This window comes from Dendrobium catenatum, unplaced genomic scaffold (genome assembly GCF_001605985.2).
Source record: "Dendrobium catenatum unplaced genomic scaffold, ASM160598v2 fragScaff_scaffold_589, whole genome shotgun sequence".
NCBI classification, from domain to species: domain Eukaryota; kingdom Viridiplantae; phylum Streptophyta; class Magnoliopsida; order Asparagales; family Orchidaceae; genus Dendrobium; species Dendrobium catenatum.
Genome location: NW_021319051.1, coordinates 743,365 through 887,543, shown reverse-complemented (window position 1 = coordinate 887,543; position 144,179 = coordinate 743,365). Strand labels below are relative to the sequence as shown.

The 144,179-nt window shown below is 33.8% G+C and overlaps 2 protein-coding genes across 3 annotated transcripts; both read left to right on the top strand.

Moving 5' to 3' along the window:
* The first annotated feature begins 14,433 nt into the window (after positions 1–14,433).
* Positions 14,434–15,513, top strand: LOC110099480. The gene is made up of 3 exons (XM_020826647.1): positions 14,434–14,753; positions 14,868–15,041; positions 15,096–15,513. The coding sequence occupies exons 1-3, from the start codon at positions 14,434–14,436 to the stop codon at positions 15,511–15,513; spliced, it is 912 nt and encodes a 303-aa protein (XP_020682306.1).
* Positions 15,514–76,188: 60,675 nt separating this feature from the next.
* LOC110099443 (protein GLE1) lies at positions 76,189–137,934 on the top strand. Of its 2 annotated transcripts, none has more exons than XR_002303451.2 (16): positions 76,189–76,387; positions 76,711–76,811; positions 76,903–77,073; positions 77,180–77,332; positions 77,508–77,631; positions 78,789–78,937; positions 93,843–94,014; positions 103,414–103,630; positions 103,721–103,821; positions 104,204–104,274; positions 113,943–114,024; positions 114,790–114,876; positions 135,441–135,524; positions 136,919–137,018; positions 137,236–137,358; positions 137,633–137,774. XR_002303451.2 is itself a non-coding variant. In XM_020826586.2 (16 exons), coding segments are annotated over exons 2-16 (1,881 nt in total). In that variant the 5' UTR covers positions 76,189–76,387; positions 76,711–76,809; the 3' UTR covers positions 137,849–137,934. The 2 variants fall into 2 exon arrangements, 1 of the variants encoding a protein (XP_020682245.1); XM_020826586.2 differs by having other exon boundaries at positions 136,919–137,047; positions 137,633–137,934.
* The last annotated feature ends 6,245 nt before the right edge of the window (positions 137,935–144,179 follow it).

The following is a 144,179-nucleotide window of genomic DNA, read 5'->3' as shown; positions in this document are numbered from 1 at the left end:
CTTGAAATTAATAGATTACTGCATGTAGATGTTAGTTTAGGAAGGATATTCTACACCTTCTCGCTTTATAATCAGTATTAAATATGAACTACCTTTTTTCTAAATGGAGTATTAAGGTTAGAGATTTAGGACAATAAAATGCTAAATGTTTAAACTGATTTATTAATGCAATAAAATATGCAGATTACATGTGTTTATATTCTTGCACTACTGGTAAAAAATTTTGGGATAAACTCTTCATAATTTGCAAAGGAAATAATGAAGTGAAAAAATCTAGGTTAAACATTCAGCTCTATAATTATGAACTATTTTTCATGAAATCTAGTGAGTCAAATTTTTAAATGTATATTAGGTTCACTCTGATTATGACATCCTTGCATGCTTTAAGTAGAAAATTTATAAATTCTAAAAAAGTTAATAAGATTTTGCATTATCTACCTAGTTCCTATGATGTTAAAATAATTACTATTATTGAATCCAAGGTTCTAAAAGTTTATTTAATTGATAACTTGCTCAAATCACACATTTCTTATGAGCAAGGAGTAAGTCAAAGATTGATTTATGCAGGTTAAAAAAGAAAGGTGAAAACTATAGCCTTAAAAACTAATGATTCTAATATTTATGGTTTCGCACTGCAAGATGATGATGACATAACACTAATGACATAGCAATTTAAAAGCTTTCGAAAGAAAAAAGAAAAAGCATCGACCGCAATAAAATTATGGTAAAGCTAACAAAAATTCTAAGATTTCTTTTAATGTAATCTATTTTGAATGTAGGAAGACAGGGCACTTGAGGATTGATTGCCCAAATTTATAAGCTCACCCAATCAAGGAGAAGGGTGAAGAAAAACCTAATTTTGAAAAGAGTAAACAACAAACATAGAAGGCTTCTAGACATACTTCACTTTAGAATCATCTAATACATAAGAAGAAAAGGAGGTAACCAACTTGTGCTTATTAGCATATAACTATCTTGATCATTTTGATTAAGAGGAGGTATGTTAGCTTTCTTAAAATGAATTATTGGAATCTTTTGGAAAAATTCATAATGCATATATCTTAAGAAAATGTAAGCAAGCCTTAATTTTGATTTTTCAAATTTGTTAAAAGAGCATGAATGTTTTAGAAAATATCACTTTACTCTAGATAACAATCATATGATCTTACATATTGAATTTGATTTACTAAATAAGAAGCATTTATTTTAACTGCTGACAATGACTCCTTAAAAGCATCTCATATTGATTTAGAAATTTCATTTAAAGAATTAAATACATGTTTAGATGATACTGATGATAGGGAGTACGCATTAAAAATTGACAATTCAATTCTTTAATGTTCAAACAAATCTTTTGAAGTGAAATTAACTACTTTTAAAGAAAAGAAACACCACCTACACTTATAAAATTTCATAAACCATCACCACAACATGCATCATTTAAACCTACAAAGAGGCACCATTACCTACGTAGACTTGTGAATATATTCCCATTAGTTAGGTTTTTTTTTTGTGATATGCTAGGAAATATATTTCCTACACTTGCACTATTCACCATTGAACACATTTAATGTGAAGGCCAAAACTGCATAAATTAAAGCATAGCATGTAATAATTTCAATCATCAATCTATAAGGTGGAACCCAAACCTTTTTAGGCTCCCTAATATAATCCTTGATGACTTTGTAGGGATGCTCTCACAAAAGGCTTAGTGAGAGCTTGTGGTATATGGACATCGAATATGCAAGGGATATAACTGGAGATATAAAGCAATTCAAAATATTGGAGGCCAGGGTAGTAGACAAGGTAACACTTAGAGATATTACTACTAGGAAATTAGTTAGATCAGGTATAATCAGCAACTCAAAAAATTTAATTATTGAAAATATCTTATTGGTAGATGGCTTGAAATAGAATTTGCTCAGTATTAGCCAATTGTGTGATAAAGGGTTCAGTATAAAATTTTTATCTACAAGCTATATAATTAGCTTAAATAAAAATATTGTTTTATAAGAAAAAAGAATTAATAAAATTTATATGCTTGATATGAATTGTATTAAATCTGCTACTTCTCTTTGCCTAAAAACTATTATTGATGAATACTTGTTATGGCATAGGAGACTATGTTATGCATGCATGAAAAGTCATAAAAAACATCACCTAAAAAGACAGTATGAGGCATACTCAAATAAGATTTTATTAAGAACTACCTGTGTGATGCCTATTAATTAGGAAAATAAGCTAAATCCTCTTTCCACTAAATCAAGGACATTAACACTAACAAACCCTTAAAATTCCTTCAAATGGATCTCTTTGTACCTGTTAGCACTATAAGTCTAGGAGGGAAAGTCTTTGGATATGTGATTATTGATGATTACTCGAGGTTTGCTTGGATTATATTCTTATCTCATAAAAGTGAATCATTTAAGGAGTTTATAAAATTCTCCACTTGAATTCTGAGAAAACTAGGTTGTGAAGTTCTAACTATTCTTAGTGATCATGGTGGAGAATTTGAGAATGAAAATTTTCAATCTTGCTATAGGGAGTTTTGTTGTTTGAAAAGAGGATTTGCCTTGTAAGGTGCAAAACATATATAAATTAATTTTCTTTGGAAAATTTTAAAAATTAAATTTTAATTTTAATTCTAAAGTCAAACAAACCATTAAGAATAATATACCACCTTGAAAGGTGGAGATAAAATCTCTTAACAGGTTTAGACCATGAATTATGGATTTTCTCTTGAATGTCGTAGCCTTGTTTAAGGGAGAACCACATATGACTCCTAAGGGACTAAATGAAGTTTATTCAAATATCTAACTTTGATAATCAAGAGAAATAATCATTAATTTCATATACAAATTTATGTTAACACATGATATATCTCCCTGAAGAAAGAAGATATCATCTGTTAGCAATCATTTTATTATGTTGATAACGAACATTATAAGTATGATTTCTAAAAGAAATTTTAATTGAGTTTTGAAAAATTGATGTGAGTTCTAAATATCCTATGAGCATAAACCCTCAAAGTTAATTATATCATAAGAAATCATAGTCTCCTATGAATACTCTTGATTAAAATAGCAACAAAAACTTTGTATAATGATTTTTTAGGAATGATAACAAAAAGGTGAATTTGGAGTTTCAACTGGGAGTATATCAAAATTTTAACAGTTATTTCTGGAGTAAATAGAGGAGAGGTTGGAGGCACTTGGACATTCTGAATAATTTTGAGGTACCCCAACCTAAGCTAAGTGTTGGGCATTAAATTTTAGATTGAGGATATTTTTAATTTGAGTTAAGTAATTTTTAAGAAATTTGGGATTATATTCCTTGAGATTAGGATCTTATGATTCAAAATCTATTCCAAATTGTAAATCTAAATTTAGGCACTATAGCAAACTAACCTAGCTAATACGGTACAAAATCTGAACTTAACCCAGCCTAAATTGGGGAGCTAGCTAATAACCTAGTCGATTAAAATCCATGAGGTTGATCTTCATCAAAAAAGGGTAGGGATGTTGTTATTAAAGTTTCTGAGAACTGGGACCATCATCTAGAGCATATCCTAATTAGTCCCCTAACTTATGTAGGGTGAAAATGCTTAAGACAAATGTATTTAAAATTTTAGCCTCATTTTTAAAAAGAATTTGAAATTCATTGCATTCTAATTGCCTCAGTTAAATCCATAAAATAAATATGTAGCAATTTTTAAAAAGGCTTTTAAATATTTTTTTTCCTAGAGATTACATAATATTCCCCTCATTGATCTGCACCCTTAAAGGCTAGGTGGTCTTCCAGAACTTTCAGGTGGGGAGGTGCCTAATAAAGAAGAGAAGAAATTAATCTTAATATGTAGACTCACGATGGTCCCGGACTTACTTCTTAGATTGTTAGAATTTTTATGTGAGCTAAAAGTTTTAATTTGATTTAAGTAAAATAAGTTTTTAAGTGTACCCTCACGAGCTTCCACGTATCCAGGCTAAAATAAAAATAGTATAAAAATGCTAAAAAAAACTAGGAAAAGTTAGCAACATCCTATACATAATCAAATAAAATCAAATGAATTAATCACTTAAATTAATTCCTTAAAGTAATATCTGTAGGCAAATTCCCCATTTATTATAACCCATATTTCTAGAAATTAAAGGTGGCCGGGAACCACTAACCATAAACTCGAATTTTAATCCTAAGGTAGACACAAGTGAGTTTGAGTGTGATACTCTCTGATTTGATTCCTCGGTCTTCTCCTCTTTGAGCTGTTTGGATGCATCCTACCTAGATACTAAAATGGAAAAAAAAAACTCTCCCCCCTGAGGGAGAGGTTATGATTTTCTTCTTTGGGTATTAAAATGATCCAAATTTTGGCTTCTAAATGGAAAAAGACTATCTCCCTAAGGGGTGTTCTTTCCTCTTTCAAACCCTACAAATGGAAATAAATATGCCAAGCAGTTAATATATTTGCATTAAAATAAATCACACTTAGTCAGGCTCTTATTTATTTGGGGGTTAAGCAATTAAATCACCTATAGCAATTGTATTAATTATTAATTTAGCCCCCTTTTTATTATCCTACACAATTATGGCCACCTATAGAAAACTCAATGAATAAGTAGAATGGTCCTAACTTAAGGGTAAACTATCACCCATCACATCAATTCATTGATTTAAATTAAAATAAATAAATACTCACATCAATCAATTTTCAATCATAGCATGCAATAAAATCTCAGAAAATCCAGCACACAATGATAAAAGTAAACGCCAGCCTAGCCTAGACTATAGTTGGTTATCCTAACAAACCATCTAAAGTGTGTGTTGAAGGCCATGTGACTAGGGTAGTTCCTAAGGTAGGGAGTTTGTTGAAGTTATCTAGTGTTCAGGTTAGTTAAAGGTAGAAGGAAAAACATGTTTTTAAAATTAAGTATTAATGTATTAAGGGTTAATTTGGGATAAATTTTAAATATTGATTGATCAAATAAAATTAATTAGTTAAATATTAAGGGATTGATGTACTTTAATTTATTTGATTAGTTATTGAGTTTAAGGATTAAATCACTTTATATTTTTTATCGACTGATTTGTGACATTGTGCCACAAAACTTGAGGAACCAGGCCTCCTTAGGACACTTAGCCTCGTAGTCCAAAGTAGTCCATCCTAAGAACATAGTTGATATAATTAGACTAAGGATTTTATTTTATGTAAATAATTAAGAGTCATTAAATTTCAATGTTTCACACTCTATTAAATTCGTTTGTGGTATTAAGCCACCAAGCTCAAGGAACCACGCCTCCTCAAGACACATAGCCCAGCAGCCTAGAGTCGTCCATCCAAAAAACTTAATCTTTAGATTGGTAGTTATGTAGTAAAGGGTGTGTTAATTGGTTTTATTAATCAATTTAGAGTTTTTGGAACTTTAACAAATTATTGAAATTTTTTAAATTATTCAAAATTATTTAATAGTGTTAATTAAGGACAAAAAGTTGACTTTTTAAGTTAAAGTTAATTTTGAAAGTTTAAGATTTTTAACAAAAATTAGACCCTAAGATGAGTAATTAGATTATTAGTTTGCTTAATTTGGAGTTTTTTATAAAAATTTATACTTTTTTGAAATTTGGACCTAAATTTGAACTATGGTTGATGGAAAGTTGACTTTTTAACTTTGACCAAATTTTTTAGATTTGAAATTTTTAGAAAATTTTCGATTTTACATTGAGTTGAATGAATTTGAGTTTGATTGAATTATATTTTTCTTGAATTACTTATAATTTTTTTGTAATTTGGTTAATTAATGGATTTTTAAAATTACCATAATTAAAGAGATTTTTTGATTTTTATCCAAATCAAATCCAAATCTCTTAGGTTCACTCTCAAAGGTCAGAAATGACCTAAGGGGATGTTCCCAAGAATTTGTGGAATTTTTTTAATTTTATATTTTTTTATTATTTATTTGAATTAATTATAAATTATCCTTAACAAGTAAATTAATGTTAAATTAGGAGTATAATCATGGGGCTTTTCATGAAGAAATTAAAATTAACATGGATACTTTATGCATTCAACTTAAATAGCTCTTAAGAAAACTTAGTGAGAGAAACTCCCGGTTTTTAATGAAGAATTTTCATATTTTGTGTGAAGCGACCTGTAGGCGGGATTCACACGGGTGATGGAGGATCGCCCTCCGGCCACCTCCGATGACTAGAATGTTCCTCCATGGAAGGGAGTAGCATCAGTAACTTCCTGTAAAGCATATCCTAAGAAGGCATCAAGAAATTGCAATTCAACCCTGGTTATCTGAGAAACAAATTTGGAGAAAGTTGCGGTGGTATCACCTGTGGAGGGAAAAGGTAAACAAGTTATGATTGAAGATGAAAGGAACTCTCCTCTTCATAATGATGGATCATCTTTGTCAGGAAGAAAATTGATTGTTAGCAGGTTTTCCAGTTTTAAATATATGCCTATTATGGGAGATGATCAATTGTTTGAGAAGGTTCAAGTTTGCAAACCAATTGTTTGTGAAAAAGCTGTAGAGGGAGGAAATCAATCAAAAATTGAATTGGAAGGCACTGCCAGTGTATTATCATCTGGACAAGAACAAGTAAATCCAGGGATTAAATGTCTGTATATTAAAGTTAATCCTCCGACCTGTGGTTCTTTTCTAATGGAAGATGGATTTGTTGTCAAACTATTTGAGCCCAATGTTAAAGCTGATTCCTTTTTTTTTTTTTTTGAAAATTGCAATTTTGCATTGAAGATGAAACAAATAAAACTAATTACACTTGATAAATGGGTAGCCATCCTCCTTGATTAATTCCATCGAGGTGGACGGTATACTACCAAAAGAAGAGCTATCAAACAGAAAATTACCATCTAAATCCAAAGTAGCACAAAGATCTGCTACTCGGTTACACTTCCTATTTACATGGTGAAAAATGATTTTATTAAAGTAATTAAGTAAGAAAAGCTCCTTATCCAAGCACTCCTCCATATGCCATTCAATCTTCTTCATAGATTGTTGAATGTATGTAATCACATTGATGTTATCACTTAATTTCAATGATAACACCATTACTCTCAAGCATCCATCCTTGTATGTATTCCCGAAGAACAAGGATTGCTTCCAATTCTAGTTGAGCAATATCCCAATGCAACAAGCTCTTCCCAAAAGCAAGGAGAAATCTGCCTTTATAATCTCTGAAAATGCCTCCAATACTAGCCCGGTTATTAGAGAGCAAAGAAGCATCCACATTAATCTTGATCCAATCTAGCGGTGGAGGGTGTCAAGAAAACAAAGACTCCCAATGGAGGTTAGCACCCCAGATATCTAGGAATGGATGTAGATTAGAAGTGGCTAAAGAAATAACATTCACCGCTACCATAGAAGATGATAAAGCAGCCTTCCCATGTTTAACCAGATTTCGGTTTTTCCAATTCAGAAAAATAGAGGTGCAGTATAGTCTAACCAATCCAGGATTACTGAAGGATATTCTTCTGAATTCCAGTAAACATTCATCAAGAGAATGGAATGTATTTATACCGAATCCCCATTCTCTAATTGTGGAAACTATCTCCGTAAAAAACTTGCACTAGACCACAATGTGCTCATAGTTTTCAACCTCACAGCAGCCTCTAGCACATAGGTCACTAGTAGCTAGTCGTATATTTTTAAGAAAGGAATTAGTAGGTATAGCATACTTACCAAGTCGCCACAAAAATAATTCCACTTTAATGTTGAGTTTAAGCTTCCTTAACCACTCATAGAATCCAGCATCATCATTCCTGTATCTATTATTCATAACAGCCTCAAAAGCCAATGCTAAAACAGAACAACCCGAGAGCCTTTTTACTATGTTCAGCTTATCAATTCCACCTTCTCTATCAATAAGCACTTGCTTGATTAGCCAAGCTAAATCTTCATGAAAAAATAGACTCAACCTTATATCATTCCAAGTTCCTTCATCAGTTATAAGTTGCTGAACCTTCATACCTTCCAATGCAATGCAATTCAAAAATGTTGGCCAAGCATTAAGACATTTGTCAATAATCCAAATGTCACCAAGAACATCAATTTTATCACCTTTACCCACCTTCCATTTGACAACATTCTTGAGATACTTTCCTCCTTCTATCATAATCTTCCAAGCATTAGAAGAGTTATGCTTACAATTCCCATCCAGAATACCATCTCTGTATTTAGCATTGAGAGTTCGATGCAGTAGGGAGTTCGGGTTTTGGATATAATTCAAAGCCAATCTTGCTTTCAATGTACCACTTTTAATGGCAAAAGACTGTAAACCAATCCCACCAACACTTCTAGGCTTACACATTTCATCCCAAGCAACATAATGTAACCCTCTTCCCCCATCAGGTTGATGCCAAACAAAGTTTCTACACACCTTTTCTATCTCATGTAACACCTTTTTAGGAACCATAGAATGTGTAATGACAAAGTTTGGCAAAGATAAAAGAGAGGTCTTTAAGAGCACAATTCTACCTCCCAAAGACAATGATTTCTTCCCCCAAACATTCAGCTTATCCATAACCTGACTCAAAAGATCTTGAAAATCAGCCACCTTCAATCTCTTAAGAGAGATTTTGATACCCAAGTACTTCCACTCCTTAAAAGCCTTGAACCCGAGAATTCTAGCCAACTTCTTCTTGCTAGGTCTTCCAACAGCTTTCCCAAACATAATTTGGGACTTGTTACTATTTACCTTCAAGCCCGTCTATCTACAGAAACCCTCAATGATTTCCATCAGTAGTCTAGCCAATCCGCAGGTAGCTTGAGAAAAGACAACTACATCATCTGCATAAAGTGAGTAATTTTTAGTCCACTCGAATACCCAAACTGTGACCCCTTTGATCCATAGCATTTGAAAGGAGTTGAGCACACATAATGAACAGATACGGTGATAATGGACTTCCCTGACGGAATCCATAATCCATTACAAGCCTCAATCCATCTAAGCTTCTTGCCATTCAAAATAATCAAAAACCTCACATTCAACACACATTCCATAAATAAGACCAGAAAAAACCATAGGAAATCCATACCAAATGACAATTTGCTACAATGTACTCCACCCCATGCTGTCATAAGCCTGCTCCATATCTAGCTTTATTTCCATCAGTCCTTTTTTATTCTTAGAGGTTTTGAACTTATGAAATATCTCTTGAGCCAAAACACAGTGTTCGGACAATGATCTACCTGGAATAAATGCTAGTTGCTCCTCAGATATCATCTTATGCATAATCCTCTTTATTCTATTCACAAGCATAGAAGCAACAATCCTGTATGTAGTTTGACAGAGGCTAATAGGCCAAAAATTAAAAGGTTACACAGATTATGCACTTTTGGGACCAACACAATCAATGTATCCTTCCACTCTTTATGCATAGCACATGTATTAAAAAACTTCTTAATAGCCAACCAAACAGTCTCTCCAAAAATGCTCCAATAGATTTTGAAGAAAGATGGGGTGACTCCATCAATGTCAGGCGACTTCTTACTTCCCTGTTGAAAATTCGCATCCCTGCACTCTTCCAATAGAAATTCAGTTTCAAGAAATTTTCTATCCATCTCACTTAATCTTTGTGAAGCAATAATATCAGGCCAGCCCGTAAGATGACATTCCCTATGCTTCCATTTTTCTTCAAAGAATTGAAGGAAAATCTATTCAATTCGTTCATCATCGTCAATTAACAGATTACTACCATCCTTAATGTATTTAATCAGATTTGCACTCTTCTAGCTGAAGCAAAGTTGTGAAAAAACATAGAATTTGTATCACCCTCCTCATTCCACCTTTCCTTGGCCTGTTGATTCCACCAAGTAGAAATTCTCTTAAAGGTAATATTCAGCTCATGTACTTTGTGTCTGAGGAGACACAGATCTTCCACCGAGAACTCTGTAATAGATGCTTCCTTGGCTTGTAATTCCATAATATTTCTTTTTAATTCATCTCTTAACTTGCACAAATCCTTGCATTTATTTCTATTCCAAAAAAATAGAGCTTTCAATGTCCTCTTGATCTTCCTATGAAGAATATCCACCTCATCTCCAAAATCTACTTTCTTCCAAGAGTTATAAACAATGCTTCTTGCAGCTGGATACGACCTCCAAGTATCCTCAAATCTGATGTTTTTATCTTTATTGATTTTCAATGTTTCCATCTTATAAACAATGGGGCTATGATCAAATGCCACCCGAGCAAGATGTCGTGCTCTTCCAGAAGCGACCAAATGCAAAGCAGCTGAATTCACCAAACATCTATCAAGCCTTTCCCAAATCCTCGAAGATACATCTTTATTATTGAACCAAGTAAAACTTGGTCCAATGAAACCTGTATCATGAAAATCAGAGTTAGACATAAAATTTTTCATCTCTTTAGGCCCCCTAGAGAAGATGAACCTCTTCCCACCCTTCTTCTCTTCCTTCTTAAGGATGCAATTAAAATCTCCCCCCACTAAAGATGGACCCGACCCCATCATATTCTTCTCAAGTGAACTCCAAAGATCCCTTCTTTCCACACAACACCACCTCCCATAAAGAGTTGCTACCTTCCAATCCCCCATAGAGGGAGTAGAAAGAATCCCAAAAATGGCTTGAGAAGAGCTCTCTTTAACTACAAAAGAAACCTTATTTCTGTTCCAGACATTCAAAATTCTCCCAAAAGTGCCTACTGCTGGGTGATGAAAAAAATCCCAATCACCTCCAATAAAGTAGTCCACATCTCTTCTATCAATGCTACAAATCTTTGTCTCCATAATCCCAATAAAAACCACATTGTGCTCCCTCACAATCTCCCTCAAATACAAAGAGGCCTCTCTTTTTCTGTCCCCCATGCAATTCCAAAACACCAAGGATGACATTAATCAAAAAGAGGGAAATCGTCCCCGCCATTTAGATTCCTTTCCCATCTCTTCTTTTCTTCCTATGCTCGGGTTCAACAGGGCCCAAAGATTTCAATTCCTTGGCCAACTTGCACTTAGCCAAATTACTGTTGTGTACCTCAATAGCCTTTAGATCAACCATATTTTCTTTTGGCTCCCTTAAATCCTCTGTTCTATCCTCATTGGGCTGAATCATTACTTCCCCCTCTTCAACCTTATTCATAAGAATGTGGAATATGTTATCCATTTCAAAATTAGCCTCCTTAGCCTTATTTTCTTTTCAATACCAGAGCATAAATTCTTATCATCCTGCGGATGATCAACACGCAATGTATCAGTAGCTGCTTCCACTATATCCTGTTGATCTGCAGCCAACACCTTACTGCGAGCTTCCATCTCCATTATTTCATCCCTTCCTCCTTTCCCAACTCTAGTTCTTCTATTATTCCTGTTCTTGAATCTGACGTGGATCCAAGGACCATACTCCTGCTCAATAGTTTTATTTTCTGGAGGAATCTCAGCCACCACCTCCTGCTTATTGCTCACCTTCTCAGCCATACCAGCCTTCAACATTTCAGGACACACCTTCCTATCATGCCCCACCTTGCCACACTGATAACAGAGCAAATCAATCTTTTCATATTCAACTTGCTGGAAGAACCTTCTCGCAATTCCGTCAATCCATACGCCCTTTGGGAGACTGTTTTTCAGATTCAATCTTATGTAAACACGAGCGAATTCCCATTTTCCCCATCTGAAGGAGTTTCCATCAACAAACATAGGTACTCCTATTCTCGAAGCAATTCGAGCAATGTTTTCTTTATCCCGGTAGTATAGTGGTAAACATGGGAGACGAATCCACACCGGAGTAGTGATTCCTTTGAAAGAATTAGGATTAAATGCCAGAGACCATTTTTCAATCCCCACTAAGTAACCTCCAGCATACCAAGGTCCACCATTCAGCACTTCATTCATCGCTTCCTTATATTTGAAAGAACATAAAATCCAGTTCCTCCCAAGTGACGTCATATGAAATTTTCCCAATTTGTTCCATTGTCTTCTCAGTTCAACACTACAAACTGGAAAAGGAATCTTGTCACCCAGAACTTTAATAACCAACGAGAACTTCAGCACCTGAGAATTCTGAATTTCTTTATCTGCATTTAGCTTGACGGCAACTCCATCTTTAGACATTCCAACGAGATCTTTATTAAATGAAATCCTGATGTGTTGTGGTTTCTTCCACGCTGCAATAAACTCCTCCTTCAGCCCTTCATTATCTCCGAGACCATCCTCATTTCCACCGGTCTCCATAGATTCAACACCTTTAACCGTTTCTTGATTTCCCAAGACCTCAATATCAGCCGTCAAATTTTGTCCTGCGACATTCTCCTTATTACTTAAGAATTTATTAACTTTCAAGATCAATCCTGCAGAAGACGATGTCTCTAGATTTAAAGATTCGGACAAAACTTTTGCCTTAACATTCTCTCTACATCCACCAGTCAAACGATCAACCAAAGCTTTCTTGCCTTTACTTTTGATATTAGGTTCTTGAAAAGACGGAGGTCGAAACCCCTCCATGATCACAATGTCCTTATTCATCAATCGATCAGATCCCACTGACCGACCGGAGGCCATAGAGACGATGGAAAGAGGTTGGAGAAACCTTCCTCCAATGATCGGCAATCGTCAAACCCGCCACCAGAATTGAGCCCGCGAAGCAAAAAAATTCAATAATGATGAACTTTCTCTCTCTAGGAAATCGCTGGAGCTTCTCTCTCTAGATTAGCATGGCCCAAATACACTCTTGCCAAATGAAAGTAATGTTAAAGCTAATTCATAGAAGTTACAATTTTCCATTGTTGTGAAGGTTTTTTGGAGGCGTATTCTGGTGCAGCTAGTAGCGGCTGAGCTGAGATATTAGTGGATGAAGTTTGGTAAATTTCATCTAATGAGCCTTGGTTCTGATTGGGTTTTATGTTCATTCTTCTCTAAGAAGGCCATGGAGAATGTTCTATCAGGAGGGCCATGGTTCATCAATGGGCATATAGATGGGCTAGATAAGTGGAGTTCAGAATTTAATCCCAACTAACTCAAAGGGCTATCTTCTCCAATCTGTATTTGGATGCCAAATTTGTCGCTATATTGTTAGAACGAAATCAATGTTTCAAGGATAGCATCCTCTATTGGAGAACTCATTTTGATAGATGGAGGTATGTTCCAATGGAGGAGGAGAGAATTTGCCATGATTTGTGTCTGCATTCAGCTTGATCGTCAATTGCCTACTGTTGTATGAGTGGAATGAGTAAATGGAAAATGTTTTCAAAAAGTGGTATATGAGAAAATTTCCAACTTTTGTTATGAATGTGGACGTATTGGCCATTTGAAGAATACAGGATCAGCGGAGAATACTAGACAATGTGGAGAAAATATTATAGAGCAAGGCATTAATACCAAGGTTGGTCCAGATTCAAACTCCCGGTTGTTAGTCAACGATAAAAGAAATAAAAAGAGGACCTTGGGATTGCATAAAATGAGATACATTCCAAAGGGAGGTGAATCCATGAAATCTTCTAATGCGGAATTTACAAATAATGTGATGAAAAAAGGAAGTGTAATGATAAACCTGGAAGAGAGAGACAAGAACTTGGGCAATCTAAGAGATGGTAAATTGGCAAGAGACAAGTCAAAATTATTGGAAGAAGCTAGCAAGCCTACTAAAGTTCGGAGTAAAGTTGAAGATGCTGTGAATTCTATTGAAGCTGATATGGATGTTAGTTTCCAAGCCAGAAACTTGATGGAACCCAGGGATCTTGAGGGGAATTTAGAGATTGAATCAACCCAGAGGCCTTATTTACGTCAGGTAATAAATTTGAATTGCTTAACTCTTTATGTGAGGAAGGAAATGGTGTGGAAACTCAGAATGATTACAAAGAAGAGGAGGTGGAAGAAGGTGAATTAGTGGAAATTCTGGAAGATTGTCAAACTAATAAAAAAGTTAAAGTAGCAATGGGTAGCATTGAGAAGAATAATGAAAGTCAAGATGAGGAGAAAACTATTTTGAGTAACGAGAAGGCTTCTACTCAAAAAATGAAACTGGCAAAGGAACTATGATACTTGGGCCCATTAAATCTGACTTCTAGGCAAGCTAAAAAAAGTTTGAACAAGAGAAGGGGTGGGGGTATTTCCCCATTCTCATCCAAATGAGTTCTATTAGCTTTTGGAATTGTAGGGGGGCTAATAAGAAAGAGTCCTCCTTGTATTTGAAGGAGTATATTAAAGATTTTGTTTTATTTTTTGTGGGTATTGTTGAAACCAAGATTGCTTCTCTTTCTAAAGAAGAATTTGGTAAGTTGATGGGTGAGAACTGGGAATATTTTATGCAGCCTTCTAGAGGTAAATCTAGAGGAATTCTGGTGATCTGGAAATCTGATGTGGCTTCATTCTCATTGATAAACACCTCGGACTAATGTGTGATTGGTGAGCTAAAGGTGTTCAACAAAGGCATTTGGATGGTAGCTACTATTTATGGTAGCATGGAGATACATGGTAGAAGAGAACTATGGAATTTTCTAGATGGAATTTTGAAGCCTGAGGTTCCTTCTGTGGTAGGAGGCGACTTCAACTGCATTCTTTCTCAAGATGAGCAGAAAGGTGGGAAGAAGTTTTCCTTCTCACATGGACTCTTTGAAATGAAGGCTTTTATGAATAGGAATGACCTACATGATGTGGGTATTCTTGGTTCTAAGTTTAGATGGTGTAACAATAAGAGTGGAAGTGTTTGGATCTTGGAAAGGTTGGATAGGTGCATGCTGAATTCGAAAGCTTTGGAGCTGATCAATCAAGAAGCAGTGAGGCATTTGAGTAGAATTGCTTCTGACCATTGTCCCATTGTATTTAAGTTGTTTTTAACAGCAATATCATAAAACCAGATTTTGCAAATTCGAAGATGTATGGCTGTCTTATTCAGCTGCAGCCTCGGTGGTCAAGAATTCTTGGGCAAAACCAGTGAGGGGAGTGATATGGAAGCTCTTAATAAGAAACTGTCAAGGGTCCTTAAAGCCTTGTTTTTTTGGAGCAAGGCTAAACATCAAAAACTGGAAGAATTGAAGGAAAGTCTGAAGGTTGAGATCGAAGAGCTGCAGTTTGAAGAAGCATTGGACAAATAGTTTTCGAATAGCAAAGCTCTGCTTCTTAGATCCAAAGCCAAGGAATTCAACTGCACTCTTGCACGGTTGAATACATGGTGGAGACAAAGGGCTATAGTCAAGTGGATGAAGGAAGGGGATTCGAATTCTACTTTCTTTTATGCCTTTGCTAATGGTAGAAGGAATGGCAATTCGATCAAGCAATTGAAGAATGATGATGGAGAGTTGATTGAAGATCCTGTTATTATAAGGAGCATCTTTTATCAATTTTTCTACATTAAATGGAAGCATAGGGAATACCAATTGGAGAATTGGCCTTCAAATGGGAACATCCTGAAGCAAGAAGACTGTGAAATCTTGGAGGCTATTTTTTCTGTGGAAGAGGTTGAAAAGGTGATTGGAGAACTTGGCAAAAACATTTCTCTTGGAGTGGATGGAATAACCTATTCCTTTTTCAAAGCATACTAGAAGATCATTGAGATGGATGTGTGGAAATCTATTCAACTATGCTTTACTTTGGGTAAAATGTCTTCCAAATGGAAGGAGACATTGGTGGCACTTATACCCAAAGTAAGTAATCCTCTATCTCCTTCAAATTTTAGGCCAATTAGCCTATGCATGTCAATTTACAAAATTGTGGCAAAAGTCTTATTAAATAGATTGATGAAAGTAATTCACTGCTTAGTATCTGAGGAATAAGTGGCATTCATAAAAGGGAGGGCCTTATAAGAGAATATGCTTCTAGCTTAGGAACTTTTTCACAAGTTTAGGTTCTCTAAGTCTAAAAGGGGATTGGTGGCAATCAAACTGGATATGGAGCAGACATACGATAGTATGGCTTGGAACACCCTTAAATAAGTGTTGAGTTACTTTGATTTTCCAGAAAGATTTTTTATCCTTATTATGGAGTGTGTTACTGATCATGTATTCTTGCTGCAAATTTTTTTTTTTTTTGAAGGCTTGCAAACTTGCATTAAGAGAGAAAAGTAAAACTAATTACACTTGGAAAGAATGAAAAGCATCACATTCCTCCTTGATAGCAAATAAAAGCAAGGAAGGAATGCTACTAAAAGAAAAACTATCAAAGAAAAAACTCCTACTACTACCCATGGTAGCACAAAGGTTGGCCACCTTATTACAATTTCTATGAACATGATTAAAAGCCACTTTATGAAAGTCATTAAAAAAAAGAATCTCCTCCAAAGGCCGTCTATCCACAATCTGATTATTCTTCTTGAAAGAAGCTTGAATGGATCTAATAACATTGAGATTATCACTCTCAATAATTACCCCTTTGTACTTAAGCATCCAACTTCTAATATAGTCTTTGACCGAGAGAACAGCCTCCATCTCAAGGTTGTTAATGTCCCAATGAATCCTCTTTTCCCCAAAAGCAAGAATAAACCTTCCTTTATGATCTCTAAAAATTCCCCCCACTCCAGCACAATGGGATCTAAACAGTGAAGCATCAACGTTAATTTTCATCCAATCTTTCGGAGGAGTGCACCAAGACTCATGAGACTCCCAAAGGAGATTGGATCCCCAGTTTGAAAGATAAGGACTACGTTTAATACTAGCCAACACAAGAGCATTTGAAGCCGTCACAGAAGAGGGTAACGCAGTTTTCCCATGCTTCACACAGTTTCTATTTCTCCAGCTTAAGTCCACAACAATGCAGTAAATCCTCACATTGCCAGGCTGACGGTTTGACAAACTCCTCATCTCCTCTAGACTGCTGTTGATATTTTGAAAAATCGGAATACCAATGCCCCAACCTTGTATCTGTTTTATAACATCCAACAGGTACTTGCAATGTACCATAATGGGCTCATAGCTTTCAATACTATTACAGCCCCTCACACAGTTTTTATCCAACCCAAGTCTCCGGTAATGCAGAAAAACCTGTGTGGGAATAGCAGACTTTCCAAGTCTCCACCAGAAAATTTCAACTTTCTTGTTTAGTTTAAGCTTAAACAACCATGTGAAGTAGTCCTCATACTCAAAATTGTAGTTGCACTTCAGGCTATACTCAAAAGACATAGTAGAAATGGACTTACCCGACATCTTCCATAACAATTCTCTGCGGTCCTCCATCCCAGTGACGATCTGAACATTGCTGATCAACATAATGAAATCTACATGGAAAAATTCTTTAAGCAACGAATAGTTCCATTGTCCCTCATCAGATAACAGTTGGCTTATATACATCCCTTCCAAAGCAACACAGTCTACAAAGGTTGGCCAATTGTTGATGCTCATATCCAACACCCAAACATCATTAAGGACATTTATATTATTACCATTACCTATAGCCCATCTGGTAATATTATGCAGTTGTCTTCCCCCATCCGAAAGGATTTTCCAAGCATTTGACGTGCATTTCTTCTGTGATCCATTCCTCAAATCTTCTCCATATTTGTGCTTGATAACTCTGAAACAGAGAGATCCACTTTTCTGGTAGAAATCCCATGCTAGCTTAGATCTTAAAGAATCAACACGTAATAAGGGAGATTGAAGACCCAATCCACCTAAACTTCTTAGTTTACATAGTTCTTCCCAAGCCACATAGTGTAGACTATGCTCTCCACCCGATTTTTGCCAAAGAAACTTTCTACAAAGTTTCTCCACCTCATACAACAACTTCTTAGGAATTAACGAGTGGGTTATGAGAAAATTTGGTATAGTCAACAAGGAGCTTGAGATAAGAGTAATCTTACCTCCCAAAGATAAAGTCTTCTTACCCCAAGCTTTGAGCTTTTCCATCACATTACTAAGTAGATCTTGGAAATCAGCCAACTTCAATCTTCTTAAGGACAATTTGATCCCAAGATAGTTCATCTCCTTCACACTCTTGTAGCCAAGAAATCTGGTCACCTTCTTCTTAATAGTGTATCCAGCTGCCTTACCAAATAAAATCTGAGATTTATTGATATTAATTCTTTGGCCCGTCCAATTGCAAAAATCTTCAACTATCTTCTTCAATGATTTGGCTAAAGGAATGGACACATGAGAGAAAAGAAGTACATCATCTGCATATAAGAGATGAGTAATCCTAGGGCCTCGAGGAGAGACCCTAATACCAAGATCATGACCCTTCTGCTCAATCGAGTTAGACAACAACTGGAAGCACATGATGAATAGATAAGGAGATAGTAGGCATCCTTGTCGAAAGCCACTATGAGCATCAATCCATTCAGAATTCCTTCCATTAATCATTATACAAAATCTCACACCTACAACACAATCCATTAGAAGTTTAGAGAACATATAAGGAAACCCATACCATTTAAGGATCTGATCAAGTACTGGCCACCCCATACTATCATAGGCTTGCTCCATGTCAAGCTTCAAGGCCATCAATCCCTTCTTGTTCTTGGATGACTTAAACTTATGAATAACTTCTTGAGCCAACAAGCAATGTTCAGAGATGGATCTACCCGGCATAAAAGCCATTTGCTCCTCAGTAATCAGATTACCAATGCATTTCTTCAATCTATTGACCAACATAGTTGCTGCAATTTTATAGTTAATCTGACATAAACTAATCTGCCTGTAATCAGATGGAGTTAACGGGCATTTGATCTTGGAAATCAAAACAATGAGAGTGTCTTTCCAAGACTTGTTCATACGGCCAGAATTCAAGAAGCTCCTAATAGCTGCCCATAATATTCTCCATACTATATCCCAATAGCATTTATAAAAGGAAGAAGTCACTCCATCCATACCTGGTGCTCTATTGTTGCCCTGCTGAAAAACCGAAGTCTGCATCTCAGCCACCGTGAACTCCGAGCACAATTCGTCAACAACTCTTTGGCTTAATCTCTGCTTTTTCGATATATTGGGCCAGACACTTAACTCACAATTTCTGCTTCTCCATTTAGCTTCAAAGAACTGAGTGAAAACCTTCTCTATTTCCTCTTCTTCAACATGAACTATATTATTCACATCTATAATTTGAACCACTCTATTTCCATTCCTTCTAGCCGAAGCAAAGTTGTGGAACATCTTTGAATTGTTATCCCCTTCTTCAAGCCATCTAGCCTTTGCCCTTTGATTCCACCATGTAGCCAACTGATTCAAAGTAACATTCAATTCATGTACTTTACTTCTAAGCAAAATGAGATCCTCATTAGTCCAGCCACTGCCATCCGCCTCTTTATTTTGGAGTTCAATGATTTCCTTTTTCAGATCATCCTTGAGGGTCTTCAGATTTTTACATTTGCTTCTACTCCAAAAGAATAATGCCTTCATTGTTCTACAATTCTTCCTTTGAAGGATTTCACTATGATCACCAAAATCATTCTTCTTCCAAGAATGAAAAACAATGCTTCTAGCCGCTGGATAAGACCTCCAAGTATCTTCAAATTTGATATTATTTCTCTTGACTTGAATCTTCCCATCCAATTTGATGGAAATTGGACTATGATCCGATGCTACCCTAGCTAAATGTCTAGTCATAGCGGTCTGGATTCTCTGAAGGGCAATAGAATTCAGCAAACACCTATCCAATCTTTCCCAAATCCGAGAGATTCCTTCTTTGTTGTTACACCAAGTGTACTTTGGACCAATGCTCCTAACATCATGAAAATCTGAATTTAACATGAATTGCTTCATCTCCCTTGGCCCTTTGGAAAAAAGAAATCTCTTACCTCCTCTCTTCTCCTCCTTGCTCATGATACAATTAAAATCCCCCCCAATGATAGCTGGAATAGGATCCTTCAAATTCTCTTCAAGCTGCCTCCAAAGCTCCTCTCTTTCATTACAACAACGACTCCCATAAACCGTAGCAATCTTCCACATACCCATACTAGGGATCAACAAATCCCCCAAAATTACTTGTGAAGAAGTATTTCTAACCACAAAAGAGACAATTCTCTTATCCCATAACACAAGCATACCACCGGCCAAGCCTGCAGCTGGGACATGAACAAAATCCCAATTATTCCCAATGAGATAATCAATCTCCTTCCTACCAATATGAGACATCTTAGTCTCCAAAAGACCAACAAAACAAACATCCTGTTCTCTAACTACCTCCTTCAGATACAAGGCAGCCTCCCTCTTCCTAGCCCCCCTGCAATTCCAAAAAAGAAGGGTAGACATTAAGATTTGATTGGGGGACTCTCCCCACTCATGGAACTCATTCTTCCATCTCTTCTCTTCTTTTTCTGATATGTTTCAATAGGTCCCAAAGATTTGATCTCCTTGACAAGTTTAGCCTTACTGCTCCCATTCTGAATTATCATATCTGAGCTCTTCATACCTATATCACCAAAATTCGCTGCACTGTTTCCATCTTCATTAATCTTCTCATTGCCCTGTCTTTCCAATGCCTCTGAATTATCAACCTCCACATGCTTCTTCACGGGTTCATCACCTGAATCAATCATCAGAATATCAAACCTATTGTTAACCTCAATAGGATGAGAGTTTCTAACATAATTCCGCTGTCCACCTTCCTCCTTACTTTGCACAACCAAATTTTCATTTCTAACATTCAAATTACAGAGTTTAACTCCATTCTTCAGCTCAATATAATCGGCTTTCTGCATAGGTTTGGGCATCACATTACCCATCTTATTTATCTTTTCCTCATTCAATTTTCTCCCATCTCCCCATTGCTTGACAGAGCGATTATTTTTGAAATGAACATGAATCCATGGGCCGTATTCTGACTTGATCATTCCAAAACTGGTTTCCGGGATGGCATTCCCGGGTTCGTCTACAACCACTTCAGAAGAGGCCTGATCTCTAATCCCTTGGGCAACCTCATCAGGGCATTCATCTTTATTGTGACCCACACAGCCACAATGATAACAAAGCAAATCCACCTTCTCATATTCCACCCGCTGAAAAAACCTGCCCGCTGAGCCTTCCACCCATACTCCATTTGGTAATTTCTTTTCCAAATCAATTTTAACACATATCCGAGCGAACTCCCTCTTCCCCCAACGGAATGTATTACCATCAATATACATCGGCGTCCCAAACCGAGATGCAATTCTTGATAAGTTGTCTTCATCCCAGCAATACAGTGGCAAACAGGGGAATTGAATCCATATAGGAGCGGTGATACCCTTGAAAGAATAAGGATCAAACTCAGCATTCCACCTATCCATACCAACAATGTTCCCTCCGATAAACCATGGTCCACCATTGAGTACTTTCTCCACAGCCTCTTCCATCTTGAAAGAACAAAGGATCCAATCCATACCTATTGAGGTTAAATGAAAACCTCCATACTTGCTCCATTGTCTCCTTAGCTCAAAGCTACACATTGGGAATGGCACATTGCTACCCAAAACTTTAATAACCACAGAATTTCTCAAAACATGCTTATTTTTCTCCTCCATCTCTGAATTCAGCAAAAAAGCAACCCCATCCTCAGAAAGTTCAACTTTTTCTCGGTTCCATTCCATCTTGATGTGCTTCGGCTTGGACCACGCATTGCCCACCTCATTCCATCCTTCTATTTTTGCATTATCCGTTACCAATCCTTCAGCTTCCATATCCACACCATGATTATTACCAAGATCAAGCTCTTTCACACATTCTTGAAACTTGCAAGAATCCCGATCCTCTTTCGAACCACGAATACTAGCAGAATCACCATCCATCGACGAATCAATTCCAGATTTATTAAAATCAAGATTCAAAATACTTGCCCGTGCTCGATCATCACCTCTCACTTTTGCTTCATCTTCCATAATCACCTTCTTTCCCTTACCTTCGATCACCGACAGACGAGACGGAGGTCTCATCCCTTCTCTGATTACAATCCCATTTCTGCCTCTACCACCATTCTGAGTCGCTATAGGAGGTTGCAGAGTAGCCATAACAATCAACAAGGAACTCCGATCATCATCCGATGACTGTGCCTCCCACCGTAGACAAACGCGGGAACAGAAAATTTGAAAAAGGCGATTTTCTCTCTAGAAAATCCCAGACGTTCTCTCTCTTATAATTAATAGTCAAGAAAATGAAAAATGACTACTCTTTTTTCTCTTGGTGCAAAATTAATGGAGTTGATCTGGAAGGAATTAGAGGAAGGAGCAGCTTTAGGAAGGGTTTCCCTTTATCTCCTTACTTGTTCATTCTTTGCTCCCAATTACTCACTAATGCCTTCTTGTCCAAAGGAAGGAATTTGGGTTTAAAAGTAGCCCCTATGGCTCCAAGGATTTCGCATTTATTATTTGTGGATGACATATTGATCTTCTCTAATGCCAAAATGGAGAATCTAAAGAGAATAAAAAAAATCACTATGGATTATTGTAGTTGGACGGGTCAACAAGTAAATGTTTCAAAATCCTCTATTATTTATAGCAAGAATATGGAGAGAAGAAGGAGGAGGGTAATCTATAATCTTATGGGGTTCATGGAGATCAAAGAGCTCAATTACTTGGGAAATAAAATTATTTTAAGAAGACTTGTGGCAACATACTTCTCAAAGATTTTGGAGAAAGTAGCATTTAAATTGGACATATGGGGAAAGAAGTTTATCTCTTTGGCTGGCAAAGTGATCCTTATCAAATCTGTGTTGCAAGCTATTCATGTCTTCTACACATTTATATCTCTGGTTCAGTTAAGTATATTGAAGAAACTTTATAGGATGTGTAGGGAATTTCTATGGAATAAAAGCAATGGGGATAGCGGTTTACATTATGTGTGATGGAAAGATATATGCTAACTGGAAAGCAAAGGAGGTCTTGGTATTCATTCAGCTGTAGATACGGTGGAGCCCCTTAGAGCTAAGCTAGTTTGGAACTTTTTTAAGAAGCCAGATTCTATGCTTATTAAATCATTATCAGCTAAATATGGTAAAAATGTCTAGGATGATGATAGAAGGTTGAACTCTTCTTCAACTTGGAAATTAATGCTAATTGGAGCAAAGGCTTTAAGGAAAATTATAAGGTGGAGTATTAAAGATGGGACTTCAGTAAATGTTATAAGGATATTTGGATCCTTGATAAAAGTTTGGACAGATGGCCCACATTCATTGCAATGGAGATTGACAATTTAACTAATTTGTCAAGCTTTATTTTGGATAGAGAATGGATACTAGAGAAGCTGCAGGAGTTCTTCAGGATGAACTGGTGAAAGTAATCTGCAAAATAAAGATTGAACTGGAAAATCATGAAGATGTTTTGGAACTGTTGAAAAATCATTTTGGAAAAACTATTTCAGCTATGGTAAGATATGTTAATGTTAATGGGGAAGAGAACGAACATATGTTAATTTAGGATTAGAATTGCATTAAAAATTTGAATCTCAATCCTCGTGTTTCATTTTTTTGGTGGAAACTCTTGAAGAATGCTATCCCTACAACGGACTTCTTAATGCATAGAAGATTAATTGAAATATTATCAAAAAAATATAAGTTTTTAAAATTTAAAATTTAAAATATTATCAAAATAACTTCAAAATGTTGTTGAGATATCCTCTAATTATTTAAAATAATTTAACTATTTAATATTTAAAATAATTTAAAATATATCCAAATTTTTTTTAATTAATGTTAATTTCAAATTAAAGTATTTAATTTTCAAAAAATTTTGATATATAATAAATATTTTTTAATTAAAATAAATTTTAATAACTTTTTTTAAAGGAATTTGGACTTAAAAATAATTTAAACTTAATTAAAATTTAATTTAACTAAAATGGTGGTGGGAAACACATGTGGTAAGCTCAAGTTTGCCATCCTAAACCAAGAATAATCATTTTTTGATGGTGTAATTCTTGGCAATAATTGCACCACCGACAATCATTGCGAATCAGCAAAACCATGAACGTTATTTCACTTATATGAGCAGCTCAATCGCAGAATCATCTAATTGAGAAATATTTGAGATGGATGAAAAAGATCAAGCTAGATGAAGATCAACACAATTGCACAGTCCTATGGATCAGAGAAATTATAGTACAGCTCAATTCAAACTATTGATCAAAAGATCAACGGACTGAATAATATGCAATCAATGCACATAGCATATTTATCTGATCCTATGCTATTCTGAATCAAGGGCTTAGATGCAGTCAGATGATGAGTCTGATCGCAGGATTAAATGTGTAATTAACTAAGATTATGGAGCGTCAAGATCTAGACCATTGATCTAGAAATCAATTATAGAGATTTTGTACATTAGGATCTTACATAAGACTAAATCCCTAATGAGAAAATTGACTCAAACTCACTAATGGATCAACCAAAATGCTTGAAATTTTAAACCTAGGATGTGCATATGAATAGAAATTATTGGGGCTTGATTTCATAGTTTAAAAATCACTTATTGAATAGCAAACAATATATAAGTGTTCTACCCTAGGGTTTAGGTTTTAATTGATTTAAGTGATAGTTTGATAAGTTTAAGACATGGCTGAGCTTGTAGACTATCCACGTATCTCATCTCATTAAAATCATGGTCTGAAATAATCCAAATCAACTTTTATTTGAACTGGATGGAAGCAGGCTTTGGTTTGCTAGAAAGCTTTCCGCCGATGAGCTTTTAACCATGGAATTTTATTAGAAAATGTAGAGGGGGCTGAAAGTGTAATAAGGTTTGACTAATGGGAAAGTTTTAAGCTTGGATAGACTTCTTTGAGCAGTTAACTGGTCACAGTGGAATGAGGTGGCACTTGGGAAGTTTAAGTTTGGTAGTGAGTTAAATCCAAGGGTGTTCGAAGAGATGGAATGCATATATGAAAGTGTTAGTGAATGGAGAAAGAGGTTTGATCAAGTTATTGTAAGTTGACTTAGTCAAATCTACTTAGATTTGATTCATCAATAGTTAGGGTATGTTTGTAATCAATTTGAAGCTTTATAGGTACTAGATAATTATGATTGGACCAAGTGTATTGAGTTTGATTAAATTTAACAAGTTGATTAAATCACCTTCATTATGGTTTGACTCATAAGGAGCTCAAGCACATTGAAACTTTAGCATGAGATATGACTAATATCTTAACAAGGGTTTGAAAAAATATATATGGTGATTTAACCAAAGGTAAGGGATTTGACCAAGCATTTAAGTTGACTTGGTCAAAGTTAATAGATTATGATTCTCCTATGGTTAAGGCATATTTAAGCCATGAAATGGAATAAATCTGGAGGTTTGATGGAGTTTGGATGGGTCTTATTTAAGTGAATAGGAGGATTGGCTCAAATAAAACCAGTTTGACCAAACTTTGATTGAGTTGACCAAGTCAACTATTGACTAGATCAACATATCCAGTCAAGTCCAAATCACTAGGAGAGATGTTCAAAGGGGTTTGACTGAGCTTGGAAAATATTTGAAGTTGAATTAAGTGAGCATATAGTTTATGTTTGGTTTGGTCAACATAGGTTGACTTGGTCAACCAGGTTGATCCAATGATAGGATTTGGGTTTAATAAATTTGAAATGATTAAAGAAATCTTTTAGAGATGGTTTCATAGACTATTGGGGTGTTTTCGTCCAAAATGGGTGTTTGAACCCTTAAAGGGTGTTTTGGTCAAACATAATTGACATGGTTAACAAAGTCAAACTAAAACCTGAGTCTAGGCCTAATGGATCTCAAATGACATTTGGGATTTATTGGATGAGGTCTCAAGGATTAAAGAGATTGAACCATGTTAAGTATTGGCCAAAATCCCTTTAATAAGCATTTTGGTCATTTTGACCTCCAGTCAACTCTGATCAAATTTGGTCCAGCAAAGTGTAGGATTCTAGTCAACAAGTGATAATGAAAGCTATAGGCATTGTCAAGGAGTTTGGGGAAGGTCCCAAGGTCAATTTCCACAAGGTGATAAATTCAGTGGCATATGCTATAAATATTTAAAAGTTTTACAACCTTTAGAAATCAACCTGGCTTCTAGGATTAGACCTTCAAATGAGTTCAAATTTGGCAAGTTGATGCTAGATTTATGCCATGTCAATATGCAACTAACATATCACAAATCAGATGTCATTTGACTAGATTTCCATGTGATAGAAAATTCTCTTAGGATTGGTTTCAGGACTTAGACTCTTAGCCTAAGGTTTAGAATTGGAAATATAGGCTTTAGCTGGATTCTAAGTTTGATTGTGTGAGATTTGGAGTATCCAAATCTACCATAATCACATAAATGACTAGGTTTGATTGGGTAAGACCAAGACCTAATTAAACATTAAATTGAACTATGAATATAGATATGATAGAAGTCTGGAGTGGAAATTAAATTGGAGGCTAGATTGAAATTTGATTGGGACTTCTTTTATTAATAAGTGGACAAAATTTAATCCTAGGATCACCAAGCAAGAGTTTAGATAGGCCTTGATGACCTCATACCAAAATGAGGTCAATAAAGAGCAAGGAATAGATCACAACTTTTCAGCTCCTAGAACTCGTTAGTAGAACGGGATTGCTGAAAGAAAGAACATAATCTTAGAAGAAGCTACTTGTGATATGTTAGCTAAATACACATTTCCTAAATATTTCTTGGTAGAAGAAGTAAATATAGTTTGTTTCATTCTAAATGAGTTAATGTTAGATCTGTGCTAAACAAGAAACCCTATGAAATTCTTACGAGTATGACACCCAACCTCTCTCATGATCATGTCTTTTGATGTAAAGTATTCATTCTAAATAATCAAAAATCTTTATTAGGAAAGTTTGATGCCAAAATGGATGAAAGAGTTTTTCTAGGATACTAAAATGTTGGAAAATCCTATAGAGTTTTCAATAAAAGGATACTGGTGGTAGAGGAGACCACTCTTATAGAATCTAATAAATCTTCTAATTCTAGAGGATCGATGGTAGAAGAAGAAGAAGTGGTTGAAGTCATCCAAGGAGTAGAATCTATAAATTTGGAAGAAAGGGCAGAACCTAAAAATTCACTACCTAGAGAATGGAGATAACTTTCAAGTCATCCTAAAGAACTGATGTTAAGAGACCCATCTAAAGGTGCTAGAACTAGGTATAGACTTAGAAAAGAAGTTAACAACTTTGCCTTTATCTCAATGATTCAACCCATAAACATAAATCAGGAACTATCTAATGAATTATGGATCTCAACCATGCAAGAAAAATTGAATTAATTTGTTAGAAATAATATTTGGGAGCTAGTTAAAAGACCTAAAGACTAGAGTATTGTTGGAACAAAATGAGATTTCAAAAATAAAATGAATGACTCTACTGTAGTGGTAAGAAACAAAGCAAGATTAGTGGCTAAGGGGTACAACCAGATACAAGGAATTGACTTTGAAGAGACTTTTTCTCCTATAACTAGATTATAAGTCATAAGGGTGCTACTAGCTTTTATCTGCTTTAAGGGATTCAAATTGTACCAAATGGATGTTAAAAGTGCCTTTCATAATGGGGTAATAAAATAAGATTTGTGTGCTAAATAACCCCCAAGCTTTAAAAATTCCCAATTTTCCAATCATGTGTTTTTGTTTTTTATTCTATCTTTCAGTGTTTTATGCCTTGCTTTCATGCATGTGCTTGTTTATTTTTTTATATCATTCTTTTAAAAAAAGTTTTAAAATTTATGAATATGATCAATGCTCACTTTAGTAGTTGAATTTTTTCTTTAAATGAAAATCTTACCTTATTTTTTTTATTATCTTATGTAAGTAGTGATTGACTTATCTAAAATTGTTAAACGAAGAAAAATTGGTGATTATCCCTCTTCCCCTAACTCCTTTAGTGGTGCAATTTCTTTTTGAATCAAAATCAATTCCAAATTAAAAAATAGGCTTAGAAATAGAGATCTTCTTCATCATCGTACAATCATTTATCTCATATGAATACTTTTACAAGTCAATGAATCTCCTTCAAATTTTATTAATCAAGTTGTTAGTCTCAATCATATGGATTGGGTTTTCATTTATGGTTTACACTTCCTTATATAAGAGAGTAAATTTTTCTTCTCTTATATTTGGAAGATAATCTCACAACTTAGAGGATTTTTTGTGTAGAATTTATAAAGGAAACAAGTTTGCAAAAATGAAAAGTGACACAAAATGAGCCAAAAATTTTAAAAGATGTATAAAGTCTACAAAATAATTGTAAGATGCACAAAGTGTATAAAAAACTAAAAGATGCATAAGGTTTGCCAAAAACTGATAAAAGAAACATAATGAGTGCAAAATGAGTTAGCTTCCCTTTTTTTTAATCTTTTAATCTTAGAAGAATTCATGTACCAATTGATATCATCTACACTTATATTTGAAAATCATGATTCTTAATTTATTACTTTCCGATGCTATTCTCTTATATATATTTAGATTTTTTTATTTAAAAAGACTTTAACCTATAAGGAGCTTGAGCTAGGGTTAACAAAATTCAAATCTCAAATTTCCAAACTAGAAAAAGTACATAAAAAGACAATTGATAGTAAAAAAAATCCCAAATGGAAAACTTAAACTGCAAGGATACCCAACTCAAAGGAACCAGATAACATAACCAAAAGTCCAAGCATAATACCACTTGAAAATCAGGGCTTCCAAACACCTGGAAGCCAAATCTATAGAACATGGGGCCACCAAACCCAGTAAAAATAGAAATGTTCTAGAGAAACCCCATCAGTAAAATCCTCTAGCAGACCAAACATGAGGCATCCCCCAAGCTAAACATAAGCTCCATCCACCCAACCACATTAAACTCTTAACATATGGAATACCAATTTTATCTAATCTAAAAAAATCTATTTTAAAGGAAAAGGTAAGTTCATAGTAAAAATATCAGTGAAACAATCCAAACCCCAAAATAGCAAGCTATTCGGCACAAGCATTCCCCTCCTTATACACATGTGAAGGAGAAGTTAACCAATTTGCCTCACTCCACAAGTAATTCTAGTTTTTATTGTTTGTTTTATTTTATGATCGTTGTTTACTCTTATACTTTTGTTGTTTATAATTTTTTTATATTTGTTGTTGTTTCCTCTTTTTTGTGATGTTAAAAGGAGAAGTAGCATGTTATTGGTATATTGTATTTTATTCTAAAATATTTAATTCCATATTTATCTCTTAATACTATGTATTATGTTTTTATGTGTTTTTTTTTCCTTAAAAAATAAAATAAAATAAAATAATTAAAAAAACCAACACCACCTTCTTTTTGAAAGAATTTTGAAATATAAACCAATAATGTTTGCTATCATAAAAAGGGATATATTATTACAAATTTGGACCAAGTCTTGTGATTTTAATGATAACAAATATAATTTGATTTCATACCATGCTATCTCATGATAATTGAATTTATTATTATTATTATTATTATTATTTTTTTTATATATATATATATATATATATATATATATCAAACACGACCTACATCCACTCCCTGAAGTCTCCCACTTCAGGTATTACACTATTACCACTAGTGTCTCTCCTTTTGCCCCCACAGCAAGGAGGAGAAACCTTCACAAAATCTCTCTTTCACCATTACCCGATGCAGTAGAGAACCGTCCTCCTTTTACACCCTCCAAGTGCCAGCAGAGAACCTTCCACTATTCACACTCTCTAAGTATAGGCAAAGAATCTTCCGTAGTTCACACTCTCCAAGTGTAGGCAGAGAACCTTTCGTTATTCATACTCTCCAAGTGTAGGTAGAGAACCTTCCCTTATTCACACTCTCCAAGTATAGGCAGAGAACCTTTTGGCTGTTCACACTCCTAGAGTGTAAGCAAAGAACCGGATCTTCTTGAAAGACCTTCTCATGAGAAATCTAAAAGGACAAGATAAAAGAGTGAAGAAATCATAAAGTACACATAAAGATCCTTACCTTTGAGTAGACAAGTGAATCCTTCATGCTTCAATAGTAAGAAATCTCCTTCATACACTCTATCTCACTCTCTACTTCAAACACACTCTCTCACTCTCTCCTTCAAATTTCCTTTAGTATTCATGAAGACCAAGTGACAAAAAGATTTCATGACAGTCTTAAGTAGACCTTTTATAGAAAAGACAAAAATAACCATCCAAAAAATTGCAATTTTCAATTTTTGACCGTCCATGATTGTCCCGTATGATTAAATTTTGTACGTATGAACAATATAAAAAATTGTTGCGTACGAATACAATGTAAATTGGTACAAACTGCCTTCATACCTGATCATCATCCCATATGAACGTGTTCACCAGTACGAACAATTATTCCTAAAGTTTGTTGGTACAAAAATGCAGGACTGACTACATGTTTATAGAATAGAGAAGATCATCATAGGACATTTGGAAAATATCATCTAGATGAAGAGTTTATTTGTCAAATCCAAAGCCGATCATCCTAGGACGAACGATAAATATCATCTGGATGAATAGTTTATTTGGTAAATATAAAGCTGATCATCCTGGGATGAATAATAAATATTATATGGATGAATAATTCATTTGGGAAAAAATAGAGTCGATCATCCTGGGATGAATGATAAATATCATCTGGATGAATAATTTATTTGGCAAATACAGAGCCGATCATCCTGGGATGAACGATAAATATTGAAAGTTTGTTAGGGATGTTAGGCCCTTATAAACTAGTCCTAAGGCTAACCAAAAAGGGGTGAATCGATATTTTAAAATAAATCTTTCGATCAAAAACACAAACCAAGATTCACCACAGAGAAAACACAATGCGGAAATTAAATGCGGAAATAATAAAGGAAAGAACACACCAGATTTATAGTGGTTTGGTCAAACCTTGACCTACGTCCACTCCTCGGAGCCACCCTCCGAGTATTGCACTAAACTAAGTTTCTCTCCTTCAGCCCCCACAGCTAGGCGTAGAAGCCCTTTCAAAATCACTTCCACCTTCCCCGGTGCGGCGGAGTCATCGAGTCCTTTGACACCAAAGAGATCTTCTTCTTCTGTGAACTTCCCTCAAGACAAGCCTTGAATTCGATGGTATTAAGGTGCAATCTTGTCAGAGCAGCCATGTGAAATCCCCCTCCACACTCCCTTTAGTCCCCCTCACATGATCTTTTCCCTCTCTCAAACTTCACCCTTTCCTCACTCCCTTTTAAGCTCTCTCTTCAAGTTTCCCCCAGAAGAACGAATCTAAAATGGCTGCCAAAGACACTTAAAAAAGTGCCTTGTCAAAAGCTTAAATAGAAGATCTCAAAATGAGCTCAGTAATGCAACTTGCCGACTTTATCGTCCAGGCTGATAGGAATATCATCCTGGCCGATCAGTACAAAAATAAGCACAATCAGTCGGGACGATTTGGGATGATCAGAAGAAAATTGGTTACATCGTCCAGGCTAATACAATATCATCCTGGATGTTTAGTTCAAATCTAAGTACAATCATCCTGATCATCACCCGGAATAGAGTCTAGCTGATGTTAATCATCCAGGCCATCTTCCTGACCGAACCTGTGATTGTCCCGATCGATGTGATCGTATCCAAGGTAAAAATAACTAAAAATAGTATAAGATAAATTTTATTGATATCAAGGTAAATCATAATAAATTTAATCGTGGTTAATATCAATTAAACATGAAAATAAAAACAACTAATAAAAAACACAAACAAAAAATGGTTACAAAAACTCCAAACATCATCAGATCACATCACAAGTACAACATCGACAATCACAAAAGAAGTACAGTCATCATTCTAAGGAGCCCTGATCTGGGGGAGATGGCTGGTTGAAGAAATTAAAATAGTTACTCATCATAGCCATATTTGAGCTCACAGAGTCGAATTAACCTCGTATCCAGCCCAAGTCCTGCTGGTACTGCTCATCCTGCTTCTGTAGATGAGTCTCAATTTAATGAAAGCATCGATCAAAGTGACTCTTGGGATGATTAAAACGATGAACCATCTCCTGAAAGTCTGGTCTACCAGCAGGCGCAGGTGCAGGTGTTCTCTTCTCTCCCTCAGTGTCAATACCTTCATCATGTTTAGCAAAGATAGCTTGAAATGAACCATCATTATAGAAGATGAGCTCTTCTAGATGTGTCACATCAGGATAAACTAAATCATACTTATTTTCAAGAAAATATGTCACAAGGTGTCCTAAAGCTAAGTTCTTCTTTCTCTTATGGGATACATGTCAAATTTTAGAAAGCCCATAAAGGTAGTCAAGAATGAGTTGGGCTTCGTCAAAAGGTTGGCCTGTAATGATCAGATAAGTTACGGTGGAAAGAAAAGGAGTGATATTTATTCGATCACCAACTTTTGGAATGATAGAAGTCCTAAGAACATGCTAGATAATCCTAGAATCTTATTGTAAGGTGTTTACCCTAGGCAAATGACATAGTTGTCTAACCCCTCTAACAACTCAGTTTATCTCAGTCCAATCAAAGTTTGAAGCAGAAGTCAAGGTGTGGGCTCTTACTCCTTCAGTTCTCAAATTTAAAAATATCCCCATATCTTCCTTTGTTATTTCTACATGCTTCTCCAGAACATAGGATCTAACTCTATTTTGATCAGAGTTAAAAGTCATGTTTGCAAGAAAATAGTAGAAAGTTTTCTTGTTATAAGAGTGAATCAGAGTGAGGATAAAAGTGAATTGGGTATAGGCAAAAAGTGGCTTTACTTGATAGATAGTGTTCTCCTGAATAAGAACTCTAGAAGGGGTGATTTTTTGTCAAAACAAACCTAGGAAAAGATTATTCATTTTCTTTGGATAGGAAACTTTCATTGGCATTCCTAGACGAAGGTCACTTGGTGAGTTCCTTAGCATTTCTAGTCCTTTTGCTTAAGCTTGCCAATGAAAGATTGAGGGAAAAGAAGGTTAGAAAAAGCTTTTGAACATAATGAAATTTGAGTTCTAAAGCCCTTCTAATTAAAGAAAAATGACTTTTTGTATAGACAAAAAGGGATTCGTCACATACGATGTTTGTGTTCGTACGTACAAAATAAATTTTTGAATGTACGAATGCATGCGTTTAAAATGAAATGATTTTTTGTTATCATACAAGTTACGAGGCATCCTTTCATACAGACTTTTTGACCAAACAATCGTACAGACAAATAGGTGTTCGTTCGGGATGATACATTATTTAAGATTATTTTTATAACTGTTTGAATCATCCCCAGCTTAGAATTCCATGTGTTTTTATGTACGAGCTACAGGTTCATATGTACGATCAGAAATAAAAACTATTTCTATCAGTATAACCATCTACATGCGTACATATAAATGAATACACATCATCTAGACGATCCTTGGATCGTACAGATGAACTTTTAAAATAACTAAAAACTACACACATGCCGTTTAACTCAACGTTTGATGCGCTACAGGATTCATCAAGTACGAAATAAATTTCATACAGACAAATGTCACACTTAGAAACTTTCGTAAGATTGCTCAAAAATATGAATTTCAATGTGAAAATATTTTGAAAACACAAAAAATTTGACAAAAATCACAAAAGCAAACACGCAAAAAAATAGAAAAAAAACACAGAAGTAAAATCAAAAACATACTCACAAAAACATATATCAATGTTGCAGAAACTTTCAGTGAGCATTCAAATCAATTACACCAAGCCTTGTTTTTAATGTATTGAAATTCAAAGGCTAGTGGTCTTGTAAAAATATCTGCAAGTTGATTTTCAGTTGAAACATGATTGATTTCAATTTCTCCTTTGGATACATGATCTCTTATGAAATGATGTCTGATGTCAATATGTTGGGTTCTTGAATGTTGAATAGGACTTTTAGAAATACAAATGGCACTAGTGTTACATAATAAATGGGAATTGTGCCTATTGTTAATCCTAAATCAATCAACTATTATTTCAACCAAAGTACTTGTGCCACACAACATCCTAAGGCATTATATTCAGCTTCAGCAATAAATAGGGCTGCGAAATTCTATTTTCTACTGGACAAGGAGACTAAAAAATTTCTAATAAATTGACATATTCCATAAGTACACTTTCTATTAATCCTACAACCTATAAAGTCTGAATCTGAATATCCAATTATTTCAAATGAAGAGCTAAACTTAGGATACCAAATTCTAAAGTTTTAAGTTCCTAAGAGATATCTCAAAATCCTTTTCACTGCTGTCAAATGTGATTCTTTTGGACCTTATTGAAATCTAGCACACAAACAAACACTAAACAAAATATCGAGTCTGCTAGCTATCAAGTAAAGCAAAGATCTGATAATTCCTCTAAATTTCTTTTGATCAATAGATTTTTCCTTTGGGTCCTTATCTAACTGAACTATAGAACTCATAGGAGTACTAACAAGTTTAGCATTATCCATTTTATATTTTTTGAGGATGTCCTTAATATACTTCGACTAACTAAGAAATATACTATCCTCAATTTTCCTAATGCTAAAGCCTAGAAAGTAACTCAAATCTTCCATTAGACTCATCTCAAATTCACTACTCATTATTTTAGAAAATTCATCACAAAAACATTTACCATTAGATCCAAAGATGATGTCATCAATATAAATTTATATAATGAGTATATTTTCTCCCAATTTCTTCAAAAAGAGAGTTGAGTCCACACTTCCTTTTTCAAAAGATCTCTCAAGTAGAAAGGTGCTCAACCTCTTATACCAAGCCCTAGGTGCCCGTTTCAATCCGTATAATGCCTTTTTTTTATTTGAAAATATAATTTGAATATTTTGAATTCTCTAAGCATGGAGGTTATTCTACAAAAATATCCTCTTGAGTCACCCCATTCAAAAAGGCACTTTTAACATCCATTTGATATAACTTAAATCCTCTAAAATAGGCAAATGCTAACAAAACCCTAATTGCTTCAAGTCTAACTACAGGGGAAAAAGTATCCTCAAAATCAATTCCTTCAATCTGATTATACTTCTTAGCCACCAATCTAGCCTTATTTCTAATAACTACTCCTGAGTCATTCATTTTGTTTTTCAATACTCACTTAGTCTCAATTACACTTTCATCCTTTGGCTTTGTAATTAATTTCCAAACTTTATTTCATATAAATTGATTCAATTCTTCTTGCATTATCAAAATCCAAAATTTATCTGAAAGTGCGTGTTCAATATTTATGGGTTCTATCATAGAAATAAATGCTGAATGATTGTCTTCTTTGTTCAGTCCATGCTTAGTCCTAATACCCTCACTAGGTTCACCTATAATCAATTCCTATGGGTGGTTTTTAAAAAATCTCAAATCTCTAGGTAAAGGGTTTTCTATCTCCAAATTTTCATCCAAATTTATTTTCTCAATCTTTTGGGAGTCAATTTATATCTCATTCTCTTTAACAATCAGCACTTCCAAAATTCTAGATTCATCAAATACAACATGTGTGGTCTCCTCAACTACCAAAGTGCTTTTATTGAATACCCTATAAGATTTTTTAACACTAGAGTATACAAGAAAAATTCTTCATCAAATTTTGGATCAAATTTTTCTAAGGCAGATTTTTCATTATTATGTATGAACACCTTACATCTAAAAACATGCAAATGTGATAAATTAGGTGTTCTCCCCTTAAGTAACTCATAAGGTATTTTATTCAAGTTCAATCTGATGTTCACCCTATTCAGAACATAAGATGTCATGCTAACTGCTTCAGCCCAAAATATTTTGGAAGTGAATATTCTGCAAACATGGCTCCAGCGGCTTCTATTAATGTTTTGTTCTTTCTTTCGACTACCCCGTTCTGCTGAGGGGTTCTAGGTGTAGAAAAATTGTGATCTATCCCTTTTTCCTTACAAAAATTCTCAAATTTCTCTTTTTTAAATTCTCCACCGTGATCACTTTTAATCGTCAAAATCTCACATACTAGTTTCTTTTGAATCCAAGTCAAAAAATCTCTAAACTCTTCAAAAGAGTCACTCTTATGATATAAAAATTTAACCCATGTGAATCTTGCAAAATCATCTACTATCACAAATCCATATACCTTCCCTCCTAGACTTGCAGTTTCAACTAGTCCAAAAAGATCCATATGTAAAATCTCAAATAATTTATTGGTTCTAAGATCCTTATTAGACTGAAAAGAGGACTTCACCTATTTTCCTAATTGACATGTATTGCAAAGGTGATCCTTAGTGAGGTTTATTTTTGGTACACCTCCCACTAAGTTCTTCTGGGTTATCCTCCTAAGTTTTTTCATGCTAGAGTGACAAAGTCTCCTATGTCAAAGCCATGACTCATTAAAAATTCTTTTTAAGAAAAAAGTAGTATGAGTTTTGATACAATTTAAATCTAGCATATAAATATTATTTACCCTCAAACCATGCAAAACATCAATACCATTTAGGATTAATATGTAACTATTAGGAAAAAATTTAATGGTGTATCCTTTATCACATAGATGGCTAATACTTAACAAATTATGCTTTAAGCCTTCAACTAATAGCACATTCTCAATAAAAATGTTCTCAAGATTTCCAATCACACCTGACCCAACCACCTTCCTTATGGTGTTATCTCCAAGTGTAACCTTGCCTCCACTCCCGGCTTCCAGCGATATTAATTGTGCAATATCTCCAGTCATATGCTTTCAACATCCGCTGTCTAGGTACCATATGCTCTCACGAGGTCTTATGTGAGAGCGACCCTACAAGATTATTAAACATTAGACCTGGGAACCCAAACAAGTTTGGGTTCTCCTTTTGGTAATTTATAAAGAGATGCATGTATGATATGTCTAGGTTTATGCATCTTAGGTTTCCACACCAAATAAGTTTTCTTCTTAGACCTATCAATTTCGGGTCACGGGCCGGGTTCGGGTCGATCTCAGATGACCCGGCACCATTCGGGTTCATGTCAACCCGACCTATTTTTGAAAATTGGTCGATTTTTTTGACGCAAACCAGACCAGCTTCAGGTTTGGGTCAACCCGACCTGACCCGCAGACTCGAAAGTGGGCCGACAACGGCTACAGCAGAAGCCTCGCCGCCACTGGAAGTTTTGTGGAATGGCCGTGCCATCATGGAATTGTACGGCACAAGCACTGGCCTTCTCGCCTGGTGAGACAGAGCACCGGCACGGCAATGCGACAGCGGACGCACAGGCCAGCGGCCAACGGAGAAGGCGGGCACCAGTGCGGGGCAACGAGCAGTGCGGGCGGGGGCAGCGGGCAGCGGGCGAGGGCACTGGGAAATTCAATTTTTTTAAAAATAAATAGGTTTTTGGGTTGACCCAGTAACCTGTCAGGTTAACCCGAACCTAACCCATTTTTGGAAACGGGTCAGTTTTTCGGACCCAAACCCGACCCACTTAGGGTTCGGGTCAACCCAAACCAAAACATTTTGGGTCGTGTTCGGGTCGGGTCTTATATTGATAGGTCTATTTCTTCTTCAAAGTACAGGTGTGAGCTATGTGTCCAATCAATCCATAATTATTATATTTGACTTTTGGAAAAGGATTCCTAAGTATTCTACTATTTGTTTATCTATTTAGGAATTGCATAAATTTAGGATACGAAATAAGATTAGTGAAATCTTCAAATTTAGGGGGTATCCTATTATCCTCGAGAGCTTTTATCTTCAATTTATAAAATGAATTCATATCTTCTAAAATTTGATTTGTATAATTGATTCTATATATTTGCTCTCTCACTCATCCTTATTATTCTTGATTTCAATTTGAAGTTCTGCAAAGGATGTCTTTAACATTTCATGATTTTTATTCAAGTCATCAAATTCATCAAGTAATTTCATGTGGTTGTCATCAGTTAAAGCATGATCCTTCCTAAGGATTTCATGTTGCTTTTGTAGTTCTTGAAATTCTAAGCTTAAACTAGTATTCTTCTTGATCTGACTGATCAAGATTATCGACCATTAAGCATATATTAGTGACTTCCTCTTCCTTTTCCATCTCTGACGAGTCCGAAGCTGAGTCCGCCCAGAAAGCTCTTTGGAATTTCTTCTTACCCTTCTTCATAATTGGTTTCTCCTTTACCTTCTCCTTGCTATGAGTGGCTTTGAGTTTTAGGCAATCTATCTTAATATGTCTAGGTTTCCTACAATCATAGAAAATAACATCATTTGAAATCTTGATATCCTATTAAATTGACCTCTATTCTATTATTGGCATCTCTTCTGCTTCCTCTTTAGAAAGCTTCTGAATTGTCTCGTCATTAATGCGATGTCATCTTCATCCTCGAGTTGTGAGTGTTCACTCTCAGATTCCTCCACTTTTAGTGCTATGTTCTTCTCCCTTCGTGGTTCACCTACATCAATCTTTCTATGGCTAACTCCTTTCTCGTAAGCAATTAGTGATCCAAGAAGATTGACAATAGAGTAAATGTTTATATCTTTAGACTCTATAATTGCAGAAATTTTAGCATCATAAGCAGTAGGCAAACAATGAAGTATCTTATTAACCATTTCAGCATTTGTTAGTTCCCAACCCAAAGCATGTAAAAAGGTGACTATTTATGTGAATCTTATGTACATATCAGAAATGGATTCATTTGGTTTCATGCGAAACAATTCATATTCATGCAATAAGATATTAAGTCTAGATTGCTTAACCTCATTAGTCCCCTCATATGTTATATAAAGTATTTCCCATATGTCCTTTCTACTCTTGCAAGTAGAAACCCGCATATAATCTTCTGATTTAAATGCACAAAAGAAACTATTTAAGCATTTAGCATTTAGTTGTGTTAACTCACATTCTTCTACTATCCAGTCCACAAAAGGTGTTTCAACTTTAACTCCGTCAACTAGTCTAGTTGGTTTTGTATACCCTTCCTGAACTAAGATCCACAAACGATAATCAAATGATAGAAAAAATGTAGACATGCGTGTTTTCCAAAAATCAAAAGGAATATTATTGAACAATAGAGGTCTAGTTATAGAGTAACCCTCAGGTATATTTCGATTTCCAAATGTAGCCATCTAAGTTAATCAAAAAGTAGTCTAAACTTATGATTTTGAAATAAAGCTCTGATACCACTTGTTGAAACTTGTTCAATATGAATTAGGTTGTTAAACCTAAGCTTATGTCCCAGCAGCTAACCAAGAGGGGGGTGAATTGGTAAAAAAAAAAAATTTACCCCCTTTTAAAATTTTATACCAAAAATTTACTTTTATGAATTTTGTAGAAAAAGGTTTTTCAACCACAAGTTAAATAGTAAAAATTAAAAGGCAGTAGAAAATAAAAAGACACAAGATTTATAGTGGTTCGGTCAAATACGACCTACATCCACTCCCCAGAGGCACCCTCCGTGTATTGCACTAATACCACTAGTGACTCTCCTTTTGCACCCACAGCAAGGCGGAGAAACCTTTACATAACTCTCTTCCACTACTACCCGGTGTGATAGAGAATCGTCATCCTTTTACACTCTTCCCAGTGTTGGCAGAGAACCCTTCATCCATTCACACTCTCCTGGTGTAGGCAGAGAATCCTTCATCCTTTCACACTCTCTCGGTGTAGGCATAGAACCCTTCGTCCTTTCACACTCTCCAAGTATGGGCAGAGAACCCTTTGGTTGTTTACACTTTCTAAGTGTCGTTAGAGAACCGGATCTCCTTGACAGATCTTCTCACAAGAAATCTAGGAAGAAAGAAAAGATTGAAGTAATCAAAAATACAAGTAGAGATTCTTACCTTTGAGTACCAACTAAATCCTTCACGCTCCAATAGTAAGAATCCTCCTTTAAACAGTACTCTCTCACACTCTCTTTTTTAGTCTCCCTTCTGTTGGCATGAAGATCAGTAGGCAAAAAGATTAAGAGGCAGCTTTAATTGGACTTTATATACGAAAGACACAAACCGTCCAAAAACTGCTGATTTTCAAGTCTGTACATAGTGGATCATCTCGTATGATCATGGAGAGTCCTAGATGAATTTACTTAAATCAATTGCATACGAACCCAAGTATATTAGTACGAACTGACTTCATACCCGATTATCATCCCGTATGAACTAAGTTCATCCAATACGAACAGTTATACCATGGGTCGGTTTCAACAAACTGTAGGACGTTATCAAAAATTTGAAAGGATAGAGAATTTTTGTCCTGGGACGAATAGGAGTTTATCTGGATAAAACTTTTACAGAGAGCATTTCATCCTGGGCCAAATAGGAGCTCGTCTGAATGAAAATTTTCCACAGAGTATTTCATCCTGGGATGAATTAGAGTTTGTCTGAATGAAACTTTTACATAGAGCATTTCGTCCTGGACCAAATATAGAATTTTGTCTAAAAAAAATTAGAGAGAATTTCGTCCTGGGACGAATAGAAGTTCGTCTGGATGAAAATTTTTCATAGAATATTTCATCCTTTTACAAATAGGATTTCATCTGGACAAAAATTTTCCAGAGAGCATTTCATCCTGAGATGAATAGAAAAATTCATCTAGATGATCAGGACTTAGAAAAATTTTCTCACTTCTTGTTCATTCCATTGCTCTTCCAAGGGGATAACTGATTTGATAATCCTGTACGAATCTGGTTTGTCCCGTACGATCGGTAAGATTTTTTAAAGATCTACCCAAGTGTATGTGTGTGTGTGTATGTGTGTGTGCTAAGTTACTTAATTACAATCACTCCCTCTCAAACTCAATACAATGAAAAGTACAAGCTTCAATTTATAAATTATCTCATGTATACTAAATTTTGATTTGAAGTCTTCATTGGTCTGGAGTTCGATTATCCTGAAATGTTAGTCCACACAAGAGCAAAAATAATTCTTCTAAAAAGTGTTAGGAGAAAATAAAACTTTAAAACAATAATATTTGGAATCATCAAAACTTTAAAAGTTGCAAGAATGTAAAACATGCAAATATCAACTCTCTTAACAAATATGACGCATTAAATAAGAAGCATACTGATCTATCTAATGCATAAGATTCCTTGAAACCCTCGTATTTGGAACTAGAAAAATCATTCAATAAATTAGAAGCATGTATATTAGGAATATATAAAACTGAGCATGCATTGAAATAGAAGTATATGTTCTAGATGTTGAATCTAGTAATTAGGTTGTTAAACCTAAGTGAGTGTCCCAAGGCTACCAAGAGGGGGGGGGTGAATTGGTAGTTTAAAAATTAAAATTTAAGACCCCCTTTTTTTTTTTCTCCTAGTGTGGGCAGAGAACCCTTCGTCCTTTCACACTCTCCTAGTGTGGGCAGAGAACCCTTCGTCCTTTCACACTCTCCTAGTGTGGGCAGAGAACCCTTCGTCCTTTCACACTCTCCTAGTGTGGGCAGAGAACCCTTCGTCCTTTCACACTCTCCTAGTGTGGGCAGAGAACCCTTCGTCCTTTCACACTCTCCAAGTGTCGGCAGAGAACCGGATCTCCTTGACAGATCTTCTCACAAGAATCTAGAAGGAAGAAAGAAGAGAGTGAAGTAATTCCAATTCACAAGTAGAGACTCTTACCTTTGAAATCCAAGTGAAGCCTTCTTGCTTCTATGGTAGGAATCTTCCCTTGAATGCTCTCTTCACTTCTCTCCTTGGCTATTCTCTCAAGAGGCACGAAGATCAAATGACAAAAAGATTGGGTGGCAGTCTAATTTGGGCTATTTATACAAAAGACAAGAAAAACCGCCCAAAAACTGCAAGTTTTCAATTCTGTACGCAGTGGATCGTCCTGTACGATCGTGGATCGTCCTGGACGATTTTACTTAAACGATCTGAAACGACCCTATTTGAATATGTGTACGAAATGTCTTCGTACAGATGATCGTCCTGTACGAACTAAGTTCGTCCAGTACGAACGGTTATTTCAAGGTCGATTCTAGAAACTGCTGAAAACTGTCTTAAGTCGGTTAATCGTTTTGGACGAAAATTTATTCGTCTGGACGAAAATTTTATAGAGAACCAATCGTACTGTACGATAATTAATTTTGTCTGGACGAAAATTTTACAGAGAGCCAATCGTACTGTACGATAATTAATTTCGTCTGGACGAAAATTTTACAGAGAGTCAATCGTACTGTACAATAATTAATTTCGTCCTGGACGAATAGGACTTAGAAAATTTTTCGAGCAAGTTCCTATTCGTTCCATATGCTCTATAGGAGATAACTGTCTGATCGTCCAGTACGAACAAAAATCATCCTGTACGATCAATACAAAATTAATATGATCTCCTTATTTGTGTGTGCATGTTTTTATTCACTCAAGTTACAATCACTCCCTTTCAATTTGATTTCTAAGCAAAGTGCAAGCTTCAAAAATTTCAAGGTATCTCATGCTGATTTTAATTTGAAGTCTTCGTAGTCTGGAGTTCTTTCCCTGAAATGTTAGTACACACAAGAGCAAATACAATTCTTCCAATATTGTTAGGAGATAACTACACATTTGAACAATAATGTTTGAAATCATCAAAACTTTATAAGTTGCCAAAAATGTAATGCATGCAAATAGCAACTATCTTAACACTAGAAAGTACAAAAAACTATTTGGAAGAAAAAATAAAGTACTTTAAAATAATAAACAATCACCTACATAGGCACAATTTCATAACCCTTAATTACAACATGCATTATATAATTGTAGGAAGAGGTACTATAACCCACTTAGATTGGTAAATTTGTTTCCTTGTGTTAGGTGTTACTCTTGTGGCTTGTTAGGATACAAAACCCGCACTTGCACTATCCACCATATGATACATTTAGTGTAGAGATCAAAATTACATACATCATAGTATATCATACATTCATATCATTCATTCAAACATATGGTGGAACCCAAACTCACTTGGGTTCCCAAATTTAATATCTAAGTGACTTTGTAGGGGTGCTCTGAAAAAAACCTAGTGAGATCATATGGTACATAGATAATAGATGCTCGTGGCACATGACTGGTGATTTTAAGTAGTTCATCACATTCGATGTCAGGTCATAAGGCAAGGTCACACTAAAGGACAACACCACTAGGAGAGTGGTTGGGTCAGCTATATATAGCAATTCGAAAAATTTTGTCATTAAAAGTATTTTATTTGTCGATGGAATAAAATGTAACCTACTAAGCATTAGTAAACTATTTGATAAGGGTTTTGATATACAATTTTTATCTTCAAATGTATGATTAGAATAAATCACAAACTTGTTTAAAATGAAAAAGGTTAAATAACAATTATTTTCTTGATTTGAACTACATTGAATATTTTGATTCTTTGTGTTTGAAAACTATTATTGATGATTCATGGCTATGAAATAGGAGACTATGTCCTGTAAACATGAAAACTCTTAGGAAGATTACCCAAAATGATCTAATTGGAGGCATATCGAAGTTAGACATCACTAAAAACAACCTATGTGATGGCTGCTAATAAGAAAAATAATTTAAGTCTTCATTTCATTCAATTAAGGACATCAACACCTTAAGGGCACTATAAATTTTTTATATGGACAATTTTGGGCTAATTAAAACAACAAGCTTAGGAGGAAAGATAAATAAATTTATAATAGTAGATGACTATTATTGGTTCACTTGGGTTAGATTCCTAGCATAAAAAGTGAATAATTTGAAGAATTTAGAACCTTCTCCACCTATATATAAAGAAAATTAGGGTGTAAATTTTCAACTATTCGTAGTGATCATGGTGGAGAGATTAAGAATGATATGTTTGAATATTTCTATCAATAGATAAGGATAGAACATAACTTTCCTGCACCTAGGATCCCTCAGCATAATGGAATAACTAAAAGGACAAATAAAACCTTGGTAAAAGCTACTAGGTCCATGCTAACTGAATATTCACCCCCTAGATACTTTTGGGTAGAAGAAGTAAATACAGTTTGTTATATTCTGGATAAGGTAAATATTAAAGTCAAGTTAAATAAGACAACCAATGAACTCAATAAGGGTAGGACACCCAATCTTTCTCACTTATATGTCTTTAGCTGTAAATGCTTTATCTTAATCAACAAAAAATTGCCCAAAGGAAAATTTGATCCCAAGTCTAATGAAGGAGTCTTCTTTAGTAATTCATCTATAGATAAGGCCTTTAGACAATTCAATAAGAGGGCCTAGGTAGTAAAAGAGTCTACCCATGTTACATATGATGAATCAAATAAAACCTTTGAATTTAAATCAAAAAAAGAAGAAGAAGAAGTTGAGATAATTCATGGGGTATAAGCCATTGACTTAGGAGAAAAAGTATAACCTTAGGAACCCTTTCCTAGAGAATGGAGATAATTATATAGTCATCATAAAGAACTAATCATATGAGACGCATCTGAATGTGTTAGAACTAGGAATGGACTTAAGAAGGCAGTTAGTCATTTTGAATTCATCTCCATGTTAAAACCCATAAAAATAAATCAAGCCTTATATGATAAATTCTGGATCTTAACAATGCAAGAAGAGTTGAATCAATTTGTTAGGAATGATGTTGAGAGTTAGTAAGTAGATCTAAAAATCAGAGTTTTATAGGAACCAAATGAGTTTTTAAGAAAAAAAAAAAAGAATGACACTAGTATGATAGTAAGAAATAAGGCTAGATTAGTAGCTAAGGGATATAACCAAGTTAAAGGGATTGACTTTCAAGATACTTATACTCTAGTAGCTAAACTAGAATCCATTAGAGTACTCTTGGCCTTTACTTGCTTTAAAGGATATAAGCTATTCAAATGGATATCAAAAGTGCCTTCCTACATGAGGTAATTAATGATGATGTATATATTGAGTAACCCCTAAGATTTGAGAACTCTAAATTCCCTAATCATGTAGTCAAACTAAAGAAGGCTTTGTATGGATTGAAGCAAGCACCTAGAGCCTGATTTGAATGGATGAGCATATTCCTTCTAGGTAGAGCCTTTGTTAACGGTAGTGTATACACCATCCTATTCCTAAAGAAAGAAGGATAAGACCTACTCATAGTTAAAATCTATGTTGATGATATAATTTTTGGATCTACAAATAAAAATCTTTGTGATAAATTCTCAAAAGCTATGAGTAAGGACTTTTAGATAAGCATAACAGGAGAGATAAATTATTTTCTTGGATTTTGTATAAAGTATAAGGATGATGAAACTTTTCTTAGTCAATCAAAGTACATCAAGGACATCCTTAAGAAAAATAAAATGGATAATGCTGAGAAAATAAACACTCCCATGAGCTCAACTATTCAGTTAGATAAGGACCTAAATAGAAATGCAGTTTATTAGAAGTCATATAGAGGGATAGTTGGATCACTCATTTACTTAACTTTCAGTAGGCCTGATATCATGTTTAGTGTTTATCTTCGAGCTTTCAGGAGGATCCCAAAGAATCAGATTTGACTTCTATTAAAAAAATTCTTAGATATCTTCTTGGAACTCAAAACTTAGGAATCTGCTATCTTAGATATGGTACTTTCTTTTAGATCATAAGATATTCTAATTCATACTTTACATGTTGTAGGGTAGATAAGAAAAGCACCTCTAAAATAAGCCAATTCATATGACAATCTGTAGGCTCTTGGTTCAGTAGAAAATAAAACTTTGAAGCCTTATCTACAATTGAAAAAAAATATATAGCTATAGGGAGTTATAATGCATAATTCCTATGGCTTAAAAAAATCTCAGATCCTGGACTTCCTATAGGCAGCATTCAAATTATATGTGATAATATTAGTGACATCTACATATCAAAGAATCTAATCTAACATTCAAGGACCAAAAACATAGACATTAGGCACCATTTCATTACAAACCATGTGACAAAAGGGAATATAGAAACACATCATGTAGCAACTAAAAATCAATTGGCAGATGTATTCACAAAATTTCTAGCTTTTGAAACCTTTAGCACTAGAAGATCTAAACTAGGTGCAATAGAGATTCATGCTTGAATCTGGAAGACTTAAAAAAAAACTTTTTTGTTTGTCTTTCTTTTAAATTTATGTTACTTTTATTTTTGTAAAAGAATGTTATATATATATATATATATATATTGAGCTTTCCTAATCATCACACACCACTTTCTAAATTTGATCCATATCATATTGTATGATTTCACATCGTAATATATCATCTTCACATAATACACCATATCACTGATCACAGCATATCCAACAACTAATATTCATCAATCATTGGTGATCATACTATACGGACACCTACTTTTTATTGCACTATGCACGTGATAATGGATGTTAGATGATCTGAATTCTATTAGTATAATATTTAATATCATATCATACCGTACAAACACTTGTTCGTACAGGATGATCTGACAAGTTAACAATCATTAAGGTTGACGCCTCAGGACAACATCTTCTCTCTAATTATCTAGTATGGTTTTATTTGTATCATATGATAAGACAACCTTTTTTGACTGATTGGATTGGACAAAATTGAATGCACTTAATCGTGTTGTACGATATGGTCATTATATTTAAGGAATTAAAATTCAAATTATTTTCTCCACTTAACTTATTCCACTTTTCTTACCTCCTCCATAAATATATTATTCTTTGAATTGGCCAAACAAAACATTCACGAGCTCTAGTAGGAAGTTCTTCTCGATGCCCCATGGATTCCGGTTTATCAAAGCCACTGACAAAGAAGCTAAAGTAGGAAGTTCTTGTCCAACATCATAACCCAGGAAATTTTAAACTTCCAAGAACTCTCTCTCTCTCTTTGCTCGCTCAACCCTTTAATTTATTCTCACACTTGTCTACCCATTTAATTCTGAACTTCTTTTCAATTTTTTTGGTAGTCTTTGAATCAATAGTGAGGGCATTACCCTCCAATTTTACATAAATAAGAGGCTTATCAAAATCACCTACCAATATTTTCATGAATTCTTCCACCTTTCAATAAATGATGAAAAAGTTCAAATTCTAGCTTCAAATCATTACTATGAATAGACCCTTACAAATACTACCCTTAAGAAGAAAAAAAATCTTAGATACCACATCACCCAAGTTAATACCTTAGTTCAAGATGCTAAAATAATCTAGAATATCCTTTATAACTCCATAATTTGAAAAGATGGGGATCGAATTAACATCACACCACTTCTATCCATGACTACCTACTTCATAATGGCTGAAATAGATTTCAATGCAGCTAATTAAATTAGTAAATAGTGTTTCAGTCCTAATACCATTAATAAGTCTAGTTGGTCTAGTGTAACCTTCCTGTACTAAATTCCACATGCTATAGTCAAGCAATTGAAGAAAAGTAGACATACATGTTTTTTAAAAGTTATAAGAAATGTCATCAATTAGTGGTGGTCTAGTTACCGAATATCCCTCATGAGTGTTACGGTTTGCAAAAGTAGCCATGATCCTTTTTAAAAAGTTGTCTAAATCTTAATTTTATTAAATATGGCTTTAATATCACTTGAAACTTCAAATAGGTTGTTTGACTTAAAGATTTGTCCCAAGGCTAACCAAGATGGGATGAATTCTTTTGGATTTTCATAAAACTAATTTGATATTTTTACACAATAATAAAATTTTCTTAAAAATAATTTTTTAACAATAAAAAGTAAATGATTAGAAAATAAAAAATAGTAAAAATAAAGACAAAAGAACACAAAATTTTATATTGGTTTGGTCCAACTAGACCTATGTCCACTCCCTGAAGACTCCTTCATGTATTGCACTATACCAAAGTGACACTCCTTTTTCTCCCTCAATAAGGAGGAGAAGCCCTTACAATAACATCTCTTCCATCAAGCCCAATGAGATAGAGTACCACATTCCTTTCTCACCCTCCTAGTGATGGCAGAGTACCAAAGTCCTTTCTCAACCTCCTGGTGATGGTAGGGGTACCAGTATTCTTCCTCGCCCTCCTGATGATGGAAGAGTACCAACATCCTTTCTCACCCTCTTGGTCATGGTAGAGTACCAGATCTTCTCTAAATATCTTCTCTCAAGAGTCTTCAAAGAAGTACGAAAGAGATTATAAGAACTTATAAATAGATTCTCACCTTTGGGCAACCTTGTGAACCCTTCACAAATTCCACTTGCAAGCTCTTAATCCTCAATTCCAAGCACTCTCACAAAACACTCTCACTCTCACTCTCAAGAGAAAATTGGTAGAAGAGTCTCTGATAGTCAATTTTTATGTCACTTATGTAGAAAGAACAAGAAAAATCATCCATAAAATTAAAAATTTCAAGTTTGATGAACGTGGATCGTACAGTATGATCATACTTCTTACATACGAATAGTTCAAAAGATCATTGTATAATTCTGGATGAAATGTTTCATACTCTATCTGTCGTATGTATGAATTGACATCGTATAATATGAATAGTTTAAAACTGAACAAGTTTATCCTGTACGATTTTGTACGAACCCAATTCGTACTCTGATTGTTGTCTAGACGAACCTTACATCATATAGCACGAACTATTAAATCTAATCATGCTTTGTTTGATACAAACATGGATGAACCCATTTCATACTTTAGATTTCATCTGCATGAAACAAATTTTGTATAGTATGAATAGTTTAAAAATTTTACCTCTTTGTATGGGACAAGTTGGCATGAACCAATTTCATACTTTGGGCATCATTTGTGCAAAACTAATTTTATACAGTACAATCAGTTCAAAAAATGGTGAGTTTGTTGGGGACAAATTGGTACGTATCCATTTTATACTCTGGATGTCATTTGTACGAATCTAACTTCATAAAGAATGAATAATTCAAAAGAAAATTTCCAATATATTATTTGATTAACTTCTTTCTGGAGGAACACTTAGATAAAATCGTCAAGTACAATTCCATAACTGTATAGTACAATTAGTTTTTTTTTTAATATAAGTTTTGACTCACTCCCTCAGTGTGTGTGTGTGTGTAATATTACCCAATTAAAATCACACTCTCTCATACTAATGAAAAATAGACAAAGTACAGACATCAATACAAGAAACACTAATCTAATTTAACTTGAAGTCCTCGACAATCTGAAGTATGATTTTCTTGAAATATTAGTACACACAAATTACACAAGTATAATTTTTATAATGTGTTAGGAGAAATAGTAATTAATACAATAATGTTTTAGTATAATCAAAAACTCACATGATAGAAAAATATATAATTTTGAAAACTAAGTAGCAACAATCTCCCTTTTTTTGATGATGTCAAAATAATTATTTTTGAGTTAACACTAAAAGAAATTTTTCTCCTAAGCTCCTCTTAAATGGATGACCAATTTTAAACAAGGGGTTCCAATGAAAATAAAAAACACAACCCTAAAAAAAACTTAAACAAAAATAACACGAACAAACAAACACAGTCTAAAAATAACATCAAATAAACATACACATATAAATACATCAAACACATATATCAAACAACCAATGCTTCAAATGAGCATAACATCAAATAATAATTAATGACTCCCCCTGTTGACAAAAACAAAAAGGGAAGTACATCTTGAAATAAAAAGAATATTTTAAACTAGTTGTAAATGCAACATTAACTCCTTGATGCTAAATAGAAAAACTCAAATTTTAAATCAAAGAACAACTAAGATAAGAAAAGTTAACAATATTCACTATTCATTCAAGACAAATTAAAAAAATGACAAAATAAAGATTAATTAGTTTTTGATTAAATAGTGAAGATTATTGTCGATTATATGGATTTATGTAAGAGATAGAATAATAAATGAAAGAGCATTATGAATTTTTTAATTGGTAAAATTGCACATCTTTTCCATTATTGTGGCACACTTTGTGCATCTTTTCAGTTTGGGTTAATTGTGCACCTCTTTTCACTTTGGTGAACATTACGCATCTTTTTAAACAAGTAGCATATTTTATGGATCTTTTCAAGTTTGGCATGCTTTGTGCATCTTTTTATACTTTCGGTCTTTCTAATATCAATAAATCTTAACACAACTTCCAATAATTAACAAAAATGAACACATTGAAAAAGAAATAAAATAAAAATAAGATATCTATCTTTCAACAATTATAGCTACGTTATACTTGTCTATAAGAATATGAAATTCATCTTCTAATCTACATCCATTCATAATGTAATTAAAATTTTTTTTAGATTAAATTTTGCAAGGAAATTAATTTGTAGTGCAAAGTAATTCAAAATTCCATTCTAGAGATCAACTATAAATGATTTCTCTCTAAAAACTTAAATATTTCAAGAAGAGAAACTTTAGTGAACGTTTAAATATCATTCCATCATTATATTTAATATAAGAACCACATTCAACACATTTTTTCATTTAACATCATCATCCAAGAAATGGAAGAACAACATCATAAAGAAACTAAAACATGAAATCACAGGAAAACATCTAAACAACTAATATACAAACTCAATAGCAAGTATAATACATAAGTACAACTAAAATCCAGAGGGGCCTAGGTTTGGATGTGGTTCAGGGTTGAACATTATAAAGTAGCTATTGATTGTAGCTACATTAATGTTGATCGAGATGAATTTCCCTCGGATCCATCCCATATCCTCATTGTACCTAGCATGCTACTAGTTCAGGTGATTCTTAATTTGATCAAAATAAGTTTCCAGATTGTCGAAATACTGGACTATTTCTTGATAGAAATTTTGATCGGGTTCAGGTATAGGCGTAGGTACTGGAGCAGGGGCTCATTCTTCTCCCTCGAAATCTTCTACCTCAGAACTTTGATCCAGACCAAAAAGTGTATTAAAAGAGGCATCGGTATAGAAAATGGTAAGTTGAGTGGGAGGATCATGATGGATCAGGTTGTACTTTTTTCTAAAATACAGGCAACTAAGTGTCCTAAGGCAAATTTTTTCTTCCTCATGTTGTGAGGAAGTCTAATATCAGAAAGTTTATGCATGTAGTCCTGATAAGTTGGGCTTCATCAATAGGAGTTTCAATCATTATCAAGTATGTGACATTGGATAAAAGAGGAGTCAAATTTATATGATCACCAGCTGTGGGAATGATAGAGTTTCTCAAGACATGCTGGATGATCCTGCAATCTGGTTAAGAGTGTACACACTATACAATTGGCTTACTTATGCAACACCTCTAAGAGCCTGGTTTATTTCCAACCAATCAAATTTTACTCTAGAGGTCAAGGTTTGTGCTCTAACTCCTTGGGTTCTAAGCTGAAAGAAGTTGCTTAGATCTTCCTTAGTTATTTCAACATGTGCTTAAAGACATAAGAGGTAATCTTGGTGTCATCTTGGTTCTCCTTCATATTTGTAAGAAATGTCTAGAAAGTTTCTTGATGGTAGGCATAGATCAGGGTGAGGATAAAAGAAAATAGGTTGAGGCAAAAAGTCGCAGAACAGAGAAGTTTATGTCACTAAGAATGAGGAATCGAGAAGGGGTAATTTTGGATGTAATGTAATGATCGAAAGCTTCCTCATTTTCATTAGAAAGGAAGTTCACATATTTACCAGAGTGAGAGGATGAGCCCTTGGAAGTACAAGGATGTTTGCTGTTGCTGGCCATTTCTAATACTTGGAGTCGAGATGGTTTGGAATCGAATGAAAATGTATAGAAAAAACTCATCCACCACCTTCCAATTTAATGAAAAATGACCTATCATATAGTATGAAATTTAGATCATACATACAATTCTAAAATTGTATGGGACAAAAAATATTTTCTACATACAAATAGAACTGGCCAAAATGAAATGGCTTTTTGGAAAATGCCATTTTCGAGGCATCATTTTGTACAGGCTTTTTAACCAAATGATCATACAGATGAACACCTTTTTATCTAAGATGATCAGAATATTAAAGATCATTTTATGATAGTTTATCCACATAAGGAATTGACAACATGATCGTACATATGAAATTCAATTTTGTACTTATGATATGTGATCAATAACTAACTTTTTGAAATACCATCACCAATCATACAGACAAAAAATAAGGATCATATAGATAATGATAACATCATGCAGTATGATATGCAATAAAAATTTAAGTCTTGCATGCTCAACTCAAAAAACATCATGTATACGCTACATAATTCATACAGTACAAAAAATTTCATACAATATAAAAAATTTTGTACAATTCAAAGAAAATAATTGAAACATGACATGATAAATAGAAAACCATTTCAAAAACCAATAACTCAAGATTTGATGACATTTAACCATGAAAAATAAAATTAAAAAACTCAATAATAACAAAAGAAAAGCAAACAAAAAAAACACACAAACAAATAGTAACAAACAAATAGAGAAAATGAACAAGCACATCATTACATTACAAATAAAACTTGTAGAAATTCAATTTAAGTATTAAGATCAATCGCACCTAATCTAGTGCTTAAAGTGTTAAACATTTCAAAAGCCAATGGTTTTGTGAAAATGTCTGCAAGTTAATTTTCTATAGCAACATGGTGCAATTTAATTTCTCCCCTAGCTACATGATCTCTAATAAAGTGATGCCTAATATTAATATGCTTGGTTCTAGAATGTTGAATAGGATTATTTGAAATGCATATGGCACTTGTATTATTATAGAAAATTGGAATAGTGTCAATAGAAAATCTTAGGGTCAATCAATTATTATTTTAACCAAAGAACATGTGCCACACAACTACCTAAGGCAATGTATTCTTCTTCAGCATTAAAAAGGGCTACTGAATTCTATTTTCTACTAGACCAAAAACTAAAGAGTTTCCTGTGAATTGATAAGTTCTACAAGTACTTTTCTGATCAACCCTACATCCTACAAAATTTGAATCAGAATATCCAATGATTTCAAAATAAGAGTTGTGCTTAGCATAATAAATCCCTAAGTTTTTAGTTCCCAAAAGATATATTAAAAATCTCTTAACATTAGTCAGATGTGATTCCTTTAGATCAGCTTAAAATCTAGTACACAAACAAATATTAAACATGATATATGGTCTTCCAGCAGTCAAATAAAGCAATGATCCAATTATTTTCCTAAATTTCTTTTGATTAATATATTTTCCCTTAGTGTCCTTATTTAACTGCACTGAGGAACTCATTGGTTTACCATTATCCATTTCATATTTCTTAAGAATATCCTTATTATATGATTAGCTAAGAAATATTCATTCCTCATTTTATTTTATATTAAACTCAAGAAATTAATTCAAGTTTCCTATCAAACTCATTTTAAATTCACTACTCATTAATTTTAAAATATCATCATAAAGATTTTTATTGGTAGATCCATATAAGATATCATCAATATATACTTGAATAATAAGTATGTCATCACCTATCCTTTTCGAGAAGAGAGTAGTGTCTACACTTCCTTTAAAAAATGATATTTCTAATCGAAACATTCTTAACCTCTCATACCAAGCCCAGGTGTCTGTTTTAGTCCATACAATATCTTTTTAAATTTAAACACATGATTTGAGAATTTTAAATTTTCAAAACCTAGAGGCTGCTCAATATAAACATCCTCTTATATCACCCCATTAAGAAAAGCACTCTTAACATCTATTTGATATAATTTAAAATCTTTAAAACATGTAAAGGCTAGTAATACCCTTAACGCTTCAATTCTGGCTACAATGGAAAAAATTTCTTCAAAATCAATCCCTTCAATTTTTTTAAACCCCTTGGCCACTAATCTTGCCTTGCTTTTAAACACAACGCCTGAATCATTCATTTTATTTTGAACGCCCACTTAGTTCCAATAACACTTTGATCTTTTGGCCTTTCAATCAATTCAAAAACATCATTTCTAACAATTTGATTCAATTTTTCTTATATGGCCAAAATCCAAAATTTATCCAAAAGTGTTTGATTTATATTAATGTGTTTAATCATCTATATAAAGTCAGAATAGTTTACTCCTTTCCTAAGTTCATGCCTAGTTTTAACACCCTCACTATGTTCACCTAAAATATTTTCTTTTGGGTAACTATTAGAAAATTTTCGTTCTCTAGGCAAAGCATTTTCTATTCTAACATTCTCTTTCAAATTTGTCTTTTCAATTCATTGGAAGATATTTTTAATATGATCTTCTTCCAACCTTCGCTCTTCTAAAAAGCCATATTCATAAAAAATTATATGTGTGGTCTCCTCAAAAACCAATGTTCTCTTGTTAAAAATCCTATAGGAATTTCCAACACTAGAATATCCTAGAAAAATTCCTTCATTAGATTTAGGATCAAATTCTCATAAAGGAGTTTTCCCATTATTATGAATGAACACCTAACATTCAAAAACATTCAAATATAAAATAATAAGTGTTCTACACTTAAGAAGTTCATAGGGTGTCTTGTTCAATTTGGATCTAATATTAACCCTATTCAGAATATAATAAGTCATATTAATCACTTCAGCACAAAAATATTTTAGAAATGAGTATTTTGCTAACATGGCTCTAGTGGCATTTATTAAAATTATATTTTTTTCTTTAAAATTTCCCATTGTGATGAGGGGTTATAAGTGTTGAAAAATTAAGATTAATTCCTTTCTCTCCAGCAAAATCATCAATTTTTTTTTTATTTTCAAACTCTTCTTTATGATTACCATGAATTGATAAAATTTTACACCCTAGTTTCCTCTAAATCCAAGTAGAAAAGTTTCTAAATTCTTCAAATGATTCACTCTTATGAAATAAGAATTTGACTCAAGTGAATCTTTAATAATCATCAATTATTACAAACCCAAAAAACCTTACTTCCTAGACTTATAATGCTAAACTGCCCAAAAAAATCTGTGTAGGACTTCCAACGGTTTGTTAATTCTAAGATTCTTAATTGAATGAAAGGAGGACTTCACCTATTTTTCTAATTGAAATGCATCACACAAGTGATCCTTAGTGAATTTTAGTTTGGGTATCCCTCTAACCAAATCTTTTTGGGTAGTCTTCCTAAGATTTTTTTATGTTTGCATGGAGAAGTCTTCTATGCCACAACCATGCTTCATCAATAATTGTTTTGAGACAAAAACATTATAATATTTAACAAAATTTAAATTAAACATGTATACATTATTTACACTATTTCCATGATATCAATTCCATTTTACCTTATAATGCAGCTTATGGAAAAAAATTAAACATTATAACCTTTATCACATAGCTAACTAATACTCAAGAGGTTATATTTTAAGCCTTCAACCAATAATACATTTTCAATAAAAAATTATTTTTGTTGATAATCATACATGTACCTACCACTTTCCTTGTGGTATTGTCTCCCAATATCGCCATGCCTCCATTCTTAGCTTCCAGCAATATGAATTGTGTTGTGTCTCCAGTTCTCTCGCGAGGACTTATGAGAGCATTTCTCCTCTTTATCCAAGTGATCAAGATTATCTGCCTTTAAGCACAAGTTTGTGACTTCCTTCTCTACTTCTATTTCTAAAGAATCGGATGCTAAGTCCACCCAAAATGCTCACTATAGTCTTTTCTTGCCCTTCCTTTTATTGGTTTTCTTCTCAACTTTCTTCTTACTAGGATTAGCTTTGAAATTTCAGCAATCAAATTTGATGTGTCCAAGCTTCATGCATTCATAACAAATTACATCATTAGAAGCTTTTACATTTTTATGGAACTTATCCTTACTCCACTACAAATGTCTTCATTGCTTTCTTCTCGGGAAACTTTTAAATTGACTCGCAATGAGTGCAATATCATCTTTATCCTTAGACTATGACTGGTCACTTTTCGAGTCACCCACTGTTAACATAACATTTTTCTCTCTTCGCTTTTCACCTGCATCAATATGTCTTTGTGTCACTCCATGCTCATAAGCAATTAGTGATCCAAGCAGTTTATCAATAAAATAAATAGTTAGATATTTTGATTTAGTTATGGCAGTTATCTTTGCATCATAAGCAGTAGGTAAATAATAAAGTATTTTATTGACTTTCTTAGAATTTGTTAGTTCCCTACCTAAATCCTACAATGAAGTGACTATCTACATAAAACGAATATACATGTCAGTGATTGACTCATTCAGTTTCATGCAAAAGTGTTTGTAGTTGTGTAATAGAATATTTAATTTAGACTATTTAACTTAATTGTTTCCTTCATATTTTATACAAAGTCTATCACAAATTTCTTATCCCATTTTATGAGTTAAAACAGTTATATACTCCTCAGACTTAAGGGCGCAGAAAAAGTTGTTTAAACATTTTACATTTAACTGAACTAGTTCTTTTTCTTTTAATGTCCAATCAGTGAAGGGTGCTTCAATCCTAATTCCATCAATAAGTTTAGTTGGTTTAATGTAACTTTCCTATACTAAAATTCACATGTGATTCAAGCAATTGAAGAAAATTAGACATACATATTTTTCAAAAGTTGAAAGGAATCTTATCAAATTGTGGTGGTCTAGTGATTGAATATCCTTTAAGAGTGCTACCATTTCCAAAAGTAGTCATGATCATTTTCAAAAAGTTTTCTAAACCTTAATTTTTGAAAATATGGCTCTAATGTCACTTGAAAGTTTGAATAGGTTGTTAAACCTAAAGATTAGTCCCAAGGCAAACCAAAAGGGGGGTAAATTGGTAAATAAAAATTCTCTTGGATTTTTTGAAAACTAATTTAATATTTTTGCACAATGATAACATTTTTTTAAAAATAAAATTTAACCACTAAAAGTAAATGTGTAGAAAATAAAAAGAAGTAAAAATAAAGATAGAAGAACATAGAATTTTAGGTATTGCATTATACCAAAGTAACTCTCATTTTACTCTGTTAGCAAGGAGAAGAAGCCCTTATAATAACCTCTCTTCCACCAACCCAGTGTGGTAGAGTACCGACATCATTTCTCACTCCATTGGTGATGGCAATATACCAATGTCCTTTCTCACCCTCCTAGTGACGGTAGAGTACTGGCATCCTTTCTCACCCTCTTAGTGACAGCAGAGTAACAACATCCTTTCTCACCCTCCTAGTGACGTTGGAGTACCAGATCTTCTCTAAATATCTTCTCTCAAGAGTCTTCAAAGAAGTAGTGTAGAGATTTGAAGAACTTACAAAGAGATTCTTACCTTTGGGCAACCTTATGAACCGTTCACAAATTCAACTTACAAGATATCTAAATCCTCACTTTCAAGATAAAATTCATAGAAGAGACTCTGATAGTCAGTTTTTAGTACCCTTATACATAAAGGGCAAGAAAAACCATCCTAAAAATTGAAATTTTCAAATTGGACGTACTAGGATTATATAGTATGATCGTACTTCATACATACAAATAGTTCAAAAAATCCTTATACGATCCTGGATGAAATGATTTCATACTCTGTTAGTTCTATTTATGAACTAACATTGTACAATACGAACAGTTCAAAACTGAAAAAGTTCATTCGGTATGATTTTGAACGAACTCATTTTGTACTCAGATCATCGTTTGTACGAACCCTACATCATACAGTATGAACTATTAAATCAAATCATGCTTCATATGGTACAAACATGGATGAATCCATTTCGAATTCTAGATGTCGTCTATACAAAACTAATTTTGTACGGTGCAAGCAGTTTAAATAATTTACCTATTTTTATTGGACAAACTGATAGGTACCAATTTCATACTTTGGATGTCATCTATATGAAACTAAATTTGTACAATATGATCAATTCAAAAAAATGTGAGTTCATTGGGGACAAATTGGCACGTATCCAATTAATGCTTTGGATGTCGTCTCTACGAATCTAACTTCATACAGTACGAACAGCTCAACTAAAAATTTCTAAGGAATGATTTGATTAACTTCTTTCTAGAAGAACACTCAGGTCAAATCATCTAGTATGATTATCAGTATGATTAGTTTTTAAAAATATAAGTTTTGACTCACTCCCCAGGTGTTTATGTGTACGGTTACCCAATTACAATCACACTCTCTCAAACTCAAGAAAAATAGAAAAAGTATAAACTTAAATTATAAGAAACCATAATATAATCTGCCTTGAAGTTTTTAGTAGTCTGGGGTAAGATTTCCCTGAAATGTTAGTACACACAAATAACACAAGTACAATTATTCCAATATGTCTTAGGAGAAATAGTAATAAACACAATAATATTTTGGTATCATCAAAAACTCATATTATATAAAAATATATAATTTTAAAAACTAAGTTGCAATAATATGATCCATATCATACTATATAATTAGCAAAATAGAAAATGATTGAGACGATTAATTATGATACTTAATGCAAGATGGACTAATAGTACGGTATGATGTATATCATACATAATGAACAGTTCAAATCAAGATCCAAATCACCAATTATAATTTAGGCACTATTTTAAAATTCAAATTTTGTACTCATTGTATTGTATGATATGTAACATATTATATGATGTAATTAAATCTTGCCCAAAATAATTCTATAATTAGGGAATGAATTTGGATTAATGGATCCAATCAAATCATACATGTCAATTTTACTAATCATATTATACTACCTGATTCCTACATGGAACAACAATTAAATCTTCATCAATCATATGGGATGATAATCAAAGTCGTTTCAACTAATCATACTAGTTAGTGCTCTGAATCATCTTGGATGATTAGCTAAATTCTTTGAACTAATCATATAATGACTATCTCTTTGTATATTACTAATAGAGTACTTTATAAAAGTTTATTAGGGATGTTAAGCCCTTATGAACTAGCCCAAGCTAACCAAGAGGGGTGGTGAATTAGTATTTTAAAAAATCTTTCAATCAAAAAAAAATCTCAACCAAACTAAAATTCACCGCAAAGAAATTTAACGTGTGGAAATTAAATGCAGAAAAATAGTAGAAAAGAAACACATAAATTTATAGTGGTTCGGTCAACTCGACCTACGTCCACTCCCCGGAGGCGCCCTCCGAGATATGCACTAAACTCAGTGTCTCTCTTTTTTCTCTCATAGAAAGGTGGAGAACTAAACCTCCTTTCCACCGACACCAGTGAGGCAGAGAACCCAACTCATTTTGCTTCCTCCTGAAGCAGGCAGAGAACTTTGATCGATTACTGAAGTGGACCTCTCTCGAACCTCCAAGGACAACGAATGTCGATCGGAGAAGATGACTTGGATCCTTACTTGGAGCAACCTAAACCTCTCACAAACTCCCCCTCATAAGATCCTCTCTCTCTCTCTCTCTCTCTCTCTCTCTCTCTCTCTCTCTCTCTCTCTTCCCCCCCCTTCTCTCCCTTTCCTCTAGGCTCTCTCAGGTCAAGAAAATAGCAAAAGATGATTTCTTGGGTAGCACAAGAGCTCTTAAATAGAAGAATTTTTTAATAGCTCTTAATTTATACAAATTGACTTTATCATCCAGGACTATATAAAGTTCATCCTGGACATTTAGCGTAAATTTTGCTCAATCAACCCGAATGGTTTGGGATGATTAGAAGATTTTTGTTCATATCATCCAGGTCAATAAGATATTGTCCTGTACGACTAGTATAAATCCTTGAATATCTTCCAGACAACCGCACTGAATGGATATCTAGATGATAAAAAATAACTTGATCGTCCAGGCCGATCTCACGATCGTCCAGGAAGATTAGTTCAAATCTGAGAAAACCATCTAGAGCATCACCCTGAATAATAACTGGCCAATGTTGAATGTCCAGGAACAATTAAGGTTTTCTGAATTGATTATCCTTGCTGATCTGGCGATCATCCAAGATGATTTGATCAAGTAATCAAACCTTAATTATTTTTCTTAATAACTAGATTAATTTAGACATAATTATGTTTCAACATCCAAGATGATATCCTGGTCGATGTCCAAAAGTAAATAATACCTAAATAGATCTGGCAACTGATTCTTTCTTATTTGAGCCTATCATCCCGGCCGATATAAATATCATCCAGTACGAAGTGCTTAATGATGGCTTCCTTAACCAAGATGCCCTAATTAGGGTTTTATTTTTAACATATCATCCAGGATGATTTTTGGATCATCCCAAATAATGTGAAAAAAATAGATAGAAATTTTCCCCCATGTGACTGTGTGCAAGGTTACTTAGCATCAGGAACCACATTGTTTATAATAGACTCAAGAAAGGGAAAATTTTATAAACTGACTAAGACCTAGACTATCCAATCATGAGATGGTTCAAATTATAGTTTGATCTTGTGGATCTGAAATGTTAGTATGCAAGGTAGTCATAGAGAAATAAAAGTATTTGCTATCATCAAAATTATACTCCCTAAAAGAAAAATTGCAATAATCTCTCCCTTTTTAATGATGGCAAACACAAATTAATTAAAGCAGTTCAAAACAGTTTTAATGGAAGCATGTAAAGAAATAACCATAGTTCAACTATCCATCACAAAAACATAACATACTATAACATATTAGAATAGTACATATTAGTATAGCTACACCCCCTTTTGACATCACAAAAAGAGGAGGGAAAAAAAAAACACAAACTACTAAACAGAAGTAAAACAACATCTCAAAAAAACAAACTAACTAAAAGAAAGAGGAGCCCTGACTATTTGAAGGTGGAGGTGGTGGTGGTGGATGTGGATGAAAGTAACTAGAAATAATTGCAAACTAATCCCCAAGCTAGGCCATATCCTGGTCGTGCTGGAGCTGCTTGTGAGCTACGTAAGCATCGAAGCAAGCAACATCCTCCATATGTTGCTGCTCCTGTATAGCAACGAAGGTTTCAAAGCGAGTCTCCCACTGGTCGAATCGTTCCACTAGCTAATCCAACTGAGAGTGCTAGCAGAGTGGAGTAGGTGTAGGAATAGGTGCAGGAGCGACCTCCTCCTCTGCTCCCTCAGCTTCCTTATTCCTCGGGTGAGTACTGTGAAGAACATGGAAGGAGTTATTTGAGTAGAAGGCAGGCTAAAAATTTGGTGGGGCAGGATACTAAAGGTTGTATTTTGATTCTAAGACATAGACAATGATATGTCCTAAGGAAAGATTGAGCCTCCTCCTATATCTCGGATCTTAAATAGTGGTCAGATGCTCAATATAGCAAAAGATCAAATCAGTGGCATTGAATTCTCTGTGAGCTAAAATGTAAAAAGTGGTGATCTAAAAAAGAGGAGAGATATGAATGTGATCACCAGCTTTAGGAAGAATTGAGGTGCAAAGGACATGCTGGATTATCCTAGCATCTTTGAGTAAGGTGCTAGACTCTCCAACATGAAAGTGAATATTAGTATTTCTAAGAAAGTGGTTGGCCGGAGCCTAGTTGTAATCAGAATCAATACACAGGGTGTAGAGTTTGTCCCCTATGGTGGAAATTGCAAAATTTCTTCACAGTCCTGATATGTGATTTCGATGGGGCATCGATTCATATAGGACCCGAGAGCAGTGAAAGAAGAATGAATGCATAAGCTAGCAAAAAATTTAAAAAGAAGCTCATAGTTAAAGGCGACAGAGAGAGTAAGAAGTAAGGTCAAGGAAGTGTGCGCAAAAAGATTTAGGACATGAAAGGAAAGAATGTGTGGATTGATAGTCTGGGAGATAATAATCTCGACTATTATGTACCTTTAATAAACGGCTTGATCATCCGCCTCAATGAAGCGAGGGTATAGAGTCGCCTTTGAGGAACTCCCAGAAAGATGGCGAGATCTCTTTTTGCTGGCCATACTCAGGAAAATAAAGCACAAGAGTAAGAGAAATAGGGAGTTGAGAAGGATTGTGTGAGATAAAATGGTGAAAAGCCTTAGTTTTTAAAGAATCAGCCAGATCATCCAAGATAATTACAGAATTGTCCAGGGCATTATGGTGCAATAATTACGTCCGGGATGATTGGTCAAAAAGGCAGAAAAATCATCCAGGATGATCAAATATCATCTAAGACGATAAGACACAGGCAATCATCTTGAGGAGTCATTCCAGATGACCATTGAAAAAGTAGATTATCCTGGGCGATTAGGTGGATCATCCAAGATGTTGCACAATAATGGATCATACCGACCGAACTAAAGTTGAGTGCCAAATTTTGCCACGTGGATCATCCAAGATGAACAGATGTATCAACTGGGATGATCACCGATAATTGAGCAAAGATTATGAAGATCATCTAGAATGAGGAGGATCATCCAGGACGATCACAAATAGTTAAAACATAACATGATCGGATCATCCAGGATGATAATAGACCATCCAGGACGATCAGAAGCAGAATAGTAGAAATAGCCATCAGATGGAAATCAAAGAGTGAATTGAATAGATCGTCTAGGATGATGTGAAAAAAGTTCAAAATCAAAAAATGGACGGAGATGATCAAAAAAGCCCAAACACAGGAAAAAATCAACTTAAAAGCAAAAATTAAAATATGAAAAAGATAAAAACAAAAGCTAAACAATTTTTTTTTAATCAAAGCTTGAATATGATAGGTTTTCCATGTGATTGAATTAAAAAATTTGTAAGAATCAATGAGTTAAAATCATTGAAATTAGAGAAAATGGTAGAACAACCGATCCTGTTAGCCCTAACTTGGACTTCTCCTAGGGGAAATCATCTTTTGAAAATAAGAATCTAAATAAGAAAAATCAATCAAGTAAGAAAAAGAGATATGTTCAAGACTTAGTTTCAGAAAAATATTTTATTGAAATAATATACCAAAGAAATTAGTTACAATCAAAAATATCTCAAATCAAGCCTTTAAAAAATATCAAAGGACACATGAATTCTTTTAAGATTTAAAAATTTTAAAAGACAAGAAATTCAACGATAGATTACAAAAATTTGAAGGTAAAATTAAGACTTTGAATATTATATATAAGATAGATTACTATAGCAAGATTTAAAAGATCTCAATTTCAAAATCTAGTCGTTAATATGAAATATTTCTTGTTTAGAAAAGAAAATTACACCACTAAAAGAAGTTAGAGAGAAGGAAATAATCAAAGATGTTTTCCCCTTTTTAACTGATTTTAGAAATGTCAATCATTGACTACAAATTTTCAAAAAACAAAAATACGACATAAAATATCAATTTAGCAGTGATTAAAAAGAAAAATAAAACAACAAAGAAAATTAAATCAACTAAAATAAAATAGATGAAATGTAAAAAAAAGGAAGGAAAAAACTACAAAAGGAAAACAACAATTAACAAATAAATGATCATAAATCAAGTTCATGCATTTATGTCAATCACACCCAATCTGATTCTTAAAGTGCTGTAAGTGTCAAAGGCTTGTGGTTTAGTAAAGATGTCAATCAGTTGATTCTCAATTTCCATATGGTATAACTAAATGTCTCCTTTGGTCACATTATCCCTAATAAAGTGATGCCTTATGTCTATATGCTTGGTCCTTGAATGTTAGATAGGATTACTAGAAATACATATGGCACTAGTATTGTCAAAAGTATTGAAATTATTCCTACAGGTAATTCTAAATCCAAAACTTGCTGCTTCAACCAAAGGACTTGGGCCACACAACTGCCTAAGGTAATCTACTCAACTTCAGCAGAGAAAAGTGCAACAGTGTTTTGCTTCCTACTAGACTAGAAGACTAAAGATTATCCTACGAATTGGCAAGTCTGAGAAGTGCTCTTTCTATCCACCTTACATCCTGTAAAATCAAAATCAAAATATCTAATCATCTCAAAAGAAGTGTTGTGCCTAGGATACCAGATTCCTAAGTTTTGGGTTCCTAAGAGGTATATAAAAATTCTCTTAACTACAGTCAGGTGAGATTCTTTAGGATCAGCTTGAAATCTAGCACAGAGAAACACTAAACAATATATTAGGTCAGCTAGCAGTCAGGTAAAGTAAAGATCCAATCATCCCTCTGTACTTCTTTTGATCAAGTGATTTTCCATTTGGGTCCTTATCCAATTGAACACTAGAGGTCATGGGAGTATTAATTGGCTTAGCTTTATCTATTTCATATTTCTTCAAGATGTCCTTTATGTATTTTGATTGATTTAGAAAGGTTCTATCATCTAGCTATCTTATGCTAAAGCCCAAAAAGTAGGACGACTCTCCCATCATACTTATATCAAATTCTCTACTCATTGTTTTTGAAAAATCATTCCATAGCCTTTTATCAAAAGATCCAAAAGTATATCATCGATATAGATTTGAATAATGAGTAATTCATCTTCTATTTTCCTTAAAAAAATGGTGGTGTCAATGCTCCCCTTAACAAACTTGTTCTCTGGTAAGAATGTGTTAAGCCTCTCATACCAAGCTATGGGTGCCTGCTTTAATCCATATAAGACCTTTTTTAATTTAAAAATATGATTTGGAAACTGCAACTCTCAAAACTTGGGGGTTGCTCTACAAACACATCCACTTTTATTACCCCATTTAAAAAGGCACTCTTAACGTTCATTTACAAAAGCTTAAATCATTTATAACAGGAAAAGGCTAGTAGCACTCTAATGGCTTCCAATCTAGCTACAATGGCAAAGATCTCCTCAAAATCAATCTCTTCTATTTGGTTGTACCCCTTAGCCACCAATCTTGCCTTATTCCTAACCACCACACCAGAATCATTCATTTTATTCTTTAATATCTATTTGGTTCCACTACACTTTATCCCTTTGTTCTTTCTACAAGCTCCCAAACATCATTTCTGAAAATTAGTTTAATTCCTCTTGCATGACTAAGATTCAAAACTCATCAGAAAGGGCATGATTAATGTTGGTAGGTTCACTCATTGAGACAAAGACAGGGTGGTTCACTTCCTTCCTAAGTCCATGCATAGTCCTAACACCTTCAGAAGGATCTTCTATGATCAGTTCTTTAGGATGACTCAAAGATTATCTCCAATCGCTAGGCAAGGTGAGTGTAGTTTCAACCCTTTCCTCCAAATTTGCATTTCTACTCCTTGGGTAATCTTACCTACTCCTTCATTATTTTAGGGTTCTACACTCTTCTTCAAAATTTTAACTCCTGTGGTAATTTCTCCAACTCCATCTTAATCCTCAACTCTAGACTTCTTAGGATCAAATTCATCAAATATGAGTAGTCTCTTTCATCACTAAAGTTCTCTTATAAAAACCCTAAATGATTTATCCACACTTGAATATCCTAAGAACACTCCTTCATTAGATTTTGGGTCAAATTTTCTGAAGTGAGACTTCCCATTATTAAGAATAAAAACCTTATAGCCGAAGATGTGGAGGTGGGAAAGGTTGGGTGTCCTACCCTTAAGGATCTCTTAGGGTGTCTTATCAAGTTTGGCTTTTGATTGAAAGATTTTTTAGAATACCAATTCACCCCCTCTCTTGGTTAGCCTTGGGCTAGTTCATAAGGGCTTAACATCCCGAACGAACTTTCAGGTGATTTCTAGGAAGAACACTAAGATGAATAAATCCCTTGTCAACTAACTCCTGAAGTTGCTTGACTCCCAAATCTCCATAGGTGTCATCCTATACGAAGCTTTAGATATCGAGGTTATACCTAAAAATATATTAATACAAAACTCTAAGTCTCTATTTGGAGGTAAACTAACTAACTCCTCATGAAATACATCTAAAAAATCTCATACTTATAAGATATCAGAAAGAATATCAAAATCTATACTGTTATATTAGACTTATACCAGAAATACCATAACACCCTTCTTTTACAATCTATCTTCTTCCATAGTAGAGAACAAATAGGATAAAACACCTCTAACTCCCTAGAATACAAAACTCTCATTGCCCATAAATAACATAACTCTCCTATTTAGATAATAAATTTGAGCCTCATACTAACTCAACCAATTCATACAAAAAATAACTTCATATAAGAAAATAACTAACAAAATCAACTTAGATTTCCACTTCTTATTAGAAATCTAAAGATCACATAAATAAAATTTATTGGCTATCATACCATCTCTAGTTGGTAAAGTAATATAAAGAGAAATAGGCAATATAATTAAAGGTAAGTGCAGCAAATCAAAGAATCGCTCAAAATTAAAGGAATGACTAGTTCCATAATTGAATAAACATGGATGCTCAAAATTATAAATTAAACCTATTATAATATCTAGAGAATCATGAGCCTCCAACTGAGATAAATTATATACACGTGGCTTACCTAAAGCTAAAGCAACCAAACTACCAAGCTTTATCTCACCACTGCCAAATGGCCTCCTTGCCATTAAACTAGAACCACTAACTCTACCAAATAATCCCTTAGAAAAAGTAAGGATAGGAACTACCCTCAGAGTCCTTGTCAGTTTGATAAAGCTCTCAGATTTGGACTCAAAACGTTGATCAAATCTCATATGTGGACACTTTGCTACTTGATGCCCTATTTGATTACATCTTAGCACTTTCCAGTCATCCTGTATCACTGACCATAATGTCATCTTCCATAACTCTTACATAAAGTTTCCCCATAAATAAAACTAGAATAGGCTATATTGTCCTGCCAGAGACTGTTGTAGATGGTGACTGTCCACCTTTCCTAGAACCTCCAAGTATAAAACTTATCTTCTTCCAAGAAAAAATCACTACCATAAATCTCACCACTAAATCTCTTCCTACTAGCAGTCCACCGCTACTAAGTAGCCATCAGGTCATTTTCTATTAGACGAACTCTCTCTATAAGCTCAAAGAAATAAAAAAAAGTAAAATTGTACTAGAGGCTAACTCAGACTATCTCGAAGTCCTCTCATGAACTAATAACACTTCCTCATGGGCGTGCTAACTAACTATGGAACATATCTTGCCAAAGCAGTGAACTCTACCTCATAGTGCACAACTATCTTACTCCCATAAACTAACCTAAAAAATGTTTCCTATATTTTCTATTATGCAAAGGAAGTACAAGCCATGCTCTAAGCACATCAGAGAACTCCCTTAGTTAATCAGAGAGTTTATTTTCCCATAAAATTCCTACTTCTGTTGGCCCATCAACTAGTGCTCTATCTCACCATCTAATAGAAAGACTGGTAATGATATCATCCTCTCTAGAGGACAATACATGCCATTAACTATCTTTTCCAGCCTCCTCACCAAGTCCTCTACTTCTTTAGGCTCAATAATCCCCTCAAATCTAAGAGGTTTCAACCTTATAAACATCTATAAATGTTTGTCTACCTCTTTAGATCTAATAACACGAACCCTACTATATGCCTCACCCATCATCTGAGCTATCAAAGTAGTAAACTATGAAATTATATCTCAACCAACTATTAGAGCAGTACTAAAAATAGTAGCTTCATGACTAGTTCTATATCTATCTGTCATATCTAGGTTTAAGTGGCTATATTATCACATAAAATATGCAATATAACACATATGTACATGAAAAAAAAATAATAATAAACACCCATACATACTTCAAACTGCCCCACTAGACTTACAAATCAAGTCTTGCAACTCTATTTTATGATCTAATCCCATAACTATTACTCTGATATCATAAAAGCTTGTAACAACCCAACCCAAAAAGGATAGTTCCTAGTGTATTGAGTTGTGACAAGCAAATCCCCATATCTAATTTTAGAATTATTTCAAAATTTTTATAAATATTCATTAAAATAAATTACATACTATATTGCTACAAAAAATATCCAAATGTGGGAAATGATCTCATCCACCAAGTGTTTTTTTTTTTCATTAAAATATATATCTACACTACAAAACATATATATATATATATATATATAATATTTAAATTTTATTTATTATATTTATTTAATCATAAATCAAAATAAAAAAATCGCAATTTTTATCTTAAAAATAGTTTTATTCTCTTTTCAACACACATCAAATGGCATGAATGAGCTCAAGAGCCGGGCCGAACGAAAAAATTTACATAAGAAATAAATGCGTATGAAACATCTAAATATATAAATTCACATAAAATAATTGTCAAATTGATCTAATCACATATAATGTAAACAAATAATGAAGTCAAATGTAATTAAAAGCAAACCAATGACAAAGAAGAGGACAACAATATATTTTATTTAAAAAAAGAGCACAGATAATAAACCTTTCCTTTGTCAACATTTTTATTCCACTTATAATACCAACTCCTATAAACTCTTATATTGTTAAAGCATGTTACAGAGTGCCATATTAAGAAGAGTTGGTATAGAATACCAATAAATATGAAGAAATAACATATTTCTAGCGAAATACCAATGAAAATCCAAATCTCTCGAATATCAAATAAATACTTCAGAACCTAAAAGATTGCTTACGCAACAAAAGAACATTTAATTGCAACATAAACGCCTTCAAAAGAACATGGCAGAGATTATATGGCAACGTTTTAAACGAGCAACAATTTTAATAAACGAAACAAGTAAATTAAAGTTCACAACGATGGAATGCAACGAGGAATTCTGTACGATCACCAAACATGGCTTGAAGTTATCCAAAATTAAATTTTCTCCTTTCTCTCTCCTCTCTTTCTTCCCTAATTGTCCTAAGCTTTGTATGTTAATGATTTGGCAAAAAATGAAATAGGATATAATAAACTATATAAGTGGAATATATATATTGTATTAAAAAATTAATATTCTAATTATTTAATATTAAATATTATTTTTTAACAAAATTCCCTTATAACTTTAAATTTGAGAATTAAAAAAATTACAAAAAAAAAATTCATGAATTAGCTAATCATGTTTAAAATACTCGGGTGAAATCAATTTACAAAACGGACACCTAACAGTCCCAAAAATCACACTTGTACTGATAGGTACTAATTTCTTAGAAAATTTAACAAGTTCCAAAAAATATTATAAAATAATTAGGGTAATTAAAGCACTTCACTATAAATGTTATGGCGAAGATGGTTTCTGATTTTGATTTATGATGTCTCATAAAATAATTTTTGACTAAAAATTTCACAATCTACCAACCTTAAGAAAAATATCATTCTCAACATTCTCAAATCAAAATAAGTCAGAATAGACAAGGTTACAAGTGTCTCATATCAGATTCCTTCTCCCAAGTAAAGTCTTGGTTATTTTATACTTCCATTACAGTTTGACCATCGGAATTTATTTGCTTCTCAATTTTCTAACATTATATGCCAACATTATTTTGGGTTCTTCCATATACTGTAGATTCAGATGAACCTCAACATCCTCAACTGATAATTTCTTCTTACAATTAGATACCTGCTCTCTCAAAGAATATACATGAAATATATTGTGTATATCAAACATATGATCAAGTAATAATAACCTATAAGCAGAACTACCAATTCACTCAATAATCTCAAAAGGTCCAATGTACCTTTGATTGAGCTTGTTGATTCTCCTAAATTAATTAACACCTTTCATAGAGCTGACTTTGACATAAAACAGACTCTAATTTGAAACACAACAAATATGTGTTTTTGATAGTAGTGCTTTTTCTACCTATCATGTGTAGATTTAAACCTTTCTCTGATCAAAATGATCTTTATTGTTGTATCATCCATAAAAGTTAAACCTATCCCTATTTATCTCCCACCTTTGTTAAAGTCAAATGAGTCATATATTTCCTTTTGTATAGAGCATTATAAAGAGACATACCAATACTGGACTAATAATAATTGTTATACATAAACTCTATCAATGGGATATGATCCTCCCAACTTCCCTCAAAATCCAAAACACAATCTCAGAAGTTCTTCTAGTACTTAAATAGTCCTTCCAGACTATCTGCCTATTAATAAAAAAAATTCATACTGAAGTGCAACTTTATACCAGTCCATACTTAATACTCTCCATAATCTGGAGGTAAATTTGTCATCCCGATCAAATACAATCACCTTCACCACACTATGCAACATGATAATATCTTTAGCATAGATCTATGTTAAACTGTCCAACATATATGTATGTCAAATATGAATTAAATAGGTAGATTTTGTCAATCGATTGACAGTAACCCAAATAGCATCAAGCCCTTACCTTGATCTAGCAAAACCCATAGCAAAATTCATCATTACCTCTTCCTATTTCTACTCTGGAATAAGTAATAAATACAAAAGATCTCTAGGTCACTGATGCTCTTCCTTCACTAGCTGATAGGCCTCACACTTCGATACAAACTCTATTATGTCCTTCTTAAATTTAGGCCACCAAAATAAACTATTAAATCTTTATACATCTTGCTACTTCCTGGATGAATAATATAGCCTAAATAATGAGCCTCATGTAGAATCTCTAATCTAAAATCTCCAAAAAATAGAAACCCAAAGTCTATCCTTGCATAAAATAACACCATAATAAAAACTTGTAGTTTAGATTTCTTATTAGATTTGATTTGACCAATAAACTTTTGATATTTTGCATTTAATTTCTGAGCTTTCTAAATCCTTTCTTTTAAAGAAGATTGAATGATCATCTAATTAATTATAGCAGAATCTTAATCAGTAGAAGAAATCACCTATAACTATAATCTCTCCTTGAGTTTAACGTCTGAGCTTCATGAATCTTTTTTTTTTAAGAAGGATGAATGACATCTGAGTCTTTATACCATAATCTTAATTAGTAAAAGAAATCACCTACAACAATAATCTATATATATCTTGTATTAGATACTGATTCGAAGTGAGCTGCATATATGATAATCTAGAAGAATTCCTACTCAGAGCATCTACCACCATATTAGCCTTGCCAGGATGATACTAAATAGTCATATCATAGTCCTTGATCAACTCAAGTCACCTCCTTTATGTCAAATTCAAATCTTTCTGAGTGAATATGTATTTTAGACTCTGATGATTAATAAAAATCTCACACCTCATACCATACAAATAATGTTGTTAAATCTTCAAAGCAAATACAACAACATCTAACTCTAGATCATTTGTTGAATAGTTCCTTTCATATGGCTTTAACTATCTAGAAGCATAAGCTATAACTCTACCTTATTGTAACAAAAAACTTTTTAAACCCTAGGATGAATAAATCCCTCATTAACCAACTCCTGAAGCTGAACTTTTATCTCTTGAAGCTCCTTAAGTTCCATCCTATATGGAGCTTTATATATCAAGGTCGTGCCCGAATATATAAATACATAACTATAAGTCTCTATTTGAAGATAAACTGACTAACTCCTTAGGAAATATATTTAAAAAATCTCATAATACTGAGATATCAGAAAGAAGATCAAAATCAATACTGTTATCCCAGACTAATGTTAGAAATACTATACAAACCTTCTTCGATAATCTATCTTCTTCCATAGCAGAGATCAAACAGGATAAAACACCTCTGACTCCCTCGAATACATAACTCTCACTTCCCATAAAAAAATATAACTCACTTCTTCAGGTAATCAATGATCCTAATGCTGACTAAACTAATTCATGCCCAAAATAACATCATATAAGAAAATGGATAATAAAATCAAACTAAATTTCCACTACTTATTAGAAACCTCAAGATCATAGAAATAATTTTTTTTTAACTATCATCTCATCTCTAGTCAATAAAGTAATAGAAAGATAAATGGGTAATACAACTTAAGACAAGTGCAGTAAATCAAAGGAATGCCCAAAAATAAAGAAATGACTAACTCTAAAATCAAATAAAATATGATATGGATGCTCAAAAGTTTAAACTATACCTTTCACAACATCTAGAGCATCCTACTGAGTTAAACTATATACATGTAACTAACTAAAGCTGAAGCAACAGAATTGCTAGGCTCTTTTTGACAAATGCTAAATGGACTCCTTGCAATTAAACCTAAACCACCAGCTCTATGATCTTGATTTAAAAAATTTAATCAAATTCTTCTTGTAGACACTCTACTACCTGATGCCCTATTTGGCTGCATATGGTGCACTGACCATTTATCCTATAACACTGACTAGAATGACGTATTTCATAACTCTAGAACATAAGTTCCCCACTAATAAAACCAATATTAGTTATTTGTCTTTGCCATAGACTACTATAAATGCTGACCATCCACCTCTTTTAGAATCTCCAAGAGTAAACCTATTCTTCTTCCCATAAAAGCCATTGTTAGAAGTCTCACCACTAAACCTTTTAATACTAGTAGTCTACCACTAATAAATAGCCATCAGGTCATTCTCTATCAGATGAGCTCTCTCCATAAGCTCAAAGAAATTACAAATATGAAATAGCACTAGGAGTTGACTCAGACTATTAAGCCTTTTAGTGGGTTTAGAATATTCCTAAGTCTTAGTAAGCTCTATATGTGCTTCCATAATAATTTCTTCCACAAGCTTCTCCTCCTTCCTAACCACTTCCTCTAACCCTCTTCAACTCCTCAATTGAAAAGCTTTGTAATATTCCTTAAATTTATTCTAGGATTTATTTTTTTATTACTAGCCAAGGTTTTATGGGGTCTATTGTTCAAATAGCTAGCTAACTACTATAATTAATTTTTTAATATTTCTTAGTGCAGCAGCTTGACTTTGTAATTAAGTAGTCATTTAGAAAATATGATCTTTTAATGTTGGTATTTTATCTTTATTTGGATTATTTGAGTTAAATCTAGGTGAATAGTTATGCCTTAGGTTTCCATAATTTTGAGGAGGTGGGTTCCATTTTCCTTCTTGATTGGGTTGGCTCGAATTCTAATTATTAAGTACTCCCATTTTGATTATTACTCCAATTAAATTTAGGATGATTTTGACAACCTGGTTATATATATATTAAAGAAAGGGTTATTATGATGCTTATTGATGGCATTTAATGATTCAATCCCTGATGCATTTCAGTCACTAAAGGATCCAAACATACTCTCTTATAATAATAAAGGCATACTTTGGGAAGAATTAACTCAAATTTTGTCAAGACTATTAGATATAGCAACTATATGTGCAGTTAAAATTGATAAAGGCATTTGATTCATATACACTAGGTGCCATCTTAAGGTTTATTCTTCCATATGGCCATTGGAAATTATTTGTTGTCATTTCTTCAATCAAAGCATAAGCTTCGTTAAAGGATTTGGTCATAAAAAATCCTATGATTATCGCATCTATAATTGATCTAAAAGAACATATAAGACTGTTATAAAATGTTTGAATAATAAGCTAATCAGGTAATGTATGGTGGAAATACTTCCTAAGAAATTCTTTGAATCCTCTCAAGCTTATAATTTGACCTATCTGAAGTTATTTATTAGAGTATTGCTCGATGACATTAACATGTATGAAAGAGGTCGGATCGAATCCCCCTAGGGTTAATTATCCATTGATTGAGACATAATAAAGATTATGTATTTTTTAATCAAGAATTTAAGATTTAGTTGATATCCTCTTATGATGTTTGACTTATCTAAGATTAATTATCATAATATTGCTTGATGATGTTAATCTCTGTTGAAGAGGTTGAATCGAATCCCCCTGGGATTAATTATGACTTTATTGGGAGGCGACGAATGCTGTGTGTACTAAAATCAAAGGTTAAGGAATGTCTATCTTCAGATCATTACTGCCTTTTTGAGGTTGAGATTAAAACCTTGCCTAAGGAGTAGAAGTCCAACTATGAATAGTGTAAAGCTTATAATTTATTTGAAGCATCCTTGCATTTGCTCGAAGCTTTATAAAAAAATAGTTTTTTAAATATATCATCTTAGATGTTGGATGTGTTGGAGGAATCTTCTTGACTACGGTTGAAGTCAAAGTTGTCCCCAGTCTGCATCTAATTCTTATGAAATTGATATAGTAATTGGCTGATGTCAAGATATTAGCATAAATAACCTTTTAGGGTTTGCTTTTGATGTTGGAGCAAAAATTTACCCCTAGTTATGAACCATATTCTCACACACGATGCTAAACTATTGTGTCCTAGAATATTTACATCGATAGAGAAATATAATGTTTCATGTCTTAGCTTTTTACGAAGATCCAACATCTAATCAGATAAACTATGGTGTGCATAAGAGACACCATAGTTTTTATGTGTAAACTCCTAAAAAGGAGGAAAAACTACGAGGTCTGGCCCAATTTGAATGAATGCACTAGTGTTTACAATTGAGGCCCTTAGGAGGAAAACCATGGCTTAATGTAGCAAATATACATCATTTAGGGTGCATTATATTTTAGGAATTGGAATAATCAATATTGACATATTCCCTTAGTTATCATGACCATAGCTTGTGGGTGACAAAGGTTTGAAGGACGTAGTCTGGCGACGATGGTCGGAATGAACGTAGTCGGTAGGCGACTGAGGTCGAAAGGACTATTGTCTGCAACAAAGGTCAGAAGGACCATAGTAGGTGAGTGACGGAGGTCGGAAAGACCATTGTTTGACGATAGAGGTCAGAAGGATCGTAGTCAGCGAGCGACGAAGCTCAAAACTACCATTTTCTAGCGACGTAAGTTCGAAAGATCGTAGTTAGCTGCGATAGGGGTCGAAGAGACTATAGTCAAGTGATAGATCGGAAGGATCATAGTTGGCGTGTGATAGAGGTCAGAAAGACCATAGTCTGGCGATGGGTTTTGGCAGGAAGTAAGGTGATAATTGGTGACTAAGAGTAAGTTCGACAATAGTCCGTCAACAGTTGGTGGCCAAATAGAAGTTCAGTGTCACTTAATGGTTGAGTAGAAGTCCAATGTCAGTCAATTGCTGGGTAAAAGTCCGATGTTAGTCGATAGTCGGGTGGAAGTCCTGCATCAGTAGGTGGCCAGGCAGAAATCTGACGATAGTTCGACGACGGTAGGTTATTGAGGAGTCCGGTGGCAAGAGAACTCTCTCTCTCTCTCTCTCTCTCTCTCTCTCTCTCTCTCTCTCTCTTTCTTCCTTCTCTTCACGGCTTCCCCTACCTCTCCCCTTCAATGAAGAATGAGGAATCTATTTATAATTTTATGAGAGTGGCTTGGCTAGTAAATTGGAGGGAGATCAAGGGTAATTTGATAGTTGTTTGAATGGATGACCGATGTTGATCCCCTTGATCGTAGACTGTTTACTGGGAAGTTAAATTCCTTAATGATGTCAGAATTCAATGATCTTGGACTCGTTGGATTTATCTCGTTAAGGCGCTCGATTCGATTATAAGCATATCACATTCAAAAATTGTTTGTTCATTCAATTTATGCTTGGAACTTTCCAAAGATGCTTTGAGTCTTCAATTTGGACCCATTTGGGCTCAGATTGAGACGACTTAGTGTCATTGGGTTTGTCTTTTCGAGATGTTTAGTTTGACTATAAGTTGCTAAAATCGGAGTTCGGATGGTCCCAAATTATATTTCAAAAATTTCCAACTTAATTTTACATCGAGATAATTTTTTAATGATATATCAATAATGTTAATTAGATAATAGTTATTTCTCTTTCAAATTATAATAATTAAACTTTTTATTTATTTTTTATTACTAATTTTACTTCTAAATATATAATTAAATTAAGTTTGATTACTAATTATTTAATTAATTTAATTAATTATTAATAATTTAAGTTATTTAAATTATGCTAACTTGTATTAATTTCTAATTTAGATCGAATACGTTTAGGGTTTGCTTTTCATCTTCTCCCTTTTTTCGTTACTATTGCTTTTCCTAGTCGCCATTTCTTTAGCTGCTGCTTCGACCTCGCGTACTTCACAATGAAGTGAAGATTGAAGGCTTCACGTGAATAAGTTAGTTTTACGGAGCTCTCAAATCCGTTTTGGCTAAATCCTGCTAAAATCATGTATAAATTCCGTTGCCAAACAACCCCTAAGGATTTCACATATTGCATTAAATCTTAAAACGATGGAAGAAGCGTAGTTTAGCACAATGTAAGTTTTAACTGCTCTAAAAACTGTTTGCGTGATTTAACCTAGATCTTGACTAAATCTCGGTTAAATTTTGCCACCAAACCGCCCTAAAATAGTAGCTGTGAATTTTTCGCAATTTGCTTTATTTAATTGATAAAATGCTTTATTTTCTTGTGTGTTTAAGCTGTTAGGAACGAGCGAAAGTGAGAGTGAAGAGTGGTTTGTGGTTAGATACGAGAGAAAGTGAGGGAAGGAATTTAGTGGCTGGGATCTGGATGAGTGAAAATTGATGGGGAGAAAGTAGGAGAGCGATCTCCAATAATGCCGAGGACTCTGAGATGTGTTAGGATGTTGAAATTTTAGATGATTCTTTGAGGGGCTGTTTGGCAACTAGTAATCCATATTTAATAAATTATGGGATGTTAAATCCTGAAAAATTGTTTGATATGATAAATATTAAATTATGTTAAATCTTAAAAAACTTTTTGGTAATATATTTCAAGGTTTATGACTAGATAAGTATTTAAATGTGAAGAAGATAAATATAAATTAAAAAATAAATTTATAATTATAAATAAAAATTAATATGTTATGAATTAAAAAAATATGAAGTACAAGTTACTCATTAATTTTTATTTATATAATTAATTATATAATTAATTATATATATTTCAAGTTATATTAATTAAGCTAATTACATTAATATTTAATTACTAGTTATTCAATTAAGTTAATTAATATAATTAATTTATGCACTAATTATAATATTAATTATTTAATCAATTTACTTAATTATTAATATTTTAAATTATATTGATTAAGTTAATCAACAATAACTGAGTCGTCTAGGGTTTGCTTCTTTTCGTCATCGCTGTTCGGCTTCGTTGCTTCGCAGGAGGTGTAGAGATTGCACGAGTCGCTTCTTCGGCTCCTTCGGGCTGTTCGACTTCGCTCCTTCGACGACTTTTCCTTCCGGTCGGATCGGAAGTTACGACATTTTGATCGGAAGCAACAACTGGAGCTCGCTGGCTGTGAAGGTAACTTCCCCTTTCGCGCGCTTCTTCGGCCAAATCCCATAAATCCGCCAAACCGAGGGATTTAGTTAATACGGGATTTAAGCCTTAAATCTTCAAATCCGAGATTTACCCATCGCCGGGATTTAACGCGCGCACAAAAACCGTTTGGCTGGATTTAGCTTGAATCCGACTTAAACTTAAATCCGGCTGTAAATCCGATACCAAATAGCCCATGAACATTCTATTACACGAGTATCATTTTGTGTGATGAATGCCTTATATGCTTATAAAAAACTTGACGTGTGGTCCCAATTTTATATTTTTGTTGTTATTGTTGTTTTCAGACCGCTTTTATGTTCTGGGACGATTTTGGAGGCCAGAAAGAGTAAGAACTTAGATTCATTCAGAGACAGAACCATAGTTTTTTGAGATATAATTCAGCCATGTAAGCCACGTTTTCCTGTCCCTGATGGAAATTTTGTTAATCACCCAATTTTTTCTATCTCATAGTTACCTGTTCATTTTCTTTTTTTCAGGGGGTATGTTAAATTAGAACTTCGTTGCCCAAATAATGCGGCTATGGTAACTTCAGCTGATCCAGAGCCTCTTTGGACTTTGGATGATCTTTTATCACAGTTGAATTCATTGAAGAAGCAACTTGGAGCTCAAAATGCGGTCCCCTCCCCTTTGAAGAAATATGACTCGATGTATGAATGTCCAAGCCATTAAATTTGTGATCACTTAGATAGATTGTTTTGGATTTTTTATTTTTTTTTACTTTGTTTACCTCTCATGAGTTAGCTTTTATTTCAGTTGCTTTCCTGAAATGAAGGAGATGGGAAGTAATAAGCCTTTTGTTATGCGCATCACTGATGATGATGCCCAGGAATCAGGAAGTGAGGATGAAACTACTTCCTATAGGCTAACTACTGGCACACGATTTAATTGTCCTGATGTTTACCTGAGGTGTGCCCTCAATCTTTTCTAAACATTGAATACATTAAGAAAGATGTTTGGATTATCACGTATCTGGAAATATATTACTCAATTTATACATTCATATTTTTTGTGTATGTAAACATGATTTTGTCTTTATGTGTATATATGCTTATAAAATTTTTCTTTAACTTACATGTTTTAGCGAGTCTGATGAAACTGATGATGAAATGCATGAGAAATCAGCTCCATCTCTTCTCATGGAAAAGAAAAGTGTGGAAGAAGGTGTACTATGTGAGCTTGAAAGTGAACATCAACTTATGGTTAAGGTGTGTTTGTTACCTTGGAAAAGTTGATTGATTCTGCCATTGTAAATTCAACAGAACTTGTTTTTCTTAGTTTTGGCTATGTTTTCATTGGTCATACTAAATTTATCTATGCTGCTTCTCATATTACTTTCTGTTTCATCTTTAATTACATTAATTATTTTTTACCAAATAGTTTGATAGTTTTCTAGAAGCATTTAGTTGGCACATCTCTGGGAACATTGTGCTCCTATTGTTCAAGCATAAGGCTAAAGTGTTGCAGTTAATTACTTGCGCTGATTGGAAACAATTTATGAGTAACTTTTTTGTAAAAATGTTTTGTGGTACATAAAAAGTTTAAAAAAATTACAGAGTTCTCACCAATAATAAGAATTTTTTTTTTTGCGACTTACTGGTAATATCTATTATGAAGGATGTTTATAGTGTCCATAATATTTTAATTTGTCTATTTGCTTATGCATATGCACCACATGAATTATCATGCATTTTTAAATGCTTATGTGTTTGCACTGTATGTTAATGCATGTGCATTTGTGTGCGGATGACAACTTAAATAACTAAGGGACTTGCTTTTAAGTCTGTTATATATTGATACTTGCTTATGCTAGTTTTGTTTTGCCCAAAACTTTACCGCTTGATGTTGTAGTGCTGTCTCCATCATGCATCACTACAGAACAAAAATGATATTACCCTATGAATTTTGTGCACCCCTGAATGCTCTTTCTTTTCACCTATCTGGAAACCAAAATGAGAAACCATAATAGATCTTCCGTTCCTTTAGTAGTTAGAACTACTAGATAATTATAACGCTCAGGCAACCAAAATGAGAAACCATAATAGATCTTCCGTTCCTTTAGTAGTTAGAACTACTAGATAATTATAACGCTCAACGTTGAAGTAGAACCAAAGATGTGCTGCTTCTGTTATTGAAAACTATTTCCTTTGCTTTGGACTACTGTGCTAACATACAGTCACTATAATTAGATTGTTCATTAATAAGTTAAGTTACCTATCTGTGTGTTAGCACCTTTGATCTCTAAGCCAACTTGTTTTGCATTTGTTAATGTTTTTATTCTATCGATGCAATTTTTTTTTATTTCAACTGAGTATGCATGATATGGTTGCTTGTAAATGGCTAACACCATTGCTCTTAACTTTAGGAGCAACTTAGGAGTAAGCTATCTTCTTTGGAGCTGTCTCAGAAAATTGAAAGTGAGAAGTCATCTTTTGCCATTGACCGTCTTGAGAAACAATCTGAAGCAAGGCGGGAATTGGATAGGAGGCTTGATAAACAATATCAAAGAAGGATGTATGTTTTCTATCAATTTATTTTTTAACAAAGCATTGTTCTAACAGGATGCCTGATGCTAACTGAATCTTGCTGAAAATCAAGAAAATTTTGTTCGAAACATGCAGTATACTCTAATTCCTACTTCTTTAGTTTAGTCCGACCATTGTGAGGAAGTGTGGCTAGCAATCATTTTTTAATTCTTGAAAGTTCTCAAAAGCATTTTGATCTCCCTTTCCTCTATGCAATAGCCTGCAAGGCTTTGGAAGCTGCATGGATATATGATAGCAAAGGCATTTACAATGGCATTCCTCGCTTTAGCTAAGTTTTGTTGATATTGAATTTAGAGAAGATGATGTTTTTGCTCTTTTCCTTCTCAATTGCAAGGGTTTCTTCCTATTATGACGGAAAACTTTGATTTTGTTTATTGAACAAAAATTAATAGCACATGTTTGTTATTGAAGTAGTTGACAAATCTCCCTTTTGTAACTATAAAAATTTCTTCCTTTGTCAGTTGACAACCCCTCTCCCCTATCTTGCTTTCCACTTTTGAATTGCTTGTAATTATGTGATGCCAAACCCCTTCTTCTCACAATCTATTATAATGGCGAAAAATATGGGTTTGATGACCAATAATTGTAGGCATATTTCATAATATATCTTAAAGTAAACAAAATATCTCATAGCTCAAAAAATTGACTCCATCTTTGAAAATTTCAGTTAAATATTTGCAATAAATATGATATCTCAATCATATCTTATAAATATTTGATAAGAGATAGCCTTAATTTTAAGAGAGAGCCTTAATTTTAACAATCTCTCATTTAGAGATAAATTTTTAATATATTTAATGATATGTGTTCAAACACCTTTGTGTGTGGTGCCTCCAAACCATAATTGATGAAGATTAACTAAGGCTTCATAAAGCCTCAAATTTTCTACTTGTACTACTTTTGTGAGCATATTAATGAGATTTTTTACCCCTTAATCTTAATAAGCTTTAAAGCACCAACTCCAAGCAAATTATGTATGTAATGGTACTTGATTTATACGTGTTTGTTTAGGAGTGGAATTTAGAATTCTTGGCCAAATAAAAATGCTTTAGCTGTTGCAAAATAGTGATGCTTTTTTGTGATTTGTTGAGTTCTTTAGAAACCTTTTAAGAAAAACATCTCGTTGTTGGCTTTTATGACATTCATTTTATGGGGTTGATGTTGCAATTATCTTTTGAAGTTGTGACACTCAAATTATATTGATGTCACCGAAATACTAGATATATTGGGTGGTACTTCTCATTGTATTTAGGTATTCTCCTAGATTCAAGTCAATATGGCCGTATAAATTTTAAGTTAGTTCTTTTAAACTTTAGGTAATGAACGATTGCATCTTATAGATAGTGCAATATCCACCTCGTAACTTCTAATGTTTGTTTAACGGATTGCACATGAATCTGTTGACAGCTCCCATTGCTTGTGTAATACTTGATCTTATGCAGACCATTGCATACGTAAGTGATCCAACATCTAAGGCATAAAGGAGGGACTTTGACAATGTGCTTCTTTTTGTTATTAGCTTTTTGATTATGTTAGTTAGATAATTAGGTGTGGCTAATGAGCATGTACTTACAAGCTTTGCTTTTGCTATTGAACCTTCTAACACCTTATTGAGACATTGTGTTTGTCAATGATTTAATGTATATGCAGCCTTATTGCATTCTATTCTCATCTTGAGAGCATTTTTGGCTTATCCAAGATCTTTCATATCAGACTATTTTGATAGCTGTCTTTTTAGATCATTAATATTTTCAATACCATCCTCTATAATTATCTTTTCATTCACATGCAATAACAAAGAAATGTAATGTTCTCATATTCATTTGTTAGAAAACAATGATCTTTTGTTGCATTTGTAGAGTTTGATTTTGTGCATGAACCTATTGAACTTTTAGTACCAGTGGTGAGGTACTCATTTCAAGCCATAAGGGCTTTTATTTAACTTGTATAAGACTTTTTTTTTCAGGTTCAACAATGCCTTTTGTTTTGTACCATGTAGCTGTCTTCCTTTAGATCACAACGGAGGAAAGCTGTTTTAATCTCCATTTGTTTAAGGTATAGATAGTGTTGTTGCAATTCTTGATAATAGATGAGTATTCATTAGTTTAACTATAAGAGAGAATATTTATATATTATTTTTGTTGGAAATCCTTTGCATCAAACTTTTTCTTGTAGCTTTTGGTTCTCACATTCTCTTTCTTCATTATGTATATCAAATTTTTAACTTCTTATCTTTGGGCAGTTTGGTCAGTGCTTAGATGTTGCTCTTATAAAAAGATTTTCTCTCTTCTTTTATGTTAAGTGCCAACTTAACATAATCTTTTGCCTGAATTACTTTTTTATTATTTGGGCTTTGTTGCATTTGTAACATACAATAAAGAAAAAGAGAATAACTTTTAGTTGACTGGTGAGTTCTTTGTGATCTTATGATTTAGCCATTCAGGCCACATGTGTACCGGGCTTAGGTTACTCTTAAGTTTCATGTTTTTATTCTAGATGGGTCCTTTAGTTCATAGTGCTTTGAATTGGAGGTGTCTTTTATGATAGAGCTTGACCTATGTATGACACATTTATTGAAGATATTATTTCTACTCATGGTAATTCACTCTCCAAAATCTATAATAGAAATTCTTTGATTCTCAATTAAGGTTATCTTTGTCTATATGATATACACAAATATATAATAGGTGACAAAAAATCTTCAAGTGTGATAAATACACCTCCTTATCTGTCGTTGCTTCTTCAGGAAGCCCAAAGTTGAATGCAATTATTGGTCCTTGTTTTATCATATATGCTATTGTGTTAATTGCATTTGCCCAAAAGATCTTGGGATGACATGGATGCAGTGTCATGCTTCTCTATATCCATTGAGAGTTTTTCTCAATCTTTTTTGCCATTCCATTTTATTGAGTTCAAGTGATTGTTTGTTCCATATACATTGTATGCAATTGCATTTGTTTTTGAATTTTGGGGTGTCATACCCATCATTTTTTTATCAAAGGTACTTAATTTTATCTTCAGTCTCATCATAAATTAGACTTTATCAATTCACTTTTGTGAAAACACCATGTTTACTTTCTTATAAAAAACTCTTATCTTTTAAATGTTATCATCTGTGAAGATGTAGTACAATGATCATATTAGAGAAGTGATGAGAGATGGCCCCATATATCTCTATGCACCAACTCTCACCTTTTGACCTTTAATTTTCTCTACTATTGGAGAAATCGACCTTCCTTTATTTGCCTAAAAATATTCTTTGCTTAATAGGGATTCATTTGACTTCAAACTTGGAAATTTATCTTTCGTATGTGAAACCTTCTTACTTTTTGCGTTCACATGTCTAGTCTTTGATGCATATATTTGAATTTGCCTCTGCTTCTACATTATTGTTAGCTCTAGCTATTCTTGTGTTGATGGCGGTGTAAAGAGTGTCCATCTTGTTGCATAAGTAATTACTAAGGTGCATTTCATTATTTTCCAAGTTTTGGCTTTGAAAGTGGCATAACGCCCTTTCACAGCTAGTTGCCCAATATAGATAAGTTTCATAAGTTTCTCCGTAATCTAGAGATGTGCCAGAGTTTGTTATTTTCTAAGTATTTTCATTTGTTGCCTTGATTGCCATATCTTAAATGCCCACATTATTCAAGGGCTTGCCATTAACGAAGAATACTTTTTTTATAATTGTTTATACTTCATCATTAATTTTTTGTTTGATGATGAACATTGTCACATCCCATTTGACCCTCTTATAGTCAATCTTGAGTGAAACAGAAAAGGAGAATCTTAATAGAACTCATTACTAACACCTATTCTAAAATATCTCTATTAGAATTGGGGAGTAAGAGTAGTCTATTCAGAATATCCTAACATATGATAATATATCAAGCTTTATACTTCATATCAGGAAGCATATATAATATATCTTAAATAAAATGCACTTCTCAATTGAAATATAGAGCTTTACTCAAACTTTTAAAATTCGTTTACGTACCTAAATGTCTGTATAACTCTTACTCTGATATACCCAAAAAGTGTATGTATACAAAAGAGTAGTCAACTGTCCTGACTACTACCCTACTGGCTCATTCTCCTTGCTTGCAATACAACCACTACTAATGAGATAGAGCTAATGAATTACGCAAGCAATGCATAAAAACTAATAATAATACATTGAGAATTGATTTAAAACACATGCAAATTTCTTACTGGTCATAAGAAATGCATAACATCAATTTCTGTCTTGTTTACTGTTTATACCATAGTACAAGTTATATGATGATCATAGGCTTATGCACCATTCCAACTTTCTAAAGGTTGGGTCCGAATTCCCAACTTTTATAATTGAAGCTGCTATCTCATTTAAGGTTGGATCCGAATTCTTAACTTTTTGAATTTCAAGAGTATAGGCTTCCCTTGTTAGTTCTTTCGCCATTACTTAAGAGGGCCTATCTGATACGACAGGGTTGTTTGTATAAGGCAAGAAAGGAGGTTAAAGGGGTGGGGCTCAGCAGTGAATTAATACATTATATTAGGAAGAAATCAATTAGGGAAACCTTTCTAAATGAGATTATTTCCTAATTGAATTATTTTCAAATTAAAGAGGGAGATATATTAGAAAGGGGGTTGAATTAGGAGATCCTTTCCTAATGAGATCCTTTCCTAATTAATTTGGGAAATCCTTTACCAATGGTTGGAAAAAGAGTTGAAGCATTGGAAGAAAGGTTGGAGGGGGAAGTAGGGTAACTATGAGTGGAAGTGAGATCAATAAATGAATGTATTTCAGTGATAGAAGTAAGGTTTTGGAACATGGAAGAAATGATGAAGCGGGTGTTGGAGCATCTTACTAAAGAGGTTTTGCTGGGAGCAAGAAGAAATCAGGAAGATGAGATGTTGAGAGAAGACGGGAGGTGGAAATTTTAGTAGAGGAGGAGGAAACACCCCACTTAAAGCCTATTACTAGAAGGGGGATGGGTAGGGAGTATGTAGGATTGAGAATGGGAAGAAGAGGATAGGAGGGTTGGATTCAGAGGAAGAAGGGGATATGAACGACAAAGGGAAGACGGGGAACCATGGAGGGACCACCATGCTCGTGCTTTGGGAGGTATAGGGGGCGGAAGGAGATATTGGTGCAGAGGGGATCAAAAGATTAGGAAGTTGAAAATGCCTGTATTTGAGTTGACAGAAGATGAGGACCCATATGAGTGGATATACAGGGTGGAGAGATATTTTATAGTAAACAGGTTGACAGAAGATGAGAGATTGATGGCCGCCGCCCATGTCTGGAAGGGAAGACACTTGCATGGTACCAATGGCGAGAGGCGAGGTACCTAATCCGTTTGTGGGATGAGTTCAGGGAATGCTTATTGGAGCGCTTTCAAGTTCAGCAGGATGGGGATTACTATGAGCAATTCTTTGCATTGACATAGGAGGGCACTTTGATGGAGTATCGTGAAAAATTCGAGCTTATGTCAGGACTTGTAGGGAGGTTATTAAAGGCAGTATTGGAGAGCAATTTCTTGAAATGCCTCAAACCAGAGTTGAGGGCAATAGTACGGGTGGCAAGACCCCGTGATCTGAGAGAGGCGATGGAGTTGACACAGATGATTGAGAATAAGAAGTCACTATAGAAGAGTTGTAAAGGAGGTAGTGGAAGAGGCTTTTATAGCATGGCAAGCACTTTCCTGGCATCTAGGATGCAGCTTGTACCAATTAAAAGAGAGACGCCAAAGGAGGGCAGTTCAGGAGCCCGACTAAGAGGAGATTTCAAGAGGCTAACTGAGACTGAATTACAAGACAAGAGAGCAAAATGATTATGTTTCAGATGCGACGAAAAATTTACACCAGGACATAATTGTAAAAATCGCACATTGGAGGTTCTCCTTGTTTGTGATGGGGAAGAGGTGGATGAAGAAGATGAATTGAAGGAGGAAGAAAAGGAGGAGCTCATGCATTTGGAGGTGGCGAAAGTTTCATTGAACTTTGTAGTGAGATTCACCCCGAATCATACTATGAAGGTAAGAGGGCATATAGGAGGAGAGGCAGTGCCGATCCTGGTGGACAGTGGGGCTACCCACAACTTCATATCAAACTTGGTGGTAGATAAACTAGGGCTGAAACTGATAGACAAGGGAGAGTTTGGAGTGATGATGGGTACAAAAAAAGTAGAGATGAGCAGAGGGATGTATCAGGGTTTGGTGGTAGAGTGGCTAGAGATTCATATCAAGGAGGATTTTCTTCCATTGGAGTTAGGAAGTATTGACTTGATCTTGGGCATGAAATGGCTACTGACTTTGGGGTAGACCAAGATGAACAAGAAGGCTTTGGCTATAGAGATTCAGGTGGAGGGAAGAACGATGTTAATTAAGGGAGACCCCAACTTATTAAAGGCAATTGTTTCATTGAAAACCATGGTTCGTTCCCTTCAAGGGGAAGGAGGAGGATTCTTGGTGGAGCTCCGGAGTCTGGAGGAATGAGAGAAAAATGGTGAAGAGGATATTCTGGACTTTGTCCAGCCCTTGCTTCAGCAGTTCAGGGAGGTATTCTAGCTTCCCCAAGGATTGCCACCCCCACGGGAGCACGAGCACTCTATTGTTCTGAAGAAGGGAGTTTCCTCCATTAGTGTTTAACCCTATTGATACCCCTAGATCCAGAAAGACGAGATTGAGAAACTGATTCTGGAGATGCTTGGAGCTGAAATCATTAGGACTAGTGTGAGTCCCTTCTCAAGTCCTATATTATTACTTAAGAAGAAGAATGGGAGTTGGATGTTATGTGTAGACTATCGTGCTTTAAATAAGGAAACAATACTAGACAAATTTCACATACTTGTCATCGATGAGCTGTTAGATGAGTTGCATGGATATGTGATATTTTCCAAGATTGACTTGGAATCCGGATAATATCAGATTAGAATGCGACCAGAAGACATCCATAAGAAAACTTTCAGATGCACGAAGGACATTATTTTTTTTTTATTTGATAGGGGCCGCGCAGACGCACAAAAGGCATTATGAGTTTTTGGTGATGCCGTTTGGCCTCACTAATGCACCGACCACCTTCCAGTCCCATATTAATAGGCTATTCCAGCCCTACTCACGAAGGTTTGTGCTGGTTTTTTTTGACGATATATTGGTTTACAACAGGTCTGAAGGGGAGCATTTGGAGCATCTAGGAGTTATGCTGTCAACCTTAATACAACACTCCTTATATGCCAACAAGAAGAAATGTTCATTTGCCCAGCCCAGAGTGAAGTACTTGGGGCATGTGATATCTTTGGAGGGAGCGGACCATCATAAGTTTGATGTCATGCTCAGATGGCCCATACCAAAAAATCCAAAGGAATCGAGAGGATTCTTGTGACTCATCGGCTACTATTGAAATTTTGTGAAGGAATATAGATCAGTAGCATAGGGCATTTGACAGAACAACTCAAGAAAGAAAATTTCAAGTGGGGGGAATTGACCACCAAGGCTTTTGAGGAATTGAAGAAGGCTATGACTAGTGTGCCAATCTTAGCCCTTCTGAATTTTTGTTAGCCTTTTATTGTGGAGACAGATGCCTTGGGTTTTGGGCTAGGAGTAGTGCTTATGTAGAACCAGAGGCTAGGGGCCTATTTCAGTCAGGTGTTGACGGCCCGAGCCAGGCTTAAATCAGTCTACAAGAGGGAGCTGATGGAGATTATGTCGGCCATTCATAAATGGCGATCATATCTCCTTGGAAGATATTTCATCGTTAGAATGGTTCAGAGAAGATTGAAGTATTTGTTGGAGCAGAGAATGGTCACTAAGGAGCATCATAGGTGGCTTTCCAAGTTATTGGTTTATGACTTTGAAATCCAATACTGACCCAGTTGCGGCGGGCGATAGGAGAGCATATTCCATCTTCTTTACTTCCCTTGACCCTTTCGGACGACATGGAGGTGTTGTTGGAACCATTAGAGGTCAAAGAAGTGTGCCGGGGAGTAATAAGAAGAAAAGAGGTGCTGATCAGGTGGAAAGATCTACCAGAGCATTAGGCCACGTGGCAGGATTACCAGATTATTCAATAGCAGTTCTTTGCATTCCACCTTGAGGACAAGTTGAAACTTTTGGAGGGGATTATTGATACGTCATGGCTGAACAAGGAAAGAAAAGAGGTTAAGGGGGTGGGGCCCAACAGGGAATTAATATATTATATTTGGAGGAAATCAATTAGGAAAACCTTTTCCTCATGAGATCTTTTCCTAATTTAATTATTTTCAAATTGAGGGAGACATATTAGGAAGGGGGCAGAATTATGAAATCCTTTCCTAATGAGATAATTTCTTAATTGAATTATTTTCAAATTAATGAGGGATATATATTAGTAAGGGGGTTGATTTATGAGGGAGGGAGGAAGCCTATTTAAGTCCATAGTAGGGCTTATTTTATTCTTATGTAGATTTCTGTCTTGAGTGTTGTAGTTTTCTTTTGTGAGAGTTTCTAGTGGCATCTAGGGCTTGAGAGAGAAGATCCTATTCTCGAAAGAGGATCAATTGTATCTTGCTTCTTGTTATTTGATTTCCTAGTATAAAATTCTGTTTTTTTGCTGAAATTTTCTATTGTTCGCTGATTTTTGTGGTTCAAATTGTATCATCATCCCCAAATATGACTTATTTCATCTTTCCAACACCATTCCCTTTTAACAATCATAATAGGTGCTATTGAAGTCACTACTTAATGAATCAACAAATATATACAAGGTATGATGGAATAAAGTGTTATTTTGAACATAACAATTGTGAGATTGCAAATAAATGAAATTTACTATTTCGTATGACACTCTTTAGGTATCTCTCCTCGTTAGCAATTGGTTCTTCTACAATACTCTGCCTTCTTTTTTTTTTTGTAAACAGCCTCAAATGAACCTTTCCTTATTGAACCTAAAATCTTTCCCTTACCTCTCTTTTCTCATTCTCCCTTCCTTCTCCTAACAAATTGCAGTAAACCCTTAGCCAGCAATATAGCAACCATATATTAACAACAATCATGACTTAATTTTGGCTTTTGTTCTCTTTTTTCCTTTTGATTTCGGCAAAAACAACTTATTTCTGCAAACTAATTTTAGCATACATTACTTTCAACACTCCTTTACTGAATTCCAGTAGTTATTTTCAGCAAACATGGCAACACCTTTCAAAATTTCAGTAAACTACAACAGCAGCCCTTACCTGCATTGTCTTAACTTATGCTTTCTGAAAATTCCTCCCACAATCACAGTCGCAACAGCAGCAGCCCCTCTCCCTGCATCTCACGGCATGCTGCTCCTTTGAACACCAGAAGCCAAATGACGGGGAATGGAAGGGAAAAGCTAATACCTACTAGTGCTTTGCTTTACTTATATTATATTATTATAATTTTCCTAATGCTTTTCCTGCTATTGACTTAACAATTTACTCCTAGCTGTAGGATTTAATCATTTAGGAAATCAGCCACTGCATGCAAGGGTAAGTGGGAACAAATTCTGTTATATTAAAAAAAAAAAACCTGTAATACACAAGCAATAGTTGCTGCCTATCTAACATTTAATTCAAATGTGATAACTAGGAATATAATTAATAATTAATACTTGTTAATTACTCCAGATTTGAAAAAGTTGAGATAAAGTTTGATGTTTATATCTAGCATTAATTAAATATACTGCTATATATATCATCAAACAAATAACAACAACGACAACAACAAGCCTTTATCCCACTATATGGGGTCGGCTACATGAATCCTTTTTCTCCATTGTGTCTTGTTAATGGGTCAAATTCTCATCTAAATCTAATAAAGAAAAGTCATTTCTAATATTTTCTAACCAAGTCTTTTTAGGTCTACCTCTACCTTTCTTAATATAATTGAAATATAATAAAAGGCCGCCATTTTATGCGAACAACTAAGGCAAATCTTTCTAATTTTATCTTCTATTGGAGCTACTCCAACCTTTTCATGTATATGCTCATTTCGTATTCTGTCCACCTGAGCATCCTCATCTCTGCAACACTTAACTTAATATTATGCTTCTCTTTTAATGGTCAACATTCTGCACCATAAAGCATTGCATATCTCACTACCATCTTATAGTATTTTACCTTAAGTTTGAGAGATACATTTCTATCACATAACAAGCCCGATGCATTCCTCCACTTCAACTGTCCAAGTTGAATTCTACTAATAATATCCCCACCTATTTCACCATCAGTTTGAACAATAGACCCAAGATATCTAAAACGTGTGCTCTTATTAATGACTTGTTCGCCAAAGTCACAATCCTCCCACTAAATCTATTATTACTAAAATTATACTCAATATATTCAGTTTTATATCTACTCAAATGAAAGCCTTTAGACTCTAAGGTTGACCTCCATAATTCAAATTTATCTTTAACTACCTGTCTAGTCTTATCAACAAGAATAATATGATCAGCAAAAAGCATACACCAGGGTACAACCTTTGCAAATGTCTAGTGAGAACATCCATGACTAAAGCAAAAAGATATGGGCTTAAGGCTGTTTCTTGATATAATCCAACTGAAATAGGATAATACTTGGTCAAACCACCTTGTGTTTGAACACAAGTAATAGCTCCTGCAAACATATCCTTAAAGACTTGAATATAAGCATTACTAACCCCTTTCTTATGTAGAACTCTACATAGCACTTATCTTGAAACTTTATCATATGCTCTCTCTAAATCAATAAAAATCATATGTTGATCTCCTTATTCTCTCTATACTTCTCCATCAAACCTCTCAATAAATGTATAGCTTCCATAATGAGTCAAAGGTTAGCAATTTTAATTAAAATAATCATTAAAAAAACATCCCAATCAATCACTTAAATTAATATCCACTCTATACTTCATCTTCTACAGGTGTTAGTGCAAGAGTTGACCACTTAGCTGAATTGAGTGATTTTTCATTTGGGAAATTTCATTTTTTATTTAATTTTTCAATTCTTCTATATATATTAATATGTATTAGATTACTTACATTTTCCTTATTTGATTTAGGTATTAGGTACTTTTTAGAAAGTAAGGTTTTTCTAAATTTATGCTCTCCAATGTGATACATTAGTTTATACATAATTTAATAGATCAAATTGAGTATTACATTTTTCTAAATTTAGTCAATAATTTTTTCAACTGGTAGTAGTGCTTTTTTTGTTGTAGTATTTGAATTAGGATTAGAGTTTTAACTTAAATGATTTAATTATTTGTTGTAACGATTGTTCTAATTTATAATCATTACCATTTTATTTATCTAATTAAGCACCAATTTTGAATTATTCCTCATTTTAATCGCAATTGTTAGTTGCAAATTTTATACAAGTTGGTTGAATATCAACATGCATTCAAATTAATAGAGGAGCAATAAAAATTTAATCATGTAGGGAATGGTACACCAAATAGAAACATGGCATAACAATGTAACAATAAATAATAGACATTGCAAGATAACAAGAGTACTAGAAGCTAACCGAATACAACAAACACATAATAAAATTGGGCCTCTTAAGCAGCGCTAAGTTTTTTAAACTTCAGCTAGACTTTAGATTTTTCAATTTGGCTAGGTTTCATTAACACTATTTCTCTAATGATCACTCTTTTGCTCCTTACCTTTATCCTTGGGATTAATTTTGGTATTACTAGGTAAGATGCCATGGGGTCTACTATTGAATGAATTTGCTAGCTGCCCTAATTGATTCACCAAATTCCTAATGGCAGCAACTTGACTTTATAATTGATTCCCCATTTGAAGCATTAAGGCTTCGTTTGGGACAGCTTTTTTATTGCTTTCTAAAACGGAGTTTTAGTACAAAAATAAAAAAATTGTACTAAAACTCTGTTTTAGAAAGCAATAAAAAAGTGGTCCCAAACGAAGCCTAAATCTTCTAAAGGTGACTTCTTTTCCTTGAATTGATTATTCTGATTAAAGCCTGGGGGATAAAAGGTATAGGGTTAACTATAGGATTCTAAGGAGGGTTCCAATGTCCTATAGGGCTGGACTGATTTGCATTCCACTGATTTTCATCATTATTATTACTCCTACTGAAATTTGGATGGTTCCTCCAACTTGGTTTGTATGTATTAGAATAGGGGTTATTGTGTCTTTCAATCCAATTCACATTCTCCACCCCTTAATTACTAAGATCACTACCAAAATTAATTAGATTTTCATCCAAAGGAATAGATGATCCTAAGGCCGTACTAACTCTAAAATTATCCAATTTCTTGGGCATGGCTGCTACTTAGGTACTCAATTTATAAAGAATATTAGACTCATAATTATCAACAAGAAGAATATCATAATTCAAGTTTACCTTCAACTCCCAATATAGTCTTATCAATAAGAAGATTATCATCAACAAAAAGCATTCACCAAAGTAGAACCTCTTGCAAATGTTTAATGAGAACATCTATCACTAAAGAAAAAAGATATGGGCTTAAGGCCGATCCTTGATGTAATCCAACCAAAATAGGAAAATACTTGGTCAAACCAGCTTGTGTTTGAATACAAGTAACAACTCTTGCATACATATCCTTAATGACTTGAATATAAGAATTATTAAACCCTTTCCTATGTTGAACTCTCCATAGCACTTCTCTTGGAACTTTATCTTACGCTTTTTCTAAATCAATAAAAATCATACGTATATCCTCCTTATTCTCTCTATGCTTCTCCATCAAACCCCTCAATAAATGTATAGCTGCCATAGTAGACCTACTTGGCATGAATTCAAATTGATTTTGAAAAACATTTGTGTCACGCCACAACCTATGCTCCATAACTCTCTCACATAGCTTTAAAGTATGACACATTAACTTAATTCCTCTATAATTTGCATAATCTTGTGCAGCACCTTTATTCTTAAAAATAAGAATTAACACTCTTATTCTCCACTCATCTGGCATCTTTTTAATCATCAAAATAATATTAAAAACTTTAGTAAGCCAAGAAATTCCTTCATCTCCTTAGCATTTCTACAACTCTATTGGAATATCATCGGCTCCAACAACTTTTTCACATTTCATTTTCTTTAAAGCCTCTTTAACTTTAGTTTTACTAATACGCCGATAAAAACTAATATGCCGATACTGCTATATATATCGAATGAATAAAAATGAAAATTAAGATTTGATATAGAGTTGACGTTTTAGGGAGGAATGATAAAATAGAGTAACTTAGGAAATAATTATGCCAATAATATTAAACTTACATTTTGAAAATTTTTGGTATTATTAACGTAATGGCTTATGATTCTAATATTTATGTTTCTATTGGATCTACATTGAGTTAGTGCATCTTAAATGATTTCCTTGGTGATATATATATTGTGGCTTCCTTTGACTTTGAACCTTTTTCATGCTTCTTCCTGCATTTTTTCATTATGTGGCTATGATTATCATAGTAACTGATTTCACTCGGACAATTTTGAGATTTTTTTATTAGTGCTTTGATTATGGACTCTTATTTTTGAGGATGTTTATGGAGTTCAACTGGCTCGTGATTGCACTAAACTCATTGGCGTGATTGATGACATTAAGCTTTGTATGGAATCTTGAGGTTGAATAACTTGTCCATTATATGTATTGGTTGACTATGGAGGTCTTTACTTACATATTGAAGAGCATTGAAGGCGACATTCATCCCAATGGATAGGAAATGACACCTAGATTTTCTATACTAAAGCTCTGACATTAGTTGTTAGAATATTGATAAAACTCTAAAAAAAAGAGAGAGAGAGATAATGAACACATAAGAGGTCATATATACATAACACAAAAGCTTAGGTTAATGAGCTCCACTTGCATCCATGCCTGTACAGGGTTCAAATTCCTCTAAAGATGAGTAAATCAAGGTATCTCCTTGTAATAAGTTAAATTTAACTATATATATATATACCAATTTTTCTATGTAAATTATTAAAAGGGAACAGAACCATCTATTACAATGACATGGATTGAACATAGAGAATAAGACATTATTTCTACTGCTATTATGCTCTTCCTTTTTTTTAAATTGCCAAAGCTTCTTCTTGCTATGACTGAAAGCTTCTCTTTTTTATGTAATTGAAACTAGCGTCTTCTATTTCTTCTTAAAGATGCAAAATATCTCTATCTTGCAAACACCTAACAAAATCTTCCCTTCTCTCTTGATTGACAATCGATCTCACTTGTCTCTTCTCTTTATATGCTTGTTCTTGTATGGCGCCTAACCTTACTTTCTAAGGTTCTATTTATAATGATAACAAAACATGAGTTTAAAGATAGGTTTATTAAAAAAATTACAAGATATTTTGATGTCAACAAAATATCTCATAGCTTACAAAAATATTTAATCATATCTTTGAGAATGTCAATCCAATATTTCCAATATATAGGAGATCTCAGTCATATGTTGTAAAGATTTGATGGGAGAAAATTTAATTAAATAGTTTTAAAAATTACCCCTTCATAATGTCGATAAAAATGTTTAATGTGATGACAGGATAATTGAGCCACTTTTCTTTGATAGTTGAGATAAAACAAAATCAGCGTCCTCATGATTGTGAAATGTTGGAAATGTATATATGGTTCATGTTGTAGTTCTTTAGGCAGTAGTGCCCCTTATAAGACATGCATATGCCTCCTACTTCTGGACGTGCACGTTATCTTGTAAACACCATCCTATATGTTGGCCAATGAAATAGGTAGTTGATTGCTATTGCTTAAGCATTTGTTTTATGGTTTATCTATCTTGTCATCTTTTTTTTATTTCTTTTGTTTGGGTGGAGGCACCTTCTCCATGTCATAAGACTGTTTTAGCTTTCTGTGCTTAGTTTTTCATACATTTGAAGAACATGTATTAACATTTTGTTCTCGTTGCAGAGCTGAAATACTTGATAGTCACTTATCCATCTTGCAAAGAAATCACGAACAAAGATCACAAATAGAAGAAAGAAGAATTAGAGATGATGCAACGCTTGAAGAAGCTAAGAGGAAGGAGAAGGCTTTAATTGACGAGAGATTGAGTCAAGAGAAAGCTAAAGTAGAAGCAGAGGTTGGCATTTCATGTTTTTACATTAGAAATAGAAGTAATTTGTGTGATTTGGACATGATTCGTATTTTCCATGAATGAAAAGATTTATTTTTTGTAATCATATATTTCATGATATATTTTGAACTTAATGGCTTTACATGATGGGGTTTACATTTTTTGTAGTCTTAATGGATTGTAAAATGCGTATCTTCTAGCAAGTAAATAATAATACGCGGCAAATTATCTTTGTAGCTTCAAATGCAAGTTTATGAAAATTATTGCAAATTAGCCCTTTTTTCTTACTATTTTTCATTATAATGCCTTATCTTATTTTCCAAACTACGTTTTCTAAGATAGCTTGTATTTTATGACTTCAAATGATATGGTGATACTTTATTGATAGTTAAATTAATTACTGATATATTGCTTAATGGTGATATCTGGAAATAGCTTCTTTTATTTGTAATATTAAGCCCTTTTTTCCACACATTAACATTCTATCTATTGTAATGAACTTGGTGTCTTGATTTTCGCAAAGCTTTATAAAAGTCACCCCATGTATTTGTAATAGGACATAGTTGTGTTTAGATAATGGTAGTTGGTCTTACAGGGTTAAATTTTCTATATGTATTTGTAATAGGACATAGTTGTGTTTAGATGATGGTAATTTGGTCTTACAGGGTTAAATTTTCTATCATATGAACTTTATCTCTTCTATACTTAACCATTTTACCTTGTTATTTAGTTAAGCCCAATGTAGTGTGACAATCAATCATTTTGTGGCTAGGCTCCATGACCCCTAGGTATGTTTTTCTTTTCCATAATTTTTTTCATAAAACATCTTACGTTTAATTTATGGATATTTTAAAATTTGGTCCTACAATCTTGCACCAGAGTGCAGTTATGGTCTTGATTTACCAAAACCCTTCATTTTGCTACCCAATTTTTTAAAAGAATATTATATTGTCATGTCAATTTATTTATAGGGTACATTATATACATTTGCAAGGATTATAGGGCATGTTTCATGTTGGTTTAGATTTTATAAAACCCTTCATTTCATGCAAGGTTTTCTTTTCCTTCAATGATGGTCCTTCGGTTAGCAAACTGTTAACTAAGATTAATTTATCACAACTGCCATTATATTTTCCTTGTCTCCCCCCAATCTTGTAGCTCTAGTTATATAATATATATCACAAGCATTTAAATTACCAGATTGTGACAACCATCTAAGTTCATCATATCTACAATTTGTGTATCTGAGGGCATTGATAATATATCAAGGGTGCTCTACGATGGAATGAAAGAGCTCCTCTTATTATGTTCAATTCGAAACTTATACTTTTCCAAAAAACAAAAATAAAATCACAAATTTGCTCATCCCTTCTTCCATCTTGTTGACAAAAGATTGGGCTCCAAAAACCTTGAAAGGACAACAAAGTAGATTAAAGAGTATTTTTCTAAAATCAGCCAAAAAAAGTTGGGCTCAACTGATTTTCTTCTCCAAATTCTTTTTTTGACATTTATTTGATAATAATGATTTTATCATTTCTCTTTTCTCTTTTGTTTGTTGTTCCAAAAAGACGAATAAAAGGCAACAAGGAAACCAATCAGAATATGGTGTATTCTTATTGATTCCCTTTATTTTTCATTGATGCCATGGATGAGGCGACCCTATTTGTTGATGAAATGTTGAAAAAATCAATGCTGGTCTCAATGATGGAGCTGGTGGTGTAAAGGGTGGCAATGACATCGATCAAATAGGCTGTACATATGCCAATGATGGCAAGGGATGTCAATATCACGATTGAGAATGGTTGGATGGATGAAGTCACATGAGTGGTGAATCACCATTATTGATGTGTGTTGACTGGCGTGGAACTTTGGTTGATGGTTGCACGATTCAAAATAAATCCTTTTTTTATTTTGGAATACAAGAAAATGTTATATAAGGAGAAAAATGTGTTCAAAACGTTTTGATTATATTGCTACCGATAATTAACAAAAAATTAACAATGTTATAAAAAAAGGAAAAAAAAACTCGGATGAAGACTAATATTTTATCTGTCCAATTTGTAATCTTATAAGGCTTAAGGGATGAAAATGGAAGCTTTTATTTTAAAATGCTTGTGTGAGTATTGTTCAATGCTTCAAGGGCCTCAGTGTAATTTATCCTGATTTCTAACATTTATTATGATAAAATGATAAAAGGAGAAAAGATTCTTGCATAACATTTTTTTCTTGATATAAGTGCTTGGTGGAGCCTTGAACTACAGATGTTTGAATTGCTTGAACCTTGGTGTTGTAAGAAGTTACTTTATCCCATTTTTAATCATTTAGTTATTTTTTGTTAGCTCTCTCTCTCTCTCTCTCTCTCTCATTCTTTCTCCTCTTCATAGTATGTCCACTTGATGTCTCTTGCTCTTCCTTTCACCCTCTCGCTCTCTCCCTTTTTCCATCTTTCCCTTATATTGGTTAAGGAAAAAGTGGCATGGAGACTTAGTGAAACCCAATAACGAGAGGCGTTAGGGTATTTTAAACTGAAGGTTGGGAGAGAATGGTTGAGTAATCTTAGGGTTGTAGACTAAGCTCAGAACTATAAGAGAAGTTGTCCGGGCTATAATAAGAAAGAATTGAAGAGATTGTCTTTGATTTTATAGACAACACTATATCTAAAGATCCCCCTAGATGAATTTTGCTGCAAATCAAATATCCTAAATATTAAGGAACCTTTTAGAGCCTTTTGTTGACCTCATGAGTTTGAGTTATATTATCGACTTTTGAAGATCACAAATATAATTTGGTTGATATTATTTCTTTTGGACTGATCCATCTTTGTGCATGTTTAGTACTAACAAACAACAAATGTACATGAAAGAGTTTAGATATATGTTTAATATGAAATCTAAAACATACGACGACTTGAACAATGACCATATGTCTAGCAGAAAATACTCAACTTGGAGTTTCAAGATTGGTTAGAGATAATCTAGACGAGAGCTACAATAGTCATGTTTAAGTGTTGAATTTTTTTCTTTATTTTGAATATATATGTGTGCACGCGCGCACGCGTTCAAGATAAAGTGACTTGTGAAATAACCAACATACACACATGAGTGAAATCATCATCAACAAAAACAATAACATCAACAAGCCTTTATCCCATTTTATGGGGTTGGCTACATGAATCCTTTTTCTCTATTATGCCCTATTAAGAGTTAATTTTTCTTTTAAATTTAAAATTAAAAATCATTTTTAATATTTTCTAACTAAGTCTTTTTAGGTATACCTCTACCTTTCTTAACATAGGCTACATCTACTCTCTTATTAAGATCATTGGAATGCCGATGTTTTATGTGACAAAACCATATAATCACTATAGTTACTCCAACCTTTTCACGTATATAATCACTTTGCATTCTATCTCTAAGTTTAAAGCCACTCATCCACCTAAGGACGAGTGAAATCAATAAAAAATATTTTTAAATTTTTAATTAATACAAATTTATTATATAAATTGTATTAAATGATGTGCCTTGCAATGAGACATTCCGGATAGGATTGATTTGTGTTAATTAAGGAATTCTCAACTCATTTTATTGTATGATATATATCATATTGTACCATCATGTTTAGTTTCAAATTTAAATCATAATACATCTTTTCCTTAATTTTATTAATTTATAATTTAAACTATATTGTATGACGTAGTTCCTAATTTAATCTAGTTAAGTTGTGATAGTTAATGTGTATTAGGTCGAATTAATTTTATTGCACTATACATCATATAGGTCGATCATACAGAACATGATTTTCATGGAACCCCCTTGAACTAATTATACTATATGATGTCTGCATCATATTGTACGACGTGCCCGTAGTTTCAAAATCGTTAGTTTTAGGGTTTGATTTTTTTACATGTGATATAAATTCTAATATAAAATCCTAGAAATCCGAAAGAGCTTAAAAAACTTGAGAGAAAGTAAAAGAGATGAGTTATTTTGAGAGAGATTTTTTCTTTTGATTTGAAAACTGAAATACATATGATCTCATTGTGAGAGTGCACTTGTTATTGTTGTTTTTCTTTTCCCTTTCACCTTAATCCTCTAGTTACGTTATATGGCTTGTTGAGAGCATGTTGTACTAAAGATTTTAATGGATCAGTGATATCTCAATGCTTTCTTTAGTATGTTTTTGGTTAGTTTGTGGGCTAGAATAGTAGTATCCTTGCTTGGAATAGAAGAGTCTGTAGAGCTTCTCCATTAACCCCCCAACAAGGTGAGGGTTTCTCCGCTAAATGGCGATTGAAGGAGAGATTTGTGGAACTTAGTGTTAGAGGTCTTAGGGCATGAACTTAGGCGTTAGTGTCAAACCACATAAAGATTAATCCGCATAATATTTTTTTTTTATTATCTTCACTTTCTTGCATCGATATTTATCCTTAGTGGGTTTCGTTACTTTTGTTCAATAGATGAACTTGTGATGGATGATAATTTTGTAGCTTGCATAAATCTCTAAATCTATTCTTAGTTGGTGATAATTGTATTGTGAGATCTAGTCAAATAACATTGCTATATTTATCTTTAAACTTGTCGCAGCATTTGCTTTACATTTCGTTTACTCTTTAGTATAAAAAAATTAAATTTATTTTTCTTGCTACTTTTAATATTTTAGTACTTTAAAATCTTACTTTTTTTATTTGTTAAGTAAAAGAAAAAGAGCAAAATACCAATTCAGCCCTCTCTTGGGTGTTGCCATTCTCTATATCTTTTAATCTGTTACAGTATCTTTTATTAGGAACTGTGGTTGTTGATTATAAATATTTTATGAAATAAATCTTGGTTTTTCGTGAAGGGTTTGAAACCAAAATTTTCTAGAACATAACATTTTGAATTTTGTATTGGCCAATTTTCTCTCCCTTAGACTGTTTCAACTTCCATCACTTACTAGTAATCAGCCTCCATGTGCATGTTCACTTTCATGGCTCTCTTTGGTGATTTGTCTCTTTGGTGACTAATTTGTTGCTGCATCAATTCCACTAAATCTTTTGTTTATATTATTCTTTATTATTCTTATCCTGAAGTGCATGGATTGTTATGAAGAGTTGCTGATGTGTTCACTCTCCATGTGTTTGTTCTTTCTCCTCCCCTGCAAATTTATAATAATTGGTTGGTGGCTATCTACCATATCTTAATGCGAAGATGGTGACATTGCAAAGTTGTGACCTCTAATAAATTTGTGACTAAGTAGTGGTGTTAAGAGTGTATATAAGAATATCACTCAAAAGTTGGAGAACCATTGACTTGATCATTTAGTCTTTAGGTCTTTGTACAACCTTGTTGATGCATGGGAGGTTGGACCAACTAGACTTCACAAAAGCTACAACGATGCAGGAGAAAGTGCAACTTTTCATGTATTATAATAAGTTGTTTTTGTAATAAAAATACATTGGAGGGTCATGTGAGAGTGCTTCAGGGGCTTCAACAAACATTAACAGAAGTCATTGAAGTTGACTTGAATGTTGGATAGAAAAAAATATAATCATATATTAAGCTCATAAGAAATTATGAGCTAATTGCAATATTGGCTAAAATACTAATGGTGAATTTACATACATAGCACTCAAAATTATTTTATTTAAATATTTAACTCCTAAATTTCATTATTTACATAATATAACATTTTTTTAATGGAAGTTAGCAGCTTGGCAAAATCTGTCGGGAAGTCGTGATGAATCTCGCTGAGAATTCATGACAAATAGCATGCCAATGTATTAGTTTTAATGTATTAAATTTATTTTGGGTGTTATATAAGTAAATACTGAAGATTAGGTGTTAAATATGTAAATAAGAAAGTTTTGATTGCTAGGTATGTAAATCTCCCGACAATAAAACAATAAAATCATATTATAGTGCGCTTAATATAAGAGCAAACGATATAACCTCCACGGTGATATTTAATAGATTTTCTTTTCATTTTAAAAGTTAAACATGAATACCAATGAAGATATGGACATGATTTATTGTATCTTAGAAATATATGAAAGGTGATGCTTAGGGTGTTATTGGATATTAAGCATTTGCGATAACCAAAACTACTAACATATATATGAAAATATTAAAGCATTTTTTTTATTATTAAATGCATAGCTTAGGAGTACCTGTAGTGTCAAAATGGTGAGATTAGGTTATAACGAGTGACATGAAGATGAAAAAAAAAAGCATAATGAGATTATTTTTGGGATATGTTTTCAGTGGGTTTTATCGAGTGACATCGAGCAATGTTTAGTTTGCTTCATTTTTATTCGAAAGGGCATGATTTGAATTTGAAAACTATTTATCTATAGTGCACTTAGGTTGCATACATTGACCACATGAGCAGGCGTGATGTGATTTGCTTGAATTTTTTACTGAAATATCAGAAGAATATTATTCAAAAGCCATATATAGTTGGTAATGCTTCATATAAACTAGTATATTAGCTGGCAAGGATTAAAAAATAGCTATTATGAAGCCAAACATAGCTAGTATGAAGTAAAAATGTATAGTTTTAAGTTAGAAGTGGCTAAAGATGATATGAGATCAATGGCTAATAATTGAGCAAAAACTTAACTTATGAAATCAACAACAGTCATGGATGATCTCCGACCTACTTTGTCCATGCACTCAACTACCAGGAAGCCAAAGAATTAATAACCTATTAAGTAGAAGAAATAAGCCTAGCTAACTAAGTTAGAAATAACTACCCTATTATCAACATCCTAATAATATTTGATAAAATTAAGTTGACTATTGAGGCCAAAAAAGAAAAAAAAATCATCGAAAGATATGAAAGAAATTGACTTCCAGTGTGGAAGGAAGAATTATCACTCTATTTTGTCTCCCCTCTAGAGTTATAATGATTTCTACTGATTATCAATATTTCATTCTTATGTCAGAAAGGTATATTTACTCTCATGAGGTTAATAATTTTTTGATAGCATGTGAAATTTATAGTTTTATTGAGAAAATAAGGAGGATCTACATATGGTTTTTATTGATTTAGAAAAAGCATATGATAAAGTTCCAAGAGAAGTGCTATGGAGAGTTCTTGAAAAGAAAGGAGTTAATAATGCTTATATTCAAATCATTAAAGATATGTATGCAAGAGCTATTACTTGTGTTCAAACACAAGGTGGTTTGACCAAGTATTTCTTTATTTCGGTTGGGTTACATCAAGGATCAGCCTTAAGCCCATATCTTTTTGCTTTAGTCATGGATGTTCTCACTAGACATTTGCAAGAGGATGTACCTTGGTGTATGCTTTTTGCTGATGATATTCTTCTTGTTGATAAGACTAGAGAGGGAGTTGAAAGTAAACTTGAATTATGGAGGTCAACATTAGAGCTAAAGGTTTTCGCTTGAGTAGATATAAAACGTAATATATGGAGTGTAATTTTAGTAGTAATAGACCTAGTGAGGGGATTGTGACTTTGGACGATCAAGTCATTAATAAGAGTACATGTTTTAGATATATTGGATCTATTATTCAGAGTGATGATGAAATTGATGGAGATATTATCAGCATAATTCAAGTTGGATGGTTGAAGTGGAGGAATGCATCGGGCTTGTTGTGTGATAGAAAAGTACCCCTCAAACTTAAGGGAAAATTCTATAAGATGGTAGTGAGGCCTGCAATGCTTGAGAAAAGAGAGGAAGGAGCTGGCATACTGTTGCTTGGAAACCCTTGCCCTAGGATTTCCTGTATCTTGGATGGCGTACCATGGGAGGAGAGAGAAAACATTTCTATTGAAGGCCTAGCTTTTTATGGAAAGGGAGAGATAAAGATATTGAGGAGGAATTAATTTGGATCACTTATAGCATGAAAAATATGAGCCAATCCAAATTGGCTCCAATCTAGTAAACCTTTTCCTTAATATCCATACATTCATTTAAATTATTGATAGTCTTGAAAATTAATTAAGCTAATGGATCTGTCACATGCATATCAAAATGCTTAAGCATGAAAATGAACATAATCATTGATTAGTAATAGGAAGATTGCTTATTTTGCTCCAATAAAGTTGGTTGGCCACTTAAAATAAGGAGGATGATTCTGTAGAGTGATTTGAAGATAGTTTTCTTGATTTTGTCCAGACAAATCTCTCTCTTTATCCTGGCAGCCAATCATTTTTATTGAATTTTAAATTGAAAATTTTTGCAATTTGGCCCTCAGTCCATTTTTTTAATTTTATGATTCAAAGTTGATTCTGCAATTTCTTTTTAAGATTCTCCTGGATCATAGTGTTAGCTTTTGAAAAGATGAAATGGATGTAGATGATAGTACGGGACAGTAATCTGAAGCAGTTTAACATGTGACTGAAGTGTTTAAGTTGTGTTTTGCAGGTATAGTAGGAAAACAGGACCATTATACATGCTGGTATGTGCTAGAAGTTTCATAATAGGTTCAGGAATGTAATCTATGATTATGTCATTTGGACTGAACTATGTAGGACTACTGTATAACTGGATTTTGAGAATATTCATGAGTAACATAACATCATGAGAGGCGATTTTTCTATTTGTTTTTGCTTTGGCGTCAGATGAATTGGTTAAGCACTGCTGCCTTTAGTCACTAAGTGTACATAATACGAATATGGCTGTTATGATGGAAGCCCAACACCAGTATGCTGCAGCTAGGTTTTTTCTTGTTGAGGTTCTTACTCTATAACATAATGTTTCCCAATTGATTCATATTTGCTATGACATTAAGCTTTTGCGAACTAGATTCTTGGGCGATCTACTTACTAGATTATGCTGAAGGTTCTTCTCATCATTTATGCTGTATATTTTCTGGAGTGTGGGTAGATCATAAGCTTGTCCTCCATATATTTAGAAACTGGAACTTAAAAGTAGTGATTCAACACCGTCAAAGCAATATATTGCTTGAAGTTCTTAAGAACATACATTTCCTTTTTCTTGTTAGCCCTCTTTATAAAATAATTATAAATTTGGCAAATACTAAAAAAAGTTGGTTTGTAATATAAGATACTTCATTTGTGAGGGTATATAGGAAATATATCAAGAGAGCTATGACATCTAGACTTGCATGCCATAGCTTCATCTTTGGCTTTGTACTGCTTTGCCCCATGTCCTAGTTTGTTTTGGATGCAACAACAGTTTTCCTTCCCTAAAGAAGTGTTTAGAGTACCTGATAGATTTTATACTCTGTCATCACCTGAACTTTTTTTTTTTCTGTCATTAAAATGTTAATTTGGTTGTTTTGTATATAGTATCATACAATCATTATTGCAATTCCTATTTCCTAGAATAAATGGAAGCTTTATGTTGTTTTCCAGTTGTCAACTTTTTTTTCTTTTTACATTATGTTGTTCTCTACCTAAAGATTGCTTTAAGTGCCTTCTCTGGATATTTTTTACAGGTTAGATTGAAAGCTATTAAACAAGCTGAAGCACAAAAAGCAGCCTTGGAAGCCGAAAGAAGAGAAGCTAAAGAGGCTGCAGAAAAAAAAGCTGCTAGACTACCAGAGACTGCTGCTGAGGATGCTTCTAAAAAGGAATTTAGAGAACCAAAAGGAGAAGAAAATACTCAACCACTAAGAAGCACTAAGAAAGGAGACTCTGTTACTAAGCAACTAGGTTTGGCGTTACCAAGAACATATGGTTGAAAAAGAGGAAGTATTCTACTGCTTAAATGTAACTCAATCTACAAATAAATTTTTTTGACAGGCATCAGGATTATTGCTTCTAAAGCTGCACTTAATGCTGAGTCTACCCGCCTTGCAATATACAATGGAGTTGCTGGAAAGATCAATGTTGTTGTTCAGAAGGTTATCATTTATTATACTATTTGAACATTGTGAATTTTGCACCAAAAGAAGAAAAAAAGAAAATTGAAAAGTTTGCCAAAAACAAAAAGTATCTATTGTCCTGATATATTCCCTGAATTTATTTTGGGGTTTCATTTTTTCTAGATTAAGTTGTAGTACCATAGAAGCTTGCTTTACTTAGTGTGCAATGCATGCTGGCTTTGAACACATTATGCTGCGCAATCCCTTATTTCTGAAGTATTCTCCATTCACCTCTGAACTTTAAAGTTTCTGGTTTTGCATGCAAATTCTAAGTGTTGCTTTTTTTTTTCTTCCAAAAATCACACTTCTTCTGTCAACTGACGTAGCTACTCTATTTAACTATTTGTATTTTTTTTCTTAGAATCTTGATAAACATGGAAGGCAGATGTACAAATATATTAAGCAAGTAGGAGGCACTGTGGAAAATGTCAGGTTTGTCTCACACCAATTCTATTTTTTGCTACAGTTTTAGTTTGTATATCCAATTTATTATCCTTCCCATTGAACTATACATTTGTACGACTTTTCAGGTTTTTGTGCCTCGATTATAAAGTTCCATGGCTTATTAGGATGTGGATTTGAATAGAATGGATGTAATATTACAATAACAAAAGGAGTTAGTTATATCAATATTGACACTTTACTCCTGCGCAAGATACTGTGCAATCTGAAAAAGTTAGCTGAGATAAACCATGGAACAAAATGGAATATTTATGAATAAATTGAAAATGTTTTTAATGTAACGGAAGGTGTAGAGGTTATATGAATCTCCTTTTACTACCAATTTTTGATGTAGACAAGGGATATAGGGAGCCTATATCTCTTGAACACAATAGACACACAAGAAGAAATCTGACACAATGAGTAGAACTTAAAACAAATTTTATTAAATAAACGCTAACGACCCAAAACTAGACAAACAGAACAAAAGATGCTAGGAGATTTTAAAGAAATAAAAAAAAATGCTATCCTCAGACAACTGTCAGAGCGGGTTCCTCACATGCATCGAATTTATAGGTTAAATAATTAAAGTGCATAGAACTAGCAAACCGATGGTCCACCACTGCAAGACTGTCCCAAATGCTTCCAAATCAACCTAGATACGACACCCTAAAGTTGCTTCACTGTTGAGAAGAAGGATACAGATGGAGTGGCACTTGTGGAGTGACGGAGAGATTAGAATCCCGAGAAGAAAGGGTGGAAAGAGCCCGCAGGATTTCCGGAGGGGGATGAGAAAAGAAGGTTGGAAAGAGCCCGCATGATTTTCGAATAAACCCGCAGGTTAATAGCAAATATGCTCACAAATATCAACTGTCTTTTCTTCATAACATCTTCTCATATATATAAGCAAAAGAGAGGAATGCCAAGAGTCACATGACTTTAATTTCCATTAGAACCGAAGCATAATAGGCATAGAAAACTTCCCCCAAAGTTCACGGATAAACACCCAAACCAGGAACCAAGGAGGCAATCAGCAGGCCGATAATGCAAAGCAGCAAAGCCATAGTTTTCGGAAAACAGCCAGCATTAATTCTGAAGGAATAGTTACAGGAATCATAGGTAACTCACGGCACCAAGGAGCCAGCAAGCAGGCCGAATTCAAAGCAGCAAAATCACGGGAAAATACATCCCTGTTCCGAAATCTGAGACCGGATGGACCCCCAAAGCATTCAGTTATAAATTCAAATGCTTTGAATTCAGCCTCCATTTTAAAAGCAAGCTAAGGTCTAGAGTGGATCCTAGGATCTGGCTCTAGGAAAGGATCTTAAGGTCTAGAGTAGGCCCTAAGGTCTTGAATTGATCTGAAGTTTGGAAGGGCCTTAGTGACCTCATACAAAAATGAGGTCAATAACTTCATAATGAGGTACCTTTTGAGAATTAAAGAGCTACTAAACTTCAGCTCAAGCAACTTAGAGAACAAGCTCAAAATCGAATGCTCCAAAACAACCAACCCGTGAACCACTAGCAGCTAGGGACCAATCGAGCCAGCAAACCAAAGGTCTACCAAGCCATATGCACTACCTACCATGATCATTGGATGCTTTCCCATCATTGGATAGCTAAAAAAGAAAAGAAAACAAAATATACTATTGTTCAAATAAAATAAAAAGTACATAAATTTTTGATAGCATCAATTCTCCCCTGGTGGAAAAATCTCATTTCCTGATGAGAACGTATCAACAACTCGTTCATAAAGCTCCAAGTTTTTCTTTTTTAGATTAGCAGCATCAATCCATGTACAGTCAATCATTGGCCGATTGCTCCATTTGACCAAAAACTTTTTGTGCTCTCCATGCCTCGTTTGAATAACCTTCACATCAATAACATCTTCGATTTGATCTTCAGACTTTACCAAAGGAGCAGAGAGTGGTAAAGTTTCAATATCTACAAAATCGTCAGAATCTCCTTCATACAAAGACAGGTCAGAAACATTAAAAACAGGTGAAGTGCCAACAGTATCTGGTAAATCTAGCAAATAGGCATTAGCACCTAATTTTTTAATCACACGAATAGCGCTTTTCTCGACTCGTGTATTCTTGATCAAAGCCATTTCTCAAATATATTATGTATTATGTGGTGAATTTGATACTTTACTTCTGCACAACATACTGTGTGATCTGATAAAGTTAGGTGAGGGAAGCCTTGGATCAAAATAGAAAAATTGATGAGTAAATTCAAAAAGTTTTTCATGTAAAGGATGGTGTGGAGGTTATATGGATCTACTTTTACTATACTATTTATCTAAGCAGAGTAGATTAGTTCATTGCAGTTGGGAAATAGTCTTATTTGAATTTGCTAAGAAATGGATGTTGAAATCCACTTTCCCTTGTCTGAAATTAAATTACAACAATCTAAATATAATCTACATTATGAATTTAAGAGAAATAACGGAAGAAAACTCTTTTTAATTGATGAAATAGGAAAGAAAAAAAAAATAATGGATCCTCAATTGGAGAGGAGGATCCAACTCTCCCAATTCTCTAGCTGGCAGTTAGAGCCCAAAACTCCCTAAGAACATTGTCCATTTTAGCAATAACAATATATCCCCAACCATAGGAAATTTTCCTCCTTAAAGCATACAATAAAAAAGAAATTCCTAAATATCCCCTTCTTTGAATTTTCACATATAAACCACATTAAATCCTTCATAAAAACCTACTAGAGGAGGGGCAGAACTCACGGGGCGGAACTCCTGTTCCGCTTTCGATAAAAATGAGCCGGTCCAGGATGGACCAGATAGACTAGTCTATTGATCGGTCTAACAATAACTCAACTCCCAAAAACCCACCTTATCCTCAAGGTGGAAGGATGAAAACTAATACTTCACTCTCTTGTACGACTCCCATGTGGCGTTATATTCGGGTAGGGTCTTCCACTTTATGAGCACTTCCTTGAGCCCACCTCTTTGTCATGCCTCTTTTAGCTCCAGGGGTTCCAACACTACTTCTAAGTCCTCAGTCAGTGTCTCGAGTAGCTCTGAGCTAGTAGCATGATCCTTAATAGCTCTCGTGAACTGTGAAATGTGGAACACTGTGTGTATGGTAGTGGTCAAGGATAACCTCAAATGGTAAGCCATAGCTTCAATCCTCTCCAATATCTCATAAGGGCCAATGTATCTCGGTGCCAGCTTCTTATTTCTCTTGTTAGCGACTGTCCTTTGTTTGTAAGGATGAAGCTTTAAATATATGTTATCCCTCGTCTCAAACTGAATGTCCTTCCTATGCTTATTTGTCTGCTTCTTCATGATCTGCTAAGCCCTTAACTAGTTCCTTTTTAATTTCTCCAGCACCCAATAATTCTCTTGCAAGTACTATTTCATTGAAGAAATTGGTGTGCTTCTCTGCCCAAAATGCACCAAGTGGGGTGGATCTCTTCCTCACAACACTTTAAAAGGAGTCATCTGGGAACTGAATGATACGAAGTGTTGTACTAGTACTTTGCCCGTGATAGCCTCTTGGCTTACAATCGAGGTATCTTTGAAGAGAAACATCGCATGTAAGTCTCCACACTCTTGTTAACCACCTCCATCTTGCCCATTTGTCTGAGAGGGGTAAGCGATGCTACTCTTAAGTACTTGATGCAACTTAAGTTCTAAAATCAAGTAGGAGAACACTAGGCATGCAGAAAGACTCCTCCTTTCACTATCACATAAACAAACACCAAATGATGAAAACTTAATAGAAAATCAAATGTAGGAAAATGGTTAGGAAGTCACACAAGAAAATAAAAGAAGCAAAATATATAAATTATAATACCCTCAGAATAGTCACGAGCGGTCACCTCACATGCACATCATAAAATAGGAAAAGGTGCCCAAAGGAAAGGACAAATCATTGATCCACTATTGAAATTATGATCCAGTGCAAGTCGACGCTCTTCTGGCAAATACCAACAAAACAGGGCACAAGACCTTACCACTCAATTTCCTTAAAGAAGAAAGATACTATTGGAAGGGTAACCATGGAGGGAAGAAGTAGAATGAAGTACGAGAGGAAGAAATATGGATTAAGAAGAAGACAACTTGCAAGTTAAGAAACCCTCAGGCTTTTTTGTTTTTCCTTTAATAACCCCTACCATAGAAATTCAGCTACCATATATAGGGGGAAAGAGCAATAATTTGCTCACACAAATGTGTCTTCAAAATAGCCAATAAGAACCACTTAAATCAGCCCTCACTTGAAGAAGCCAAGGTAACCTGCACAAGAATTAACAAGGGGAAAAGTCGAGCAGCCATCAACAATGAAATCGAGCAGACAACAGGGAAACTGAACAACTACAGGGAAAACCGTGCAACCAGCAAGGAAGCCAAACAATTAGCAGGGAAAATCGAACAACCAATCAACTAAAGAAAGAAATGAGCCAAGCCTAGTTAAAAACAACCCATAGATAATCACCAAATCGTCCACCAAGGAGAACGGAAGTAAAATTGACTCAAATGGAAGGACAATTGCGTGAACCAACCGGAGAGCATCGCACCCAGTATGATCATTAGTTGTTTTCCATCATTAGACAACACAAATAAAATACAAAGCGTCCAATAACCCACACAAAAATATAAATAAAATATAAAATGTAAATTTTTTACTACATCAGTATTGTACCCTGTAGCTTCAACAACTCCAAAAGTGACAAAGGAATATCTTATCTCGGTCGGACACTATAAACTTCGATATGCCGTGCAGTTTGAACACCTCTCTGATGAATGGTGTTGCCACTATCACTATTGTGTAGGAATGCCATATGGGAATGAAGTGGGCATACTTGCTCAACCTGTCAACTACCATCAAAATCAGTGTAAACCCCTCAGATTGGAGTAAACCATCTATAAAGTCCATGGTGGCCTCCTCCCACACCCTATTTGGTAGAGCTAGGGGTTGAAGTAACCCTCATGGAGCCATGATCATGTACTTGTTTCGTTGGTATACCTCACATCTAGCCACCATCTCTTTCACATATGTTTGCATCCCCTTCTAATACAACTATGATTTCAATATCATGTACAACAGATGTGGATTATGGACTGAGGTCTAAGGCAACACAAATCTCCCCTGGTACTGTAGTTTCTCCCTCTCTAGGGAATTGCCAAGGTGGCTATTCTCATCCTTCAGTAGATTTGTTCTGATCCTTCTCAGCTTCTCATCATGTACGCTCTCCTCTTTAATAGCCCCCCAATCAAGCATCAATGGTATCGACACGGCTAACTCCTCATGCTCTCTCACACATATGGATAAGTCATCAACTGCCTTGTTCTATAATTCTGACCTATAATGGATCTCAAAGTCATAGTCCAACAACTTTGGCAACCATCTTTGAATCTCCTCGATAACCATTCTTTTCTCTAATAGGTACTTCAAGCTCCTCCGGTCTATCCTGACGATTAAATGTCAACCCAATAAGTAAGGTTGCCACTTCTGAATAGCCTACACAATCACATCAACTCCTCGTAAACTGACTTCAGCCTAGCTCTAGCTATCAACACTTGGCTGAAGTAAGCTATGGGCTTGTGATTCTGAATGAGCATTTCTCCTAATCCATACCCCGATGCATCAGTCTCTACCATGAAAATCTGCCTGAAATTTGGTTGAACTAGGATCGATATAGTGGTCATAGTCTTCTCTAATCTCGCAAAGATCTGTGTAGCCGCCTCTCCCTACAAGAAGCTATCATTTATTTAACTGCTCTATCAATGGTCAGGCTATGGTGTTATATCCCCTCACAAATCATTTGTAGTATCTAGTCAATTCTAGGAAACTCACCAGCTCCCTTAGTTTCTTAAGTAGAGGCCATTTCAACATTTACTCAATCTTTGTCTAATCAGCGGCCACCTCTTGAGATATCACGTGCCCCAAGTAATCAATACTGGCATGTGCAAAATAATTCTTTTTCAGGTTGGCCCTCAGCTGGTGCTCTGTAACACTTTTAAGATCACCCTCAAGTGCTCCAAATGCTCCTTGTCTGGTCTGCTGTACACAAGGATGTCATCAAAGAAAACTAATACAAACCTCCTGAGGTATGGTCAAAATACCATGTTCATGAGGAATTGGAATGTAGCAGGGGCGTTGGTGAGGCCAAAAGGCATCATTAGAAACTTGTAGTGACCCTCATGACTCGTAGTGACCCTCATGAGTTCTGAATGCGATTTTCGGAACATCCTCTCTCTCATCTTATTCTGATGGTAGCCAGACTTCATATCCATCTTTGTGAACACCAATGCTCCACACAGCTCATCCAACAGCTCATTTATCACCAGAGTGGGAAACTTGTCTAGCATAATTTTCTTGTTTAAGGCTCAATAGTCAACACAAAATCTCTAGCTTCCATCCTTTTTCTTGATCAGTAAGAGTGGGCTAGAAAAAGGACTCACATTCGAACTGATAATCTTTGTCTCCAACATCTCTTTAATCAGTTTCTCAATCTCATTCTTCTGAATCTGAGGGTAGTAGTATGGATTGACACTAATTGGTGACACTTTCTCCCTCAAGATGATAGCGTGCTCTTGCTCCCTTGTTGGTGGAAATCCTTGAGGTGGCTGAATGCCCTCACTGAATTGTTGTATAAGAGGTTGTACTAAAGGAGGTATGTCTTCCCCCTTCTCTAATTTGATCCTCTTTAAGCTCTACAGCTCCACCAAAAATTCTTTTCCCACCTCTTGTATGGTCCTCACCATGATTTTGAGTGACATCATGGCTTTAGATAACCTTGCATCATACCTAGTCATCACCCTTCTTCCCTCTACCACCAGCTCCATCGTTAGTGCTTCCCAATTAACCTTGGTATCCCCCAAGGTCTATAATCATTTCATCCTTAGGATGACATTAGTGATCTCCAACTCCAATGAAATGAAGTCTTCTCTCATTTGGACACTTTGTATGGTCAAAATCACTCTCCTACACATTCCTTTACCCATCTTCACCTTCATAGTGCCCATCATCACTCAATAACACTATGTGTCCTCCAATTTCATGCCCAATGGTCTACCACCTGATTGAAAAATAAAAAAATTATTTGCCCCACTAACTATCAACACCAACACCTCTTGGTCTACTATTTCCCCCTTCACTTTCATGGTGTGATTTGGAGTGAATCCCGTCACTGAGTTCAAGGAGTCCTCCATCATATCCAGATGCAGCTTTTCCTCCTCTACTAATGCCTCACTCTCACCTACCTCTTTAGCTTCCTCATCACTGCAAATAGTTAGAACCTAAAGAGTTTGGTTCTTACACCTGTGCCCTAGTGTACCTCTCATCACGTTTGAAGCACTATCGCTTAGCCCTCTTTTCCTGTGGTTCCTTTTCAGTGAGCTTCTTGAAAGATCCCAGATTCTCCCTCCTACAGACTTCTCCTTTGGGGTCTCTCGAATGCTACTTATTGTCTCCCCCTTTGGTGCTAAAAAAGTTGTGGTCATCCTATACGAACCTCCGGAGCTGCTACCTCTGGCGCCCTTATCTAGGTGCTTCTAGTCCATTAACTGTGCTGGCTTCATAGCGTCTCTCAAGTCACAAGGCGTCATCACTCTAACTGCCACTTAGATTTCTAGTTTGAGCTCTTTCATGAAGTTTCCCTCTAGCACAGTCTCAGAAAGTCAGTCTAGTCGGTTAGCAAGATACTCAAATCTCTCACAGTACTCTGCCACCAAGCCTTCCTGCATTAGGGAAAAAATTGCTCATGCAAGTCTCCTCCCTTGCTGGTTCAGAGATGTTTCAACAAGTAGTCATTGAATTCCCTCCAGTTCTGTATGGGCCATCTCATGTCTGTCCATTGGTACCAGGCCAATGCATTCCTCTCTAAACATAGATTGGGTGCTGTCAATCTCTCCTCCTCCGTCAATACATTTGAAGGCGAAATATCTCTACACCTTATTGATCCACCAATGTGCATATTCTCCCTCAAAGATGAGCATTTTCAGCTTGCTTATCCTTGGATCTCCTTCATTTCTCTTGATTCTTCCATAATTTTCTCTTCTCCCAAGTATCCCGATCCTCCCTTCCATGCCCGTACCCAAAACCTTTATCAAGTTCCCCCCTCCTTTCAAAATCAGCACCTCTCCGGTCATACTCAACCTCTCTTCTTTCAAACTCAGCACCCCTTCGCTCGTACTTGACATATTCATGCCTCTCCCCATACCTTATACCTATCTCCTCCATATGAATAGGCTCTAGAGAAGGTCTTCTTTCTTCTCCCTCTAATATCTCCGCATCATGATCAACCATACGATTGCTAGAATGTGTATTTCCTCCTACCGACACTTTTGTCTCTGAAGCTGCCATTTGGTTGTGAAGATCCAACACCTTCTTCACCATCTCTTCTAGGTTGGAGAACTTATCTTCTATTGAGGAAATTCTGTCCACTGTTGCTTTGATTTGGCTCATCTCTCTTTCAAGACATTCTTCCAAAGCATCCAACTTCTTGGCTGCCATAGGTACGTGGATCTTGGCCAGCAATAAAAACAGTAAATATGCCCTTAAATCAGCAAAGAAGGCCTCCAATTTAGCTCCAGACACCGCTCTGATACCAATTTGTTAGAAAATGAATGCTGAAATCTACTTCCCATTGGCTGAAATTAAATTACAGCAATCCAAATACAATATCCAAGACGAATTTAAGAGAAATGACGGAAGAAAACTCTTTCTAATTGATGAAATAGGGAAGAAATTAAACAAGATACAATGGATCCTCAATTGGAGAGGAGGATCTGGCTCTCCCAATTCTCTAGCCGGCTGCTAGAGCTCAGAACTTCTCCCTAAGAACACTTCAAATTTCAACAAACACATGATATCCCCAGCCCTAGAAAATTTCCTCCTTAAAACTTGCAATAAAAAAAGAAATCCCTAAACAGCCATGATTTGAATTTTACCTCCTAAACTACGTTAAATCCTTCATAAAAACCGGCTGGAGGAGGGGAGAAAATCACGGGGATGGAACTCCTATTCCGCCTCCAATAACGCCTAGACTGGCTGGACCAGTCTAACAGAATTATAAAGGTGCTTCGGGCTTTTTTTGACTTGAGTGTTTTTTATCAAAGCCATTCTCACATAGATTAAGTTTTGTATTGTGAATTTCATTTTCAATTTCTAGGCATCCATTTCAAACCTAACAGAAAAAAATGGTTTTAGTTGGGAATCCATCCTATGCTTGAGCTGTTAGTAAAACATCCAGTACATAAAGATCATGCCAAAGAAGGGTCTGGGATTTTTTAGCTTTAACCTTATATTTTGCAGATAGGTTTCCATTTTTCAAATTTGAGACTTTCAGATAACTTGAGCTATAACTATGAAATCCAGCTTCATATAGTGACATTATAATCTGTTAAAGTTGTTAGTAGACCTGATTAAGGAATACTTAATTTCTCACAAATCACTCTCAACTGTATCTTTTGTTTGGAATGCATGTTGAAAGATCCACGTATTTGATCCCAACTACTAATTAACTTTGATGGCATTGTTAATGTATCCTTCAAAACTTGGGACTTCTACGAATACACATTAACCTAGGGTTAAGGAAAGTGTCTCGTCATTCATTGGAATTTAAAACTCGTAATGGGACAGTTGCTAAATTTATTTGCTGAAACGGTTTTTTGTTTTGTTTTGTTTTAAACACAGAGCAAAGGCGCATGCGTTAGTGCAACTTATTAATGATCCTACGTTACCTCTTCCAATTTCAATGTTGATTTTTGCAAACAAGGTAATTCCCATTTTCCTGTTAACATTTTTTGTTTGTTTCCCTTTCTTTCAAATTATTGCTATATCGTGAGGTCCTATTTTTTGTGTCAGCTTGATCCGATCCACGTGCTTGACTTTAAGCTGCCAATAACATAATAATATTGCCATATGAAAACATATGATATAGATTCTAATATTCCTGCTGGTCTTAGAAGAACATCGGAAATTGTCTAGCTCTGAGAAGAAAATAGTTTGTATTGATATTTTTAGCTTTTATTATAATTAGTCCTTTCAGATCGTTTAATATTGAAAAAAATAGGATCTTGTAAATGCCTATCAAATATGATAAATTTGTTGGTTAGCTCTGTCGTAATTGTTGTTGAGATAAGGTTATATGATTTATGTTTTCAATATGCTATATGCAATTACACTTAGCTTTGATAATGAAGTGGATAAGATTTCAAGCTATCATATATTTTGTTCTTGGACTTACTATGAAATTCAGATGGATATCTGATGAGTTTTAATATGATGAGAATTTTATAGCAATAAACATGAAAAGCATTTTTGTGAAATTCTGGGAAATGGCCATCTGACATCTTGGTGTACTATTTTCATTGTTTCTTTGTTGAATATATTTTGCATGAACTATTTTCATCTTTACAATTTACTGCATTTTGTACTTTTGTTCAGTTGTTTAACAATGTAATCGGCCATGGTTATTTTACTCTTTATTATTGTTGATATTCTTTTATATATCTCATTCATGGCTTCTATTATTGTAAAGGTTGTATCTCTTTGCGAAAACGTGAGTGGAAGTTTTGATGAAAGTGCCTTTGGTTGTGGTTGGGCGATTCTCCTCATTGCTTCACAGGTAATTCTCACCTGTTTTCCTATGAGAATCCTTTTTTTTTAATGCTTCTTCATTCATCCTGGTTTACGTGATATGCAGAGCAATCAGTCATATCAGCTTCTCCATCCATCCTAATTCATTTTCTATCCTCAAGCATCCTATGACTCATCTAGGTCTATATACACCCATAAAAATGCATGCGTCATCCTCCCTACAAAATACTTATTGCATGCTAAATTTCAGGAGTTAATGGCTTCTTGCCCATTTTAAAGAAATTAATAACTGAATATTTTTATTTTAAAACTCCATCTTGCAAGAGAACCTTGAAAAATCAAGACCATGAACCCTAGTAATAAGGATAGGATTCTTTGTTTAAGTATTTATTGGTAATATGGTATTGGAAGTGAGTGTGCCCTAAAGTTTTAAATTTTTGAGTCAATCATTATTGAGAGAAGTCTAACCATAATGTGAATATTAAGCTAAATGAACCCCAAAATAATCCAACTTTAGTTTTGCAAATGAGTTGAGCTGAGCTAGAGTCACCCCTAGCTTGAGTTTGAGCTTGATTATTTAATCAACTTAGAGCTCAAGCATAATCTTTAGAGTTCGAGACGGCTTTTGAGCCGGCTCATTTATGACCAAAAAGAGAAAATGATTGTTGATATGACTCTAGAAAATTCATATGATTTGCATGGTTCTCGAGGTAATATTTGAATTGAAAACTGTTGAAATTAAAAGTATGATCATCTAAACTCAAAATTTGACATGCTTATAGCCGAATTGAGTTGCTCGACGAGACACACCCAACAAGCCCGAGATTATTCAATTTTGACATCATTAAGCCACTTAATGTTGAACAAATATTTTATGATCAAGAAAATTGATATGGACCGTAAGATGGAGTATTTTAGATTCTTGTTCAAATTATTAAAGTACCCATCTCAAAAAGCCTATAAATAGAGCCTTGTTCCAAGAGAACTAAAGAGCTCTTTAGCATTTTTCAGCTATTGTCGCTGACAAACACCGCCAGTTGTTGTCACCATCGATGACCACCACCAACAATTGTTGCCATCATCTCCAGATTTCTATCAAGATCTAATCTCATTATCTGGTTTCAATTGTCCGCTTGTTGTCGTCAGACTTATGTAATCCTTACAAAAGGAAAATTAGATATTTTGTTATCAAATATCCCACATCTTCAACTATGAGGAATGAAGAATTCTTGTATCTTCTATCGTATAGTGAATTTTTCAACTGAGCTAGGCCCCATGGTTATTTTCATTTTCAATATTTTCACACAATTTTTTTTATCTTTCTATCACTTTTTATCTGTGCGTGTTAAGTTTTGTCCAAAGCCAAGATGTAAATTTTCTACTCTACCAATATAAATTTTCTTGCATGTAACAGTTTCGTGCCATTTTTGGGAAACATTTTCACAATACTATAATTATTCCCTCAATGGTTAATAATCAATTATTCAATCATGGATAACATAACATAGGTAGTGAAGGCCCCCCAAGTCTTATTTTGGAGGAACATCTGTATAAGATGGAAGAACTTCAACTTTAAATCCTACAAATCTTAGAGATTGCTAGATAACAAAGAGACCCATCACAGTTTTATGGAGCTTTCCTACCACAAAATCTTCAACAATATGGAGATAATGTGAATCAAGGAGCACCTTTTTCCCCATAGCCTTATCAAAATCTCTAAGACATTACTAGTTGAATACATCCTCATGCTATTCAACCAACTTGTAATCCTTCACCAGTCTTGGATGATTTAAATCAACATTGTTTTATGAACATCTCTCATGATGATATAAGATATATGCTATGAAGTATTATTTAAGAGGAATTCCCTTTGAGGGATAGAAATCATTTTTTTGCTCTAGTTTTAAATTGTTTTTTCTCTTAGTTGATATCATTCTTTATCATTCTATTTTAGTGGTGTTTAAGATCCCTAAAATTGATCTATATAATATGCTTCTGATCTCTATGAGTATATTGATCACTATCGAACTATCATGCACAATATGCCTCAGATACAATCCTTTGTGAGATCTTCCCCGTAACCATTAAGTGATATGCTCGCACAATAATTATTCATACTTTTTGATGCGGGCAAACTAGAAAGAAAAGTCAAATAGGAGAACACTAGGACAAATGAAAACCAAACTCGATTCAATCTAGTATGCAAACAAACAAACACAAAAACAAACGAAAAGTCGAATCAAACAAAACAAAATTATAAAATAAAAATACTATCCTCAGAACAACCGGCAAGCGGTTTCCTCACATGCAATGAGAAGTAGGAAAAATATGATAAAGTGCTTAGGCTTGCAAACCATGGGTCCAACACAGCTAGTAAGGTCCAACGTTCAACCAAACACCTCCGAAAAATGTCTCCAAATCAGCCAACAAACATCTCACAATAACTCAAGAAGAAGGATACAAGTAGGGGTGTCAATTCGGGTCGACGGGTCGGGTTCGGGTCAAACCCGAGTTGACCCGGATCTAAACGGGTCAACCCGAACCCGACCCGGCCGGGTTGCCGGGTTGACCCGACCCGAACCGCGACCCGCAACCCGTCTGGTCAACCTGAACCCGACCCATTTTTTCAAATGAGTCGAATCTGTGAACCCGAACGGGTCGGGTCCAACACGGATTTTTCGGGTCGGGTCCGGGTTGGGTTTTCGTGTCGTGTCAAATATTTACACCCTTAGATACAAGTGGAGTGGAACTTGCATAGAGAAGAAGAGATTAGAAGCCAAGACGAAATAAAGAGGAGGAAGAGGTGGACAAGCTCTCAAGCTTTTCCAAGAGAAGAAACTCAGGTTTTTAGCAACTTATCTCATGTTAATCAACAACCTTCTCAAGACAAAAACAAATTCATATATATAGGAGAGAAAGGGCAGCCAAACAACCAACTTCCACCTCCAACCAAACCAATCAGGTAAGGGGAAGAGGAAGACCAGCAATCAACACAAAACTACTCTCAAAGACAACACAGGAATCGGGTAGAGGAAGACACAGGAAAACAACCAGGGAAGAAACCTAAAAGCCAACACAAAATTCGGGTAGGAGCAACCATGGGAAAGCAGCCGAGGAACCCGAAAAGCCAACACAGGGGGCCGGAATCAAAACCCAGCAACTAGTCATGGGAACAACACAAGGGAAAAACCGAGGGGACACAAGAAGGGGAAGAGGCAAGCTCCACTCCACATAATGAGCTAAAAGAAGAATACCTTTTTAAATTTATGAGCTAAGAAGTGCAATTACTCCAAAAAATGTGCTAAACATCAGCTCATGCATTAATGAGCTAGCACCAAGAAGATCTCAAGTTTTCAGCTCAAAACCAATGCATCCAAAGCCCAACCCGAGAGCAATCAAGGCCCAAATCGAGAGGCTGCAAGCAACCCAAAGAACAAATGGACCCAAAATGCTAGCAAACCCAAGACTTGCCATGCCCAAGAACATCCTATCATGATCATTGGATGTTTTCCATCATTGGATATCATAAAAAAATATAAAACACAACAATAATATTCAAATTACATCAAAACAAAAATAAGCCAAAACATGAATGCATCAATTCCCCCCTGGTGGGAGTCTCATCTCCTGATGAGAAGGCTCCATAGTTTTCTGATAAAGATCCGGATGACTATTTTTCAACTCATTAGCATCTATCCAAGTACAGTCTGTTAAGGGACGATTCTTCCATTTAGCCAAAAATCTCTTGTGTTTGCCATATCTAGTTTTAGTAATCCTAACATCAATAACATCTTCAACCTATTCATCATTGTTTGGAACTGATGTAAAGAGTGACAAAGTTTTAACTTCCACATAATCATCAGAATTTCCTTCATACAAAGAAAGGTCAGAAACATTAAACATAGGAGAAGTGCCAACAGCAATAGGAAGATCCAAGAGATTGACATTCGTGCCCAACTTTAGTAAAACACGAAAATACCCAAATTTCATCCTGCTTAATTTTCCAAAAGTACCAGCAGAAAATCGTTGGCGACGAAAGTAATCCATAACCAAATCTCCCTCCTTAAAATAAACTTCTCTCCAATGTTTGTTAGCAGCAAATTTGTATTTAACATTGGCATTCGGAATTTTTCAATGACTTGCTGTTGGACAGTTTTGATATGGTTAAAAGTTTCAGTAGCTTCAGCACTAATTTTATTAGGCAAATGCACATAATTTTTATCTAAAATGTGAGGTATAGGCTGACCATAAACAATCTCAAATGGTGTTTTACCAGTGGAGCGATTAACAGAATTATTGTATGCAAACTCAGTTTGGGGCAATATCAAATCCCATTGGGATGGTTTTTCTCCAGCAATGTATATCAATAAATTTCCTAAGCTTTGATTGACAACTTCAGTTAGCCCATCGGTTTGTGGATGATATGCACTACTAAATTGAAGAGTAGTTTCTAATTTTGCCCAAAATGTTCTCAAAAAATAACTAAAAAATCTAGTATCCCTATTAGAAGTAAACGTGCGAGGAATATCATGAACATGAACAATTTCTTTAAAAAATAAGTCAGCAATATATGATGCATTAGAATTTTTCTTGCATGGAATAAAGTGTGCCATTTTGCTAAATCGGTCAACAACAACAAAAATATAATCAAACTTTCTAGCAGTAACAGGAAACCCCAAAACAAAATTCATAGAGATATCCTCCAAAGGCTTATTTGGAATTGTAAGAGGAGTTATATAAACCAGCATTTTGAGAAGTTCTCTTAAAAGCTTGACAGATTTTACATTGTTTCATTTGCTTAGCAATTTGCCTTCTCATATGAGGTCAGAAATATTTTTTCTCAACCAAGTCAACAATTTTTTCTTGTCCAAAATGCCCACCCAAATCCCCATTATGAAGTTCTTGTATAAGTTCTCTTAAATAATTTTTGGTAATGCAAAGTTTAGAATTCTTAAATAAAAATCCTTAGTGAATGATAAATTGAGCAGAAGGATCAGTTCCAGAAGTAAGATGAGTTCCAAATATTCTTAAAATTTGGATCATTTGCATAAGTGTCTTTTAAAAATAAAAAAAGTGATAATTGTGTAAACAGTTACCAACAAATGAGACCTCCTGCTTAAAGCATCAACTACTTTGTTTAGCACACCAGTTTTATGTTTAATGTGAAAAGTGTACTCTTGGAAAAAAGAAACCCATTTGGTATGCTTTTTGTTCATATTTTTTTGAGAGCCAAAAAATCGCAAAGCTTCGTGATCAGTATTTAAAACAAAATTCCTTTGGATCAAATAACATATCCAGAATTTCAAATCTTAAACAATAACATAAAATTATAAGTCATAATTAGAATATTTAGTCGAGCATCATTCGACTTTTCACTAAAGTAAGCAATAGGTTTTCATTCTTGACTAAGTACAACACCAATACCAACATTAGAAACATCACCATCTACTTCAAATTTTTTTTTTCAAAATTTGGCAAGCTAAGGATGAGAGCTTGACTCATTTTTGCTTTAATGATTTCAAATGTTTGTTCAGCTTGAGATGTCCACCGAAATATCCCTTTTTTCAAATAATCAGTGATAAGAGCAATAAAAAAACTGGAGTTTTTAATACACCTTCGTAGAAAGAAGCTAAGCCATGAAACTCTCTCACCTCACTTATGTTTTTAGGAGTTGTCCAGTTTTGAATTGCTTTAATTTTTACAGGATCAACCTTAATTCCCTTAGCAGCACACTGTAACCCAAAAATGTTAAACTTGAAGTCATGAAAGAATATTTTTTAAGATTGATGTACAACTTTTATCTCTTAGCATTTGCAAAATTTGCCTCAAATGATTAAGATGTCCAAAAGGATGAATGCTATAAATTAGAATATCATCAAAATACACCACAACAAACTTTTCAATAAAAGGTCTCAAAACATGATTCATGGTTCTCATAAAAGTGCTTGGAGCATTAGAAAACCTAAAAGGTATAACAAGCCATTCATACAAACCTTCCTTAGTTTTAAAATCAATTTTTCATTCATCTTTAGGTTTTATTCTAATTTGGTGATGCTCGCTTCTCAAATCAATTTTGGAAAAGATTTTAGCATCGCTTAGCATATCCAGCATGTCATCCAGCCTAGTAATAGGAAATATATACTTAATGGTGATTTTATTTATAGCTCTACTATCCACACACATTCTCCACGTTCCATCTTTTTTAGGCTTTAGTAAAGCAGGCACAACACAGGGACTTAAGCTTTCATTAATCAACCTTTCTCTAATAATTCAATCACTTGCTTAAAAAGCTCATCATGCTCAGTTGGACTCATCCTGTAATGGGGAAGATTATGCAAAGTAGTTATGGGTATTAAATCAATATGATGTTGAATGTCTCTCATCGGTGACAAACCTATAGACAATTCTTCAGGTGTTATATTAGAAAACTCATGAATTAAAGATTGATTTTTTTTTAGGAATTTGAAGATTTTATTCATTTTCTTTTCCCAAAATCAAGTTAACTACCTCAGAATGTTTCAAATCATTTGTGTTCAGAAGCAGTTCATGAGTGTTTATTTTGACAATCTTGTTATTTTTCGTAGGCGGATCAGGCACATGTTTTTGAGGATAGAGAGTGAACTCTTTATTATTTTGAATCAAAGTATAAGTGTTATTTTCCCCGTTGTGAATAGTTTTGTGATCAAATTGCTAAGGACGACCCAATAAAATATGACAGACTTTTAGAGGTACGACATCGCAAACCACTTGATCTTTGAAAGAACTCTCAATTGTTAAGTTACAGAACATTGTTTTGTTATTGGAATTTCACTCCCTTCATTGAACCAAGAAATTTTGTAAGATTTGGCAAGTGGTTTGGACTTTAACTTGAGCTTATCAACAATTATTTGTGAAATAAAGTTTCCCGAACTTCCACTATTGATCATAAGAGTGCAAATTTTTTCCTCAATCGTGCAAGTGGTTTTGAAAATATTTCTCCTAAAACACCTATCACTATTTTCAACTTTAGTTGTCAAAACTTGTCGGTTTACCAAAAGTTGCTCACCTTCATCTCCCTTTACATTAACTTTCTCTTATTCAATGTCGTTTTCAGGATCGGATTTGTTTTCTTCCTCTTCTTCTAACTCTTCATCATTTTCAATATAATTGTTTCTTGGTGGATTATTTTTTCTACAAGCCGCAGAAAGATGACTATAAAGTCCACATTTATAACATAGTTTAATTAATCTTGGTTGTTCAGTACGTTTAGCCCCATTATTCCTTTACCGTTATCCACATTTTGAGTTTCAAAAGATTTGATTTTCACACCCGATGTTCCCACAGAAGTTTGAGAAGATTGAGTTTTAAGCCCGTTAGTTGGTCGTCGTTTATATGTTTTCGTTATTTTGTTATGACCCCTTTGATGTTGTTTTTTCAATTTTCAAAGTCATACGATAAGCTTCGTCAATTTTAATTACGTGATGCAAACTCAGTTTTTCTTGGATTCTCCATTTTAAACCGTTGATATACCTTGAGACAGTCTTTTCTTTATATTCATCTAAATCATTTCTTGATTGGTGTTTGTAAAACATTTCAGTGTATTCTTCAACAAATTGATTTCCTTGTCGCAAGTTATTAAATCCTTGAAAGATTGTTCGTGCGTGATCTGATGGCAAGAATTTTCCCCTCATTTTTTCTTTCATTTATTCCCAATTTTGTATTTTCTCTTTCCCTCGTCTTTGTCTTTTGTTTTGTAAAATTTTCCACCATGTGAGAGCATGCCCAGTAAGTTTTAAGCTTGCAAATTTGACTTTCATGTTTTCTGGAATTTCTTTCCATTCAAAGAATTGATCCGATTTTTCTATCCACTCGATAAATTGGTCGGGTTGTAATTTTTCTTCAAAGTTATGAACATCAATTTTAATTCCGTAATCCCAATTTTGTTGTCGCCTATTTTGATTCCTAGGAACTTCTTCACTTCAAATGTTTGAACATTATGATGATTGACATTTAAGTTAGCAAGAGTGTTAGCCATTTCGTTCATTTGATGTTGCAAATCCGCTAACTGTTGCATTATTTGTTGTCAACCCCCTTGATTATTAGCCATTTTTTTGTTTTCTTAAGTAAAATACTCACAACAACCAAGGATTTGCTAACCCGCTCTGATACCAAATTTGATGCGGGCAAACTAGAAAGAAAAGTCAAATAGGAGAACACTAGGACAAATGAAAATCAAACTCGATTCAATCTAATATGCAAACATCCAAACAAACACTATAACAAACGAAAAGTCGAATCAAACGAAACAAAATTATAAAATAAAAATACTATCCTCATAACAACCGGCAAGCGGTTTTCTCACATGGAACGAGAAGTAAGAAAAATATGATAAAGTGCTTAGGCTTGCAAACCAAACTCCCATGGCAGATGTCTCCAAATCAGCCAACAAAAATGTCCCAATAGCTCAAGAAGAAGGATACAAGTGGAGTGAAACTTGCGTAGAGAAGAAGATATTAGAAGCCAAGATGAAATAGAAAAGAGGAAGAGGTGGAACAAGCTCTCAAGCTTTTCCAAGAGAAGAAACACTCAGGTTTTTAGCAACTTATCTCAAGCTAATGAACAACCTTCTCAAGACTAAAATACTTCATATATATAGGAGAGAAAGGGGAGCCAAATAGCCAACTTCCACCTCCAACCAAACCAATCAGGTAAGGGGAAGAGGAAGACCAGCAGTCAACACAAAACAACTCCCAAAGACAGCACAAGAACTGGGTAAAGGAAGCCACGAGAAAACAACCAGGGAAGAAACCGAAAAGCCAACACAAAAACTGGGTTGGAGCAGCCACGGGAAAGCATCCAAGGAGGAACCCGAAAAGCCAACACAGGGGACCAGAACCAACACCCAACAATTAATCACGGGAACAACACAAGGGAAAAATCGAGGGGACACAAGAAGGGGAAGAGGCAAGCTCCACTCCACATAATGAGCTAAAAGAAGAATACATTTTCAAATTTATGAGCTAAGAAGTGCAATTACTCCTCCAAATAATGAGTTAAACATCAGCTCATGCATTAATGAGTTAGCACCAAGAAGATCTCAAGTTTTCAGCTCAAAACCAATGCAACCAAAGCCCAACCCGAGAGCAACCAAGGCCCAAACCGAGAGACAGCAAGCTGCCCAAAGAACAAAAGGACCCAAAATGCTAACAAACCCAAGACTTTCCATGCCCAAGCACATCCTATCATGATCATTGGATGTTTTCCATCATTGGATAGCATAAAAAAACTTAAAACACAACAATAATAATCAAATTACATCAAAACAAAAATAAGACAAAACATGAATGCATCACTTTTTTTGATTTCATCAGACTTTTTTTGTTAAAAAATTTATTATCAATCGATGAATTATCAAAGACTCCTCCCATCTTTCTAGGATTCATCAAAATGAGGGAGATACTATTAAATAAAATTTTAAAAGATTTTCTTCTAAAGTCGGCCAAATTTCAGGAGTATTTTCGAAATTACGAAGAGGTATTTTCCTTGGAGGTTTTTGCCCTAGACCTTTTTACTCTTTGTTGATGCGAGAGATTATTCGAGCCTACGTTGTTCACTTTTATTGATTAGAAGCTTAAATAGCTGCTGATGAGGCCATTAAAGCATATCGAAAGCATTTTGAGCAATCCTTTGTCAAACGTAAACATTTATAGGAATTTAATCAACTTATACAATAAATAATGCATGAGAAGTTAAAAGACTATCCTCACTTAAATCATCTAGGGTCATTGAACTATACCCCTTTGAATACATCCATGATTAACATTCCAATAGAAATCCAAAATTTTGAAAATTGCAAGTGGTCATGGCCTCTAAGGAATCCAAACGGTAGATATCAGTCTCAATACTGTAACTTCTATTATTCAAAAATACAACAACAACAACAACAACAACATCAAGCCTTTGTCCCATTTCGTGGGGTCAGCTACATGAATCCTTTTTCGTCATTATGTCATGTTGAAAGTCAAATTCTCATTTAAATCTAATAAAGAAAAATCATTTCTAATATTTTCTAACCAAGTCTTGTTAGGTCTACCTCTACCTTTCTTAATATAAGACAAATCTAAAACCTCAACTTTCCTAACCCGGTCATCGGAAGGCCTCCGTTTAATGCAACCAAACCATCTAAGGCGACTCTGTCTAATCTTATCTTCCACTGGAGCTACTCCAAACTTTTCACGTATATGCTCATTTCGTGTCCTATCTCTAAGGGTAAAGCCACTCATCCACCTAAGCATCCTCATCTTTGCAACACTTAACTTAGTATTACGCTTCTATTTTAATGGCCAACATTCAGCACCATAAAGCATTCTTGGGGGATGAGATTGAACGCTTGATTCATTAAGGACATTTAGATTTACAAAAGTAACTTGTAGATCATCAGCCTTAGAATTAAGGAGATTAGAAGAGTTGTGATAAAGAAATTATTGACATTATTGACTAGGAGTGCCTTCACAATGAAATAACTCAATGAAATTGACTCCTTAGAAATTTCAACTTCTATACCTTTAAGTAAGTTTTTATTTAAATTATTAATGATGGTTTATTTATCATATAATTAATGTTACATCTAACAAAAACTTCGAGAAGGGATGCCCATGATGTAGCCTCAATGGAAAGTTTGTAATGGAAATGATTCTCACTAAAAAGATCTCATGAGGGCAAGTGGTAGATAGGGTTCTCCACTCACAACCCTAAGAACGCACACTTATGAAGTCCTTGATTGGAAGCTAGTAGTGTACAAATTTCTTACTAGAAAGACTTTATGAGAATAAGTGATTGACAGTGTCTCAACTCATTTAAAAATCTCAAAAGGTAGATGCCTTAGAAGTTTCAGGATTATCCAAAAACTTTAAAATGCAAAGACTTCAAAAGAAACACGTGTTTGTAGAACTTCAGATTGTTAGAGCCTCAGAAGGTATATGTACACCTAAAAACTTAGAAGGCATAAACCTCATAAAGTATAAGATTATTAAAAAAAATTAGAAGCTATAAATTTCAAAATATATAGTTAAACCAAAAATCTTAGAAGTCTAAAAACCTTCGAAAATACAGGTATATAAAATCATAGAGGGTTAAAAACTTTAAAAGGTAGATGTTTTGTCGATTTCTACAAAAAACCTTAGAAGATAAAAGTCTCAAAAGGTTTAGGGTCATCGAAAACTTTTAAAATTAAAGGCCTTAGAAGGAACCAATGTATATAAAATCTCAGAAGACAAAATTCTCAAAAGATATATGAATACCTATAACCTCAGAAGGCTTAAGTCTCATAAGGTATAAAATTATCTAAAAACTTAAAAAGGCATAAACCTCAAAAAGTTCAGGTACATAAAAATCTTAGAATATTAAAAACCACATAGGGAATAAATTTTAGTTTATTATGAACTGGAAATAAAATATTCGATTATGAAATTCACTAAATAATTTTTTCTTTATGTTTTCATAAGGCTTTCAATATTAAATTCACTACATATTTTTTTATGTATGTTTTTCATAAGGCTTTCAATATTTTAATTGAAGAATTTCTTAATTCATTATTCTTCTTGTAAAAAAATCGATACTACATCTACATATATATAAAAAAATCGATACTGCATCTACATATATATACTAAAAAAGTGTTTAATAAAGAACATAACTACCTAACTTAATTCTTTCCTAAAATTTAGGAAATAGAATCATCGGAGAAAATTATTTCCTAAAAATTAGGAAATAGATTCATAAGAGAAGATCACAATCATTCTCTCTTTTTATTTCTAAAAATACTTTCCTAAAATAAATTCTCTAATTAGGAAACAAAATCGTGGGATAAGATCACAATCGATCTTTCCTAAAAATATTTTCCTAAAATAAATTATCTAACTTTGACCTTCAAATATTCAACACTCTCTCTCAAGTTGGAGAATTTATCATATAATTCAAGTTAGGTCTAGGTAGAGCTTTGTTGAGGATGTCTATAGTTTTTTATTTTGTTGGGATAGATTTCAATTTAACAGTCTCACTTATCACCTTATCTTTTTTTTTTTTTGAGAAGATGCACAGGGCAATATTATTAAAAGTCAAAGAGTTCTAAACAAAGTTAAGATTATCACATTCCTCCTTCAACAAATTGGAGAACATAGGAGGAACGCTATTGATAATCAAATTATTCCAAATAAAATCACCCATCCTAGCATGGTTAGCACAACAATCGACTAACTTATTACATCTTCTATTCACAAATTGAAAAATTACTTGATTGAAGTTTCTAAGAAAGAAAAAATCAAGTAAATTGAGATGATTACTTACAGTTGGACCATTTTTAAAAATATCTTGGATGTGCTTCATAACATTGTAGTTGTCTCATTCTATAATGATTCCTTTAGCTTCATACATCCATTCTTGGGTTATCTTCTTTAAAGCCATCAAAGCATCCAATTCAAGTGTCGAGATATCCCAATGTGTACTTTTAAGCCCAAAGGCAAACAAAAATCTACCTTTGCTATCTCTAATTACTCCACCGATTCCTGCAGAATAATCACTACCAAGAGAAGCATCCACATTGAGTTTGATCCATTCGGTTGGAGGGGGTTTCCAAGTGTTTTGAAACAGCAAATGCTGATTAGAAACCCAGTTTACCGAAATAAGATCTTGACTGAAGGATGAAGAAGAAAAACTGATTGCATTGGCTGCAATAGCACTTATCACCTTATCTGAGATGAAGTGTTTATCAATTTTATTTTGCTTAGCCTTGTCATGAAGCACGGGATCCTTAGCTATGCTAATAGCGGCTTGATTATCTCACATCATCAGAGTAGGACATGAACTCATTTGTCCTATTTCCACTACGAACCCTTTTTATTCAAATCTCTTCACAAATTTTTTTTGCTAGGGCTCTATACTTGGCTTCTGCTCTACTTCTGGCTATCACTTATTGCTATTTATTCCTCCACGTAATAAGATTATCCCATATAAAAGAATAGTACCTAGAAATTGATCGTCTATCAATGATGTTTCTTGCTCAATTTATATCTAAATACAATTTAATGTAATGATTTTCTATGTTTTTGAAGAATAAGCTTTTTCTTGGTGTCATGTTTAAGTATCTAAGAATCCTATAGATTGCTTCCATGTGTTCTTTTATAAGATTGTGCATAAATTGATTTAGAACACTCACCGCAAAACCAATATCTATCCGAGTGTGTCAAAACAATCATGTTTAAGCATTCAAAATCTCAATAATGGTTGTGTTAATAGAAAAGTCCAATGGAAGGAGGTACTATTATAAAAAATGCCCTCATTTTTCAAAGCAAATTATTTTGGCCTAAATTCCTACCAAAATGTAATATCTCAAAATAAATTACAAAGCATAAAAATAGTTGGCAAAATTTATCATCTCAAGTTTATAGCTCAAACCCATCAATCCTTCACTCTAGTTTCTTGTGGACGACAAATTTAATTTTGATCACAAAGTCGATCTCATCTCATGCGAATCCATATGCTCACTTCCAAAAATCTCACGTTTTTAAGAACATGGCATGTGCCATCTGTCCATGTGATTTGTTGCCAAATAATACTATTATATTACTGTTACGAATGAAGCATAAATGTTCACCAATTGCTTTGCCCATGAGCTGTGAATCTTAAGGTGCATTTAATATGGTACGAAGCTCGTTGTTAGCTATGTTTGACTTAAAATTGACCTCTTAGGAAAACATTCACTTGGGGTCTATGTGGTCTTCTTAGATGATACAACTCATGATTGTTGTTAAGGATTCTTATGTCGTTTTGGATTGACTAACTTTCTTGGCGAAAAAAACTAAGGTTTATGATGGACCTAAATAACAAAACGATAAGAGTTTGATTGGGTTTGTTATCATTTCCCCTCCATTTACTCTAAGCTAAAAATGATATATCTTCTTCTCAAAGTCAAATTGTTGTTACTATGAGAAAAAAATTAGAATATACAATCGTTAGCAGTTTCTTTTTAAGAGAAACCTTGGAACTAATTTATAAATTTCTCGTAAAATGAGAGTGAAACTTTTTAATAATATTTTATTAGATATCTAATATAACTTCTAAAAAATAACTTGAAACCACTTCTGTGTAAAAGAGATGGGGGACATCTTTTGGAACCCACATATATTTGGAGACAATTGTCTTTTCTAAATTTTCGATAAACTAAATCTTAACATATTAGTCATTTAAGTTCAACCTTGAACAACTTATTAAATATTCTATAAATAGTGATATTGCCTTATGGGTAATGAATTGGAATCTAACCTCGAAAGAGATCTTAGTTGGTGTAATTGGTGTTTTATGGTTAATATTAAGGGAGGTCATTTTAAGATTTTCATATTTACTCCTCTATTGAAATATCATCAGGTCTAACAACTTTTCTATCTTTAATTTTCTTTAAAGCCTCTCTAACATCAATTTAACCAATACGCCGATAAAAATAAAAATCTCTATTTTTATTTAAGGTGTTAAGGTCATTAAATTCAATTATATTCTCACAATTTTCATTGAAAAACTTATCAAAATATCTAATTCTTTTTTGTTGAATATCATCTTCTAATAAAAACACTTTTTGATCTTCATTTTTAATGCACTTGACTTGAACTAAATTTGAGCTTTTACATCTAAATCAATTTTTATAACAAAACTTCTTATTTTATATCTTTTCTTGCACATTTTGATTCTACCACCAATTATATTTATTATTAAATACATTTATTTTTGATACTCCAAGCATATTTGTAATATTCTTAATATCACTAGCTACTTTTCTCACAAAATATTATCTTTCTCATGGAAAGACGATCTTAATATCTTTAATCTTATTCTCAAAATTATTTTTGTTAGTATTATTTAAATACCTCCATTTAACTCTAGAATAACATTTTACTTTATTTTTATATTTCTCCATTTCAATTTAAAGTCCAAAACTAATAAGTAATGTTGGGTACATAAACTTTCACTTAAAATAACTTTACAATATTTGTGATCAAAACGATCTATTTTTCTTATAAAAAAATTAATCTGAGTTTTACTATATCCATTCTTATAAGTGATGAGATGTTTCTCTCTTTTCTTATATAAAATATTAGCAATTATAAAGTTGTAAGCTAAAACAATATCTAATGTGATCTTACCACCTTCATTAGTCCCTCCCATTGTCTAAAATTGCGCAATATGAGGCTCACCTTGAGGCCTGGCTCAATGAAATTCCAATGGAAAATGCCCTTGTGCCTCAACTTAGTTGAAGCTCGCCTTGAGAAGCACCTCGCCTCGTTGGCTTGAGGTGGCGGTATGCCTCACCTTATATTTATATTTTTATTAAAACTTATATAAATTCTAAACTAAACCCCCAAACACATAATATCATCAACAAAAAGCATACACCGGGTACATCCTCTTGCAAATGTCTGGTATAAACATCTATGACTAAAGAAAAAAGATATGGGATTGAAGTTGATCCTTGATGTAATTCAACTGAAATAGGAAAATATTTGGTCAAAGACACACAAGTGACAACTCCTGTATACATATTCTTAATGATTTGAATATAAGAATTATTAGCGCTTTTCTTTTTTAGAACTCTCCAAAGCACTTCTCTTGTAACATTATCATATGTTTTCTCTAAATCAATAAATATCTTATGTAGATTCTCTTTATTCTCTTTATACTTATCTATCAAATCTCTCAATAAAGTAGACCTACCCTGTATAGATCCTTCTTATTTTTTTTATACTTCTCCATTAAATCTCTCAATAAATGTATAGCTTCCATAGTAGACCTGCCCTGTATGAATCCAAAATGATTTTAAGAAAAAATAGTATCACATCGTAACCTATGCTTAATAGCACTCTTCGATAGTTTTAATGCATGGTACATTAGCTTAATTCTTTTATAATTCACATACTCTTGTGCATCAACTTTATTCTTAAAAATAAGAACCAACACACTCCTTCACTCATCTAGCATATTTTTAGTTTTTAAAATAATATACAAGTGGGAAAATATAAAATAAATTAAAAATGAATATTTATAAAATTCCATAAAGTTATGTGATAACTAGTGGTTTGCACAAATAAGTTTGATTCAAATAGCATGTGAATAACATATGGAAGAACAACCTCTTAAATAAAAGTAGTTAAAATATTGTACAAATTGAATAATGTGAATTTCTTATCTTGGTTTCAAAGATTAAATTTTAAATTCAATTTTTCTTGAAAAAATTTCATGAAAAAAATGATAGAAATGTTGATTTAGTTCAGCATGAAAATCAAGAAATCAGAAAATCATTATTTATTTGATTGATCGGCATAGAGATATTTTCAAAAGATAGTTTTTGAGAAGTTACATAATCTTTTTTTTGTTTTTTGAAAAAATTAGGGGCAATCATGCCCAATTTTCATTAATGTAATGAAAAGATTACAAAATATTAAACATCAGAAATGTAAGAAAAAATAAGAAAAAACTTACAACCTCTACAAAACTCCTAATTAAAACAGCCAAAGGACCATCTTCAAAATATAAAAAACACCATCTAATCACCTAAACAACAATGATTAAATAGCTAAACAAGAAACTCCAAAATCTATTAGTAGAATTAGCATTATATAAGAATTTGTAGTCTAGAAAGACCAGCTAAATCTTCAAAATAGAGAACAAGACCTTTACTGAAGTATCACAAAATCCGCACAGAGAAGCCCACTCCTCTAACTTCAACCAATCATCAATCTATTCCTGCATCAAAAAAGGCTAACAACCAGCACCATGAACTTCCTTAAGACACCAATTGATGCAATCAAAAATTTGGGAGAGAGACCCAAATTTTTGATCACAAAAAAGAAACTCTTTCTAGAGAATAAAAGATTACAAGAACTCACAAACAAAACTTATAAGACTTGCAAGACTCACAAAATAAGACTTACATGACACCAAGACATACAACTTGACTCAAAACAAAACTAACATGACACTAAGACTCATACAACAACTATTATGACTCTCCAAGACTTACAAGACTTACAAAACATGACTTGACTTGACAAACTCACAAGACTCAAATTTGACAAACTAAAACAAAACCTAGGACTACCTAACCTCGCTCTGATACCAAATTGATGTATTCAAAAATTTGGGGAGGGACCCAAAATTTTTATCACAAAAATTAAAGACTTCCTATATAAAAGAAATACTAAAATTGCTAAAGAAATCCACCAAATTCTAAAAGACATAAAAATAAGAAACAAAGATACTTTTATAATATTAGAGAAAACTCTTACATTTCATGACACTTACAAACTTGACTGACTCCTAATCTCTTTCATCTATCCGCAAGTTTACACTCCACCTGTATCCTTCTTCTAATGGATGAAAGCAACTTTAGATGTTTTGTTTGAGTCGTTTGTTTGAGTTGTTTGTAAGAGTCAAAAGTTTGTAAGTCTTTATATGATATAAAAGTTTGTTTTGTCTAGTTTTTGTGAGTTCTTGTAATCTTTTATTCTCTAGAAAGAGTTTCTTTTTTGTGATAAAAAATTTAAGTCTCTCTCCCAAATTTTTGATTGCATCACCAATCCATAAAAAAAGACTTCAAGCCACATAATAGAGCTCCACCAACATAGCCTCCAAGCCACCAAAAGAGCTCAACCAACCAACAAGGACTCAAAATGGCAAATCCCTACTTGCTAGAAACGACCAACCTAGGAATGAAACTGGTTTCCGGGCCAACCATCCACGATAAGCCATTGGAAAAACCAATTTATCATTGTCCCAATAACTAGCCTCTAAAACACAACAGAGTCACAGATGCAAGAGAAAGCCCCCCTAAGATGCCAAACCAGAACAAGTCTAGCACCTCAGCCAGAACCAAAAAAGAATCCAACCAAAACCCATAATGCCATTAAAGAACCAAATGCTTAATAGAATGAAAAGATCTCCAGAGATAATCTTTAGCCAAAATAGCATTGTTAATAAACCTTTCCACCCTAACAGAAAAATTAAACTTTCCAACAAATCTTATATTATTCCTTTCTTTACATAAAAAATAAATCGAGTAGCAAGTTGAAAGAAATAAAACAGCCTTTAGATTCTTCACTTTTGTATTAGGGAATTAAAATAAGAAAACTTGATTCAGAGTTGACTTGAGCATAATAAACTCCACCCGTGGTACTAAACAAGAAATAATTTTAAAGGAAAAATCACACTGAGAGAAAAGATGTGTATGATTTTCCTAGCTTTAGCACATAAAATACAATTAAGAGGCACATTCAAATTCCTTTCACAAAGAATATCTGTAGTTTTCAAACCTTTCAAGATGGATCTAAGCAAAACAAAAAAATCTCAAAGCATAACTTTTATGCCAAATAAATTAACACCGTTCCTTTTTAGTTAAACCATCATAAAAGGAAACATGAAACATTTTAGAAGAAGGATGAGATACCCCATTCCAATAAACACAAGAAGCCACACTATTTGATATAGGTATAGAAGTTATGTCCAAAAAAATTCAGTATTTAAGTTCTCAGGAATCTTCCAACCATTAGCATCTAACCAAACACTCACAGCAGAATTATTAAAGGCTCCCAAATTGTAATTACTTGCTTCATGAATAGCTTTTTTGTTACACCATGGGTCCCAAATAAGAGAGAGAGAACAGTTAAGCTGAATTATGAAGGACAACTTTTAATCATACTAGCAGAACATAAATTCTTCCAAAAAACAGAGGTTTTTTGAGGAGGCTTCCAAAGTGAAATATACTTGTGTTTAACCCATCCAGAAAGAAGACCAATACCTTTAAGAATACGCCAAATCAGAGAACAACTATAAGCAAAACTTAAAGCTATAGGATTGGGAATACCAAGACCTCCAACATTCTCAGGTATATAATAATATGATTTTTCTAGTTGAGGCCTCTCCGAAAAAAAAGAAAATTAGAACGAACCTTCTTGATAAATTTATAACAGAACTTAGGGACATTAAGTCTTCTAATCCAGTATGAAACAAAACTACTTATGGTAAAGTTATGAAATTGATTTCTCATAGCTAAAGAAAGAACTTTAGCTCTACAACTAACATGTAGATCAGTAACTTCACTGATAAGAGATTGATTATCAGTGAAAGAAAGCCTTTTACAATAAAGAGGCAACCCAATGTATTTCAGAGAATTACTATAAATAGTCACATTCATGATCTGACCAATATTCTTAGCATCAGAATAATGATTATAAAAAATAGCCATGTTTTTATTATGGTTAATATAAAGACCAATGCAACAAGAGAAATAATCCAGAATCTCCTTCAGCCTTCTAGCATTAGAAATAGAGCCTTTCCCAAAAGCAAAAAACATCATCTACAAAGAGAAGATGAGAAATGGAATTCTCGCCAGCATTGATGCTCTCAAAATTTACATGTTTAGACTTATCTTCTAACAAATTAGATAAGACCTCCTTAACAATGCAAAACAAATAAAGAGAAAGAGGACAACCTTGATGAAGACTTGAAGAAGAGCAAAAAAACCCATTTAAAGCACCATTAAAAACAGAGAAAAAAATATGGTCAATACACCCTTTAATCTAATAGATAAAAACCATAGGAAAACCCTTCTGAGCCAACCTAACTAAAAAAATCTCTAGAGATCATATAAAAACCTTATGAATATCAAGTTTAGCACAAAAACACTTCACACAAGCCTTGCAATTAAAATCCCTAAGTAAATTAGCAGCCAACAAAATATTATCAAAATAAATTATTTTTTTAATAAACTCAGCTTGACTTGGATAAATAATAAAAGGCATAACACTTTGCATTAAGTTACATTATCAGATCTTCATATGATTTAAAAACATAAGTAGGTAAAGATTTGTCTAATTCTAAACTAGGAATATCTTCAAATTCTAAGTTTAGTTTGGTTCATATGTTATCCTCTTATTCAATTCCAGGTTAAGATCTGCTCAGTTCTAAAACTAGGAATATCTTCAATTCTTATTCAAGTTTAATTTATTTGTTATCTCTTATTCAATTCAGATTTAGATTCATGTTCTTACGTTTGTTCTATTTAAGATCCACCTACTTGAATTGGTTCTGGTGCATGTTCGGTTTCATTCTATAAAACTTTTTTTTATTTCTAATTCTTCATTAAAGAATATTTTTGAATTACAATTTATTCAATATGGTCATATTTGATAATGCATTATATTGATGCTGTGCAAAAAAAAAAAAAGCCTGCACAGTGGAAATGACAAACCAAACATTAATTGAGTTATAAAGCTCTACAATCATATGGTTAAATTGGAGGGAGTATTTGTAAAATTTTTTCCACCCCCAAATCAAATAATTAATCTTGTTATTGTCTAGGGGAGGGAGCAGGGGATGAAGGAGGAAAGGGTGTTCGGTTATGACTCATCCTAAGTAGAAACATTATTCTCGTTCTCATTTTGATAATGGAGCCTTAACATAGTTGCAATAAAAGATTCCGTTTTTTTATTCCGTATTGTCACACCAGTTCTGTTAAAAAGCTTAACTGGTTTTTTCTTGCAACGTCTACCTTATGAGTTCATCCTTTTGTAGGTCCCAAATGTGATGGATTTTGTACTAGCCGAGTTCCATAGAGCTTGCATTTACACCGTTCCGAAGCATCTACAAGCTTCAGATGTGAGTTATTATCCTTGTTCCATCTGGAAGCTGCTGACTCCAATGCTTTTTATTCATGTCATTTCAGAAGGTTTTACAATTGATTTCAAGTAACTTTTTTTTATAAATAAGACCACTTAATAATGTCAGTTTCTTCTCTGTAGCAACTCTTCTAAAGTTTTTTTTTTTTCTTCTGGCCTTTATAATGAGAATCTTCTCGTGATGAATGGGATTATGTTGGAATCTTCATCAACGCAATGCAGTTTAGTATGATATATTATAATAATATAGTTCGGTGCAGACGTGTTTGAAAATAACATTTTAGGTAAGCATGTTTAAAACTCTTGAGTCTTGATGCTTTTTTCCCTTTTTGTAGAAAAGGTCAATAATTTTAAGCTTTGGTAAAGACATGACAAGTTTTGTACAATAACAACAACGCAAACCTCTATCGAATTACGTGGGGTCGGCTATGTGAATCATTTTATTTCCTTTGTCCTGTTAAGAGTCAAAATCCCATTTAAATCTAATATTGTTTAATCAAGTCTTTTTACGTCTTTATCTATCTTTTTTAACATAGGCTAAATCTAATATATTTGCTCTCCTAATTGTGTCATTTGAAGGCCGACGTACTTATAATTTATTAAACCGCACCCTACTAACATCCCTTCCTCCCCATGCTGGTGTGAGCATGCACCAACGCCTACAAGCAGCAGATGTTACCACTTATTAGCATGCTTGGGATCTCGCCAGTGCATGCTTGCTCCCGGATGCTCTCTAGCTAATGGTTGTTCAAATATGCCGTCAATGAAATGTACAAAGAATATAAGATACTGGAATAATTTGGTAGACAAAAATAATGTTGAAAGATTAGGACGGAGGCTTGGATAGAGCGAAGATAATAAAAATTGATTTATGAAAACAGAGTTGCACAAAATATGTTTAATATCTCATATAATACTTAATAAAAATACAAGATGAATTAGAATTAATAAAGATAAATAGTTGGGATAACTCTAATGGTGTTGATGATGATAATTACTCTACTATTATCTTATTAAATCTTGGTGATTTGATAATTGATGTATTTGGCTAGTTATCTTTGTCCCATTTCAAACAAACCCAACTACAATATCTTCCGAGCTTAGAATGTTCCTCTATTGACTTGTATCGCATAAAAATTCTTTTTTTCCTAAAACTTCATTTTCTTTAAAATAATGGTACTACTAAAGTTCCCAGCTATTGGATGCATTACAAAAAACCTTACGTGACCTGCGTTGGACTTTTTCTGCCAAAGCGTGCTACTTATTTGATGCTGGTTATTATGGTAACATAAAATTGATGTTTATATCTACAGATAAAACTTGTTATGGATAAAGTTGCTGTCTTCATTATAAATTTTTGATAAACTGTTGCAGGCAGCTTCACAAACCAAGGATTATTGGAAAATGTTGGGTTACCGAGAAGAAGATGGGGGGCTTGAAAGCACAGATGAATTCTTGAATCGCGTTGAATCTTGTATGAAATTATATGCTGCTTTGATTCAGGTTCTTTATTATTATTCCATTTTACTGAAACTTCATTCGTATTGCTTCCGTCTTCCATAATTGTCCTAATAATCGTATATGGAAATATAACCTATATAAGCATCATGAGAGGCTGACTTAGTAATTATATTGCTTTACGTTCCATAGTCAACATATGATGTTGTATTAATACATAATTGCTTTGGCAGACGGAGATCGATGGCGTTAAAAATCCTCATGGCTTGAAATATGGGTGGGCATGGCTTGCGATGTTCCTCAATGCGCTACCAGCTAATAGAACCACAGCTGTCGCGTTAGAAGCCTTTTTGAAGGTTAATCTTCCATCCATACTATTTTTCAGGAAAAAAAAAAAATCCTATCTAGATACCGTAATCAAAATGCAATCAAGATAAACTTCAAAATTTTTGAATATATTTTAAGATGAGTCTAATACATAAATAATTAATATTACACTCATCTTAAAATAAATTAAAAAATTTTGGGACTTATTATGATTTGGATATCATGATATCCAATTTTTTTCTATTTTATAACGTAATTTAAGGCTCCTTTTTTAATCAATTTTTTCTTACATTATTTCAACAGATGGCAGGATTTGCACTGCTTAGAAAATATAAATCTCAATTCATGAAAGTGCTAAATGTCATTTCTAGAAGATTTCTGCCTGCTCTTAAGCAACGGGGTGAAGCTGTTAACGAGATTGTTCTGAAATTGGAGCAATATTTGGATGATAAGATTTATCTACGTGAACCAGAAGGACGACATTTTCGAGGTTCTTTGTTGTCTAAAGTTTTTCAATGAGCTGTTCATTCTTGTTTGTACATTTAATCGAACTACAATTGCTTGTTGGGCAAATGAAGGAAAGATATTTTTTGTTGTGTTAAATAGTAATTATTGCAGGCTCTTCAGATAAAATCCTCGGCTCATATGTTTTAGAGAATAATTAATTGGTTTGTCTGATATCTTTTCTAATTTTTTTCTTTAATGAGACCAACTCCCAGCACTTGCATTACTTTTCCGGACGAGGAAAGCAGAAATTATTATTATTATTTATTGGTATAATACCCAAAAGACGAGTCTTCAAAACTTGTTGAAGCATCAAGTAAGAATAATTTCAAACCTAATATCACTATGAGCATAACCACTTGTATTCATTGATTACCATGGTATAAATTTTAAATGGAAAAGTTTGCATTTTACTCGAAGCATATTTATTAATAAATGTTAAGCTTAGCCCCAATAAATGAACCATTCACTTTGTTAATTCGTGGTTATGATCAAATTTGATACATCAATAAAAACATCAAGTTTTTATTCCACTTTATGGAGTCGATTATATGAATTTTTTTTCATTGTTCTATTAAGAGACAATTTCATTTAAATTTAATAAATAAGATTATTTCTAATATTTTCTAACTAAAATTTTTTAGGTAAATCTGTACTTCTCATAATATTGACCAAATTTAATACTTAGACTTTCTTAATTGGGTCATTGATGTTTTGTGTCCAAATCATTTAAGATTCTCTCTAATCTTATTTTCCATTAGAGCTATTCCACCATTGTAAAAAATATAGATTAGAATTTTCTTGTGAATTATGATAAATGAATGTAAGTGGATGATAGTTTTGTACCTAAAAGAGTGTTGCTAAAAAAATTGTCCCATTTAGGTGTATTTAGGCAATATTTTAAGAAGAATTATATGATTTTATTGTGCTAATCTAATTCTAAAAGCTCCTAAGGAACTTAAATCAATTTGAGAAACGCTCTTCTTCATCTGTTATAAATCAATATATATAAACTTAATATTTATATTTTTATTGCATAAACATTGATAAATGCTAGCCCATCAACTAACAGCTACACTCCCCCATGAAAATTGTAGCTCCAAGACTCACCCTAAGTAGTACAGCCTAGGGTGTTGTCATCCCTGATAAGCTCCATCAAGGGAATTATTTAGACTAGCCTAGACTTTAGGGGCCACTCTCCTTGATAGGGCTTAGTTTCCCATAAAAGCCATCCACTATCAAGATCATTTGCATACTGTTGACATTCATGGTCTAGCTATAGAAAGAGTACACTACAAAAGCTCAAGGCTATGACCTCATTAACTGAGTCCATGCTCACTTCATAGCTATTACCATCCAAATGGACTCACTCTACATGCCCAAAAGCCAGAATGTTGCCTCTATGTACTCACTCTTATGACCATGGACTTGCCTTGCATACTTACTCTACATTCAAGATCTCAAAGGCTCAATTAAGACATGCCCTCAAATATTAGCCTAAGACACTTACTCTAGAGGAGGGGACCACTTCATAGGCAGGGATCCATGTATACATCACAAAGCTCATCCATATGTTAGTGTCAGTGTCACTTTCAATTTATAATAGTTATATAATGCATTGTTTTTTTATATCTTACATAGTTGTCTCTATAGCACTCTTGGTATAAAAAAATGTGAGGAGGTATATTTTGGATCTTCACGATGTTTGAAGTATTTTTAGATATACTAAAAATTTCCACTCACTTTCTAAACTTACCTAGATCTCACCCATGTAGTGTGTGTGTGTGTGTGGGGGGGGGGGATTGATGGAACTTTAAAATTTGTGGATTTGATTCAATGAAAATGAAAAAAAGGTAACAAATAATTTAATAAAGACCACCTTTTACATTTATACATTAAAAACTATTTAGGATGCAATCTAATATTAGAAATAAAATGATTATTAAAAAAATTGAAACTAACAAATTCTTTTTCTCATGAAACTTTATTTATACTTTAAGATGGGATTATCACTCATCAAGATCAAAATTAATTTTTCATATTCATCATATCCACAAGTGTGCAAGGGTTGCTACACCGGCGCCCGGCTGCTGTGTTAAATAGGCAAGAGTTTCCACATCTTCATATTCATCTCATTGATAAGTGTGCAAGGGCCGTTGCACCGCATCTGGGTGCAGTGTTAAATAGGCAAGAGTTCCCACATCATAGATGGATATGAGCAAAGAAGATAATCCATGAAACTAAAATTAAGATAGGAAACAAGAATATAGGCTCTCTTATAGAAAAATTAAAAGAACTAATAAATATTATGAGTCATAGGAAGATAAATATTCAACGCATTGAAGAAACTAAATGAGTTGGAGAGAAGGCTAAGATGACTGATAGTTTAGGATATAAACTATATTATTTGGGTAGGAATCGTACTAGAAATGGTGTAGGTGTGATTATAGATATGATTTTGAAGAATAATGTTATAATAATTAATAGAATTGAAGATAAAATTATAGCTTTAAAGATTATTGTTGATGCTAAGATTGTTAATATTATAAGTGCTTATGCTCCTCACGTAGGTTTGAATATAAGTTTAAAATTAAAATTTTGGAATGACTTAGAAGAATTAATGTAAAAGAACCTCTTGAAGAAAGAGTTTTTTTTGGGAGGAGATTTAAGTGGAAATGTCAGTAGAGAGGTAGATGATTTTAAAAGCATTCACGGTAGCCATGATTTTAAAATAACAAATGAAGATGGTAAGACCATATTAGATTTTTATTTAGCTTATTATTTTTTAATAGCTAATATATTATTTAAGAAAAAAGATGAACAACTTATCACTAATAAAAATGGCTATAGTAAAATGCAGAGTAATTATTTTTTTTATAAGAAAATTAGATCGTTTAGATTGCAAAGATTGTAAAATTATTCTAAGTTAAAATTTATGTACCAAACATTAATTATTAGTTTTGGACTTTAAGATAAAAGGGCATAAAATAAAAAATAAAGTAAAATGTTTTTTAGGATTAAATGGGGACATTTAAAGAATATTAACAAAAATATTTTTGAGAGTATGATTTTAGATCTTAAGATTTTGTTTGTGCATGAGGATTCTAATATTATATGGGATTAAGTGGCTAGTGCTATTAATAATATTGCAAAAGATGTGCTTGGAGTTTTGAAGGGATAAACTCCTAATAAAAAAAAATAGTTGGTGGTGGAATTCAAATATGCAAGAAAAGATAAAAAAATAAGAATATTTTTATAAATTTTGGTTGAGATATAAAAATGTTGATAATTGGAAAATCTATAAAGAGGCTCGTAAAGAATTTAAGAAAGCTATTTGTGATAGAAAGAGCTTAGCTTTTAATGATTTATATAATAGATTATATAATAAGGAGGGAAAAAGATATATGTATAAGTTAGCTAAACAAAGAGATATGAGTAGTAAGGATTTAGTTCAAGTGAAGTGTATTAAGGATGAAGATAAAAAAATACTTTTCTTAGAAAATGATATTCAACAAAAGTGGATGATATATTTTGCTACTCTTTTTAATGAAGAATATGAAAATACAATTGACTTTAGTGACTTTAGCACCCTAAATGAAAATAGAGATTTTTATTTTTACCGGTTTATAAGTAAAACCAAAGCTAGAGAGGCTTTAAAGAAAATGAAGTGTGAAAAAGCTATTGGACCTGATGATATTCCAACAGAGATGTGAAAATGCTTAGGAAATGAAGGATTTTCTTATCTTTGTAAACTTTTTAATACTATTTTGAAGACTAAAAGATGCAAGATGAGTGGAGAATGAGTGTGTTAATTCCTATTTTTAAGAATAAAAGTGATACACAGGAGTGTGCAAATTATAGAAGAATTAAGTTAATGTGTCATACTTTAAAACTATGGGAGCGAGTTATGGAGTGCAATTTTAGTTGAAATAGAAGACCTAATGAGGGGATTATGACTTTGGGCGATCAAGTTATTAATAAGAGTACTCATTTTAGATATCTTGGATCTATTGTTTAGAGTGATGGTGAAATAGATGGCTATATTCTTAGCAGAATTCAAGTTGGATTATTGAAGTGGATGAATGCATCAAGCTTGTTATGTGATATAAAAGTCCCCCATAAAGTTAAGGAAAAATTCTATAAGATGGTTGTGAGACATGCAATGCTTTTGTCACAACCCAATTTAACCTACCCCTTAATGATCAATCTAGAATATAATAGAGAAGGAAAATCTAAACTGATTCCTTCATACTAACACCGATTCCGAGCTACGACTTTCAGAATGGAGTGAGTGTGAGTAAAAGAAATCTATTTAGCCTCTCCAAACTTGCCACCCTATCTAATTCCATAATTAATAATGGGAAGCATATAATGTCCCTTAATGAACATTAAATATAATTGAAGTAAATACAGAGCTCTATTAAAATTTTTAAAATTCATTCACATATATGTCCGAAAAGTTTATACATCTAGCATTCATATATCGTTTTAGATCTCTTTGCACACCTAAAACATATTTACACCAAAAGAATGATCACCTCTTTTTATTGTTCCAAGGGATCCTTCCCCTTTCCTGCAGTACAACCACTACTAATGAGCTAGGCTCAATGAAATACACAAGCAATTTATAAAAAATAATAATAAACAAATAAGAAATGCTTAACAATGCTAACATAGTTAAAACACATATTGAAATGTCATATTAAGCATAGAAGTGCTTAGCTTAGTTGCATTATGCATCTTACCAAAACTGTTTAACATTTTTGAACAAGTCATATAATGACTATAAGCTTTTGCACCTTTTCAGTGTTCCAATTCAAGGTTGGGTCTAACTTCCCAACTTTTTAGAATGGAAGCTATTCTCTCATTCAGGGTTGAGTCAAATTTCCCAACTTCTAATATTGAGAGTGTAGGCTTACCTCATAGGGTATTTCGCCTTTATTTATGCATGCTTATCCCCATATATAACTTATTTCACTTTTCATATAGTCATCCTTTTTAGCCTTAATGACATATGCTTTTGATGATATAGTGTACTTTAGTTGCTCTTCAGTTGCCCTTTAGATGCCCTTTAACTGCCATTTAGTTTCCTTTTAGGTGCCCTTTAACTGCCTTTTAGGTGCCCTTTAGTTGCCCTTTAGTTGCCCCTTAGCTGCCATTTAGCTACCCTTTAGTTTCCCTTTAGTTGTGCTTTAGCTGCACTTTATCTATCATTTAGTTGCGCTTTAGTTGCGCTTTAGCTGCCCTTTAGTTGTGCTTTAGTTGCGCTTTAGCTGCCCTTTAGTTGCACTATAGTTGTGCTTTGGCTTATTCATTTTTTTATGAATATTTACTTTTTTAGACTTGCGAAATCATTAACATTAATCTCATACATATTCGACCATGTTCATACAAAATAACTAAAATAAATTGAAATATATGTGGTCATAAGCATAATCAAGATGAAGTGCAATAATAAAACATTTACTAATTCTTATAACCATGTTTGGGTATCTCACCTCATTAGAAAATTATTCTCCTAAACTTTGTCTTCCTTTCCTCTTGTAAACAATCTCAATTATGCTCCTCTTCATTTAATAGTAATCCTTTTCTTTTTTATTTCCTATGTCCAACAATCTACCACTATGAACTCAGCTAACACCAACTGATTTCAGCAAACATTATTAAATTCTATCCTTTTTAACCATAGATTTCAGCAAAAGTTTATTTTAGTAACTATAGATTATTTTACCTGGACTTTATCCTCCCAACTGAGCCTTCACGAATCCTCTAGCACCCGTTCACAACAGCTTAGCGAACTCCAGATAAACTTATGTGTGGTAAAAAAAATTGGGAATGAGAAGTCAACTAAAATCTATGTTACATCTCAATGCTCTTTCCACTAAGTCCACCAAACTCACCCTTAGCCATCAAATTGCAGCATGCCAAAGTCAATCCCTTGCATGCTCAGATTAGTGGAATAGCTACAGTAGAATATATATTAAATAAATGGTATGTTATAGTATTATCCACTACATAGTTAATTGTTAATTAACTAAATTGATTAATATATTAAATGAATTTATGTCTATATAAACTTATAATAAAATAACCTAATATTAATTCATTACCTTTCATAAGCTTAACCTTCAAGAATACAATGTCACCCACTTCAAACTCAACTGCTGTATGTTTGGGGTCATAATACTTTTACTGATGATCTTTAGTAGCTTTTAATCTGTCTCTGATTAATATTATTTCTCTGTTGCTTCATCAACTAACTCTGGACCCATTAGTTATCTTTCTCCTACTTCAACCCAAGTTAAGGGAGTTCTGCATTTTTTACCATAAAATGCTTCATATGGCA

What these genes read in the sequence shown, in the direction of transcription:
- LOC110099480 (XM_020826647.1), top strand. Translation starts at nt 14,434, where the DNA reads ATGGAGATACATGGTAGAAGAGAACTATGGAATTTTCTAGATGGAATT. An exon ending in ATCAATCAAGAAGCAGTGAG is followed by an intron (nt 14,754 to 14,867) that starts GCATTTGAGTAG and finishes TGTCTTATTCAG; the next exon opens with CTGCAGCCTCGGTGGTCAAG. An exon ending in GTTGAGATCGAAGAGCTGCA is followed by an intron (nt 15,042 to 15,095) that starts GTTTGAAGAAGC and finishes TCTGCTTCTTAG; the next exon opens with ATCCAAAGCCAAGGAATTCA.
- LOC110099443 (XM_020826586.2), top strand. An exon ending in AAGCTAAAGTAGAAGCAGAG is followed by an intron (nt 94,015 to 103,413) that starts GTTGGCATTTCA and finishes TATTTTTTACAG; the next exon opens with GTTAGATTGAAAGCTATTAA. An exon ending in TCAATGTTGTTGTTCAGAAG is followed by an intron (nt 103,822 to 104,203) that starts GTTATCATTTAT and finishes TTTTTTTCTTAG; the next exon opens with AATCTTGATAAACATGGAAG.